A 144179-nucleotide genomic window follows, 5' to 3' on the forward strand; every position below is an offset into this window, starting at 1 on the left:
GTTGGACGCAGGAAAAATGGGCAACCATGAGGCTCTGACCAGCTTTGCCCAGAGTGACAATGTGATGGGTAGACAACTGGGTCAGAGCTTCTCTAAAACAGCAAGCGTCTATGGAGATTTCCAGCATGCAGTGCTTAGTACCTACCAAAAGTGGTTCAAGGGAGGACAACTGTTAGGTGCTGAAGGCTTGTTGATGTGCAGGGGGAGGAAAGGTTGAGGTAATCCCAGAGAAGAGCCACTGCAGCACAAATGTTTGAAAACCCCAATGCTGGCTATGATAGAAAGCTGTCAGAACACAAAGCATCACAGCTGGTAGCCCAAGATGGTTCAGAGTGCCTTTGTTGACCCCTGTCCACTGCTGAAAGCACTTATAATGGACACATGAGCATCAGAATTGGACCACGGAGCAGTGGAAGAAAGTGGCCTGGTTTCAGTAATCACATTTTCTTCTATATCATGTGGATGGTGTGTGTGCATCTTTTACGTGGGGAGGAGATAGCCACAGGATGTACTATGAGAAGAAGGCAATGTGATGCTTTGGGCAATGTTCTGCAGGGAAACCTTAGGTCCAGTGTTACTCTGACATGTACTACCTACTTAAACATTGCTGCAGACCACATACACTACACTGCTTCATGGCATCTGTATTCCCTAATAGCAGTGGCCCCTTTCAGCAGGAAAATGTGCCGTGCCACACTGCAAACACTGTTCAGGATGATTTCAGGAACATGGCAAAGACAGCGTTGATGGCATTGGTCTCTAAATTCACCACGTCCCATTTTTGGGATGTACTGGAGGCACAAGTCAAATCTGTGGAGGCCTCACCTTACAACCTGCAGGACTTAAAGGATCTGCTGCTAACATCTTGCTACCTAATACTACAGGACACCATCAGAGGTCTTGGGGGGTCAGAGCTGTTTTGGTGGAGCGAGGTGAAGCTACACAGTATCAGCCGGGTGCTTTTAATGTGTTGGCAAATGAGTACATTTGTGCACAACCACCTACATATACACAATAAGTTATATTATACATTAAATATATACAAAAATGATAGAAACATGCATGTAAAAACAAAATCCAGGCACACAATATAACATGAGATCAAAAACAAAACTACAGACATTTCATTTCTTTCCAACCCATTGTGATTCTTCAGTTGATATCTTTTGCTTTCATTTCAGGAAATTGATTCCTTTAATCGACCGACGATGCCTAAGATTAAAGGAATTCATGCCACTAATCTTTAAATAAGTATTCTCACAAACCTGTGGCAGTCACATCCTTTGAAAAATGTGTTGGAAAAATTCAAAACATTTCAAGAAACTGAGGTAGTATTTTTCTTTTTTGAGATCAATTGATAAATTGATCTGGAGCTGGATAGCTCATCGACTAACACCCCTGACTTTGGCACGGGAGATCAGTAGTTCCATAGTGCTGCCCACCTACCTTGTGTTGTATCTACTTTCAGATGATGAAACTGTAAAAGTGTAGAACTGTAAATTCACCCCAAATTCATGGATAGTATGAAAGCACATCTAAAAGATCCTGTTGTGCATAAATACAACATTGTGGATACTTAAAAATGAGCTTTAAATATCTGTATGTTCATCTGTAGCCCTCTTTTAAAAGTGGATTGGAAAGCATGAAGTCACATTCTTCCCTGTTCCAACAAGAGAAATCTGTGTGTAGACTGTTATTCCGTATCAAAAACCATTAATGAAATGAAACTTTTTCTGAAAGGACAGGGTATTCTTCTGAGTTTGATGCTGCATGCCATAACATTTCATTTGCTATTTTTGTTCCTCGATGGCCTGTCATCCATGACAAACTATTCCACCTTAACAACATACCCTCAATCCACTGGTGGATGTCAGACCTGCTGACAATGCACATTGTGCAGCAGTGACCCTATTTTGCATTATCCCCCTTAACCCATCCTCGGCCCTCCTCCTCCTCCTCCCTGTGTTTGCATCACAAGGATGAGTAATCTTACTCCTGCTTTGGTCCCTGCACCAATGATTAGACCTCTAATCATCTGTCTATCACACTGGCTTAACTGAGCAAAAACATGGGCAGCATTGTGGGCCATGTTATTGACAGTAATGACTGTGAACCAGAGACAGAGTGGTGCAGGTGATACGGGACTGAATAAACTGAAAAACGTCGAGGTGGGAATCGATTTTTGGGAACCTGTCAATTTATACCTGGAGTTTGAACATAATGGCTCTTATGTTAACCCAGCTGAGTTATCCAGGTTCCCTGTGATAATCCCCCACGATAATCAGGGTTTTAATGCCCACTGAGAGCATTTTCTGTCCAAAGAAAAAGCAGATTTTAGAAAGACAACACAGCTCAGTGCTTTTCTTTTATTATCGATTATTAATATTGTTGACTATTTGCATTTTAGCTTTTCATATGTCACCTGCCACTTTCTCCTGCCTGGCTTAGCTGCGGCATTATGTTCAGTTATTTAGTTGTGCTTCTGTTTTGTCCAGTGATCTTGGAAAGCCCCGCGGATCAACTTGTGTAAAACCAGGAAAGAACTCTACTGGTTTCAAATCTGACTTCTGTGAAATAAACGAGTCAGTTTCTTCAGTTTAATATTCCGTTTCATCTTCTTTTCCTACCACAGTGAGGTTCTTCTGCTTTAAAATCCCAAACAAGCACCAGTACTTCTAAAAACTCAAATTAGAAGTCCTGAGTGATCCCACACTAGTCATTAACACTTCATTACAAAGTCTAGTGCGATATCCGGGTGTAATAATATACGGACTGTAGTGAGATCACTTTTGTAATGTGAAGCAACCTTCAGTTGATTTCCTGCAGGGGCATTTTATCAGCATTCTGATCTTGAACCTTCCCCTACACAGTCTGTATTCTATATTTTTCATAATCTGCTGCTGTTTGAGGTGCAGTGGAATAGGAGGGTCCGCGGTGCATGAAGCAGTAGGCGCTGAGGCAGTGGCACAGCAATCGAGGGCAGGGCGGTACAGGGACGGAACGCTGTCCTGGAGCGCGCCGCGCGTACCGAGGGGACGCGCTGATTGACAGTCGGAGGCACGGAGCGCCCCGTGCGGCTCACAAGCGGAGCTCGCTAATCTCCCCGCACCCGTCTTGTCAAAGGCATCTCTGTGAAATAGCAGCCAGATCAGCCTGGTGCAAATAAAGGAAGCTATCCATCCCTTGGGTTCGATCCTGGAGGTTTCTGGCGAATAAACAAGTAAAAACGGACGCGGCGGCTCTGCGACCCCATCCCATCCTGTCTTTACCTGCTCTAGTCATAAGTGGACACAGTTCTGACCATTCTGGCTCCTCAAACTGCACTGGTAACAGGAGTGGATGGACAAAAAGGTCAGGTAGCACTTTGCAATGTGAGAAGATTTTGCCGTTTCTCTCTTGTGGAGTAAGAGGACTGCTGCGCTCGGTGCTGTTTTTCGGATCATTCTGGGGTTATTTTTTGTTTTTTGTTCAATCCAGACAAATTGTGAAGCGTTTGTGATTCAAGTTAAAAACCCTGGAGCTTGTGACAAAAACTCCTTTTCATCCCTTTTAATTGGAATAACGGATAGATAATCAGGAAACTCTCGGGAGGAATTTAAGTTCCATTTTGGTGCGTAATTTGTGCGGTGAGTGCCGTTCCTGAACCGCAGAAGTAGTTGTGCTTCATTGCTTCTTTTTCTTTTTTACATTCAATCCTCCATTTTTTCCCATGGAGTAGGCTGAATCACAGGTAAAGACTTCTAAAGAGTGTGGCTTATTCTCCGCCGCCTGGAACAAACAGGCGGATCCGATGCGCAGATTCTTCGTAGGATGGTAAATGACCGATGGGGAATCATGAACAGCTCTTCTGAACTCGAAGATGGAACTCGGCATAAAAACCAGGTATGTTCCGCACAACCTGCACTTGCGCTAATGGCTTATGAGGAGTGGTGCATCTGCTTGGTGCAGTGTTACCACGCTGAATTTGGTGATGTGCCTCTCGGGCGAATCACTGCACTGGAGAGACAGTGGCTGCAGAAGAGCTTTCCCTCCCTCGACTCCCCGAGCTTTGGCACTTCTGTTCCTGTCACACTGTCTAAAACCACCCGCAGATCACACCATCCCTGTGGCTACTTTAGTCTGGCACGTGAAAACGCGTGAATGTGTTGTGTTAGTTGGGGGTGAAATAGCTGATTTGAAGGGGAACAATGGGAATAATCACTGCAGGAGAAAGCCTTAATTGTTTTGCGCATCTCGGTTGTAAATTCGCCTCCAAATTCTCACATTTCCTCGCCGTGCAAGCTGCGTGTGGATGTCTGGGAAATGGCATTTGTGTTGTTTGGAGTGTTGAAACTTGGCATCCTCCGGTAGCTATTAACACTCCAGAGCTCTTTAGGTTGGCTCCTCCGCTCGGATGAATTGAGACAGGAGCGGACGTGCGCTGCGTTGCAGCCACAGCGAGCTCACTTTGGGGAATAGTCAATATGTTTTCACAAGGTCAGTGGAGGGTTATTGACAGCCCAGGAGGGAGAGGGAGAGAGGCTCCTCTGGAATAGGATTTCGGGTGGCCACTGATACAGCTTGTCACCTCTGCAAACACAGAGGAACAAATACCTCTCTCGTCGGGGAATAGAAATGAGAATGGGCTTTATGCAACGTCACTTAAAAGTAATGCAAAGGTACTGAAAAGTTCCTCAGAGCATCAGCACTTTTGAGTACTAATTTCAGTAAAGGATGCCAGGAATATTGGTCAGCTTTGATTTGCTTTAAAACAGAATATAAACCAGCTAATGGATCAGTCCCTATCTCCCAGATAGCCTCTAAATGGCTCCCTCATAAATAAATGTTTGCTCTCAGCTATTCCTTGACTCCAAACTAATTGCAAGTATGTGGTTTGTGTCTTTCAGCACGTTGTTGTTAGAAGGAAGCAAGCCTGTGGCACATTTCTTGTGATTTTCAAAGCTTGGTAGGTGTCAGATACGTGGCTCCCTGCCTCCTCTCCCAGTAGATTTCATGGCTCAGTCTGAGTCATTTGCATGGCGGCAGTCTGAACTGGGCCTGAGTCGTAGTTACATCGACTCATAGCTGTACTTCATTTATTTTGGATGTTACAGATGCCAGATTTTCATGTTGCCTCCATGCTTATGAGCTGAGACCAACATTTTGTCTGCTGCCTACAAGCCGACTTGCCTCTTTTATAACCACTTAAAGGTCATTCGAATACCTAATGTCTGATGATTTTGTGTCCTCTTTATGCCAGAATCCGTGTCTCAGATCACTAAACTAGCCAGATGAAAAAAAGGAATCAATGAGTGGAAAATGATACATGATGAGATTAATTTAGATTTTTTTTCATGTCTGTGCTTTTGAAAAAAAAAATCTGAATGATTCAATGAAGCTCTAATATGCTGAGTGGGGAGCTTAGAGGATGAAAAGGCAAAAATATGCCCCATAACTCCAACACTCATACCAGATCAGACAGCGTTGGAGGATGTTAGATGAGATGAGAGGTTGTGGGAAATGGGGATGGCTAATGTTCCTCTCTGTCCCACTCCTCCCTACATCAATCTGTCTCCTTATTTTGCTATCACACACACACACACACATAAACGCATAAATACTCTTTCTCTGTGTGTGTCAGCCCGCCTCTCCCTCCCTCTCTCTGTAATCTTGAGCAGCAACACCAAACCTTTATCTCCAGACTTGTGCTATTGACGCCGTCATTTCAGACACAGTGGGGAGGGATCAGGTAATAGAGATCTCTTGTGGCCTCTGTTTGTTTTGATATTGCAACACATGGCCTGATATTTGTCTGGCAACTTTGCATATTTGATTTGTTGCTGTAGGTGTGCTGCCACTTATGCCCTTTTGTTGCACATAGAAACAGAGTAAAACGGAGATAAGTGGAACTTAAAGTCAGCTTTGTAATCTAATTTAATGGATAAACAGCAACTGAGACTACGTGGTCAGATGTGGTTTTCACTTAGACTTTTGTGAGTCAAGACAGCATCTATATAAAGTATTTTTTTGATGAAAACGATAGAGCTGAAGTAAGTCAAGGTTGCTGTTTGCGGTTACTGCCTCGTATGAGCAAAATCAAATTGAATAGTGTGAAAAATGGTTAATATTAAAAAATGGTCAATATATTTAGCCTTTTTTTCTCTGCAATTGCTCAGGGAAAAATATGTGATTACAAGAAAGAAACACAAAGAAAAAGTATTGTAATGTGCTGGAAAAGCTGTGATATTGATTCTTGGGAACGCTGGCTAGACTTCTGGATCCGTTTCCTTGGTATCATTCTTAAATCAGCCATGAGCTGAGATTAAACAACTTATCTTAGGTCCCAGTTTAATATCCTTAGCGTGAGCTGTGTTCACACAGATCCAGTATAATACCTTACAGTATTTATGTCTGCAGGTATTTGTCCCTTTACAACACGATACCTACATGCAAAGACATACACACACACTGTATAGCCAGGAAGGAAGTGAGGCCCTGTGGGGTTGCCCACTCTCGTTGGAGGCAATCAATAACACTTTTAGAACTCCAAACTTTCCAGAGCACTGAAAGGCTGTTTGTGTATGTCCAGAAAACCCTAAAATTCAGCTATGTCTTGCCAGCTCACATTCGACTAAAGCGGTATATATATCTGACAATTTGTCAGCTTCTACAGCCCAAGCTTCACTTTCAAACCACGAGCAAACACAAACAGATCAAAGTCAGAAACTCTAATCAATAAGTTAGGAAATCATCTAACAATAGTTGGGAAGTTTATGTGGCCTCAAAACTTCAGACACAAAGCTGTAAGAAGGTGGATGATTTGCTTTCACTGCACACACAAACACGCACGCACACACTGCGGCGTGTGTAGTTTCAGACACACACTCAGAAGCAACCCATCTCAGAAATTATATCACTCTTGCATGTCAGCCATTGCACAAGCACAAACACCTCTGCCAGGATTTATCAGTCTGCACTAACTCACATGAACACATCTCACCCCTGTGTGTGGTAACTGTGGCACATGAAGCAAACACTGTAGGACTTCACTCTCCTTCATGTGCACAGTTTTCATTACATCTTTTAATTACAACCAAATTATTTGTGTACATGATTTTTTTCTGAGCAGTTGAGCGATTATTTTCTATAAATTAAACTACTGGGCTGTGCGTTCGACTAAATTGTACCAAACCGAGTGAAAGTAATGTTGCTTCTAGAATCAATAGATTGTTTTTGTTTTGAGCCACTTTCAAATAAACTTGGCTGGAGATGAACTGGACACAAGCTATGGAACATACATACTAATTAAGACAATACATTAGTGGAATACATGTTGCATCCATCAACAGTATTTGTATACTCACATTACCCAATAGTATTCGAATATAACTAAGAGGTTCAAAAGTGCCTTTATATTTGTCGATATAGAGTCAGTAATAGTCAAGAATAATGACAAAAATTCTAGTGAGTGATAATGTTCTTGATACTGGACTGAAGACACGCAGAATGTTGCAATACTGCATTCTGTTTGAGCTAACATTTGCTTCACAGACTGAATAAAACTGGCATCTGTGCAGCTCTGAATTCTTGAGAAATTCCAAAACCTCGGTTCAGCAGCTGTCTGTCAGTTACACTTGACAAATTACTATCAGAAATTGGCATGAACTCATACTGAGATTGTAAAATGATTCCACAGAGTGGTGTTTCTTCTTGTTTTAAGTCACTGTTACCAATATTTTTACAACAGAAAACAGTGTGACATTGTGAAAAGTGTCACTCAGTGATGAACCTATAATCACCTGAATCTCATCGCCTGTGCTTCATGAAGCCTTATAGGAAGAATTTTCACTGTTTAGCAGTGGAGCATTTAGCAGCTCCAGAGTGAGATACTTCCTTCAGGGCTTGGTAGAGACCAAAAACAGCATTAAAAAGGAGTCACAGATGTACTTACATGTGTTACACTCCAGATTGATGAGTAAATGAAAAACACTGACCTGCCCAGAGTGAGCATATTAACTAGATGACAGCCAGGACATGCAAATAGTTAACATTAATTAGGTATAATTGAGTAAAATTTGCAGTTGTCATCAAAGCTGACGGAATCTACAGCAGCTCAAATTTTACTTGGCTTTCCAAGACACTGCTCTGTATATTATATTCAATGAAGTGGGACTAGCGATTTGAAAATTGCTACCTTTCACATCCTGATTTTGATGAATTGTGCAGCTTCAGTAGCAATGGCCCACCATAAGTTTCCTAGTTCTTTCAGATTTTGCTGTGGGTTAGACATGCTTGTTATTGCAAGGTGCCACTAACATGTGAAATGGTTTTTCAATCACAACATAACAATGTGTCCGGGGGTAAAGACTGCAGCTCTGCACCGTACGTGTGAGGTGTAGCCTGGCTGGTTTTGTGCGTACCCTTGTCGAACTAATGAACCTGCTGAGCCGGCCTGAGGTATAGAAGGCAGTGTGGACTGGAGCAAAACAGAGCAGAGAGACTTCCTTGGTTCACTGGGCCTGTGATTTCCCTGTGGGGGGTCTTGCTGTGGCAGCGTTGCAACTCTAACAACCAAGTCTCCCCCTTCCCGCTGTACTCTGGGTGGCGTCGAAGAAACACCTGACAGAGAAAGCTTTCCAACCCCAAAAGTGCTTCATCCGGTTGTCAAGTCACATGCTTCAACATAGGACTCCCACGCGCAGCGATACGTGCAAATTCTGCACTGAGACCAGTTTCCGCACATGAAAATTAACAAGTGTTGGCTTATGTGTGGGTGCTCTCATCTGTACAGATGTAGTTTCTCACAGGTGGGAGATGTTTCTAACACTGTATATGTGCACATATGCTTGTATAAATAGTGCAAGTGTTTTGAACGTGAATCTGGCTGTGCAAAGGAAAGAAACCAATGAAAATGAGCCATTTCAGTCTGCCTGTGTTAGTTATAGTAAGTGTTAGGTTGTACTTTGTATGTAGATGTGTCTATGGTAGGCTTTCTGTCAGTCTATTGGTCCCTTTGAACAGTATGGGGTTGACGGTATATGGAGGCTATATGGAGAAAAACAGTCGTTCAGTGTCACTGATTTCACTTTGCTCTTGCAACTGCGCCTTTAAATTGGCATGCATTATAATGACTTTCAAAGCCTTAATGTTTCGCTGTGTTTTTCATCTTCCAGTGGGCATGTCTCAAATGCTTTTCTAATCTTCTCTCTCTTTTGATTTTTTTTTTCTATTATCATCACATATCATCTTCTCTCTGGCTCTGGGCACATCTATAGACTGTATGAGCGTGAAACCCATTGCTTTAGTATTGTTGAATTGTGGGATCAAAACCTAAGTGGTTCACAGGAGTGTGGGCCTATTGTTAGAATGAAGGTATGAATGTGTGAGAGGAGTCTGTGTGTTGGTGGATCAAAGCGGTAACGAGCCATTACTGTCAAGTTGTTACATAAGTGAGGAGTGCTTTTTCATACAAAGTGATTTAGAGCCTTAATGGTGCCGCATGCTATTTTGTTTAGGTTTTCTGCTGCATACAGATTCAGTTTGTGTAACATGCACACTGCAAAGCCCTGTGACGCTGGGGCTTTACTGAAGGTTACACATGACAGCAGCTGTCCCATGTGCTTTTGGCCTTGCTCATCCTCTTTTTGCCTTTGTTATCTGACCCCCACACCTTTCTATGTCTTTTTTCTCCCTCATTTTCTCCCTTTCCGTGTCCCTCGCTGACATAAAGGGACAGGACATTTCAATATCAGATTTCTGGTGATGCAAGGTGGTCAGGAGGCCTTGAGAAGGTGAAAAAAAAGAGACAGAGGCAAGGAAGGACAGAAACAAGAATGACAACACGACTCAGTAAAAGCAGAATAATACAAATATGAGCTAGAGTAGAGAAACAAAAGAGTAACCCAAAGTGAAGTAGAAAAAAGGACACGGGAGGTTTGGAGAGTATGAATCACAGAAGGTCCCAGATCAGTGTTGAGCAGACAGCAGGGTAGCTGGGGCCACATGTACCTCTGCAAGATGACGCAGATATATTCCAGCTGCTCAAAATCCCGCATACCTCAGACAAAGGACTGCTTTCAGATGCACCACTCATTGCATTTGGGAGGAGAGAAACTCTTTTCCCACGGCCGACTTTTGGAACAGTTACAAGGCTCATCACAGATGCCCCGAAGCATCACCGAGGGCTCGCTTGCATCCAGAACAACAGCTGCAATAGAAAGTAATTGCACCTAATTGATTCATGATTCTGGTGATTGTGTTGATTTTGTGCGCTACACATGCTTTAGGTTTAGTATGTGGGTGCATGCGAGTGTGTGTGTGTGTAAAGGTGCCTGTTACTATGCACACCTATATGTTCATATATGTGTGTGTGGGCGGGGATTACAACGCTGCGTTTTGAATAGATGTGAAGAAGCTGAGTAGGGAACATTAGCAAGGCACCACGGAGCAAGGTTATACTCTACCCCCCATAGCATGTATTGACAGATGTGTCAGCAAGCTGACCTGATGGCCAGGCTTTCACAGTAAAAGAGCTAAAAGTGTGAGAGGGAGTGAGAGAGAGAGAGAGAGGGAAACCAGAAAGGATCAGGCATTAGATTTCCATCTGCAGGACTTAGCCCTTCCTGCATGGTTGCATGTGAGTGTGTGCCACGCCGTTCAGAAAGACCGAGCCATGAAAGTTAAAAAAAAAAAAAGAACACTCTCTAAAAGAAAGAATAATTGAATTTTACCTTTGAAGACTGTAATATCACCATTCTGCAATTCATCACTCACCTTGCTGCTAAATCATTAAAAATGCATTGGAAATCACCTGTGAGAGGCTGATGAGAGGTGTGCAGATGGAGGCAAAAGAGTGGGCTGGAAATGAGGTAGAGTGGTGGAGTGAGGGATGAGAGGGACGCCGTGTGTGCACGTGTTACAGAGTTCAGTCATCTTGATGGACAACTAGCCAGGTCCATTCGACTGACAGATTGGGCTCCATCTCCATATCTGTAGCGAGAAGTGTCCAATTTCCTCCTGGCGATTTCAATCTGAGAGTTAAAGAGCTCTGTTCATGTGACACTGGCGTCTTGATCAAATAGAGATGTGAGATTAGGGGCCTGCTTTTAAGGGTACTGCCCACAACATAATAGAGTTTTTTTCCTTTATGTTCCCGGGCCCGTCATTAATCAATGCTCCCAAATACTCACGCATGCAAGCACAAAAAAAAATACCACATACACAGCTCATGCGCAGCTCCTTTTTGTTATGGCATACACATCTGACTAAGACTGAACTGTAAATAATAAAGGAATTAATTAGACTGTGAAAATGCAGTAAATAATTTATGATAAATGGAGAAGTTTAATCAAGCTATCAATCTACTCTGGCCACTGGATCTGGAGCAGAAAAACAATATAGGACTGGGGGAGGAGGATGAGAGCACAGCTTTAACTCAGCATAAACCAGTTAACCCTCTGAACCTTAAAACCCACCAGCGGGTTTAAAAAATGACACCATTCATCACAGCTGGAAGCTGTTAAAACAGATCATGAACCGTCCAACAGTCCTTGAACTACTCATCTAGGCTTTGCCATTTCTGCACAAAAAATAATCAAATCTAAGCTTAAAATCGTGACATTTAATGAAGATTGCTTTGTTGTACATGCCTAATTTTAAGAAAATATGCAGAAATTGTTTGCTCTCACTAGATACTGTAAAAAGCTACAAAATTCTGCGTTCCCCAGTGCATGAATGAAGCCATCAGTGGCTTAACTGCAAACAAGTGGCACTTGACAAAATATCTGGGATTTTTTCAGCTGATATAGGATGAATTGCAGGCTGTGTTTGCACAGAGCAGATAGGAGAGAAGTATAGAAGCTAATTAAAAATGTGAGTAGTAAAATATTTTTAATATATCGAATACGAATTTTATTTTGTGGAACAGGTAAAAGCTGTGGACACTTGTAAAAATGTACAGGCTAGTTCCAGTTTTTTTCATTTCTGGATCTGTATTGTAACAATGTCATTCTGAAGACATTTTGGAGTTCTCTCTTCTTCCAGTCATGGTTGGGCTGTCTCCATAGAAGTCCAAGACTTCATATTGTAGTAAAAAAGCATCCACGGTGAGAAATGTGACAGGATCAAAACAATTTAAAACAATTTAACTGCTTAGGGTTTAGAGGGTTAAACACACAATCACACTGAAAACTGCTGGAAGAAGGAGAATGCCTGGCAGAGAGCCACGGCTAATTTTTAAACCACTGATGCTCGAGTGTGGAATCTGCCAACGTGCAGAGGCTCTTGTCTTGTGTCGAACTGCCAAAGTGTGTGTGATTGAGCTGCTTTGCTCTATAACACTCTCTTACTTAGTAGTCTGCAAAATGACATTATTGGTTCTCCTCTGAGCCAAATGGAGTCATTTCCACCGCAAACTATGCTCATATAGTTACCTGCTGATGACTTGCTTGAGCTAACGGAGGAGACATAATAGCGTCGTTAAGGGCCACGCATCGTCAGATGTCTCAGGGTTAATAGCAATGTTAATTGACTCCCAAGGATGAAGGCTGAGAAACCCTTGTTGTTCCTGTTTAGTAGTTTTCTTGATCTTTGAATCAGGCTGATACGTTATTCCATAGTCGATGCCACATTGAGTGAAATGTGTCAGAAAAACCTCACTAACTGCCTCAGATACATTTTTGGTTCTGGGACAGATACCTGTCTTTTCACAGGAGAAAGTGGAAAACGAATTAATTAGATTCTATGCCAAAACAAGTGCAAGCTCCACCTTTAAAGTCTGTCACATTTTCTGTAAGGAAACTACTAAAAGTATGCAATAAACTATATCTTTGTTGTCATTCACGCATTCCCGCTGACAGTATGTCACATTTATGATTCGCAGAATTAAAAGTAAACTCCAAAAAAAGAGGTTAGGTGAGTGATGTAAGGGCAACCAAAGACGTGAGAATAGTTTTAAGAGAGAGATAAAAAATGAAACTGTGCATAAAAGATACAACTAGACAGAGAGGGAGGCAGAAAGAGATGCAGAGATGTATTTATTGCTGCTATCCTATTAAACAGTTATGACAAACTCATGGCTAATATATTAACAGACTTATCCACTAACATCCATAATTTATTCATCATCAAAAATTCAATCTGGCAGACTGTGTGCCATTATTCAGATGTGCTGGGGGAAAGTGGCACATTTGAATAAATGAGGATTGTAGGCCTCACTCCCATGGCTTGTTGTTATTCCAAAACTCTTCCGTTAAATGATTCAAACATTAAATCAGTCAAAAAATGTAGGAGAATGATTGTTGTTGAAGGAAAAAAAAAAATCACCCGCAAGCTCACATTGCTGGATTTACTATCTTTAGGAAGAAACTTTTTATTGTTCTTGGCCCATTTTTAAAAAAAAAAAAAAAAAATGTTGTTGGAAGAGGCTCCATTGCATCATCTAGGTTGTGTTTTTGACTAGCAGAAAAGGGGAAAAGGAGGTTTTTCTGCATGTTTCCGCCTGATTTCAGAGCAGTTTCTGACCCTCCGCTATGGTTGCCGTCGACAAGCTCATATTTACTATATTTGGTTTGTCTTGTTTCCTCTGGTGAAATTCTGCACCTCTCGGCAATACCTATGTCTGAATGAGATTGGATATGGAAATGTTGAATACTGCGGACCGGTAGTTTCTGCTGATGTTGTGGAACTTGGCAGCATGGAGAACAGGACATATTCCTCAGAGAAACAAACACTCACTCACACAGACACTTCTGTTCAAGCGCACACATAAAACCAGACACACATGCATGTACTTACTCTTTAGTTTATGTAGAGCATTACAAGAAAGCAACCCTCAAAATGCTCAAGTTTGGTAGCGATTGCTGAACAAGCTGTATTGGTATTGTCCCTACCTGTGCTAGCAGTTCACTTAAGACTGTACTTATAGGGACAATGGGACTTTAAATGCTAACATCACTGTGCTAACACTGATCCTGTACCATGAGCCCAACATCAACTGTTTTTAACCACCTGAACCCCAAGAAGATTCTGGGCATTGCTTATGTCACATTTTATGTCATTCAATTGAATTCAATTCAATTTTATTTATATAGTGCCAATTACAGGTCAGATTGTCTCAAGGCGCTTTACAGAACCCATATGCCTGAACCCTCAGAGCAAGCCCTAAGGCGACAGTGGCAAGAAAAACACCCTTTTAACAGGGAAGAAACCTTGAACAGAACCCGGCTCTTTATGTGGGGGGACCCATCTGCCTGCTGGCCAATGGGATATTATTGTGGGCTCATTTTATCATTGCACTTTTATGGAAACAGCACAATTATTGTCACAAGTAGGCAAAATTCCTGAAGTCTTTTGTGCAATATAACACAATTCTAATGTCATAAATCACAAAAAAAAAAATCATTTTGAATTTCCAGCTGTCTATTTATTTTAATGAGTTAGAAAAAAAAATTGGAATGAATGGAAAGTGTCCACAGGCGTTATCAAAAAAAGGCTCCACATACTAACACTAGCACATCTGCTCCTATCTGTGTAAACACAGCCTGCAGTTCAGCCCATTTCTGCCAAAAAGTGCCTGAATTTTTGTTACATGACTGTTGATTGCAGCTGAATCATTATTTTTTTCTTAATTGAACTAAGGAGAGCAATGTTTTATTATTTTTTAAAAATTTTTTTTTTTTTACAAAATCTGTTTTGTGCAGTGTATATTTTAATGGTGTTTTTTTTTTTTAAATAAGAATTACATGTGGAACAAAGCGATTTCATGGAAATATCACAATTTTAATCTTAGATTGAGTATTCCAACAGAACAGCATGTTACAGATGAGTAATTCAAACACTGATGCAGGTCTGAAAATCCGACGATTTGTTCCGTTTTCAAAGTTACTGGCTCTGAAAAACTATATCATTTAGATGTCTTTTGCCTTTCAGATCTGTTAGTGGGATTTGGGGTTCAGCAAGTTTAAGCCTCGAAAGCTCCCCAAAATGGGAAATACCAATATATGGCACATCAGTACCACTTCCCCACCACCAGTCACTTTTTTGCAAACTCCGGTTGCTCATGACGTTACCATCACACAGTGGCAGCACATTTTTCTGAAATACTGTGACCCCACTTTTACGCATTGGGAGGAAGTGGTGGTACATCATCCATCTTTATATACAGTCTATGGCTCGCAATGACAAAACTGACCAGAGGGCCTGTCAGTCCAGTCTGGTCTGACTCTCTTTGGCTTCACTGAGCCCAACGTTGCCTGCTGCAGATAACCGGTATCACAAAACAGGCTCAGATAACGCTGGATTTACCCATCCAGCAGAAAGCTTGTGTCGGAGCGGCAGATTTGTTCATTACATGCAACCATCATCAGAATCATGAATGAAATACTTATCCTTGCAAGGAAAATGTGTCTATTGTGACAACAAAAAGTGAAATATAAGCAAAAGGATCATTTAAGTGCAATAGATTAAGAATATGTAGAAACAAATAATGATCAAACATTAACGTAAGGCTGGACCAGAAACAAATGTGGGAATAATTATGTCTTTAGTAGGGTAGATTTAGTTTTATGACTAATGAAAAATGACTTTTTATGAATTTTTCATGCAAATTATGAAGTTAAAATAATACAAAACTGCGTCTGCAGCCCAAGCAGTAAGGAGAAAAGTGAGGAGAAGAGATGTAGTAATTACCCGATGAGGTTTATCCTTCGTTTGTTGGAACCTTTGTTTAAAAAATGGAATGAACACACAAAAGCTTATTTGAACTTGTGAAGTCTGAACAAAATAACATGTATTGTTCTTTATTACTTCAAACTATATTGCAAACTCTTGTGTTCCTGTCAGTCCTGTGGGAAGGATCACTCTAACGGGTCAGTACTCTGTGATTCTGGCAGGTTTTGATCTGATACTTTCACGTCAACCTGCTCTATGGCAGCATGGGTTACCATGGTGATCTGACCTGGTTAAAAGTGAGCCAGCTTAGTGATGCAGGAAAACCCGGGGCAAAGATATCTGGCTAATCTGCTCACACGTAATGGTACAAGCCCCAGATATGATGTTTACCCTGTTCATCATCTTAGTTTAGCATGTTAGCATTTTGTTGTTTGTAAAGTAGTAGAGCCGAGGATGATGAGAATGGTATTCTGTCTGCAGGTGTTTGGTCATAAAAATAAAGATATGTGTAAACGCAAGTGTGTTGGACAACTTAAAATTTTAATCTGATGAGATAAAATGTTTAGGTATCACTAGAAATATTACAATTCATTGTCTTGAAAGCACACAAAACAGTTAGACTGCTGACAGTGTTGGAGGCAGTAGACACAATGGCCAACTTTGAAACTCTGCAATCTAATTCATCTGGTATTTGATCTAAGTACTGAAACAGCAGTTAAAATAAGGCAAAAGTCAAACCTACAGCTGACTACAGTTTCTTTTTACATGACACCCTTCACTTTCATCTTTACTTTGCTTTGTAAATCTTAAATGGACATTTTGTGGAGAAGCTGTCAGGTAATCAGGTATGTGTATTTCCAGTCAGTGTGGTATTGTGAAAGCCTTTCTAAAGCCTGCCATCACAGTGCAGTGTCTCAGACATTTGTCTGCCACCTTTAATCAAATCTTCCTCACAGATGCAATGACTAATAGATGAAGTTTGCAAGAGATAGAGATGGACCGCAGAGAGTGTGAGATATTTATTTGTGAAAAGAAAGTCTGACGGCCAGTGATTTTGGAGAAGAAGATGCAGTCAAAGTAGTGCAAGAAAAACTGGAGGAATAAGCAGAGACAAGTGAAGAATAAAACTGATGCAGTCTCATGTTTTTTAACAGCACTGAATTTGTGACTACACAGAAACAGTAATTGTCACATAATCACTGACAAATCTTGAAATTTGTTCTTCGGCTTTATTTTGGTTCATACAGTGTGTCTCTCTTTTTTTTTTTTTAAATCCCCACCAGGCGTTGAACTTATTTTCTTTCTCTCCCCCAGCCTCCCTCACTTGGGGAATGGAATCGGGCAGGCTCCTCACAGGCTTCTATAATGTGCTAACATAAGAAATCAATCAGACTCACACTATTTCTACAGCCCCTCAGCTCCCATTGATTTATTGCAAATGTGTTGAAGATGAAGAGAGAAACTCTTTAGCACTGTGGGGCTCAGCAGTGGAGGGGAGTGGATGCACAGGAGAAGGATTAAGGCATGATGACAGGTTTGGGGGAGGAGCAAGTGAAGAAGAGGAGGAGGATTTTAGGTTTGCTGACCTTTGTTGTGAGAGGCCGACATTGTTCACCTCAGGGTCAAAGCGCTGTCAGTCATCAGACAGGGAGAAAATGATGAGAGTGTATCTTTATATTTTAGATAGCTGTGCTGTGTTTGCTGGGTGCTGTGGTTTTTCCGTTATGTGGGGGATGACAGCTGCTGTCAGCCTGCTGTGGGATGGGTCAGGGGTCGCAGAGATGGCGGTGGCTTAGATTCCCACCAGACGCCATCAATAAACTAACCTGACAAACCTACAGTCAGCTGCTCCACTGTAGTTCTGCATTGCAACTCTCCTGTCTTCTACTTCTGCTTCCATCATTAGTATATCATCCACTTTTGCTTGATTCGACTCTTGGCATTTTTCAGATGTGCCAATGATGCTTCACTGTAAACATGCGGAATCTTTCTAAAAGTCTCTCCTGTTGTCAAAATGGAATTATTACTGTATTAAAGTCAGAATCTTAACCTAATACATTTTGTAATGAGTGTTTGACTGTTGTTACTTATTTCAGTCACATTCAATCTTAAATTATTATTTTTTTAAGCTCCAAACAAATTATCATGCCGTTGCTACCCAGTTATGACTCAGAGCTATTTCATATTTCATGCTCACATTGCTGAGGGGGGGAATGTCTGGAGGGATGCCTCGCCACTGAGTTTTGTTTGCTATTTTATACACCTTGAGAGAGAAAGGCTTGTTTATGTTTTGCAAAAGATGACTGTCTGAAGGGGGAGATGGTAAGTAAGAGCTCAATAGCAGCTGGGTTTATTTATATCATGAGTATACACTCAGAGACACCAAAGGGAGCTGATGGAGATGAGGACTGAAGTGGATTACTGCGATAAGACAGCTCTATAGGGAGAACCACATCCTGTGTTTATATTTCATGAAAGACACGAGCGGGGAAAACATACGTCTGTCCGTGTCCATGTGCCTCTATCCGATAGAAGGGGTTAAAGAGGAGATTAAAGTGATAATGTACATCTCTAATCCCCACCACTTTAGGAGGGCAAAGAGGCGAAACCGCCTCCAAGCGCAGAGCCGGACATGAAGAGGGTGCATCAATGACCATCAGGGTCAGTCATCGCCATGGCAACAGATTATTCTGAATAATTATCTGCCATATGTGCCTTGTCACAATTAGAAGTTGGCTGCGAGCGGGGCCATGGGTCAAACGCTGATCAGAGTACCGTGGGTGGCGGCAAATGCAACGCCCTCACCGTTTATTAGAATAAAGTTCAGCTCGCTTGTCACATCTGTCACACGAGTCACAGTCACACCACCCGCTTCTAGGCAGATTTCCTTAGAGATCTCACGCTACGCAGCTATACACCACTTTGTTGCAGTGGCTTACTCTAAATGTCAATGCGTACTATCGAGCTTTCAATAGCCTCCTTTTTTTTCAATAATAGATCTTAGAAAATGAAAATCTGGAAATGAATAAAATGGATTTATGATTTCAATCATACCACTGAGCTTCTTGAATCGACTTTTTTTTTTTAGTAGAGTGGTGAGGAAAGCAAATGACTGTGTGAGGCGCAAAAGAAAAAAAACTTTTGTGGGTTTTTTTCTCAAAGCCCACCCTTCCATTAGGAGTCCAGACATTTTAACTCATCACTGCAGTTCTCCCGATGGATTTTTACAGAGAATGCTTCATTTCCCATAAGCCATGTTCACACTAGTATACTGGGAAAAGCAGCAACAAGGTGCAAAGTGGTTTATCCATTATAGTAGATCATTTAGTTTGTCACTTTGGCTCATGTGAGAAAAGTCATTTAGAGTGAGATGCTGTTCTGTGCTGTTGACCTGTTAAGCAGAAATGCCAAAATCCCTCTTAATTAATGTAGAAAAGTAATCTATCGGAATACTATGAAGTAAAACAGCTGTGATCGACTCTTCTCACCAACACAACTTCTTGCTTTTCTTCACTAATTTTTATAGTTTACTCGCATGGTACCATCTGCAGCATGACATCCTCAAGTCACCCTTGGCAATCTCTATTCAAATCGAGTCTCTCCATGTAATTGTGAATTTGGTATAAAACTGTTTTTCGGATCTCGGGGGGGAAGCGCGAAACGTGATAGTGGCTCACCCAGTTTCACTCACAATACCTCAGGCTTATTACTGCGAGCTGTCGGATCGTATGAGATGCACGGTGACAGTCCTTTTCTCTGATCAAATTTGTCACATCATGCCAGGCAGGATCACAAGGTGGAGGCACAGTCGACACATTTAGGAAAGAGCCTGAATGTGTTCAGACAAGCCACTTACGTTTAAACACCAATTAAGCCTCATGCACTACTTATATCTGTGGTCTATTAGATTGTCACCCATCACTATTAGGAGGCACTCGGAGCCCTCTGGCATTCTGGGAAAATAATTACATTCTTTCTGCGTCATAATTACTGCCTTGAAAGTGGCTCTTTCAAACACTAACAAAGCTGGCTCTTACTCTTTCTCTGTCTCCCCATTCCTCTTTCCCTCTCGTCTGTTGTCTCCCCAGACACTAATGAAGTGGTTTAATCTCGTAACTCCAGAGGAATTGTCAGCAGAGGACTGCATTAATTAAGTTCTTATGTGTCTTCGCTTTGGTTTCCACATTTGCGAACATATAAACATGTTTGCCATCATTACTTACTGTTGCTTTGTGGCTCATGTGGAGATGGCAGGCTGTATGGATTTGCATGTGTTTGGGGACCAGTGTGTCGATTAATTAGTCAGAATGAAACTAATGCAGTTGCGTGCTCTGAATAGTTTGATAGCAAAGTGATTTCACTTTAAGAACCGCACTCTTGGATCTACTGTGTTATAGAGAAAGTCACATTTAGATTGACGGAGATTGCCGCTTTGATCCAGAACAATAAGATAATATGTGCATATTTTTACCCTCTCACTTATGAACCCACGCATTGTGCCAAACTTGTATGAAAAAATCTGTCCAACATGAGATGAGTTTGAGTTATTACATACTTCTACTTCAGTAAACATAATGAATAGCTTGTCTGTTGCTGCCTGTGCATGACTGATATTGAGCACTAGCTAACCATGATCAGTCGGTCTATTTATGCAGTCACTGTGCTTTGATTTAGTCCTTGGCTTTTTCGGACTGTTCATTTGGATTACTACTTTTACATGACGTAACTTTATTTCATTCAAAGAAAATAAAAATGCTGCTGCTTTCCTATTCAGAATACCTTTCAGAACAAAGTCCGCCTCCATTTTACATGTGTCCCCTCTCACTTCTCTTGTGCACCACGAGCCGAAGCTATCACGGTTCTTTTCTTATTTGGACAATAGTAGTGTAAGTAAAGTATAGAGCTTTATGCTAGGTTATAATTTGAATTCCATTAACTCTGCCTTCAGCTAATGTTAATGTACCAGCTTTTCAAAGTGACTGTAGTGTTTCTCTCTGTTGAAATGAAAAGGTTTCAGGTGTGTGAAGGACTAAAGTGCTGCACAATTTTGGGATAATGTAGTTTACTTGGATGACAATGCAATTCCAGTCCATGTTGAGGGAACATGAAGATTGGATGTATCCAAACAAGAGTTTTGCCAGCAAAGCATAGCAAATCCACCACCAGGGATACTCATCTCATGACCCACAGGTCAGGACGACACCAAATTTGTTGGGTACGTGATGATTTTCTTCAGATATTTTCTCCAGATTATTTACTGTTTGTTGTCCATTTCTGTCTAATAAACTGAAATGAAATGAAAACAATGGAAAATATATTCCACAACCAGCACGGGTCTAGTAAGTGTATGTGTTGAGCATCTAATTTCACACTCATTTTGACATTAATGATTTCCACTATGGTTACTTTTGTTGCTTTCCTCCCGAAATTGAAAACAGAGCATAGGTGCTTGCAGCTATTGTTTTTTGTTGTTTGCAGTAGCAGTGCCTTACGCACAATGTCTTCACTGTTTTTGTTGTGACTAATTGCTAGGGCATGCTTTACCATGAACTGTTATTATCTGGCTTCTTGGTGAGGGTTGTTCTGCTCTTTTGACTGCTCTTTTATATTTATCTGTCCTTTTCTTTTCATAATTTCATAACCAAACATGTACTCTCATTGGGACTGAAACTATGCCACTCTCAACAAGTTACACGACTGCGTAAACATTTCCCTGTGACTGATACTACCCTTTGAAAGGCAGCGATCAAACCCCCACACTCCACATCAAGAGGCCCCTTCATGATGCATGCCTATCCCCATTCTGCAGTATGTGCTGCACTCATTGCCCATAGCTTCTGAAGGGTTATTGTGCAGGGAAATTTAGAATGCTTCCATTATAGTGAAGGCCCTGTTGAGAAAATTGCTTTTGTATTTATGAGTAGTGCCAGCAGTAGCACTACACAGTTGGCATCCTGGGTACCTTTGTAAATGCCAACTAAACTCTATTTAGAAACAATATTCTCACTTCCACCTGCAAGTCCCTCTCCAGTCATTGATTAAACCCCTAAAAGCACATCGACACAAATCAAAGTTGCATATTTAGAATTGCTTTTTCCATGAAAATGTTCCCTTCTAGCCTTAAAATTGCTTCCTCTAGAATGTGCAAGTCTGTGAAGTCAAAGCCTCTTTCTCCACTCAACCAGCTGTAGCACGGCAGCTAATCTACACCTCTGCTCAAACACTCCTCGCTTCACAAGTGCAGGTTGTAATATTCGAGCAGTTCAACCATACCAGTGCATGTTCTACCTGGAAGCTGATTCTGAAGAAGAATAGTGACACAGAAAGCTCCACCGTCCAAGCCGACAGGATTGGTTGACCGTGTTTGTTATATACGATCCCCGGAAGTCCGAATCTGTATTTTTGAGGCTGACATTGATACACTGCAGTTTGAAGGAGGAAATGCTCAGACATGACACTGATAATGTGTATTCCAGCATCTAAAAACCCTATACAGATACACTACCAGTCAAAAGTTTGGACACGCCTTCTCATTCAGTGCTTATTTGTATTATTTTCTACATTGTAGATTAATACTAAAGATTAACACTTTTTTGTTTAGAACATAATTCCATATGTATTCTTATATAGTTTAATGTTTGCAGTATTAATCTACAATGTATAAAATAATTAAAACACCGTTGAATGAGAAGGTGTGTCCAAACACATGACTGGTAGTGTACATGTGTTAGCAATATTTACAAAAAAGTAGCTTTTCACCTTAGGAAGTCTTTGAGGCAACAAAGTCTTTCAAGTTTAGGACTTCATAAAATATCTTTGCATTGACCTTCCTGGCCAGAACCACATGTGCTGAGGGAGTGCAGAATTGTATTTAATATCTGTCGTGATTTTCCATTGCATGCTCCATTTTTGTCAGCATAGGAAGCACAGAGAGGTGAGATATTGCAATTGATAGGTTAAGGGAACTGACTTGTTTGCTTGTGATAGGAGAACTTGGGCTGATGATAGAAAAGTTGAGTTCGTATGGAAGCCCATGACCCTAGAAGACCAAAATCCACTGAAGCACAACCTCCCCTCAGGGAGAGACTGAACACGCGGCACTTGCCACCCGATAGCACTCAACCAACACATCCTTTGCTCACGCAGTGCCACACGTGGGCTACACACACACGCTCACACTCACAGTTACATGCAGTTTTTCCACAAAAATGAGGCGCTACGCACTCAAACCGACATGCGCACACACACAGCGTGAGTAAAGGAGCAAACCCCGCATTTGTCTTGCACTATCAGCATCAAAATCTGATCTCTTTGCCAAGGTCAAATTGTCAAGATGTAGGGTATCCCCTGCGTGCAAACATGTGTCGCACACATCTACATACACAAAGAGATACAGGGACGCTGAGAGACGTGCACACACACATGCAAAGGCGCCCTAAAGTGCTACTTGAGCTACAACCATACCATAAGTCATTCTGCAGGGTAGCTATACCGTGAAGCATAGACACCAGTATCCATAACATGCATGTATTATTTATGAGCGCACGTATGGTCTGCACATAGCAATGTATGCAAATGTATACATTAAGGAGAGGCAGCTCTTCATTTCTGCCTGTTAGAGGAAGTGTCTACTTTCTTATCACGGCGCTATTAAAATAGCAAGGCTGTGGGGCGGAGATCCGTCTTGCCTTTTAATGGTGGCTCCGTGTGAGTCTGTGCAGTGCATAAAGGTGTGTGTCGGTGTGTTTGTGTGTCCTGATCTGCGCGATTCCCGCGCTTGTGTGATTGTGCTGGTGCACTTAACTGCGCTTGCAACTGCAATCACGACTGTAAGTGGCCTGCAATTTCAAAAAGAGAAATTGAAGTGGGACTGCAAAGGAGGTAGAAAGACATGTAAGCCTGTGTAGTTACAACGTGAGGAATCCTTGATGACAATCATTTTGATTATTCCTGACACAGGTAAAACGAACTGCATCGTAATTACCTCCTCGCTGTTTCATGGAAGAGTGAATGTGTTCCTTTTACAATGATAACCGCTGCTCGGCGAGTGTTAAAGCACAGTCAGCCATTGTGTTGTTAAGGGCGTTCAGAGTGCAATAAGAATGTTTTTACTGACATGGAAGTGCTGTTTTGCAGTTATAAATATCATTAGAAAACATCCACGCAGGATCTGTATACGTGTCTGCTGTCTCATATCAGTCTTAGTTTTTGCCATTTCTCCAGCCTTACTCAAATCCACCTTACTTGGCCTGCGTCATGTGCGTTAAAGTTTAACTTAAAGTCAAGATGAGTCAGGTTTATTTGTGTAGCCCGATATCACCTTCAGTGTCTCAATAGACCTTATACCGCTAGGATCACTGTCTGCCTTAGCCCAAGCTCCTAAAAATACAGGGGGAAAAAACTCCATAAAAAAATTAAAGAAATAAGAAAAAAAAAATCAATGAAATGGAACAGGAAATTCAAAGAGAGAACAGAGACTTCTGTCTTCAGATGGCTGGCAGGAACAATGGAAAAGGAAAGAGAAATTACGGAAAATGAAAATGAAGTTGTACCAATTGGCTTAGCTTTTTAAATGACTACATGTTTGGAGTTGTGTCAGATTTAGGTAGTAATAAATGAACACTCACAGATACGAGAGCTCAAGCAAATGACGTCTTCGATCATCTGTGTCCTGAGAGAAGAGAGGTAACACTATAAGCCATATTAAATTGAAATCCCCCTTTCAATCTTGCTTGCCGTTTCACTTCATGCTTACAAAGAAGCCATTCCGACTTCACAGTGATTGCGTGCTGTATAATAGTCGCTGCGGCGATATGTTTTTGCATTCCAGTGTGTGCGTACGTCTCAGGGACAGTTGGTGACAGACTCACTTCCTGTGTGTGGCCGATTGCAGCGTGAGCTCCAAGGACAAGCAGCGGAGGATAGAGCGGGTGATTTGTCTCTTAGGATTGAACTCATCCCCCTGGTCTCCTGCAGGCCTCTCCTCCCTCCTCTTTCTCTGCATGCTGTCTTATTTTGAAGGTGAAAAGCATTCCTCTCAGTGTTTACATGCATTCATTTCAGCTGATGCAGCTGATTGTGTTTCCTGAATTTACACAGATTGGGTAGTATAGTTACACAAGGACACACGTCCGCACAGAGGACGTAGAGATTCACACATAGATATTCTATGCTAAAAAAAAGCCAGATGGAATGATCCATGTGCTCTCTGCCTTGGGCTTTTTTTTTTTTTTTTTTTTTTTTTTTTACATCATTAGGCATTAACACAAAATCCTGTATTCTAAAGAGTAGTATTCTTTAATTTGCAACTCAAACGGTAGCAAGCATCTTACTGCATTTCTCTCCAGAGTGTGTCTCGTAACTGACTGGCTGTGTTTGTTTGTCTTCCTCTTGGCCAGAGGGCAGTCTTGATAAGGTGTTTTGAAAGAATATTTAGCTTTTTTTCTGAAATAGCTAATCTCTGAGCAGATGCAACCAATCAGCAAGGGAGAGGAAATTCACTGAAAGTAGAAACTGACAAAACAGCCTCATAAAAACACAGCTCGTTCCCCAGTTATTCACCCGTTTTAGCCGAAAAGCAACTGATAAGTAAATATAAATATAATTTCGGCAGAAGGCGAATAAAATGGAGCAGTGGGAATCTGCCATTACATGTCCCTTATTACCTTATGTACTTAGAGCTGTTGCTAAATCTCTGCATGCCTCCTGGTGGCCCGTATAATCACTATTTGTGTACCAGTGGTCAAGTAATCCAACAAAGTGTCCAGCACTGTCATCAGCCATCAGCCGTGCAGGGAATTGGCCCTTTGAAGTCTGTAAAAGCTGCAATGCCAGTCGTCACATCCACAGTGACAGTGTCCTCTAAAATATCCAGACTCAAATCTCTGTGGTCTGCAGAACAGAATACAGGCAGTGGCAAAGTAAACAACTCTCCCAACATATTCTGCAGTCCATGCAACAATCTTTGTCACTCTTGTTTTATGGAGGTGGTGGTGAATGTTCCAATATTATTTGGTCGAGAATGTGTCATTCAGAGTAGCTAAATATTCAGATTGTATTCCGTTCATATTTAATGTTATTTTGATGTTCGTTTCTGAATTTTTACCTATTTTTGTTAATTTTATTCTATTATTTGGGGGCATACTTTAATCATGTGTAGAGATTGTGCTAGTGACCGCTCATGCAAAGCTGAAATGTCAGCAAGGCAAGCAAATTCTATTACTCAAAATATATGTCCACTACCCAACCTTTATAATTTTGGTCTTTTGCAGCTCAATACCAAATGTTAGCTGAAAGTTAGAATAGAAACTCTTTACAATAAAGTTCACACTCTTTACGAACTCACTACTAATTTATAGGAACTAAAGTGCTCTTTAATAAATCTGCATTAAGGTATTACACAAGATAATGGCAAGTTACTTGAAAACAGTGTTAACAGTTTTATTGACCCGGTAATTAATGAGTTTCTAGATATCTGTGAATCTACCTATTGATCCCGTCCTTAATTATTTGTTTCCAGTTGTTCCCTTAAAGGCACGAAGCAAACCACCAGAGTCCAGTAGGTCCTTGAAAAGTACATTTTGGAGGGTTGCAATGAGTACAAATGGCATCACTTCAGCCCCACTTCAGCCCCATGGTAGCTCTGGACAACACCAGTAGAAATCTAGACGTCCTTTAGGTATTGTTAGCAAAGTGCTGGAGCATCACACACATCCCCGTCTTAGAGCACCTTGGATGTTATACCAGTCATAGACATGTAAAAGTCTGCATTGGATGTGTTAGATAGCAAACTTTTACCTGGAGGACTTGAGATTAAGTCCCCTTCTTGGATCATAATTATACTTTTATTTTTTTATGCGATCGTTGACTTTTGCTTTCACTTGCTGCTTTACACCTAATGTTTGGTTCCGTTAATGTGACAAAACTACTTGGTTTGAATTCAAAAAAGGATCATGAAAATACACCCAGCAGCTGTTTGCCAGATGCTACAAAGCTGCATTTAGCCCACTTATTTATTCATTATTAGAAACTTATTCCCATGCCTGAAAGAGGTCGCAGATGTTATCAGGGTTACTTTCTATTTATTAATGATCTGCATGGATGATAACACACCTCTTGAGCTTACCAGAAGGTGGAGGAGGTCACTACTAGCACATATGCACAGAAATGAAGTGACCTGTAGTAGTTCATTGCTTCGTGAGTCACATTTCAGAGACAGAATCCACAAAAAATTATCATTACCACTCATTTTTAAATAGCCACCTTTGTTTTTGTTCACTGTGTTCTCATGTAAAGACCTTTCTACCTGATGTATTTACAGTTAAATATTATCAATAGACATGCAGAATGGTTGTACTATATGTGAATTGTCCTTTTTAAAAGATTTATAGCAGCCCATGGGTTCAGAAGAATAGCTCACTATCATGTCTTTGTTGAAGAATATCATATAGCCAGTGCAATATAATACTCAAATAAAAAGAAAGTCCCTCTGACTTACTGTGAATTTACAGATCTTTTACCATTGAGCTGAACTCCTCCTTAATAACAACTGACAGGCTGGAAATCCTCAGTTTTGTTTTGGATGGATGTCACTGCCCTCTATTCATTCACACATTAATTCATCTAGTCACTGTTAAACCTTATGTTCTGTTTTGCCTTTTAGAGGGCCAAACATTTCTATAGACAAGGGATACTTCACAAGATAATCTCCTAAATGAAACACTGATGGACTATGTAAAGGCTTTCACACCTATCACACAATATCCTCACGCTTTTTTTAAATTCTGCTTTCCACCTCCCCATTTTTCTCTCCTTTTTTTAACATTCTGTCACTCTCAGTCCCCTCATTTAGCAGTCTGCAAGTCCCGTTAAATGATTAGTAAGCCCACAAGTGAATATATGCAAAGCCTCTTCCACTCCATCAGCTTAGTGAGCAGAAGGCTTAAACACACCTTGCTAAAGTCCCTGTCACACACACTCACATAAAGGTATTCTGCAAAGTGAGCTAATATGCCAAGAACAACACATTCGAACAATCCAAATATTCTTAGATATTCCTGGGATTTTTGCCGAAGAGATTTCTGTCCACACGTGCACTCATGCAAACACGTAGGTACACTCATTTAGAAAGCGCGCACGTACTCATCCAGTCGCACCCAGGATAAGTCTGAGCCCTCCCTGTCTTTTCAGATGTGCCTCATCAGATAGGATTCTGCGTGCAAAGTCCAGCCAATAAAAAGCCCAAATATTCTATTAAGTGTAAATCCTCTCCGCTGGTGAAGCTTGTGGAGTCAGATTAGGACTAGACAAACACTGCCAAGCAGTCATGCCCACACTGCCAACAAGAAGCCCCACAGATATTGGTGTGTCGCTGTGCTGCATGTGCATATGTTTGCGTGCACAGGCGGCAGAGAACCCCAATGTGTGCATTAGCAGGCAGGGGAATGAACAAACTAAAGCTCTGATAGATGCTGCTCAGTGTAATAGGAAGGCAAAGTGTCAGGAATCTGAGTGGGTTGCAGCTGCAACACACAACCTTTATTCTGTGTGCATATGTAAGTGTGTGCATGGCATTCTAGCTTTTGGAAAAGAAAAAAAAAAGCAGGCGTGTAAATTGTGGCTGTATCTGTGTTGATGCACACGCGCAATTGTGTGTTCCTGCAGCAGCATTAAATACCCGTACCTTGTTGGGGTTTTTTTTATTCCAGGGTTTTAAAGATATACAAATTCATTCCGATTTACTTTGCTGTGTAGCTGAATTGTTTGCTTTTTAGCCATATCACTGTGGAGTCTGTGTTTATTTAGTAATGTGGCTCTGTAGCTCCTCTGTGTACTGTGAGCACAGACAGCTGCAATGTTTTAGGCAGAACAGACATAGATTTCTATTGCTGACCCTAAGGCTGCTCATTAGAATTCAGCGCACCTCTCTCAAATCTCCCTCATCCACGCACCCACCCACCTCCCCCACCCCTTAACTTTTTTTTCTCTCTTGCTGCCTTCTTTTATTCCTTTCTTGCTGTCTTACACATTGGAAGAGAATGCTCTGAGCGAAGGGGTGAACTATTGGTCAGCCATCATAACAATGACTGTGTGAGCTGCATACGCAGCACCTCACACCAAAAATGGACAAAACGCAAAGACAAGCGCTGCTACACAATCACATACACACACCTCTACACACAAATGTGCACTTTCACACAGTTAAAGCTGCTACATTTCTGATATTAACATTGTATGAAAAGACTCAAATGTGAAAGGGGTCACTAATACCTGCTGAAATCTGAGAGAATTATTACCCAACTCTACAGCTTCAAGGAGCTTTTAAGTCTTTTTACAGTCTTATATTTTGTTAAAGCCCACAGAGTGGCTGCATGGCTGTCTAAGGTTCTCTCATTAGCCCTCTGTAGGCAGCCATTTCCACATTAAGAAAAAAAAAATCATTGTATGACCTGCAAGTAAGAGGCCAAGGGTCTATTGGCTGCACCACTTGACACCCCTGTTCCACTTTTTTTTTTTTAGTCACGATTCACTGTATCAAATAAAGCATCATACTTGATGTTTGAGCCATCACTTGAGTATACACTCGCTGCACCCCGGTTTATTTATATGTCTGAGGTTGATCCTCCAGATACTTAACAGCTAAATGCAATGGCGGATCAACCCATTGAACCATCACATGAACAATAGTAATGACTGATGGGTCCTTTCAGTTTGATGGTCGCCTGTATTTATGGGAAGCAGAGTCCACAGATGAGGAGCTAAATCTAATGGAAGACAAGACTCAGAAGATGGATTCAGAGGCAAAAAGACAACAGGATGTGTTGAAAGCCAACATGCTCTGGGAAAGTAGTGGTTAGTGATGTGCGGATCTCGTCGACCCGTGGGACCCTGTGGATTCGGATAAGAGTAATAGAAAGTATCACGGGTTTCGGGTCGGGTCCAAAAGTGACAAAGCAGCATTCTGACCAAGTTATAAATAAGTTGGAGAAGCGCTGAGTGCAACAGGATTGGCTGCATCCACCTTCCACTTTATCTTCCCCTCCCTGTCACTCTCTCTGTCTTTCAGTTAAACACACACATGCAGGCAGTGAACAGTGCATGTCCTCTTATACCCTGGCTATCAATAATCTGCATTACTGAACTATAAAGTACCCACATCCAACACATCTCTCTGCACCCAGACTATAATTTATAACTGACAAGTAGCAAAATGCATTCAGGGAAGAGTGGCAGACAGTCATAGAAACACATTGCTGCCTGTGGTGTTCCTATAATCTCATCCTTTTAAAGGCAATGACGTCTATGATCATTCTGTGGCCACTTAAAATTCACTTTAAACACCAAGCAACCGATAGAAAAAATCTATATTTGGAGAGACATATTACAAAGTTTCACGTGTTTGATGTAGCCGAATGCTCTTTCCATATGGTCACTGAAATCTGTTCCAGCACGGAAACAATGGTTTTATGTGCTGGGTATCTGGTTTGCAGTGACCTCTGTGACACCAGCATATGCTGAACAAAAAGCTACACAGCCTCACATATGAAACTGGCTGTCTTGACACAGCAATCTGACAGAACTGACAATCATGAGCTCTTTTTATTGATATGAGGTATGTAACATTGCTGGCTTCATCAGTGTCTTAAAGTGAAAGCACTTTCAGGGCTGCTTTTAAGGTAATTTTCATTCAAAAATACCCACACAGTGATGGAAGGAGGGATTTGTTGTACCAATGACTTACCAATAAACAAAAGGCTCAACCTAATCCACAGGCATGCTTGCCACCATGGTAGAAAGAATTGATTATGATCTAATGGCAAATGAAAGTTATTGTATTAGCTTCAGTTAAGCTATTTGTCAGATTGTGGCAGTCCCCAGATTGACTCCTGAGCTCCATCAAAGCTGGGAGGTTGTCATTTTACTGTAAAAAATCTTGTCAGGTTACAATTCAGAATACTTTTTCCGTCATATATTATTACAGACATATTTCAGTTTCAGTCTCACAGCAGTACTGTCATAATTATTGTGCGGATGCTTTGTAATGCCAATATATGCAACCTCCATAATCACTAAAGCAATTGCCAACACCATGGTGCTTGGCATGTCTGCATGCCTACATGTTAATGTGACTGCAGTTCAGACTTGAACTGTGTTGAAAGTGATACGTAAATGTTACTCGGTCCGACCTAGTAAGACTGCCGTCGTGATTTTTCCAGTAGAGTGAGCAGGGAGCTCATTCAGATACATTCAGGTACCATCAGATTAATGGAAAGGAGAGCGCGTCTGAAAGGAGCTTTGGTGAAGACAGCTGAGCAATTAGCATCTAAGGAGTTCTCAGGAGTTGTTGGAGACTGTCATAAACCGGCTGCATGGCCATGACAAACAAAGGGGAGATGTACACAAAACCATTGTAGCCAAACTTTTATTAAGGAACAAAGGATTAACTTAAACTAACAATGTGGTGGGTCATCAGTAAAGTCAGTAGTGTAGGTGAGTGCATGTGTGAAAGGATGGTGTATGCAGTGTTGAACAGTGCAAGAAAGCAAATCATACCAACGCAAAACAAGTGGCCATCTCAGGAGAGGGAGAGAGGGAGAATGATCACCAGGAAGGCTTTATAAAGGCCCTGGCACACACCGGGCCCAGGTGTGGCCAATGGCTGATTATCAGGCACAATTACTCCACCACCTACAGGGAGAGAACCACACACACACACATACACACACACAACTAGAGGCAAGATGGGGGAAGGGTCGTCACAAGACCAAACTAGAGGTTAAAAAAGAGCATGTGACTATTGAACAGGTATTTTGTCAAGTTGACGGAAACCTAACATGTCCGTTGGATGCATTCACGGGCAGTTTTCTAACACCTCAGCCAAACCAGTATTATCCACCGGCAAAGCTTGTTTTTCTGCCTCCTAGTGGTTGAAAAGTCAATGCAGCTTGAAAGTAACAGTGTCTGCGGCTGATGTTAAAACATAGAGTGTCATACACCGAGTGTGAAGAGCACATGAGGCTCGGTCACGTACATTCACACACACACAGGTCTGTGACACCACGCTCGGATAGAGATACATTCTGATACATTAATTGCCAATATTTACTGCATCCACCCTCAAGTGTGCAACTGTGTGTGTGCATGTGTGCTTTTGTGTTGGTGTTATTGTCCCAGGCTAATTGAGCAATTCCACAGTGGGAGCAGCAGTGTTTAAGGTCACAGAGCGACGTGCTCTCTGGAGCCGTTGGAAAGCTCCCACTTTCATAATTACCCTGCTTTTATCTGTGCAGCAGCTCGAACTACTGCTAGACAAATGCAGATATAAGCACAAATAGGCACATATACTGAAGCATGTAATATTCAGATATTGTGTATGAACACCCACCTCTACCTGCATGAGTGACTGCTTGCACACACGGCTGCTTACCCACTCACACTCAATTTAATGTTCTTTTTCACTCTTTTTTTTAAATTTTATTTGAAGTAGGAGGAAACTCTGTACTGAGGATTTGCAAAGCCTTCTCTGGAAAGATGCATTGAGCTTGTCACAAACTATTGAATTCAGGGATACCTTTGAGATGTACAGATGCCTGTTCAAATCTGTCTATGTCGGTTTGCATTTTTGTGTGTAGGCGTTTGTATTTTATCAGCTCGAGCACCATTTATCTCCTAACAATGATTTTATATTAGATTTGAGGGGTTGAAAATGCACACAGCACTTTGATGTTTTAGTCATTTAAATGCAGATCCGAAGCCCGTGTCTGTCCGTGTGTGTATTTGTGCATGTATGCATGAGTGTTTGTGTGCATGTGCTTGCATGCTTGATTGCACATGTGACTTGAACAAACGCCAACACTGGTGGCCCTGTCTGTTTGTCCCATGCAGACGTTCTGTGAATGTGTGCCCAGCTCCTCCCAACTCAAACATCGCTGGTCAGACTCAGAAACTGCCAGGGAGACCCCGGCCAAGGTAAGGCCCTGTCACCGTGACATATGCGTGCATGGCACGTACACTAAGGCAAATGCAGACACACAGTAGCAAATGTGGTGTTTCGTGGTGTCATTTTCAATTATTATTATTTTAATATTATCAATGACAGTTACATTTGGACGTTCTATTTTAATTCTTTGTGACTCAGAATGTTTGTCACCGTATTTTCTATGTAACTGACCAGTTATTTTCATTGCTGATTAATGCCCTAGTTATTTATTTTATGTAGTATGTAAAATAACAGAAAACAGACCAAAAGCAATGTCCATCGTGTTTGCCAGAACCCAAGCTGGCATCTTCAAATGGCCAACAGTATAAGATCTGAAGATATTCTACTTAATATAATCAAAAACTGAGAGAATTGCCAATTATTCCCACTTGAAAAGCTGGAAACAGGAAGTATTTACACATATTTGTCTACTGAAGGATTAACTGATTATAAAACTTAATTTTTTTATCCATTGACTAACTGATTAAGCAGCTAATTGTTTCAGCTCAGAGATAGAGTTTCAATTAGATTGCAGACATGGCTGAATGACTGTCTGGATGGAAGATATTCAAACTGATGAAATGAGAATAAAAAGTTTAATGTATATAAAATCCCCTTGTTGATGCATCGATGCTGTATATGATGTTGTATATATTCCACCACCTTCCTTTTAGTAAAAATACAGACACACGATGAATAGTGACATGCTCACCTGCGGAGGAGATTAGGTATCACTGACAATGTGTTTCATCACAGTCTGCTCTCTCACTGCTTTGGTAATGGCAGTGCGAAGGATTATTGTATATTACACTTTACATTTTGCCACTGAGGCACAGCAAAGGCACAGCCTCAGCTCAAGCATTCAGGCACAGAAGAATTAGATGGATTATGCTCTGCAGAGTTCTCACAACTGGCATGATGGTGGCAGCACCAGGAAAAAGAGGCTGATTGCATGGCAGAATTTTGGGAAGAATCTGCTTTGAATGCAGATGTGAAAGTGGCATTCAAGATGCAGGTGAATGAAGGTGGTATTGGTGTGAATCATTCTTTTGTCAAATGATTTCCCTGTACACGGCTTTTGAATATGCTTATGTCTTTCTGTGTGTATTAGCATAGACTCCAATGTCTTCTTTGTATACATCAGTTTGATATCAGCATATGTGTGCGTGTCGAGAAAAGAGAGAGAGAGCTTGTAAGAATTCTGCTGATTTCCTGCTCGTCTAATGAGCAGACAAAGCCTTTCGTCCAAGAACTGTCCGCCAGTTCTCCTGCGTGGGAGGACAACATTATTTCCATCGAGAGGAATTCTCTCTGAATCTCTGCCTCCATTTTTTTTTTAATCTATTCATCAAAATTCCCCTGTTGTCCTTTTAAATCCCATGGTGTGGCATGAGTATAGACAGGAGAGGATCTGACAGTCAACCACTAATTACAGAGTGGGCTCCTGCTGTGAGATTGAGAGACTCATTTACAACAACAAAAAATATAAAAAATAAAAAAAATAAGAAAACTGTGTTAAGATACTGCTTGCATCCTGTTCTCAGTGTCATTACCCAACTACAACTGCCGAGGTGAGACGAGAGATCGTGTATTCTGTTGGGACATGAAGCAGCTTTGTATTTTCACTGACCATCAAACAAGCAAGGCAGCAACAAAGCCTCCACTCCTGACTCTTCTCTTTTCATTTCACTCTTTGACTTCATGTCAATCTGACCTCAGAAAGTAACTAGAGTAGAAGATCTTGTTGCTGAGCCAGGAGCTTCATACAGTTTCGTTATGGTGCCTGGTCTTGCAAGACAACATTTGTTGCTGTGCCATTTCTACATGTTTAATTCACAAGTGACTACATTTCCTATAAACAACAGAATAATTAGCAGGTTGCTTTCATTTGTCCATCTATAAATTACGTCCCGATAGTAATTTGTGCAAATAGCCTATTATAGCCCACGATTATATGTTATTGTAAAGTGACCTCTAGCGGTTATGTGACACAGCAGAATTACTTTCACCAAATGTGTCAAAACGTCATATATTTGTGTTGAAGTAGCAAAGCACATAGTGTCTGTAGTAGTTATAACAGGAGCAAAATAGAAAGTCTGGAAATGTTACAGAGTCAAAGGTTGGAGAGATGAGGAGTTCCAGGTGGATGGAAGGGTCAACAAATCACTGGACTTTTACACAGGAGACTGTTTTTCAATTCCCATTTCAAGCTAAAAGTGCTGATCATTCTTAAACATGACCTTAGCTGGGTGTTTACTACGGTTGGGACATAAATTATTATTCTTATTATTTATTATTTTTTAAAAAATATTATTTTTGTCTTTTGTTTGTATGGAAACAAGATAGTCAAGATAAAGCAATTCATGTGTCACATTCTATTTCACACTCTAGTTTGTCTTGTGTTATAAATCCAGCATACCCTTTTCCTTTAGTGCACTTTCAGCCTTTCCCTACAAAATGTAAATGTTCACTAAATAATGTTTAGTTCCCTTATAATGGGAACGTATGCTATGTTTAGTAAACACAGCATAATTTCACAATTCTGAAAGCACTATACAGAGACTGCTTTTCGTATATGTGCTTGGCCGAGGAGTCAGACCAGTCATGATGATCCCGTTGCATTGCAAGACTTCATACAAACCAGAGTAGAGAGCCATTTGTGACAGGCTTGCGGTGGGGTCGGGTGAAAGTTGCCCATCTCTTCTCTCATATTGCATGTTTTTTGGTGAACCTCTTGCTAATTTACTTGCAGATGACCTGGTTCACCCATTTTTTTTTTTACATTTCTTTTTACTATTGACCAAGGAGATAATGATTTCATGGCAGTCCATTTGTTAGTCTGCAAAAATTACCCCTCCAAGTCTCATGAAAGGAGGTGGATCCTGGCCAGAGAAAGTGCTCATTAAATTTTGGTGTGCCTTTGTATCACTTTCGTTGAAACTGTGAGATGGTGCTCTCCAAGTGCCCCTCTAGTTTGTTTATTTTTCAGTTGAGTTACATTCAAAGTTCAAAGAAATCCCTTGTTAAAAAATATCTTTTTTCAGTTAATTAAATGCACAATGTTTCCAAAGACAGATTTTGGTAATAATCAAGCAGCTTAGTGTTTATTATTTTAATTGGAACCACAATGAAAGTACTTAATGGTACCCAAAGCATAATCTTTTCCTAAATTGTCCAGGTCACATCACAGGGTACGAATCAGCAATCTGCATAGTTCGTTAGTTGTCCCCTGTGACACACAGGTGCCAACTTAACTTACTTTCTTATGGGCTGAATAATAATTCATTTATTTTATACCTTACACTATCAGAAACCATTTTTGTATGTAAAAAAGCTTAATACTCTTCCTCCCTATTTTTAAGTATTTAAATGTCTGTTAGTTCTGGGTGTGTCTCATTGTCAGCCTAACTATGGCCATCATGTATCTTTTCCATGTTAAGTAAAATGTGCTAGCATTGAATATTTTTGCTTAATGCCGGTGATTTCTCCCAGTAATGTGTTGACTCGCTGGCAACAGAGCTCAGGTGATTGGTTGTAATGTTACATTGCCACCAGCATGAGGCTATTCCACTCACTATGTACAGCACCAACACCCTGCTGCACACATATTCACACCCACAAGTCCAGTCGCACAGTCAACACCACTGAAACGTACCTGTACTCATTCGAATGAAAAACACCATATGACATACAAGGAAAGCTTTTGCAGTGCAGTCGGGGGCTACATGTTGACTTACAGCATGGAGACAAAAAAAGTATTTTCTGCGGCAATACTCCCCTGGAGCTCTTTTCTGTGATGATGCATTTGGGTGAAAAAACATTAGGAAGTGGGAAGGTTTTGACAAAGCTACGCTCCAGTTTTTTTTCATGTGCAATATGTGCATGTGCCTGCCTGTCTGCTGCTAGTTTTTGCCAGAAAGGACTGTGTTCAAATTATGTGTGTTTGTGCGTGTGCATTAGACATTTAAATGGCATGAGCATGTGTGTGTGCTTTATCTAGTGTCTATGTGTGCAGTTCTATGTATGTTTGTTTGTGCATATATTGCGTACATGTGTGTTCATGTACATGTGGACACCATTTGGACAAACAGAGCCCAGGGGCAGTTTTTAGTTAGCAGGGACAGTGCTTGCATACATCTAGGAAATCACAGCCACAGTGAGGAACCTAAAAAAGCTGTAATTTATGAATTTAAATTACCCAGTACACAGATTCCTCTAAGAGCAGAAAATAACAAATCATCTAAATGTGTGATATATAATTAAAGTGGTTGTTTGTCTTGTGGGTCAGTTTTTTAAAATCACAACTAAGGTTTTCATCTTTTAATTTTTTTGTTAACATAACATACCAGAAAAAGTCTCCAGCAGGGACTCATCAAAAGCTGCAGACCTTATATTTATCTGCCCATGTGGGTTGTGAATGAAGCCCCAGAGGTACAAAAAGGGCTCAGCAAAAACCATCATCGGGCCCCACTTGAACCCTTTGGTGTGCATTATCCCAGCTTCACGATTGGACCGAGGAGGGCTACAACTGTGACCTGTGTGAGAAATAATCCTCAGGCCTCAGATAGGATCCTTTCTGTGTCAACAGACCAACACTTATGTGGGCTAATAATTGGGAACCCATATGGGTCCCACATGGTGTATCCCATGCACACCCCCACATATCTGGGCAGTTACAATTTTTTATGCCCTCTACCCAAAGACTGTGGGCAAACAAAGTTTATAGGAGTACTTCCTCCACAACACAATTGATTTTCTTCACATTAAAGGAACCATAAACCTCTCGTAAAGCAGACCATTAGCTGTCTATTAGCGTGCTTCACTGTGCTTGTACAGCCAATTTACATATTAATGTGCTTGCTCTCGCTTCCACAAGCAAACCGAAAACAAACACACACTCACATACATCAACCCACGTATTCTGATAGAGAGAACATTCTCCAGTGTGGAGAAAGGAAAAAAAAAACAATCAGCAGGAGTTCGATTGCTGAGTCATTTGGAGGAAGATATGGAGGAGCTTGGCACAGTTAATCATGCATAGGTGGGCCATATTGCTCTCTCCTATCCAGCGCTAGTTTTCTCGACCTGAGTGGAAAAATGGAGCTGGCTCCTAAAGGGCCATGATACAATTTTTTTTTTGTTTAGTCCAGTAAGGTTCTCCTTTTTCCTTCTATTCATTGCTCATTCATTTACATGCTATTGGCTGTCTGAGTCTCTGCTTTCGTTTTCTGGCTACCTTTTTTAAATGTTTTTTTTTTTTTTTCCTTTTTCAGAAACGGGAACACAGAACCTCGGGTCACTGACCTTGTGTTTCCTAGACATGTCTTGAGCTTGCATCCTCCTCCACACTGCACCACCACAACTCCACTGACATATGGGGTGTTTGGACAGAAATTGTCTATTTTACTACTTTTAGAGAAGTTTGATTTTCAATAAGACCGACAGTTGATGGAATCTGCATTCTTTTGCTACATTAATCATTCAAGACTACACTTTGACAGTCAAGAATGTGGTTATATCATTTACCACGGAGCATTTGCACCAGCATTTAAAATATCCGCAGTGATGGATGAAAGTCATTTCTTTTTGGATAAGGCAGGTGTTTTGATGTAATTGCTGGTGGCATAGAAATTGTGATTCTAATACATTTTCTCCTCCTTCTTTCCTTGTTTCCTTCCTCCCTACTTTCCTCCTCACAGAGGATGAGCTGCAGCTACCTGCTCTGCACTATCCTGCTCTTCGTGGCTGTATTGTTGGCCGTCACCGTAACCGGCACCATCCTTTTTATGAATCACTACCAGGCCCCGCCCATGTCCGATGGCCTCCCCCACATTTCTACCAATCAGGACGAGGCCAATGCCCTGGTCACCGTGGAGAGAGGCGATGGCTCTCGCATTAACATCTTCATCGACCCCAACTGTCCCGACTACAACAGTAACTTTTTGCGCCTGGAGGGTGTTCAGACCTCACTGCTGCACTCACTAACCGACCACGACTCTGACCTGAAGTCAGTGAAAGGCCAGGATCGAGCTCTGCTGGTCAGTCTGGCTGAGGAGGTGGCCAAGCTGTCGGCCCACGCCGGGCAACTGAAAATGGACTATGAATCTCTACGCAGAGGGCAGGGCAGCCTCGGGCAAGACCTCAATACGCTACAGACGGAACAGGGACGCCTCATACAGGTGAGACACATACTGACACAAGCACTGTTAATGCCATATACATAGGTGGCAAATAAAAGGAAAAACGTACATAAAGTGTCTTAGTAAGCCACCACATCCTGCCAGAACAGCTTTAGTAAACCTTCGCATTGATTCTTGAAATCTTGGAATACTACTGAAGGCATGAGCATCATTATTTCAAACACATCCGTCCAAAAATTTAGTTCAGATGAATTTAGATCTTTTAAGATCTCTATGAGTCAAGAGTTAAGGGTTTTCCTTTAATTTTCTCCCTTCTGTACATTGTTAGATCTCCTTTGGTCAGAATGGTTACTAATGCACAAGATTGCACAAAAAGCAGGAAACTCCAGCAATAAGTGTTTTCTTTGTTTGAAATTTACAACAGTGGCAGCATTTAATTACACAAATCAGTTAAATGAATTGATGCAGAGTGATGTAATAATCATTATGTCGTTCATCACAGCTGCAGGCAAAGTGTTTGAAAATCAAACATATGAAACAATCTGCAATGGTGGGCATCTCTGGTTTTTTGTTCCCTTTTGGCACATTGCTGTGAATGGTGCTCACTTAGTTAGCAGCTGTCAGTTTGTAGACTGTTGTTTCAGAATGAAAAACAAGACAACCGAGGATTTTGTTTGTTTGGTTCGTTTTTATAATTGGCTCTAATAGTGATCACTTGTGCAATCAGGACAGCTGAAATGAATCCAGTGTAAAGGACTTCCAGCTGAAGTTACGACTTTAAGTACTGTACAGAGGTGCCAGAGGACTGGATTGTGAAACACATATCAATATGTATCGATTGCGAAGCCACCTTGAGATGTGTGACAGCTCATTGGACTTGAGCGTTTTCTGTTGGTGTCATTTAGTCACTTCCTCTTCCTGACTGCAAAATCAAAACACCATCATTCTCTAATCCAGTGCCAACTCGACCGTGTCAGTGTCTTTTTGCACTGTTCAAGCCCAGTAATGGCTAAATTAAAGTGCAAATAGAGCTCATGTCTCAGCCAGTGTAGTGTTTGAAGATGAGGTCACAGGGGAAGAAATGCCCTCATGATTGAAGAAACAGAACTACTTGCGCATTAATTCAGTAAGATAGCATAATGCATCCCTGCATGTGTAAGTCAGTCTCCACATTGGACGAAAACATAATTAGACCCCCTTTAGTTTCACACTGTCCACATTGATTTATTGATGGTACATTTCCTAAATGTGTGCGGAACATCTTCACACTACATGCTCTTTTAATTTTGGCCCATCAGGCTCAGTCTCTTTATTCTGCAGTAAATAGATTTCATAGCTGCCAGCCATACAGCTCGAACAACTGAATGCATGCTGCTCCTGCACAGTCCTTTCTTTAAGTGAAACCTCTATAGCTCATAGTTCAACATTGTTTTAAAATTGCCCACAAGCTCCTCAGATGGGTCTGTTCTGTCTCCGTGGGCTAAGAAACCCTCGGTGCCCAATAGATTGTGGAAGCAGAAAGTGGTCAATTCCCTTTGCTGCTGTTAACATGTGGTGTAGGTGGCATAGTGCAGTGGGCACCGAGGCTAAGTGGTGATGGTACTAGCAGCTCAGATACTCCAGGTGATTGATTTCCTTTATAGAGGCAAGGCATGTGGTGTGCACATCCGCTGTTTCTGCCTGACACCGCGGTGGGACTGTGTGATCTATGAGCCACCTGTGGCCAGGGCTTCTGATTTATACGATGACACAGAGCTGACTGTGCCAGCGTTAGTAATGGCTCTGTATGCAGTGCAGCAGCCCCCTCGCCCCTCCCCGAAGAACAGTTTCACCCTCCCTGCCACACCGGACGAAGCCCTTCCGCGTTCCCCCTGAGGTGATGTTCAGGAGAATGTGATTGCGGTGGATTTAGGACCAATCTGTTTTGATTGTTCGAAAAAACGTCATAATCATTTTTCACAGCCAGTGCTTGCAGCCTCAAATGGAAGCGTACACTAAAGCCTGCAAATTTGCATTCCAATAAGTCGCCCTGATGGGAAGGACTAGTAAAATATAGGGACAGGCCAATACATCTAGCTGATGGTCAGGCTTTTAGAGTGATGGACAAGGTGCACCATGTTGCTATAAGTCAGGACACTCGTGTAACACTGACACTGCTGGCTGTTGGTTCAATTTCCTTTTCTTAATTTGAAATTCAGAACATACCAGACCTGAATCAGCATCCCCCACCCAACCGTTCCTCTTTTGTTGGAGTTCATTTTGTCATCACTTCTTCTGCACACGATACACATCAATTTAACATTCATTTCTAAGCATTGAGAGCCTATTAAAATACACAGAATCCATACATGTATGTTCAGATTGCATTTTTAACTGGCTGTTTGGCTTATTATGTCTCACTGTACTGTATTCTCTCCTCCTCTTTCACTTACCCTTAAATATTAGAGGCCCACAAATAGAACCCTGAGGCACTCAGTCTGCCACTATTCAAAAATGCTAGTAGCAACAATATAGCTCATAATTTGTGGATACAGTTTAGTAAATAACATAGAAGGTTGGACATCATGAACCGGTTTCCTAGTTTCACTTCTAAAGGAATCATTCAGAAAGTTTAATTTTAATCCTGCTTATTGGTTCTGAAAAAAAAAAAGATTTTGTTGGCCGCAGTTTACAAGCAGTGTACTGCAAATACCTAGTGTGTATCTATTAGTATCTGTGATTAGTCATTAGTCATGCAAGTAACACCTGGGTGTCCTCCTGTCTCCTATTATATTCATCTTAACAAATTATGATTCTTGCATTATTCTCAGTTAGCCTACTCAGCCACTTGACTAACTGGCAAATAGCACAAAGTGTGATTATCTCATAATAAACAAAATTTAGCAAATGCTGCCACTAAGTGGTTTGTGTATATATTCTTAGCCAAAGCTAACCTCAAAGTATAAACCAGAAAAGAGACCACTGTCACTACGGCCAGGGTAACTTTGTCTAGCTGTGCTTTTTCGAGTAACATTTAGCTTAACATTCAGGCAGTAATGTGAAAAGACTCTTTGTTCTTTGTTCTTCCCTGGTAATGAACAGAACACACAGATTAGAAATTTCTTTCATTATGCTTCTGTAGTTATGCCTTTCTAAGCACATTATAGTTAACTGAAGTACCTGCAAAAGCACAGACACTACCAGCCTGTCACCACCATAAAAACCAGGAAGTGATTTACATTTGCCTTGCCTCAGTTACAAAATATAGTTGTCTGTAAAAGAAACTTAAAAAACAAGGCGTGTGATGTTTGCTTTACTGTTGACAGTCAAAGAACTGTGTCTTTATATTTACTAAAAGAACTACAAATTCAGGATCACAGTCTATGTAAATTCGAGCTACATTTTCAACACAAAAAATCTAAATTATCCAAGTCCCAGAGTACTTGCAGTCAAACACCATCGCTCTACTGCTGTGTGAATCTTTAGATCTTATGAAGTGTTTTTGTTACAGGCAGCAGAGCACAGGTTGCTGTCTCCATCAATCTTTCTCGGCAGGAACTTCAAACTTGTCAGTGGTTTGAATTACATTAAAAAGTTGTCAATGCATTTTTTAAGCTCTGACCGGCAGTGGCGAGCCCTCTGCATAGACAATCATGACCTCCACTCAGGCAAACCTTAGCCATTAAAAAAGACTGGAAGGGATGGAGCCTCCCGCAGCAGAAGTCCAACTTACAAAAAATGAGTTCACGTATTTTACTGTCTTGATGTTCATCTTTGCACAAAGTCTGACTGCATAAAGGCCGCCAGGATGTACAGACTGCAAGAAAGAGCATAACTTACTGATTTCCTTGAACCATAGGTCACAGTTTATGTGTGAATTATTTGCCTGCGGAATATTAATGTTTTGGACAAGTGACACCCACAACCTCTGCTAAGGATGTCGGAGCGAACTGCTGCTGCTGTAGAATAAAAAACCAAACTGCCTCAAGATGTTCATTCTAGTCGACACAAGGCTTTTGAGTTCTTGGGAAAGTAAAAATGTGCTTGTTGCAGAAATGTGATACAGACAACTTCAATAGATCAGAAGGAGAAGATAATGATTAAACTCACATAATGTACTGAAATCAAAATCAGTTAAGCAAATGAGCAGCTCAAAGATACAGCCCCCCAGTTCAGATGAATAAAGGGTCATCAGTATTTCTGGGGGTCCAAACTGCTGTTATTTAACTCTAAATATATGATAGTATAATATTTTCCAAAATACATTATCTTCTAATTACAGAAAGACTATAACAATAGGCCATTTACCTCTAACATTTTGTAAGAATTGCTAATGTTTCAGTGCTATATACATTTGAATTGGACTGAATTGAAGACTGCTTTTAAAATAACATGGAAATGAAAAACAAAGTGTAATATGAAATGACGCAATTTGATGCATAAATGTCAAAAATGTGAGACAAAAAATGATGAGAATATTGACACACGTGTGAAGGACTGTTGGTCAGTGTAGCAGAGGAACATTAAAGGACCATACCATCCATCCATTATCTATACACCACTTTAATCCTCATTAAAGGGGTGTTGGAGTCTATCCCAGCTGACTTAGGGTGAAGGCAGGGGACACCCTGGACAGGTCACCAGTCTATCACCGTGCTACACAGAGAGACAAAAAAATACTGTCACATTCGCGCCTATGGACAATTTAGAGTTACCAATTAACTTCAGCATGTTTTTGGACTGTGGGAGGAAGCCGGAGTACCTGGAGAAAACCCACGCATGCACAGGGAGAACATGCAAACTCCATGCAGAAAGATTCAGGACCAGGCTGGGACATAACCAGGGATCTTCTAGCTGCGAGGTGACAGTGCTATCCATGGTCCACTGTGCAGCCCAGGATCATACCGCCGCTTTAATTTATTAATAATCATTTAATTGCAGAGCTAGACCCATCGCTACACTTAACAACACGTGGACTCAATCAAAAGCCTGATCAAAGATCAGAGGCTTTCTCTGTGTGATATGAATCAGATTTGCAATGAAGACATTCCCTCTATGTATGAAGGTTCTGCTCATCATCAGGGTAATCTTTTATTCATTGTTTCTTTGCTTCAGAGGCCTCTCATATGTCTAGGAGCTCTGACTGTTTAATCAAATGGATGCAGCACGCAAGGCAGGGTCAACCTAACAATTGTGCTCTGCTTTAGTACAATAATTTGAGGGAAGCACCTATTGATAGTCGATTTAAGCACAGTTGAATTGCTTTTACTAAACGCAAGTATGTGAATGGAGAATTTGTGAACTTTCTGTGCTCTTAGTCCAAAATATTCCATAATGTTTCCTGATTGCAACTGTTGCAGTTTGCATATACGTAACAATGGTATAATTTCAAGATACAAACATTTTGACAACATATTAAGAGAGTGTTACCAAGTCAGACTCACTCATGATGAATTCTGTGTACAGATACCTTTTGATGTGTTTCATCTTTAGTTTGAAATGCTCTGAGATACGGTTTGCATGCTTGGCTTTGATGATGTAACTCAAACCCCAAATATATGCATACACAACATTATCTTGTGTGTGTGTGTGTGTGTGTGTGTGTGTGTGTGTGTGTGGTTTCTTTCTTTTTTTCCCATAAGATGCTACATACCTTTTGCACCTAAACGTATTGCCGTCATGGTCCAGATTCTTTAGTACTTGTACAACATTAATGGTACCTTCAGTGCTTGAAGAAGTATTCAACAGTAAGGGCAAATGAATAAATAATTAATGAATCCACTGATTGTTTCAGTGGGAGAAGTCTTTTTTATCATACTCTTTGTGAGTGTTCAGGCTCTGAATGAGAAACGAGAAGTATATATAATAAAGTGGATTAAAGCCAAGAACTGCATAAATAAGTTCATCCACAAAGCATCATTATATTGTATAATTTCTCATTACACCTTACGTTTATTGGTTATTTGGATTCATAACTGAAGTCTTAGTAGTACATACATGCTTGAGGGTTTAAATTATTTTTAGCTTTGAAGGGCTAAAACAGTAAAACGGAAAACGAGGGTTACTTTTTTGACATGCATTTCCTAACTCCAGTTGAATGGACAGCCACAGTTTGGGAAATAAAGACATCACATTAGGCAGATGGTGACTGAGTTTTATTCTTGCCTTTTACAGCTTTCCAGATTCCCTCTGTTTTGTGACTTTACCTCCAGAGGGAACATGTCTCCACCCGCCATTGAACATCTGATTCAGGCCTACAGCGAGCACACCTTGTTATGTGATTCACCAAATAATTAAATCATGTGTCATACAGTCATGGTTTGCAGTTGAGACAGAAAACTTCAAAATACACCAGATAGAATGTATAGTAGCTATCGTGAGTCATTTAAAAGGAAAAAAAAATGGACTCCATTTCCTTTCATGAGTCTGCCACAGATGTGCAAAGAAGCATCCAAATTCGCCTGCATTTAAACCTTGACTCACTGAAAGGAGGCAACTCGTTTTAAGTGCTGGGGTGTAACCGATTTTGTAAGCCAATACAAAGGCTTCCTAATGAGAGGTAATTACATCATGATCCTAATTGATGTGTCAGTCAAGGCTTAGCTGTAAGCTCCACTTTTGTCTCTCCCTTTGAAAACACACACAAACAATCAAAGAGCGTAAACTTGATAAATCGCAACACAAATGATGTTAAATTTGTACACAGGAAAATATGCCACACTTAGATGAAAACTCATTTCAGATAATGTTACAACCTATGAAAAACAGAGTCCAAAAACCATCTCCGCGGGTCATTTGTATGCATACACACGTGCGGTTTTCTTTGCAATTGCACGAGGGCATGTACGTAAACATGTCTTGTTGTTTGTGTGGGTTAAACTCCCGGTGCCAGTGTAATATTATTTCAGTGCAGCTTGCTGTGCCTCAGGGGTGAGTTGCATAGTTATTGAGGCCAGGGAATGGCCACTGGGGTTTCTGTCTAATGCAGTTTTAACACCTGAATCTAGCTGCACAGGCATTCCTTTGGTAGAAAATTCACAACCCCTTATATATGACTTTGAACGCTGCAGGTCTTCGTGTGTGTATGTTCGAGTGCGCATGTGTGTCTCTGGGTGAGCAAAGGAAGAGGAAGACGAAAGAAAAGGAGCGAGAGGAGGGCTGTGTGGAGCAGCAACAATATTTCTAATACCTGCAAAAAGTGTAAGTGTGTCAGTGTATACATATGGGGCCCAACACCTGCTTGTACATAAGCATCGGCCAACTAGGACAGTATGTGAAAACGACCTTACTGCAACGAACAGCACATATAGGGCTGCAGGAAAAGAAGCTACCACGGCAGATCCGAGAGGTTACCATGGTCTCTGCTAGTCCTGGAACACACATTCATCAACAGCCTTCCCACAGGGCTCTTTGTGTTTCACAGCATTCACCAAAGTGGATTGTGGAATGGTGTAGCATGTGTTCAATGTGCCTGTGTGTTTCCAAAGTTCCCATAAGGACTGCACTGTACCAATGCTGACATACTGTACATTTAACCCATTTAATATCATGTACATAAGTGACAATTTCCAAATGCCTTTATAGATGGACTTTTCCACCCTAGAGACAGCCTTTGGTTTCCATTTTCAATGTGCAAGTCTTTTTTTTTTTACCCCAACTATCATGACATGGTTATGAAGTTGAAACTGCTGTCCTTGCTTGTATATTCAAGGATACTCAGACATCTGATTTTGGTTGCTAGAAAGCACTGCATCTGCAGCCATTACCACTGGCTCAAACCCAGAAAACATTAAGCTAACATGAAGTCTGTAAAATACATCAAGTGAAGTCTTACGTCATGGAAATTTGGCTGCATATTGTGAACTGTCAGATGTGGAGTATTCCTGTGCACTGAGGAATTTTCAAAGTTCTTTCATGTAACTTTGATGCAGTGTCGACCATTTCAAAGGTAACAAAATTTTATGTAGTTCTGGTTTATGTAACTCTATTGGCTGTAATGCTAAAAATGTATTAAAAGTACAATGACCAGAATGCGTTTTGATACCTTTGATGATGAAAATGTTATGTGATCTTTATATTGCTGCAGCTATAATTGTACAGGCACAAATATGTTTTAGTAGATGTATTTAATTACATATGAATTACATCATTTCATTGCATAATGTATGAGTAAGTTACATGCAACATGCACCTGCATTAGCTCTTGACTTTCAAATATTGTCATCATGCCAACACCATTTGAATCCAGTGCAGCAACCACTGACAATTAAACTACCATGAAGAGTAGTGGCGGCTTACTTTGCACTACCAGCATGTAAATGCAAGCAATATCATAACCAGAATAAATTCTGAACCTGCAAAAAATTAAAAATGGGTCGCATACTAGTTTTACTGTGAATATATATGATGTAATGGTGAATACTGTGACATAAAAAGAAACCACTGACTGTCTGGAGGTAATGGAAACCTTTAGCACACTTTAGGAAATGGTCTGAAGTATTGTAAAGCGTACACAAATTGTCGTAATACAAGGTCAAAAATGGCTGGTTTGTTGTAATTACTCTGTTACCGATAACCGTAAATGTGCATTCTTGTCTCCTCTGTGTGTGTTGCAGCTGCTGTCTGACAGCCAGATCAACATGGTGAAGGTGGTGAACTCAGTTAGTGATGCTCTTAATGCCATGCAGAAGGAAAATGTGGGTCTGAAGGCGCGTGTCAAGGCCGACTTACAAAGGGCACCAGTCAGAGGGGCTCGTCTCAAGGGCTGCTCCAACGGTAAGCAAAACAAGGCATGTTTTAAATACATGCACCTGTCTGGTCTTTCTTTGTAGATGTCTTTGTCATTTATCTATCATTGACTACCTATTTGTTTCACCTTTTGCCTCTATATTCTGCTCCTTCTGTTATCCCACCTCTGCTATTCTGTGAAGTTTTATCCCAGCGTGGTCTGCCTGTCAACCATCTATCCATTCAGTCTGGCCTCATCTGGCCCGTATCAGTATGTTCCTCTGGGCTACATCTCATCTACATTATCCATTGGCCTTGGTAGAGATGTGGAATTTTTTACTGTACATGAGAGATGACTTGCATGTCTACTGGGCTGTGTGTTGCTGAGAGGCAGAGAAGGGCCTGAGGCATCATCCCATTGGAAGGCTTTTAACCAGGCATAGTATACTCAGTGGCATTCCCAAGCTGGATTTGACTTGCATAGGTAGCCAAGGAGCACAGAGTGAAGGCTGCTCGTGTAGCGCATACAGCATACAATAGCAGAGTAAGAAAGAGGTGTTTTTTGTGGTGGAGGCATGACTTGAGAATATGGTAGATGTTTCATAAATCTGAAGGCACAGGCATGTTCTATGAATGTGACATAATGTATAGGAGTAGCAAGGATGTATTTTCAAACTTTTAGTTTTATATCTGCTCCAGCGGTATAAATCAATGAAGCAAAGATCTTTATAGTGCAGGACAAATTTTAGATTTTATTAATATCTTAGGTCTGTGGCATCATCAGCCTAATTGATGTAGTTGAGTGATTATTCAGCAAACCTGCTCAGCTGTTGCCAATGATGGTTTCAAGGGTAAACCAAAATCTAGATCCTGTCTTTGTCTCCTGGTTTCAGTCATTTTAAATTGAAGTTAATGTTCCAGCTCTATATAATACAGTTATTACAAAATACAACTTAACAGCAATACGCAGCTTCATCTAAAGTCTGCTTAAAGGTTTGATCATCATGAGAAGATCGTCTAATTTTGGTGATTTACAATTTTAAGAAAAGCTCCTGTAGCGGTTGAAAAAATCTCATTAAGTTGAATACAAAACTCACAGTTGACAATAACCCTCAGAACCCCAAGCAGTGCTTTGTTCTCTTAAAGTTTTCGCTTCTGTCACAATTTTATTCGCTGTTGGCTAATGTTTTTCAGTGATATAAAGTCCTGCTCCTCTAGGGAAACAGTACAACCATGGATAGAAGTATAAATTACTGAAAGTAAGTGGTTATTTATTTTACAAAAAATTAAAAAAAAATTGGGATCAGCAGGTACTTTTTTTTGCATCCTGAGCTATTACATTTTTCAAGTGCTCACAGGTGTTGCTGTGCTGAAAAAAATGGTGCTTCTCCAACCTGCTGCTCAGCCCAGTTCAGCTGAAAAGTCCTTGAATTTTTGACACGTGACTGATGGTCACAGCCGAGTCACTAATGGCTGCTCTGTTGTCCTGAGGAGTTTTTTACACCTTCTTGTTAATGTAAACCATTTATTTTTGGTTGTATTTCTGAATGAGACATGTAGAATAAGGTCATTTTTAAGTGATTATCACAATTTTCACCTTTGGGCTTCACAGTGGATTGGTGGTTGGCACCGTTGCCTCGCAGCTTGAAGATCCCTGGTTCCCGTCCCGGCCTGGTTCAGGGTCTTTCTGTGTGGAGTCTGCATGTTCTGCCTGTGCAGTGTGGGCTCTCTCTGGGTACTCCAGCTTCCTCTCAAAGTCCAAAAACATGCTGACGTTAATCAATGATTCTAAATTGTCCATAGGTGTGAATGTAAGTGTGCTTCTTTGTCTCTATGTGTAGCCCTATGATAGACCTGTCCAGGGTGTCTCCTGCTTTCACCTTAAATCACCTGGGATAGACTCCAGCCCCCTGCGACCGTAATGAGGATTAAGCGGTGTGTAGATAATGGATGGATGGATGTTTACCTTAGATTTGGATCAACTTCCCAATGGAACTCCACATTACACAGGATTAGTACGAGAACAGTCAGAAGATTAAAAATCAATGAATTCTTCATGTTCTTGCTGTTTCTTTCAAATATCTTTCAAACCTGTCAGTGGGGTTTTAAGCTTCAGAGGGTTTTGGAGATGCAAGATGTGCAGAAGACAGCATGGATTCACTTGGTGAAGCTCTGTCCATGGTGCTGAACACTTGCACCCGTGGGCCAGTCGTTTGCTCTACACGGTTCATGCCTCGTGATACTTTTGAGAATGTTCTTGCCTTAACCAGATTTTCTGAAGCAATCAGTAAACAGTTAGTTGAAACAAAGCAGAATTTCAAGTAGTGATAAATTATAAACCAGTTCACATAGAAATTAGCCCTGAGATCTTAACTGAATTATTATCTCACAGCAGGTATTATAGCTCAGTTGTGTAATAATTTCTTCAAGCTTTATTTTAATTTATTGTCTCCTGGCTCCATATTAATGGTAATGGGGACAGAAACAATATTGTTCCCCATTGCTAAGGAAATCATTAGTCAATTTATGAGCTGCAGAGAATGTAGAGCTAAATGTAAAGTACATACTTATCTGGAACAGTCTAATCCTAAGACTTAGGTTTTGCATGGTATTAGACTGTACATATGTTTGCGTGAGTGTATTTGTGTCCGTCCATAGTAAGGGATAATTATGTCTGATCTCTGTGTCTTTTCTAATTCCATTTCTGTCCAACACAGTTAAGTCAGCAGCATGTACAAGGTTGTCGGGATGATTACATCACTCCAGTTGTAGTCGCTGAAGTAGGGCTCATAGGCTGCCCCTGTTCTCATTATTTCACACAGAGCCTGATGGAAACAGGTGTTGGGGCCACTCAAAAGTCTGTCAAGGATTATCACTGATTATTAATATTTTCCTCTATGAATAATTCCCTTGTTTGCAGCATCTTTATCTGTGAAAGAAGTTTTATGTGGTTACTAAAATGAACAGAAGCTGTTTTTCAATGAGTTTTTCTCTTAAAGTTTAAAACTAAATGAAAATGTGCATAAATTATAGAGCTAAAAAACAAAATCTGTTTTGGGGGGGATATGGGATTATTGTAAAATGCAGGCTTTTTCATTAATGACCATGTGAAGAAAACACACTGAACTGATTTGCTCTATGGATTGAATGTGGTGTTATTTGTTACAGTCAGAGAACAGAGCAGAATAAATTTCTTCTTGTTTGCTTTATCTATCATTTAATGTTACCATCCCTTGCCTTACAGCTGAAATAACTCACCTGATGTGTCATTATAATGTCTTTGGCTATGAACAGTAAAGGGAGTAAACACTTATAGCCTAATCGTAAAGCTGAAAAAAAGAAATAGTTATTTTCAATGTCGAACAATTTCCCCTTTGTGGTTCAATTTGTGTCTTTTGCCTTTTACACAGAGCCAGGACATAGATAATTAAAATAAATCTTTTGGAAACTGGTTCCCAATTAGACTATAATAACTATTTTGCAGTTAGAATAGAGTTAAGACCTGAGGGAACATTTCTCTGTTATTTCATTTTAAATTTATTGCCACTTGAAATTCCGGTATGTTTCGTGTAAATAGCCGCAGAATGCCTCGCACTGACCCACTTTAAACGTTAATATCCTGAAGCCGTTTAAATGTCAGGAGTACATTGAAACTAATTGATGAACCAGCTCTGGGGTTCAGCACCATGGACAGAGCTTCACATGGTCGCTGCTTTGCTGCACTGGTTGTTTGAAAGCACCTTTAAACATGAGACTCCAGGTTTTTATGCTACTTTCCACATGGATAAATTTTTGCATCGCTGCTTATTTGGTGATTTTCTGGCACAGACCTATCCAGCCTAAAAAAAATTTAATTTACACTGAGTGCACCCTCGTTCAATTTGCTGCACTTCTTTTTTTTCATTTATATCCATGTACAATTTTATTATGATTGAATGCAATTCTACAATATCATCTGTGAGAGTAATCTGGTGAGCTGTAGTGCCAAAGAAACGTCAGTACTAATATTTCTGTTGATTACCGCGCAAGCCTACATCAACTTCCAGAATGTTGAATGTTTTTCTTGCAATTTATTAAACGCCTATAGTCATCCTCTGCAGCAGGGATGATGTGCGTGTTTCGGAGTGGCTGTGTGTAATTTGCAAGGATGGCACAGCAGCAACTTGATTAATTATTTAAATCTCCCAGTGATTGGTCAGGATCTAAAGCTAAATAGTGTTTAGTGTTCTTCTAAATGTCACTTTACAAAACTATTCCGCATAGACTCCAAGCTTAATGGAAAAGTCATCTGGAGTAATGCAGCAGTACTAGGGAAGAGTTCTGTTCCACATTAAGTCTTTGCAAACATTTTTATTTAAATGCAAAAGTTCAAACTCAAAAGGCTTTTTTTCTTTCTGATATGTCAAGAGGATTAGTATAGTGACTTTTATCTTTTTGCACTTGGTTGTACACAGGTTCACTGTAGAACTGATTTATATACAGCTGCATTATGAGTTTATGAGGACCTGAGTCACCAGAATTGCAAAAACAGAATATGGAGCCCAACAAGTCAGTCTAATTCTAAATTATATAGATGGTCTGTGTACATGGACAGTATATATGTATGCTCAACATAAAGTCCTTGAAATGCACTTCTGTGTAGGCTTTCTATCCTTTTGCTCTTCAGAGCTACTGTCAGGATAAACAGCAACAAAGCAGCCCACAGCAAGTCCACGTGAAGTGCTGCCTTGACATTTTACAAAAGACTTACCGAAGATGCTCAGACTGAGCTAGAAAACAGCTGGAAAAACAGCAAAAATGTTGTGCTGATTGCAGGTTATTGCAAATGATAGACAATATAAATATCTTCTCTACCTTTCCATAGTTAATTATGCAGTACATCATTGTTTTTAATTTTGCTGCATTCATATGCTGGTTAGCTTGACTAACGGTTCAAAAATTACAGCTCTTAGTGTTTTTGCATTAAGATGCCTGATGTACATGCTGCAGAATGACAGATATTATGAAGATGCTACATGCACTGAACACATATAGGGGCTAAGACACTAACACATACACTACCAGCCAAAAGTTTGGACACACTTTATCATTTAATGCTTTTTTATTTATATATATTATTTTCTACATTGCAGATTACTACTGAAGATTAACACTTTTTTGTTTACCACGCGATTCTTTATGTATTCTTTTATAGTTTTGATGTCTTCAGTATTAATCTAAAATGTAAAAAATAATTAAACAAAAACCACTGAATGAGTAGGTGTGTCCAAACTTTTGACTGGTAGTGTATGTAGGGGAGAGTAGGGTAAAATGAGCCAGTTTTTACTTGAGGTGTTGTTACAGTGGAGGCATGACAGTAATGTCTAAATTTAAAACATGTACATATACTTTAGGATTTGGGGCCTCCCTGGGAATACTTGATTTGGATGTAAAATAAACTGTTTTTAAAATATAGCTTTCCAAAAAAAAGTGTTTTCTTGTCTCAGCTTGCCCCTGGCAAGGGATAAATTGAACCTTTAAATTTTGCCATCAATTATGTTGAAGCATAACTGAAAATGTTATACCTCATATAATGATATATCAAAGCAAGACAAATTCAATACCAAATCACCTCTTACAAGTTGTATTTAAAGATGTATAACTTTAAAGGCCAGTTTCCTTCAATAAGGCTCACAGATGACAGATTTTGGAACAAGATCGTGTTAAAAATGAACACTTTTTTTTTTTTTTAAAACAAAGCTGGGCTATTATTCAGCAGTTAGCTATAAATTTACAGTAATTTAATTATTTACTAATAATCATAGGTGGGAGCAGGGGATCAACTTAACGTCGGCCTTCTAGCTCAACTAACCACACTACCACCATTATAACAAAAGCACACCATCCAGGCAGGTTAGAGCTAACTTCATGCTAACACTTTATCCTCACATTATGGCTTACTATTGCACTAACACGTGTGAAATCGTTTCAAATGTCTCAATGATTGTTCAGACACAACACTCATAAAACCATAAACATGAAAAATTTACTTAACAGCAAAAACTGTTTTGTTAACTAAAATGTGCTTACCTCTTCCTCCCTGCCCTCCTTCTCTTCACTGGGAGACAAATGGATACCTTTTCAAAAATATTTGGTCACAATTTGATCAATTTCTTCCAAGGTTTTCTGGAAACAAGAGGTGCCTCAACTAACCCACAGGCTCATCTTACCCCCTTCTCCCCTACCCATTTGCAATTCTTTTATTCGGTTATGATAAATCTTCCCTAAGTTCATTGTAGCCACTGCTGATTATCTATTAGTGGTCACACAGAGACTAAAATTTAAAAACAGGACTATTCAGTATGTCTTCTTTCTTGTGTGGGTATAGCTATGGGCATATATGTTTGAGCACGAATGCTTACATGCTGTCTTTGGGCACACCCATGAATATCTTTGACTGGCTGTCTGTCCCACTGTGCCTGTGAATATTTGAAGAATTCATCTCTTTACTGTTTGCTTTGGATTCCCAAAAGAACATATTAGATTTTCAAAGTTATACGAATCCAAACCTGACAGCAGTGAAGCTCTCCTCCGCTCCGACTGCAGCAGGGTTTCTGAGTTGAATGAAACCTCTGTAGGAGTCCTACTTTTTTCAGTTTGTGGACTGCTCGACTTTGCTGTAAGTTGCACCATTGCTCTACTGCATTATGAGCTAAAATTCAATTCCCTTGCTAGCAGTAAGCATACAAGTGCAAGTAGTGACTTCACATTTGGTAGATTTCTTTATTATTATTATTACTTTTATTATTATTGCAGTCAAATAAATTATTCAGCTATACCAGCAATATGATTTCATAGAAAAGAAAGAAAACTGAAGCTTAAATAAAAGTTGAAAAAATATGCTGGACGCAATTCCTGGTTGGAAACAATACAATAAACATCGGCACTCTTTTGAGTCAGACTCATATCCTGTAGCCATAAATGCTCAATAATACACCAAATCCTTGGCTGAGAACAGTCTCCAACAAATGTGCTGAATTGGAAAGGTATTACTCCTGTGTGAGTCACATTTGCTAAAAACTACTGCGCTCAGCTGTTTTAGGAAGTTATTCACCCTATTTATAAAACAGATTTCAGTAGGAACAAGAGAGTTCACGGTGTCAGAAAGAGAGACACATTGTAGAATCATACAGACTATCACCAGCCTTATCCTTTACCTGCTCTAGTATTTCAGGCAACCTCAGAGTGAAAAAAGTGCCAAGATTATAAAAGAACATTCAGTGTTTTTCTTTTTTTTTTAACTCGGCTCTCTGAACACTCAGCGAGGCTCTCTAGTAATAAAATGGAACTCTGATATCAATATAGATGTTTGCAAAATATAATGCACCCTTGGATTTATTACATATTGAGTGAAAAGAAGGAAATGCAATCCACTGAAATGGACATGAATGTAAAGATTTTTCTAAAGGTGTTGTGCTATTGTGTAAATTCAGCCCAGTCTTCCAAAAAGTACCTTTCTATGTAACTTAATTGCTTTCTTTGTTACATTTTGAGGAATTATGACTCATGGCATTTTGATATATTTCAAATCAACTTCTCTTTGTCATTTATTTTATTGCTTTATCATCAGCCACAGAAAATGAGGGAGACATTTCAAATATCTTGTGAAAGGGTCATATTTTAACCTATAGCTCAATATTTTCCTAAACTGAACTAAAAAGCAAGTGTAAACACAACTTAAGTCTAAAAATAAGTCCTACATGAGACTCAAACTCCAATTTCCAGGGCCAAAGTTCAGCTGCAGATTTACACTGTTGCCCCACCTCAATATGTTGACTTTGGGGACCCTTGCAACCTTTTGGTAACAATCATGAGCCACAGATGTCTATGCACAGCCAATCTGAAAATAAAGTTGATTTATACAGTCAAATACCAGAAAAGATACCAAAGCAGAAAACATTCAGATAAAACTTGGACACCTGCTGGGCTGAAAGGCAAAGCAACGACCCCATGTGAGCACAGACCTGTAGTAAGGTTGAGCTGATATGGAAGAAGTGGTGCACCCTTTTCAAGGCTTCATCAGAAGAAAACCTCATCTGCAGCCTCATCACAGACTTCTCCAGTATGCAAAGCAACATCTGGAAAAGCTTGAATTGCTGTGGATTTATGGAGATAAAATTATGCTCTTTGGCCACAATCATCATAAAAAGAGCAGCATTTTGTGGAAGAAAAAACATCATCCCAGCTGTTAAAGATGGGGGTGGAAATGTTGTTCTGGGGCTGTGTAGCAGTGAATGATACATGAAACCAGAGGGAAGAATGGATTCCGCTAAATATCAGTAAATGGATGCAAATGTCATGCAGTTAGTGAAGAAACTCAAATTGAAACGAGGCTTACTACTCCAACAAGACAAAGATCCAAAGCATACCTCAAAATCCATGATCAGCTACTTCAAGAAATGTAAGCTGAAGCTTTTAGAAGAGCCTTTACAGTCCCCTGTACAGAACATCCTTGAATATCTGTGGGCAGCCCTCTAACATGCTGTGTGTGTTTGCCTAAATGATCTGCAAAGACGAGTGGGTGAAAATCCCTTAATCAAAAATGAAAAGACTCTCATTTGATGGCAAAATGTGTTTGCAAACTGTGAGACCTGCCTAATCCACTAGTAGTACTACTACTATTAAGTACTGGTTGTGTAGGTTTCCTAAACTTTTGCACAAGCCACAATTATTGTTGATTGAATGTCTTATTCATTTATTTTTCAACTTTAAAAAGTAACAATACGTCAGCGTCTCACAAAAGGCTCAATTTCATTATCTTTGCTACAAGGTGAAGAGTGAGGTAGCATAGTGAAGTAGGAGGAGCAGAAAATATTACACTGGCTGAAGTGGGCTGGAAAAAAGGGGAGCTTGTTTGCTGTCTCTAGAAGAAAAAAAAACAAAGGAGGGAAAAAACCTTGGAGGAAAAATCTTCAAAACAAATAGCCTCATATGTTAAATGGTAAAGTGCAGAGTGCTGTAGAGTTATGCTGCCTGCAGAGCAGACTGTTGCCCATTCTCATTACTCATTTATCTATTTATATACTGTTGTATATATACACTGTAAACAACAAATAAATCAGTTTTCTTGAGATATTTTCCAAGACAGTGGCTCAATTCATAGATCAACCATCAGTCATCAATACTGAACATTTCAAATGAACAAAACGTTTGTTCCTGTTTGTACCACATGAAAGCATTTCTTTAGAGACGTGCTTTATCTTTATGAACAGCAAACTCAGATTCAGGTGATGGCTCTTATTGTCTTCTTAAAAAAATCCAACAAATAAACATAAGTCTAAGATGAGGTATAATTGTGATTGTAGCCAGTGATAGTGGAATTTAAAATTAAACAAAGGAAAAAAAAAGACAAACATGATTAATGTCCACTTATGTAGTCAGGGTGTTCCCAAGCGCCAACCTCTAAGGCTGTCAAATGGCTCCAACATGGAAGTGCCTAAATCTGCAGTTCCTTGGATAGCCACTTGAGGCTGGCTCCTAAATCCTTCTCCACAGTACCCCATGCTAAAATGTTCAATTTCACAGCAGAAAGCCTGGTATCACTGATTTCCCTTCCCATGCTAGCTGTACAGAGGCAGAAATTGTGTTGCTCTCCATCTGATTCAAATCATTTAATATTTCAATATCTGCCAAAATACCACTTTAAGTATTGAAGGTTAGCTGTAGCACCTGATTACGTCTCATAGTTTCAGTCTAGCAACCAAAAAGATGGTAATTTCCGTGTTGGCAGTTGCCAAGCAGAGAGCAGTGTGGCTAGTGAAGGAACACCATGACGAAGACTTCTATGAGTCTGACTGAGATATGACCAGAGCACATGTGAAATTGAACTTGGCAGATCTAGAACAGTGTTTCTATATCCCGGTGGAATATCTAGCTGCTGTTATCACAGGTTTATTCGGGTAACAGATGTATAAGACAAACTAGGCACAGGTTTATGTCAATGTTGATTTGTTAAGAATTCCTTTGATTGGCCCCAATCTTATGATCAGACTCGCTGCATCCATACCTGAAGTTCTGCATAATTACGGAGGGTTCGGCTTTACGCTCAGTCTATGTTGCTTCCTCACTCTCGGCTTTCAGCAGGAGTCGTATTTCTTAATTCATTTAGAAAATCAACAAAATATGTAATTTGCCCAAGGGTGCCCAAACTGAAGCATATTTATGCAAATTTATGCATACAACTGTAAGCTGCTAACTGTAAGTGATCTGCAATGGTAAATGTAGAGGTTGTGTGTTTCAGGTAAGGGGTTCGAACAAAAACAAAGCATAGCAAGTTTGAAAACATATTACATTATCCCTCTTATCTTCCAAGCTTTAGGAAGTCTGGTAGAAGGTGCACGTGGTAGCGGTTATAAGCAAATCTACCCCTGCTAAAAGTGCTTTAAAACTGAGCAATGCCCACTTCTGGCATTGCTTCCACTGAATGCCATCAGGTTGAATTGCTTGCAGACGTCGTCATGAACCAGGCCAAGCAAAAGTGGACCTGGAGCATTAGTCCGATCAATGAAGGAGGTCCTTGGAAGAAAATTTTCTCTGCTGTAAGGGATCATTAAACTGAGAAACTTTGAAAGCCCTCGTTATAGAAGACCAAATTCTTAAATAATGATGATGGTCTCTTTTTTTTAATGTCCCATGGAACCTAGACAGCTTCAGTTTCCTGTAATGAAAAGAAGTGGGAAATGTTACCATTTATGTGTGATGGTGATGAAAGTGGGAGCTTATTAGCCGGGGCTCGCACAGAGACACGGGAAAGCTTTGGGGAAAGCAAACATTTCCTATCGTGTAGGGACTGTCGGGGAAAAAAAAAACGAATCTTGTATGGCCTTTTTAAGAACTCTCCTAGCTGTTTTAAATTCAGGGGTTTGACCCGGTGAAGACTGGCATGCATAATCTATGACACTGTCCTCATCGCAGAGTTCCTCTCCTGCTTCCTGGGGAATAGATTTTGTATCCCTCGTGTAAGACTGGTTTCTAAGTCGCAGACAAGGGTGCTACTGTTCTGCTCTGCTAGCTTACAAGCAGTCTCTGTCGCTGTCACTTCTTCTCTTCACTAACTCTTCTTGAATTCTGCCATTTTTTTTTACTCTCTCCACTCATTCTGTCTCTTTGTCTGTGTTTTATCACGCCAACGTATATATCTCCTCAATAAGCTTCTCTAACGTCTGTTTTCTTCTTTTTCCTTGTATTATCTCAACTCTCAGCCCTGTATACCTGCGTCTTCTCCCAGGCTTCTTTGCGTCTCTGCTCCACCCATGTGCTTTTCCGTCTTCATTTTTGACCTACTTACTTTCCGTCTTTTTTATCTTTGCCGCATTTACTCTGTCGTCCCACTGTGTCATCTATCACCTGCCCGTCCGTCTATCTTTTCTTTTTTTTGCCTCTAAACACAGCCATTCTCTACCTTCTCATTGCTTTTTCTTTGCTTTACAAGAGCAGTCCTTCTTTTGGAGAAAAAACAAGAGCAAACTAACACTTTCAGGTTAATTTTGGCAGGAAGAATTCACAAGACAGGGCACGAATTGTAGCATTTTCTGCATTTTTGTGCCTTGCTAGTAGCTGGCTGTAAACACGGGAAAGGGTGCGAGAAGTGTACAAGTGCATTCTTTCCTTTTGCAATCCATATTAGACCTAATTTATTTAATGTCTCCCCACTTTCCCCCATCCCTAGGCTCCCGTCCTCGTGACTGCGGTGATCTGTACGCCAGCGGTCAGAGAGAAGATGGTATCTACTCCGTGTTTCCCGTTCACCACCCTTCAGGCTTCCAGGTCTACTGTGACATGACCACAGACGGTGGAGGCTGGACGGTGAGTCAGACAAAAACACTCACATGTATTACACTGGGCATAAAAACACACAAAGCTCTTAAGCTCTATGCACATCTCCCCAAAGCAGAAACATTCACTTGTTTGCTACATTTATACCGAGGTCGTAATCAAGATGAAAACAGAATATGGAAGGTCTGTTTTTGCAAATCTCCTTTTATGTATTAAATATCCCCAAAATAAGAATGATTTACAAAGCAATCACTTCTATTTAGGCCTAATGGCACATACAGTAAGGACATATACTGGTTATTTTTTCTGAAGACCTGCTGTGATTACAGTTGTACTGCCTGAAGGGTCTCATGGATCAATCTGAAAGCGTCTCATCAAAGTTTAATCACAGAAGAGCGAAGTGATCTTAAGTTTGAAGCGGGCCTTTTGGAAAACAGTCTGATTTTTGTTTTTTCATTTGGACAGAACAGAATGCTTATTAGTCATATTTCAAGTGAGAATTTCCTCACGTAGAGTGCTGAAAGAAAAAAAAGGGAATAAAGAGGAGCAAGACAAAAAAAATATTCAAATGAAATGCCAGTAAAACAGTACTGCAAGACACAACAGAACACCCAATGAATCATGATGACACTCTCTGTTTAGTAGGCTAAGTAAATGGCAGCGTTAAAGGAAGGATGGAGATTCAAAACCTGCTGTAATCTAATTTGTCTGCTGATGCTGAGCTGCCTTTCCGGATATAAAGGCAGCACTACTTGTTGTATAAAGCAGGACAGGCAAAATGCACAGCCAGCGTATTAAAATACAGCCCCTGTTTTCATGTGCAAACCAATTTGTCACTGAGTTTCAAATTCACTAAAAGAAGCGGTTTTCCTTTGGAGATGACAAATCTTTTAACCTGTATATGTTTTGGTTCTGTAAATCTTGCATCCCTGTCTTTGTGCAATAATGTTTTGAAAGGATTTTGTATTATAAAAAGGCAACGCGAAAAAGGATATTTAGTTTCTCCGAGCATGTTTTTTTTTTTTCCTTGATCAAACATCTGTCAGTTGTCTGGTCTTCCTAAAGCAAACATCACTGTTTAAGTGAGACTGTATACTGGAAGCGCTGCGTCTTTTGGGAATGAGAGACAGCGAGGTGAATAAACATTGACACAGAGCTGTTTGAAGTTATATTTGGAAGTGTAGTTTAGATGTTTTTTACTTTGCACCCAACACGCACACAAACACACGTACATAGATCCACCATCTTTCCTGGTTAGAGCCATTTATTTCCCTTTGTTCTGCAGCGTAATGTAGCCGTCCTCAGGGAAAGCAGAGTTGAAGTAAGACCCTGTAACACTTCCAATTTTCAAATCCAACACAACTTTTTTTTTTTCTCTCTTTGCAAGTTGTGATTCACAACTTAACTTTTCAGGGACCAATTTTAAAAAATCTGAAAAATGATCTGCTGTGAAAATAATTTCTGCCTCTTTCACATCATGCAAAATGGGGCAAATTGCATGAAAAGTGTTCGGCTTGCATTCAGGGAATAAATACGGCATTTGATTATTTGGTTTTTGTGGGTGTGATGCTGTCTTGTTGACAGCATTTTGATGGATATTTTAAAACTTCTTAAGATGAAACTTTTAAGGTGTCTTCCGAGTATGTGTGAAAATGTTATAAAAGTGTGAAGATGCCTCCATAGTTTCAAGAGGAATGACTTCTCAAACTTGTAAACAACTTAGCTAGCAATTTTTTGCTTTGCAGTTACACACAAATACATTTGTTTGCAATTTCACAGTTTGTAGTAGCGCAACAATTTATGCATCATAATTTGAAACACCATCAAGCACAAGAAGAGTAAGAAGCAAAGCCAAATAATATTAAAAGTATTTATCCTATTATGGTGTGATTATCCCTGCGTCAGTTTGCTTTGCACTTCCAATACAAAGACATACAGCACATTGCAAACTTCAGCTCAAGTCACAGTTTGATCGGCATGCCACTGAATTGTGTGTGTGTATGTGTGTGTATGTGTGTGTGTGTGTGGCACTTGTAAATCGGTGACTAACTGTGTGAGATAGGCAAGGTCGTACCCCACTATCATCAAATAAAGCAAGACTGTCAGAGTGACAGAGTGCTTAGCACAGCATGATGGAATAGAGCTACATACCAGCCTGTCAGTGGGTAAATGCTTATGTGTGTGTCTGTCTGTGCATGAATTAATGTTTGGGGCAAAATGAGTGCACACGCACAGAAATAGTCTGTGACGGCTAGCATGCCTCCCCCATTCAGAGTTTCCTCCATCTCTTCAAAAGATGCACTCCGTTTTCCCCGGTGTTCACATATTGTCCTATAAAAGGATTTACATCGCAGCTGAGATTGAGGCGATAATGCAGCATTTACTGATCCTGCCTGGTGTGATGAGCTGATTGTGATAACACTTGAGCCTCATTAAGAGATCAGCGTGATGTGATCCAACAGGGGCAGGTAGAGAGACAGGATGCTCGGTGAGTTGAGTGGCTTACTGTCTGTCTGCCGGCTGAGCCTAAATAAGGAATGAGCCATATGCTGCCACCTCATTAGCATACTTTGACATACTGTAGAACTGTTGCAGAGACTGCTGCAGACAGACTGAGAGATGAGCAGGTTACTTAGAAGAGGAAGGAGGGAGGGAGGAGGAGGAAGAGACAAAGACAAGAGAGGGCTTGATGAAAACATCCGACTACGATAGTGAGAGATAAAATAAATAACCACAGTAGGTGAACAATAATTCACTTTTCTTTGCCTACACTATGAAATCAGCCCAGTCTCGTAAAAAATATCTTACACCTAGAGCTGCAAAATGACTAATGTATTACTCAATTAGTTGTCAACTATCAAATGAATCGCCAACTATTTGTAAGTGTAATCTTTCTAACAAGAAAAAATGTCAAATTTCTCTGATTCTGTTGTCCTAATTGTGAAAATTTTATGGTGTATTTTCTCCTCTATGACAACAAACTGAATATCTTAGGATTCTAGACAAGATAAGACATTCCAGGATGAAACACTCATGAATGTTTTTCACCATCATTTGACATTTATTAGATGACAAAACTCGCCAATTAATCAAGAAAATAATATTAGACAGAACAATTTCCAATAAAAATAAGCCTTGGTATCAGCAGCAATGATCTACTGAGCAAAACATATTATTCTAACAAAAGAAAAGGTTGTAAAATTGTTAGATGCTTGTGTTTTTTTTTCTTTTTCATGGGGCTATATTTGTGGCATTTGACAGTATTTTGAGTGTTTTTTTAACCCAAACTGTAATATTTTTCCTAAACTTATCCAAGTAGTTTTACAGACTTAACAAAAGCAAACAGTGAATGACAAGAAAACCCTGAAACAGTGACTGAAAAACAATTGCATGGGTGTGTTTTACTCACGAGTATAATCTTTCCTAAACATAACCAGGTAGTTTTTGTACTTTAACTTACTGAAATCATGTTTGTACCATCAAAAAGAATAAAAAGTGACTAAAAATGACTTGAAACAGGGACTGAAAATGAAAGTAAACAGCCAGCGATACCCCACAAAACAACTGTCTTACACAGGATTTTAAACCTAGTCTTCAGAATCAAAGTCTTTTTTGTATATATTCCACCTCAACCTGCCCAGCCTATTTATAGAGACTTTGTTTTCTTTTTTATGTATGACGTGAAAAAATAAACCCACAGACCAGGAGAAGATGGCAAAAAAATATTTGCATCTCACATTTTACAGCCTTCATTGTGAAACTAATGTCTTCCACTGTGTACCGATGTAGCTGTTGCACATTTTGATGTGAGACTGCGCCACTGAAATGTCTTAAATCTGATACGGGCTACAATAGCATCTTATTCCTCTGTTGTATTTGCAGTGAAAACGGTGGCCCTTAGGGAGCCGCTGGGATAATGGAGCTGTCTTAAGTAGCTCTAAATTTAGACGTCAATCAGCAGAACTGTAGCGTACGACAATGATGACCTTTAGGAGGATGTTTTTGTGCATGTGTCTGTTCATATGCCTGCTCGTAAATACAGTAACCAATATGAGAGTTCACATTGAGGGTCTGTGCTTTATTGTCATAGCATTCAATAATATTAGCCTGACTTCTATGAAAATTAATCAGAAAAAATATTAAGAAAGAAACATAACTCAGTCGGAACCAGCCCAACAGAGCCACTCAATGCCACTATTTCTAGCTTAATAAATGAGAGGTTATCTTTTAGAAATCAGGTTAGCCTAGGGAGTAGCTTTTTCAGCCTACATTTATAATGTAAAGATTTCAACATGACTTACAATCTTGCCTCAACGTTAGTTCTTGCTCAGTGGTTTAAGTAGTAAAAATGGAACTATTTCTCTTAAGGGTTCAGAAAGAGAAGATGGCAACGTACAACAGTCTGTCAGGTTCATTAGAAGATGGAGGGAATGAATGTAAACTCCCCTGAAGTGTAGGACAGTGGAAGGATATGAAAGAGAACTAATGAGTGCAGCTTTCTAAGCTTTCTTTAGTCGTTGGATATAGTTGTAATGCAGAATGTGGGATTCTTACCCTGAGTGCACATAGAGAACATCTTATACAGCATGAATCACATAGAAGCATATATGTGCCCCTGCTATTTAAGTAGAAAAATATAAATAAATGAGGAAGAAGCAATTAGCTATTCACCTATTTTGCCATTGAAATGTGTATTCTTTAGGGAGCTGCCCATTATCTCAACATGGAGACGATAAATAGCATGAAATGTATTAGAGGTCCAACTCCAGTTTTACAGTTTAAAGCCTAGGGGTTTATTTGTCAGCTGCTGGAGTCAAGATATTCAAATTTGGGAGGAGCTGTACATCTTGGGTATTGCGGGGGTGGGTGGGGTGAGCAGTAATTACTGCAGCTAATTGACTGAGACACCATGTTGTCAGTGGTAAATATGGCCATCATTAAAGTGAGACTAACAATATGTAAATGAGGGGAAGAAAAGCAAAATACTAGATATACTGCATATGCATGTACTCACATACCCACACACACACACACATAAATGCACTGTGTGTGTATATATATATATATATATATATATATATATATATATATATATATATATATATATCTATATACACAGTATACTGTTGTCTGTTGGTGTCTGAAAAGAAAAGAGGAAACAGAAGAGACATTAGTACAGGTTGATGTGAACAGTTGTCAAAGGAAATTGGTCAGTATTTCTCTGCTGGCATAACTCATGCCCTGGACACAGTCAGACTACAGAGGTAGGAGGGATGATGGCAGATAGGACATAAAAGAAAGGAGCTATCATTACTTGGCCACACAGTGCCTCAACACACACATACCACACACTTTACCTACCTCTGGAAAATGACTCAGACGGTACACAACAATCTGCAATGACATCTCAATAAAACAACCTTTAGAAATAATCAAAGAAGCATACATACAGGAAACATGTGTTCATATATGATTGCAGATACACTTAGTGTGTCACAAATACTAAAATATGTACACACTCAAGCCTTTCACTGAAGCAATCCTTTGGGCAAGTGGTCTGCCACTTTCCACAAAGAGAGATTTCAAATGCCATTTAAATACATCTTCACGGCTTAGGGTAATGTCTTCTATTATTACTATTTTATTTGTTAAAAGGAAGGGACTAAAAATGACCATGGCATCAATAATGAATGAGAGTAGATATATCAGAGTGCAGTGTGGGGCTGCATTATCAAATGGTGCTTTTATCAGAAGCACTCCAATCACTCTCAAATATTCAATTCAGCTAAGAACTGAAATGTAAAAGTTTGAGATTGAATGTACGATTGTGTGCATGTTGTATCACCCCTTTAGAGGCTGGGAGTGCCTTTTGAGCATTTCAGAGTGTATGGGCTTTTCAGTATCTCTATCTGGCTCAGAGGTTCTTCAATATTTCATCTCTGTTAGTTTATTGGTTCGAAAAAAAAATAAGGAAAATCCAGGATGGATGTTTGTGCACTTCTGTCTTATCTCTAAATGTTTTGTATGGCCACAAAATTGAAAACTTCAGAGCACAATCTAACCATTGTTCAAAATATAATTGTTTTCCTAATGTTTAGATTCTGGGTACTTGACCTTCACTTTAATCAGATGCTAATTTCTTTGTTATTTACTTTTTTCTGGATGAAAATGCAGGCATCTATTTGCACCCTCAGCACATGGCGTGAGGAGATACTATTGTTGTGTTGAGAGGGAGCATGAGCTGTCTACTGGTAACATTATCACAGCTGGTATCAGACATGTCCTTTAGGATATTAGTGCCATTAGCTGGGGCTGGGTGCAGGTTATATGGGGAAAGGTTAGACAGCTGTGTGAAGACTGCCGCGGTAACATTCACATTTTATATTTGTTCTCTGTTACATGAGCAGGCACACAAATAGGTCTCCCTGCACTGTTGCTGCTGGACCTGCAGGTTATATTTTTTGATGTTTTATGCCACATTATGCATTTTTTTTTTTTTTTGCAGTATAACCTGAAACTAATTTATTACTTTGATGTGTAAAAAGAAACGTGTTAGGTTTATACAGTACAATACTGCAGCTGATAATTAGTCTCATCAGATTTCTGATCCATCATTTGTCTCATTATTGAAAGGTAACCTATACTCCTATGCAATTTACATTTTCTCTTACTTTATTTATAGATGTGTAAGTTATGTAGCTGTAGCTATAGTCAGTCCACCACTTAGGTGTTTCAATGACTACTATATGGATGTTAATGGAATTTTGTGCTCATACACCCATGGATGGGAGATCCACAGCCTGTACGTGAAAAAAAAACAAAAAAACAGCTGTATTTGTGCAAAATTTTGTCCAAACACACAATGTAATGTGTCCTTACATTACCTCATGGTAGGCCATTCCAAATAAATTTATAAAAATAACACCTACTATATTAGCATCATCACTATGGGCATCACTGTTTAATTTTTTTTTTCAGTTGGAGATTTGAGTGATTATTTTGGATACAATGAATGATTTTTCTTTTATCTTCTTTTAATCTGGGCACATTGCTACCAGTGTGATGTTGAGTCGTTAAGTCCTCTTGCGCCGGGTGTTAACCAACACACAGATTTTAAAACACAGCCTTAGCAGAAATCTACCTGTGTTTAACCCACTTTCTCTTAATCCCTTAACCCGAATCAAGATTTCTTGTTTATATGTATCAGAAATCAGGTTACCGCTGAAAGCCGAATAATCCCCTCACTTAAGCACATGTAAATGCAGAAATTATGTTTGCACATGTGTGTGAGGAAGCCCGTGAGATAGAAAGAGCGTCTGTGGATTGTGTTTTTCCTTCTGTTCTCATTTGCTGCTGCTGTGTACAGAGCACATCTGTCTTTCTGATAGGATTATAAAACATTCACCAACAGATGTTTGCAGTCTTCTTTGAAGATAGCAGTTGAGCAGACTGCTGTGGATTTATGAGCGCTTTCATCAGACTGTGTTGAATTTGTCACCATATCATCAATATTCTCAACAATGTAATCAAATTGTTAGTAATTCCTCAGCCAGTCTGTTCTGATCCATCTTCAGTCTGTGAGTGGAGGCACGATGCAGCATTTGGAGCTGATTTTATGAGCCTCGGAGTTAGCTTCATGTGTTTATTTTTTATTTTATTTATGTGTTTCCTGAGTATTCATGCATTGTGTTGACTATGTCCATATTGCATCTGTTTCTCATCATTTCTTCTTACCTAATTCCTGTATGCAATCTGTATTGCATCTTATGGCTGATGTGTTAATCGCTCTGCGATCATGTTACCAATTATCTTCAGGTTGTCAGCAAAGAGCATCGACAAGTGACATCTGTTGTCAAAGCACCAAACATATAAACATGGTGCGCTCACAGCATGTAGGCTATATGCCAGGAGCTAACAAGCTATTGGCACTTTTCCTGTTTTCCACCCAGTCACATGCCAGATTGTAAATCTCCCAGAATCAGCTTTGGAGTGTTTGTGTTGATTCTTTCCTGTGTTCTGTTTTGTAAGTCAGGGTGTCCGTCTGTGCAAGCTGCAGGCTCCCAGTAGTTGACAGAAAGCCTGCTGAAGAGCTTAAGGCAGCTTGTTAAGTAGCCTTCATCTACTGCAGAGATTATAGGGAGTTTAATGTGATCATGCCAGTGCAATAGCTCCCGAGCAAGTGTTGAGATGGTCGTTAAGGATTCGGGGATTTGCTATTTGGCCATTTTACTACACTTCAATGTTTGTAGCTTGAAACGGTTCATCTAAGACTCGCCAGATAGCATTTGCAGTGTGGTTTGTTTACCGTGTAATCGTATGTGCATACGATGTATTTGGATGTTGGTATTTTTCCCAGATTCTCCTCTGCAGCATTTCTTCAGGAGCTGCAGCCGATCAACACGGGGCTCACTTTTCTGAAGAACTGTCAGTGTTCCCTTGACTAGGGAATAAGCGAAAAAGAGACTTTTAACTGTCTAATACATAGTTTATGGCGACTTGCTGACACAGACACTCTGACAAAACATGTTGCGGGAACCACTGTCCGCCTCAAAGGTACTTTCTTTCATCTGTACAGCTCTCTGCTTCTGTGCTGCGCATAACTGGATCCCTGGCTGGATAAAGTGAATGATGGTTCACCGAGACTTTTATTAAGGAGAGAGCACGTGCTGCTGTACTGAGAGCTAATACCAAAACCAAAATACAAACATTACCTCACTTACAATCTCTCGTTAGGCACTGCAAGCTCACCCTTTAGGCACATTTTCAATTAGAAAGAGAAATAATCATAACAAAATCTTGCACAAAATGCAGTTTTAACCCCCATAGTTTAAACATGCTGCACTCCTTGCTCAGCAGTCCTCAATAATGTAATCAAGCGGTGCTAACTTTATGTGAAGCACGGCAGAATTGGGGTGAAATAGCAGTTTGCCAGTCCACGCACATTCTTTTTGAAGCTCTGGAAACCACAGAAAGCACCACGATGTTGCTCCAAAATCAAACAAGAAGTTATTTAATGGTTCAACTTTAGCTGCACAATTTGGCAACTTTAACATCATCAGAAAACTGAATACAACATTATGATTACCTGGTTTTATGCTTGTACATAAGCCTTAATATTCAGTGAAATAATGGAGCTGATGGATAGAAAGATAAAATTGAAGCCATTACTTTAGAAGGTGTATATATGTAGATTTATTTCCGCATTCTGAAACAGCCGACAGCACTCAGAGAACAGATTTCCCATACAGACAATTTTCTTGGAAGCCTTTTCTTATTTATTTATTTATTTATTCATTTATTTATTCATTTATTTAATCAGGGACCATGCAATTATCATAGAACACATAGAACTGATGCATTACATATAGAGTGTGTAGCATTGAGCTAATTTTCAACTCCTGTCCCTGGTTGGGTTTTTAAGTAAAAGTAGTCAAAGGATCAACAACACAAATAAAAACAGCACAGACAATATTAAAAACCTATAACCCCCACCTACCCACCCACACATACACACACACACACACACACACACACACACAAACACGCACAATGACACAATCCACAGTCAGTCAGACCTTATAGATGTCATAGGTGGGTACATTTTTGTTTTTCTTTCAGCTAATACTTAACTTTTGCTGTAAATTTTTTAAAATCTATCTTATTAATTTCGTTAGGTAATGTGTTCCATATGTGACAGCCTTTGATAGAAAAGGCTGTCTGTCCAAATGTAGTTGTGTGGTAAGCTATTTTGCAGTTGTTGGTGGTGGAGCTTCTGGTGACCCTGCAGCCGTCCTGTCTTTGGATGAATCCACAGAGTGGCTGTGGCGCTGATTTGTTGAGGCATTTAAAGATTAATTTGACGAAGCAAAGATCTATGAAGCTTTCAAAACTCAATAGTTGTATCTTTTTAAAATAAGACAATGATGCCACCGAATTGGTTTTTTTATCCATAATTTTCAGGGCTTGATTGTATAATGAACCTATGTCCATATTCTTACAGTGAATATGTGTTGCTGCACCAACGGTAGACGTAATTCTAAAAAGTTGCCTTGGAAAGAAGGGCTGTGGAGGCTTTTGGAGCATATAGAACAGCTTATAAAAAGATTTAGAGCTTCAAGAAAAAAAAGAATGAAGTCACAACAGCAGCACAGGGGAAGACTGATGGAGAGTGCAAGAGCTACAAAATGAGAAGAAGCTGAAGAAATAACCATCCTTGAATTATTCTTTATGTTTACTGTACACATGGTGAACTCAGGGGAGAGCCTTGCTACACAATATAGTAGCAATAAAGACAAATGTGACTTTTTTTCAGCTTCAAATGTTGCACATTATCAATCAGAACTATATAGTAAAACATCTTTTGATACACAGCAGAACAAAACGACACTTTACATAATGAAGTAGTTCGAATTTTTCTTTATTTCTTGTTAAACAAGATCTTCAACATGTAATAGCCAATACATGTAACAGCACTGGGTGTCATTAGCTATTGATATTGATTTTGCTACCACTGTGCCAGTATGAACACAGGTAGCAGTCACTATGGATTTTCTAGCCCAGTGTTTGGAATCTACTTAATATTGTGTATGTGAAGCACTAAATCCTTGCGCAACCTTTAATAAAATGGCTGCTGTGTCACAACTGCAGCTCCCAGCATGTGTGCGACTAGAGCATCGCTGCCCCACACCCACATAGAACAAGTCAGCGTCTGACCTTGACAGAAACAACTTTGATGTCAGGTACAGCCCTCTAGCCAGACATTGTGTGTAAGGATTTGTCAGCTGAGGTGTTAAGCTGCATTCCTGTGGAAACTGTGTCTGTGTGGTGGGGGAGATGACATAGCAGCCAGGGCTCAGTAAAACACTAACATCCGAGCCACAGTAAACAGTGCATGTATGCACATTTGTAGACAGATAAACTTTGAACTTCCCAACTTTGAAGGTGAAGCGGAAAAGCAGTTGTTTTTTCTCCCCCTTCTTTTAAAATCCTTGTCGCCACTGTGCTGACCGCTGTTTGGAGAGAGTACTTTATGAATAATAATGTAAGAATCAGTGCAGGAAGCAGTCTGCGTTCACAAGCTGACTCTGAAGTCATGACAGAAGAGAGGGAGATGCAATATGAATGCTAATAAATAACACATTTATTTTAACAAAAAGTATAATATTAGAGGTGCTCTATGAGACATTCAGAAGCACCGAATGTCACACTGCATGCACCAGTATCTCAGACCAAAACAACTGCCACAGTGCCTGTTCCTTTCGGGTTTTATTTCAAGGTTGTGCACTTGCGAGCCGAAAAATGAAAATCCAGCCACAGGCATTAGTCCAAGCTCACAATGTATTATACATCGAATGGTTGTAAAGAGTTGTTGTTGTTGTCACCTCGAGTAATGTTATATTCCTTGACCTGTCTCTCCTCTGCTCCAGTCCATGTGTGTCTGTTTCACAGTTGCACACTGATACACAACAAAGGACATACAATCACACACTGAGTAAAGCAGCAAAACAGTACTTTCATACTTGGCTAAAAAAAAATAAATTAAATACACATAAACTAGGTAAATCACATAAATACAATACTATGCTTTTAAATTGTTGTTTAAGGGCTCAACACTCCACAGTGCTATCTCATTTTAACAATTACAGAAATGGACAAAGGCCAACAGTTTCAATAGGAGGGAGTAATGTGCATGTGTGGCTTCCAAAGCAAAAAACAGGAGTGACCAGTGAGAGTAGGATGTTGAATAGCATAAATCATTAAGATCTGGGGACCTTTCATTGCACGAATTAGAAAAGACAATCCTATGCCTCAGATCTGATTCCTTTGTCGCAAACATCGTGCCTGATGCGTGATTACACTGCTCGGTTTTATGTGGACTTTATTCTCCCTTGCCCCTCCAGTTCCTGCAGTCACGCGGGTCTCGCGGCTTCGTAGCTGATCCCTACTTCCCCTTAGTATGGCCTGGACTGATCAACTCTGTATTTACCTTTACATGTTTCATAGGTGTGTTTATGTACATTTCTATATTTATATATGAAGATTATTTTTTAATCTAATTTTTGTTTTGTTTTTCTTTTCTTTTGTACTGGCAACTGTTGGGTGTTCTTTGTGTTGTAATTGTTTGAAAACGGAAATTATAAATAAAATATGTAAAAAAAAAAATAAAAAAAAAAAGAATAGCATAAATCAAATAAAAGTGCATGGAAGAGAAGAGCTTGACTTGGCCTGAGGAAGGCCAGGGATTTCTAGCACAAGGCCCAGGACACGACTGTCTCCACCTACACTTACTGCATTAACGAAAGAAATCATGCACACAGTAAACAACCAATACCACCATCACGACCGCTTATCTGCCTCTTGGCTGCATATCTCAGCGTGGTCTTCACTTTCATGTGTCAGAAGTCAACAGAAACTGAATCATTTTAATGATACTCACTAACTTGTGCATTTCTACCCAAACATGTACACAACTGCACACACAGTACAGACAATGAATCCCCCTCACACACATACAGAATTAATTGTCTTTGCGAAACATTTTAAACATTCATTGAAAATGTTTAGAACAAATGCAGTAATTTAGCTGAATAGAATCTTTTTCTTTCCATCCAACCAAAAAACTCTCACCATCTCACAAAAAGAAAATAACTTTCCATAATTAAAATAACAATATAATGATAATAATAATAATCAGCAAAAACATGAGCGCACATGTTAGGTTCTGCACCGACACACTCATACTTCCCACCCACAGCACAGCCACCCACTTCAAATTAACAGGGTTCCCTCCACCTCCTAGTGCTGATCACTGCCTTCCTCTCTTGAAACACGTAAAAGAAAATGATTGGTGTCTCTGTAAGCTTCCACGTCTCCGGGGAACACGCACACAGATTCTGACCTTCAGGGTCAACATGCAATTAAACCTCAGAGGGCTTCTGCAGTCTTACAAAGATGCTCGACCGCCAAGGAGGCACGGCCAGCAAGACAAGAGTGTTAATCCTAATATGAACTGAACTGCTTGTCGAGTAACCTGCTGCTGTAGAGAGATGCTTCATGTGACCACCGGCCAGTTTCTCGCTGCAGCGCTGATCCGCAGTAGCAGGTAGTTACTGCTGGTACACAGGTGTCTGAAGTTTTCTGTCAAAACACAACCCCGAAATTACAATGCGAAAGGGTAGCTGAGACAGAAAATCCAGCTTCAAGTATCTCTGGTGACCTTCAACACACGAGTTAACAAAATAACGACTACCTTTGTTTTACATGAATACCTTGTAATGTTTCTGGTGAAAAGATGAGGTCAGTCTGCGTCGGTGGAACATTGTTAATATAAGAGCGTGCTGTTCATTCTGTCCTTTCCATCTTCTATCAGACATCTTTGTCATATGTCAGGTGGTTCTGCAGTATGTATGCAGTCAGGCAGGCGATGACTTTTTCAGAGCTATGATAATGGGAGCAATTCATTGTTCTGAAAGGCCGCAAATGATTTAAATGACAAATAACGGCTTGAGATGTCATTATCTATAATCTTTTCAAAAAGACTAACTCTACTCTGACACATCTCATTGACTTTCAGGCAGTGTAAACTTAAAAGAAGAGTTTGTCTGGGGGTTGAGGGAGAACTATTCAACATGTTTTTGCCTCCTAAACTTGTGTTTATATACCTGATGCCAGGGCAGAAAGAAAAAACAATTAGAGGTGGACTAAAAGGAGAAAACCTTCACCTCATTTCCACCCAAGCATTATCAATTTGTGCTCTCTTGTATTTCTGTTAATTTAACTGGAGGGAAAAGGGAAGGTTAAGAGGAAGAAGAGGGGAAATAAGATAAGGAGGCTGGAAGGTCATTATTTCAAGGAGAAATAGTGGCATCGGAGTCATTTATTTAAGCTGAAGTTATTTCTTAGTTATTCTGTCAAAATTGCTCCGGTGACTTTACGAGAGAGTTGTTTCTTCGCACTGACCTCTCATTTAAATCACACTAGTTAGTCCAGGTAATCAATAGGAAACACCAGCTCAGCCCTGCTCCCTCGCAGACCTTGAGTGCCCTGCTGGCATATCAGTGACATGGTGATGGTGGATCGTTTTCAATGTCAAATCCCACAGCTTTTTTTTTTCACCAAGGTCTTTTTGTTAGTTTAATCAGAGCACCATTGAATTCCTTGGAGTAATAACTTTATTAACAGGTTACTGAGCCCAGGAAGTTGTAGACAATAGCATTTAACATCATTATCTGAGGTAAATGTGCTTTAAGAAACCACATCTTTTCATAGAAAAAGGTATTTGCTCATGTATCAAATGTAGGACAGACATGTAAAACAATCCCAGCATCAGTGAATCCGCCTAAAAACAACAGATGATGTTTCTCTACTGGTCAAGACAAACTCCACCAAAGACTAAAAATGATATCTTTCTGATGTTGTCACAGCTGAACTGGGATACTGTAGATGAGTCAGTGTGCTCGAGTGGAGCACGATGGGTGAGAGTTGTTTTTGTTGTTTTATTATTTATATGAGTGGTCACTAAGCCATAGATTCAAGTGACAGTAAATCATAATACTTATAGGTCTGAAATCCCTGAGATTACATGTCATTTAGACCATTCAGCTATAATGCCCTATGCTGTATATACTTATGTTAAATTTAGTAAGAAAAAACACATGGTAACGCAACATCTCTGTCATTAACTCCATTCCTACACACGGGTTTACAATGCTAGAACTGAATTACAGTGTCAGTATCATCATTCCATCTGTGCTTTCAGCTGTCAAACACGCTTGGAATGTGAAAATGAGCTACATTCTGACCCTGAGTATGAATGATTGATAACATTATTTACAGTCCAGACAGTATTTGGACAGTTATACATTTCTTTTTCTTTTTTTTATGCTCTTCAGGTTCGTGCTTCAGCACATTCAGTCTGACATGAAAGATGCGACATTGAAGTGCCAGGTTTCAGCTTTAATTTGCATTGGTTTTCATCAATATTTAAAGAACTGCATGGACACATGTGCCACTTGGATGCTGAGTGCTTCTTTGACAGCTCTGTCACTGATTGAGAGTTAATAGCCGCCATCCAGATTGAGATGGAGATGTCTGTAAATAGAGGAAAAAAAGCGAGACCCAGCGAGTGAAGGACAATTCAATGCAGCTTAATAATGAAAACAAAATCTATAAAGATATATGAGGCAGCTGGTTTGCCAAAACAACAATTATATATATATTTTTTTAAGTTATTGCAGGGAAACTAGAAAATAGCACACCACCTTATGCACAAAGTCCCCTTTATGACTTCACAGCAAGTCAAGAATGACCTCAAGGCACACATGTTCCTTTTGTCAATGATCAAGAGAAGACATGAAACATCAGAGGAGTCACCCAAGATACAAACCCCTGGTAAGCCTCAGAAACAGAAAGGCCAGGCTGCAGTTAGCAAAAACATACAGAAAAACCAAAAGACGTCAGGATGAGACAAAGATCCACCTCTATCAAAAGGAGGGGGGTAAAAGGGAGCAGTTTCTCACACAAAGTGCAACACCTCATCTGTCTAATATGTCAGGTGACAACTTTTCATTAACCAGGAAAACAATTGTAAACATACAACTGAAGGCAGGGAGCAAAAGCTGAAGGTGGAGGAGAACATCGCCGTACAAAGATAAAGACACACACACTTCAATGTTAATAGATTCAGATATTCAGATTTAATACAAGGTTGGTAAATTCTGATGTTAGATGTTCACATCACTGTCAGAAACTTAAGAAGAAAAATAATCACTGTCATCATTACAGACAACTGGAACACTAATCTGATGGTTTAATGCACGACAACCAGAGCAAAGTCTGTGAGTCTTAAACAACAGCTTATCTTTTTTTTTTTTCTCTGTTGACAGCTTCATACGGAGCTCTGCTGTGACCTTTCTACAGCCCTTATTAGAATATGAAAATAGTGTTGAAACAAAAACTCTGAGACAACCACTGTACGGTGAAAAACAAAGGTTTACTGCCAACTAAAAGCAGTCCACAATGCCGTCAAGGCCCAAACTACACAAAAACCCAAACGTGAGGCTAGAGCTCCACAGACACCAGCTCCTGTCAGCGAGTCCCTCTCAACTGGAGAGGAGAGCAGTTAAATGCAGCTGAGTCACTGATTGCAGGTGTGGCTCAGTCAGGTGATCCTGATCAGGCACACCTGGTGTCCAGAGGAAGGGTCGTCGCACACACCTCCCCCTTAAGACGATGCTCCCCCTGGAAAATCTCAAACAGCCGCATCAACAATACGCAACACAAACTCATTGCTTTAAGTTGAATTGGTCACCAATTTCCCACACCCCGGAAACCGTACAAACTCCTATAATGACAAATTTCAGCCAACTGGACACAATGTGCAAGCTGTGGTACTCACCAGTCCTACGTAGACCACTCCAGGCAACCCCTCATCTCCATGCTGCACCCAGCAACCTATGGTGGCAAGAGGAGCATTTTTAAGAGTGTAGGGGGAAAAACAAACAGGGACCAAGAGGACCACGCATGAATCCAATGAGCACAGTTTTACAAACCAGGGACTCTAGACAAACAGCCCCCACATCTTCAGAGCTAATGTGGCGTGCATCCAAACAGACGTGCTCCCGAGACAACCGCTCCAACCACGTTCTCACCACACTACCAACCCCCCAACGGACTCCGAAGGAGTTCGCTCTGAAGCCTAACAGGGACAGAACCACAGCGACTTACCACCGCTGTGCCGCTACAGAAACACACCAACTCAGAAACAAACACAGTATCACAGCGAGCACTAAACAGAACTCCAAGAGCTGTCCACTCACCATACACGTGTCTCCGAACACCCAGAACCTGCCGTTCCTCCTAAACTGAATGAATGAACAAGCCACACAGCGTCACTCCCGACCCTACAAAGCACCTGAGTCTTTCACAAAAACCACAGTCTCCGCCCATAACGACCCTCACACAGACCAGCTGCCGCTGTTTACACTGGTTGGACTGTTTGGACGAGCCCCCATTTGTTACAACCCGGCTCCACAGTTGCAACAAAAACTCGGAGACAACCACTGTACGGTGAAAAACAAAGGTTTACTGCCAACTAAAAGCAGTCCACGATGCCGTCAAGGCCCAAACGACACAAAAACCCACACGTGAGGCTAGAGCTCCACAGACACCAGCTCCTGTCAGCGAGCTCCTCTCAACTGCAGAGGAGAGCAGTTAAATGCAGCTGAGTCACTGATTGCAGGTGTGGCTCAGTCAGGTGATCCTGATCAGGCACACCTGGTGTCCAGACGAAGGGTCGTCACAATAGAAAAATAACAAAGGGATGCATGTAAGGGATGCAAAGTAGTCCGTTGCATTTCAAAAAACAGCTGAAAGAGATTAAAGGATATGTCGGGTGATATCCTCTCCATTTTTCAGATTGTTAGTAAATCTCATGAAAGGAAAAGAAAGCTGTGAATTGATTGAACTACCGAGAGTTGTTTGTTTAGCCAATAAATGATATAGTGTTTTCCTCTCTGCTGCCGTAGAGATTCATTGTTGCTCAAAAACATTTCAAGCCGCTATAATACCAAATGTACTATTTCCTTTTAGTCAAGCAACATCTGCTAATAGCTAGAATGCCCCGCTGTTGTAGGAAATTATTGAGCCTTGTTGATGAAATTAAACAGAATTTCATTGAAAACATCTGAAATTTTACAATAGTTTACTGTTTTTTTTTATTTTAATGTTAATTATAGGCAGTATCTTTTATTTTAAGAACTATGCAAATAATTCCTAATCATACATATTCCTCATTTCTTTTCTGTAGAAATGAGGAAAATGTATTTTATTGTATCTTTTATATATATATATTCTGCTTCTTAAATTTCTTATTAATTGTAATAGAAATGCAAAATCTTTCTGGAGTAAATACGCATCTCTTTACATTAGGGTTTATGCCCATAATATCAATTTAAAGTTATTAGTTTAGCATATTTACGTGTACTTTTACATTAAAACTCTGTAATTCTGGATGCAAATTAGGCATGCTTACTTTATTTCATCCATTATAATGCATTGACTTTTAGTGTATTTTTTGGTGCTACATTGGCTACACTGTATTATAAAGTGTAGATAATTATTATTACAAAAGCTATGCTTAAAGACGCTGGTATTGTCACTGCACTTTGCCCCCTTGTTTTTTACTTAAGGTGTCCATTTGCTGAAATAAATCTCTCATTTTTGTAAACTCTGATGTCGGTTTTCACTTTATGCTGCAGCCCTCGAGCCGGGTCATAACACAGAGAAAAGCCGTTTTTATTTTTTCAATGCCTCCTATGGGAGATCTGCAGAATCCTTTGTGAATAAATGGTTGATATTGTGTTTTGGAATCAGTGATGGTGTGAATTTTATTCATCCTCCAAAATAAGAGTGGTATTTAACAATCTTCAGCATGTGTTCACGCTTTATTGAAGGTGCTTGATTGCAATAATTTACGCTGAATCTGTCATACTATAGTGTTTCACTGCAGAACTTTTAGATCTCTCAATTTATTGAAGGTATTTAATCATAGTAATGTATGTACAATCTTTAAAGTACCAGTGTCTCTCTGTAAAACATATAATGAAAAAGTGAATGTTTATGCAGTTTATTTGAATTAGGATATTTACTTTACTTTTCCAGTTTGTTGCCCATCACTTAATACTTTTTTACCATTTTTTTACAGTGTAATGAACCTAAACTGTAAAAATTTGTAAAGATTTCCTTTACATCCTTATATATCCATATTAGCTAATTGCACACATACAGATCTGTGCATTTATGTCAGCTGATAAATAAATACAAATTAACAATATTAGTGCTCTCAGTACAACTGTGCTACAGTTTGCAGAAGATCGTCTCTGGAAAATGAGATGAAATCAGTCTTCAGAATCACACTTGTTTGAGGATGAGGAGAAAAACCCCAACTTGCTCTAGATGATGCTAATAAGTGATGACGATACAGTAATGATGATTAAGACGATCATGATAAAGACAGTTATGAGCATGAAGATGATTATGATGAAAAATTCGCCAGTGCTCTGCAGGATCCTTTCTTTTTTTTTTTTGGTCTGCGAGGATGTTAAAAGCAAACATGGCCGTTGGTGCCATCTGGTACCTTGTGGTGTGTTAGGGGATTAGTCACGCTGAATATAAACTGTCTTAGGAATTTCCTTTGTCATTTCAACATTAACTCTGCCTTCCAACAGTGTGTCCTAGGCTATTTTCCATCTGCATGCATTTCCTCTTTAGGAACACATTTCCAATTTCCCTTCATCCTGATGGCTGGCATGTCAGCACTTTTAATGGATAGTGTGTCTCATCGGGTGATACAGATACGGCACCCTCACACATGCACCGGCTAGGCTAAACCGCTAAGTATCTTGCTATTTGCGAATATTCCCCTTGTTTCCCATCCTCAAAGGGTCGCTGTAAAAAAACCAACCACGCTGCCTACAATGCTGCTTCGTAGAGTTTCATGATACATGGCACAAAGAAGTTTCATCTCTCTCCCTGTAGGCGTGTGTATTTAGGATTATTGTTTTATGAATACCATCTTTTTTCTGGAATTTCAATTAGGTATGCAGATTCCATGGCAATTTGATTCAAAGTCAGTCAAGATTTAATGGATTCCTTTTATTAGCTCCCGACAAAGTGCCTTTTTAGTAGGGGAGAACGTTTGCATTATTCATTTGTGAAAGAGCGAGCGTTTATGAGTTCATTTAGTTTAGTTGGAGATGAGCTCAGCGACCAACAGTGAGATTTAGTGACTCATCACAGAGGATGGTGAAACACTGTGCGAGATGAATCTCATCTGACCCTCCTGATCTCTTGTCTTGACTGCGTAGGTGATTCAACGCAGGGAGGACGGCACGGTCAACTTCTTCAGAGGATGGGAGTCCTATCGTGAGGGATTTGGCAAGATCACCGGTGAACACTGGCTCGGTAAGTGACTCGTGCACGATTGGTAATGTCTGAGTCACACACACGTGTATCGATGCTTGCAAATCCAAGCTTGGAGAGTAGATTTCACACAGTGTGGCAGTTTTAGTCGAAAAGCTTTATATCTTGTGATGATGAGAGTTTGTAAAACCGCCTTATCAACAACATAATGACAGTCGGTATGGCGTGAAACTCAAAAGCTGAAAGAAGAAAGAAACTCACCGACAGCGAGTAAAATACCTCGTCGTGGCGCTTGATGGAGCAAGATAAAGAGACGCCCAAAAAGAGGCAGACGGAGAGATTAGATGCTTGTGACCCTTCGTATCGTCAGGAATTCAGAAATAGCTGTTTTGCTGTGACAGTGGAAACCGCTGCAGTAACAGGGACGACAAAAGATGCAGCAATTTCAATTAAAGATGTCCATAAGTGCACTTTATGAGAGCTGTCTTTTCAGCACCACACATTCCAAACACGAGCCAAAAGACGAGCAATGCAATTACAATATTTTTAATTTTCACATGACAAACACAGAAGAGTTTAATTCCATTTTTTTTTTTTTTTTTGCAACCATACAAGCCTTTTCAATGGTCGCAGTCTGCTTAAAAATGAGTCTATTTCAGAGTGCTCGTCCAAATCCTTGTATTTCTTCCTGGCAGCATGACACATTAGTCCATGCCTCCCCTCAAATTTGACAGGCAAAGAAAGCCAACAAAAGAATGAATTCAGCTGTGAAATTATCAACTTTCCCAAAGCCAAAAATTCTTCGTCTTCACACCACTTCTCATTAAGTGTACCAAAATATTTCTTCTTGGAGTATTCGTGTCCATCATTGGTTATTCTCGTGGCTCAGAATTAGCTGCTTACTCTGGTGCAGAATGCTGTAGTTAACAATGTTTTGGTTTAACATATTTAGAACAGTTAATTGAATTCATATCACATGCTGGAGTCTGTTGTATTTGTACTCCTGCATGTGAAACAAACAAAGTCTTACAGTAAAAAGGTATAGAAGGCATATACAGCTTCATATAAAGTGCTTTACTTTATCCTGACTTGTTCACATAGCAGCAGAATTCGAGTCTGCATGCAACTTTCTCACATCCAGTATGAAGTGACAACTTAAAAAAACACATCTGAGGGTGAATTCATGATAACCGACTTAACTAGAAACCATTCCAGCTGAGGAGTTAGACTCTGTGACGGCATCTAATCACTGTTTTCACAGACATAATCAACGGCACTGTGGGATCTCGGTAATTGCTAATTTCAATTATTATTGCTGTATACCCAAACATCTCCAGTCAAATGCATCACCGCTATATTGTTCTTTTCTTTCTCTAACATGTAGCTCGCTGCAGTACACAAACTGTCGACTGAAAACTACTAAGAATCTCAAAAGGCAGATTTTCACAGGCGAGAGTTTAATCGTAACGACTCCTTCCATGTCTACTTCTTCTGGTCCTGATAACAGGATCTTCAGGGCGACTCCCACTCACCAGATGCAATACATACTGTGACTGCAGTGTAATTCGTGGCTAAGTGAAACAGTGAAATTGTGATGGTGACAGTGCTCTGACTGAAATTGGTGAGATGTCTACCAGCGATGACTCACAGCCTCAAAAAAAGTTGCTGGGGAAACAACTTTACTCCTGACCTTTATTAACTAGAGAGTTCAACCAATCAGCATTCATGAGAAAACTATTTACTGTTTTGTATTTGGATGAGCTGATAGCCAAATATGGTTTGAAACAAAACAAAAACACCAGTTCCAAAAAAGAAATTATGTTTTCCGAGGACATTTGGATTCAGCAGTGCAGTGTTAATACGTTATCTCCATGGTAAGTCTGTGTGTATCTTTAAACCCTCTGATAACACTTCACTTAAGTTCAGACTGGGAGAGTAAGTGGAGCTTGAAGAAAGTCTATTTCTGTAAAAACACATACTCTTGGTCACGCTCAAGGTCATAGTACGTGCCATACAACAGCTGAGATATTCTCTTATCACAACTCCAGATTTGAAGTTCTCCTTCACACACACATTCAGGACTCTTTAGGAACAACAGTGTGAACATTAATAAGAGCATGAATGACTATCTGTGGGCAGCTGAGCTTGTAGGCATGCTATACTCTGTAGATGAATCGTCACACATGGGAGACGATTTGTTTAACTCTGTGTCTCTGCTTATCGCTTTTATTACAATCCAACCAAGAAAATTTTGATCAAGGAAAATTATTCTCATCCAACACAATGGAGTAAGCTTGAAACTGAATACAAAACTCATTATGTTTGGACACCAAATTGTGAAAACACTTATCCACTACTAACCCTCTGAGCCCAAAGCAGTTTCTACTCCTGTCATATTTTTTGCTCCTTGTAGGTTCATTTTTAACTCCAATATAAATACCTGCACTTCTATCGAACGTAGGAGTAAAGAGAACTCAAAAAAATATATATTTTGTGCAGCGTACCAAATTTGTAGCAACCTAAATCACTCAAAAATATTTTTTTTGTTTATTTGTGTTAGAAAAAATGTAAAATCCTGGAATAAATATGTACAACATTGCTTACAAGTATTACTAGTACAGGACTCTACATACTATAGATGTTTTAGTGCTAACATTTTTCATTTGTTTTCAAACGTCTCCGATTTATCTGCTGTTCGTGAAAACCGCCTGCAGCCCAGTTAAAAAGAAAATCACAGAATTTTTGTCACAGTGCTGTTTGTAACAGCACAGTCAGCCATGGCTTCTCAGTTGCACACGGAAAGGGAGAATTTTTTTTTTTTTTTCACAATCTGGTTATTGCACGATTTATTTTTGGCATATTTTAAAATGAGAAAAGTGGAATAAAAAGTGCTTTTGATGAAACATAATGATTATAAGTTTTGATTTGCTTAAATTTTCTGACAGAACGGCACATCACAGATGATTAGTTAAAGGACTGTCTGAGTGCTGAAAACCCAACAATTCTCTGTGTATTTACGGTCTCTGGCTCTGGTAAATACTGTAATTTTGGGGATTTTTTTGAATGATAACATGCTTTTTAAACCCACCGGTGAGTTTTGTGGTTTTGGAACATCCCAGTGCTCAACTTAATGGTTCATCAAGAATATACTTACTAAGAAACACAAAACAGTCATTTTCAATCATTCTTAGCAGTGGATGAGATGTAAATAGTAGAAAGAGAAGCACAGCAAGTATGACTAGCTGCAGCTTGTTATTCAAGGACAGGATGCACACCTCCACCTGCTCACCAATGTTACTAACTTTATAGGCTCTGTAATGTTGCTGTGGTAGAAAAAAATTATGATTATTGGTTGGTTTCTGTATTAAAACCCTCAGTTTGCAGGATACAGCAGTTGCTTCGATTGTGGTTCTGACCAGGTAACTGCGGAATGAGGATCAGCCCAAACTTGCTGAACCTCCCAGAAAACAGAAACCAGATCAGCCCGTATTGAAATCTGGAGGACTGTAACTCTATGATACTGAAGATTCTACACATACCATGTCTGCACAGTAGAATCTGCACCACCTACAGGAAAGAAAAGTAATGCTTGCAGTATTTTAGGATGATGCAATGTCGGATTTCAAATGTATAGAAATTCAGAAATGAATATTAAAATATTATAATAATATCTGCAGGCAGGGAATGGTGCTGATGGACTTTTTTTTTTGAGTTTTTCCATTCACCATTCATTTTAAATTTGTCATTTCGCTTTTACAAATACTTCACACCTGAAGTTCATGTTTATTAAAATAAAATGCCACTTAAACAGAATTTTCCGTAATACTAGTTTGCAGACAAATTTAAATAACTGTTTTTTTGAAAAAGAAAAAAGCTACCTTTATTCTACAAATGAATGTTTGACTTATTTCTATTTCACATGCAATCCGGGTACAACATTATCCATCCATCAGTCATCAGCCTCAGTAATTAATAATTCACAGTATGTAAGTAAGCTGGACTGCAGATCCAGAACATGATACGGGTCTGCATGGTTGTAGGCGCCTGACCACCTCCACACTGTGTCCTTGCTAGATGTAGGAATGCATGTTTGTAGCGCTTGTGGAGTTTATGTGAATTAATGGAGATCTAGGTCTCTTTGCTGACCTGAGGCCATTACAGAGTGCAGCCCATAATAAAAAACGTGGTTAGAGTGCCAGTTAGATGTCCCTATGGTGCGCTGCAGCAACATGGGGGGAATATGGAAAGCTCAGGATTTAGCAGCCTGAATTTGAATGAGCTAGCAGGCTACTTTGAACCTTTCAGAGTACCTTTGCTCATTCAGGTTGTGCTGTTGTCTCGTCACCCCCATCATCGATTACCCTCAGGGCAAAAATGAAAAATGGATTCATGCTCGCCCGTAGCCTAGAAAGAAATTCATTGCAGCCACTTCCTCCAGACCAATATTGCTCTCTGGTACCACCCACCACCTCTGAAGTTCTGCACAGTTTTCATTATTTTCATATGCTGCTAATTCAGATTCCTGTCATAAGTAATGGACTTCTCATGGTATAATGGCAGTGGGAATAATAGCCATGCTGGGAAAAACAATCATAGTGAGAGTCAGAAAGAAAGTAAAAAGTTAACAAATCCTGCATTCGGTGAGTCACTCTGAAAGTGGCCTCCTGCACTGCGTTAAACAGTTCCTCAGAGATACGTCTGCAATATGACACAGACAAAACTGTGAACACTTTTGGCACTGTATGCATTAAGCAAATCATCTCAATTCAATTTAGCACCAGAGAAGGTTCTGGGAAAATCAATTAGGAGATCTTTTCATTGTTGCAGCTTAGGTGTCAATTAGTTGAAGTGCCTATAGATTTTAATTAGAGTCACAATTCTATTAGGAAGAATTGCAATAATCTTTCTCACTTGGGATTCGCTCTGTTTCCATTTATGATAAAACTGTCACTCTCCGGTGGTGAATTATTACAATCTGAGTTGCTGTTTAATGATTAATGTATTGTGTTTTTATTATACTATTTATCTTATAATTGGTAAGTTGCTCACTGTGATGTAAAGCATTAATCCCTGATTTTGGTTTCATTCTTCCTTTTCCTCTTTAAACTGACATCATATGTCTGCAGTTATTTGGTACAATTTGTGTCAGACAAGGAGATAGCAAATAGAGCTTGTGCCCTGTGGCGCCACAGAAAAATATACTTTCTGCACACCGTGTGTGACTGTAAAAACTAACATATTGCTGAATAATCGCTCCCAAAGGAGTAAGTATAAAAAGCATAAAACTGGGTCAAGGCAATTCCATTGTCATCATCAAATCTATTAGACACCTGGTCGCCGGGGCTGATGTAGACTTGTCTACCTGTAATATAGGTCTTGAAACAGTTTAATGCGGTCCCAAAGAGACCAACCTAGTTTTCCAGATGGTCTATTACAATAACAGAACTTGGTCTGCGGCGTTGAAAGCTGCACTTAAATCCACCAGAAAAAAAAGACAGACTAAATTGTCTGCTGTCACATTCATGTCTTCTCTGCTGACTTCATGACTATGAACTGCGTCTGTCATTTATTCTTGTGTACAAACAGCATTATAAACAAAAATCCAACGGTGTCACTTTAGCTGGTGTGCATTGTAGAATTATGGGATATCAGTCTAAAGCTGACACAACCAATTTTCTGTGACATTTTGTCCTTTCTTTTGGTGAAACCTATCATCAAGGGAGCAGCGTTCAGGATAAATGTTTCAAAACTGTTCTGAAAACTATTTGTCACAAAGTTTGGATGTTAGTTTAGAAGGTCGTTTTAGCTCACGCTGTCAAGTGTATGCAATAAAACTGTAGGAATACCTTTTAGTAGTATGGTTAAATTTAGATAAGCAATGCTTTATAAGTGATTACATAGAGAGATAGCATTACAACCTTCCAAGCAACTGATTTGAAATAGATGATGTTAAAGAAGTATCATTCCAACAAATTCTCCAAACATTTGTTTTGGTTTACCTTTTCTATTTCAAGAAAACAGGATCACTTAACATTCCTGAGCAAAATTCAGTTCAATTTTATTATTCAGTGGAGCATAAACAGCTTAATCAATAACTCTAAATGGGATTCTAGTTTTTTGGTAACTCCTAGTAAAACAAATTAATATTCATTTCTTGTCACACAAGTTGCAGGATTGGATTTCTGTCATCCATTTATTTATTTACAACAGAAAAAAAAATGTTTGCCGTCCGCCCTTTTGATTTTTTTTTGTAACTCTTTCATTCTGCACTGTCATCTGGAGTGGTTTCTGTAATCGATAAACATTTAAATGTCTCTGCAGCTACAAGAATAATCCTTGAGAAAACATCAAACTTATAATAGTATAATAGATTTAGTTTTTTTAATCACATTTTTACAATTTTTTAGGGTAATTTACAACCCTTCACTGCTCTGCTTTCTGGGGCATGACATTTAAAAATTGTTGCTATAATTTTTAGCCTAATATTTCAAATATGCAGTGAGCTTTATGGATTTTTCAGGTCAGTATACCTCTGCATGAGAACCAACAGGGAAAACATGCTGCTAAAGCTCCACCTGTGGGGTCACATGTATGAACCTCACGAATCTCGGCTCTCTGAGCAACAAAAGACACACAGTTGCTCACTCTCTGATGCATTTTGAGTCACATAAATATGCCAAGATGAATCCTCCGTGGACCTACGTGATATCTGCTGACTTTATACGCTACGAAGTGGACCGCTTATCAGAGCCGGCGAATTGGGAAAATTAGAGGAGACAGAATCTGCTTTTATATCAGCGAAAGTTGGTGTATTGATATAAAGGTGTGAAATCAAATCTGATGCCCTCACCTTCAAGCTCTTTCCATTAACTGTAAGCCATTTTATCCACCACGGGAGTTTTTCTCCTTTATTCCTGCCTGTGTTTACATGGTGCCTCAAGCCTGTGTGAGCGAGGAGCCGTATCGCTTGACTGCCCAGATAGCCAGTATGAAGCAAGAACGCCCAAACTCTGGTCTCATTATTCCAAGGGATTTTAACAGAGCAAACCTCAGTCAGGGACTGCACAAATCCAGATAGTATATTAAGTATGCCACTGGGAAACACGCTGTCATACAGAATTAAAGGATGCTTACTGCTCTGTCCTCCATGCTGCTTTTGGACCCCCTCACCACACATCTTCTTATAGCTTGCAGGCAAAAAAAAAAATGAATAAGATCTGCAAAGCCTCCAGTAAACACTGCGAGGAAAATGGGCTCGATTGAGCTCCCTGACACGGCGACACTGTGAGCTGTCGGTGCAGATGGAAAACACATGTTCTTACCAAGACTCATTTAAAATGCAGCCATAAAATCAACCAAAGCAAGGCAGCTTTATCTGGTCAAGGATGTAATGCCTCAGCAGAGGACAAGAAATTGGAGCAGGTAAAAGAGGTTTCACTGAAATGCTGAAAAAAATAAAATATAAAAAAAAATCTCATATTTCTCTTTGGCCTCCAGCCACTTGCTCCACAACCTACAATTCCAGCTGATTTCCCTTCACCCGTCGCTAGGAAAGCCCCAGGCCTGCGGTGACCAACTGGCTCCCGTCTTTACACAGATCTTCAGCAGATCATTGAATTTGTGTGAAAATCTGTCTTGCCTCGAAATGCTCCACAATCACACTGTACTACACAGCCTAGCATCACAGAAATAATGACTACAGGCCTGTTTCCTGCACATCTGTGGTCCCCCAAAAAATACTTAAAAAACTAGTGGTGTCCCATGTTCACATGCTCCCTGCTGGATTCTCTGCAGTTTGCCTGCAAAATAATCTTTATGGCCCTGCACTGTTTTCAGTACCTGCATGCAAAGAAACCGGTTCTTGCACCACACTGCTCAAAACTCCCCCAACACACATGCAGACTTCAACTTCTACTTTTGGATTACTAGTTTCCTGAAAGACAGAAGGTAGTAGAAGATGTGGGTAAACTTACAACCAGTTGTGGCATTCCCTAGCGATGTGTGTGTTCTCATCAACTCTGGGTATACTGGTCTTATTTGAGACCCAGCTTCCAATAGCCCAGTCTTCAACACTGGGAATTTTTAGGCTTAGACCAAGCTTCTTGAAAAAGCCAAGCGGACGGTGTACTTTATGTGGCGGCAGAGGAGCTTCAACTTTAATCCTATTCATGGAAACCAGATTTGGCTACAAAACAGAGCAAGCGCACACTACAACAGACAGCCTGAGCTGATGATAAGATCACCGACACCGACCTGCCACGAACTGTGCAGCCCCTGAGTCATGCAGGAAACATGGTTGCAGACCCCTGTAACCCTGGCCTTGAATTATTTAAAGACTCCCTTCTGGCTGGCGCTTCAGATTAACTGAACTGCCTTTGACTTGTGGGATTTCCAGCTGACATCACCCACCGCTGCAGATGCACCATCCTGTCTTTATCCTGTGAATATTCACTATTGTCATAATGCCATTTTCCAGCAAAATATCTGTCTTCCCCATCCCCACAGGGAAACTAAGACACATGTAGCCCTTATGGATTGTTTTAATCTAAGACAAAAATGCTAATATGGTTACTCAACTGTTTAATAAGCCAGCTGTAGAAGACGTGAGCTGAAAATAAGCTTTATTAAATTCCTTAGAAACAAACAGCTCCAGCCTGAGGCGGCGGGAATTAAAAGTGGATGAAAATGTTATGGATTGCGTCCTTCTTTCCCTGACAGTTTTTGTCATTTCTTATAGCAACAGATGCAAATCAGATGCGGTAAAGTTAGACTTCAGAGCAGAAGTGACTTTTGGGTGCCATTGTTTCACATCGGATTTGGCTAATTGCAGTCTTGGCTGAATCACTGTGGGTATCCATCTGCACAGCTAGTTCACAAATAAACAAAAGAGGGACTAAACTGAAACTTAACTTATGTGATTTCATATTTGGAGACTGGCATATGGACTTTCGTCCTGTACTCATCTTGTGCTGCTGAGCGGGTAAATGGACCTGTGCTTATTGCAGCCCTGCACTTTGAAGCAAAACACAGGCAAAGAATGTTTTTTTTTCTTTTTCCCCCCCACTTGTCATTATAGAGATGAACAGATAATTTAGCTGCATTATGTTTCAAAACAATATCTGCTCAATAACTGTGCAATGTTGTTTACTCTGTACGTAACACTGAGGTTGCTGTGAGCAGCCGGAAGCAGCTTCAAGCTCGGCTGCTCACAGCATTGTCAAGTTATTGATTAAACACTATTATTTATTTACATCCCTTCTGCACCGTCATGCACCATAGTATTTCCACTATATTGGGTTACCAGCTAAGACCAGAGCCCTGGATTTACTGTTGTATACAGTAGATATTTGATTTATTTAAATCCTCTATGCTGAATATTAGCAGTTTATTTGTTTTGGCGCTGCAATCTTCACATTAGGAGTGTGTAGGCTAAGCACCATGTCCAAACATTCAAGCATACTTGACATCTGATTCTTTTTGGTCATTAGCATATGGATTTAATAAAGACAAAATAATAATCCAATAGGCACAGCAACTGACATTATGTCTCTGTTATTAGATTTCAGCAGCAGCAAATGCCATCCACTTCCCCCTCAAGTATTTAGTGAGTCTCTTTTTACTAAGGATGCCCCGAGCATGCCACATCGTCATATCTTTGTGATGGACCCCAGCAGTGTGAGTTGGGGAACGGTGTAATAAGACCCATGTGTCTTGACTGCCTTGCCTGGAAGTTGTCCTCTATGTGACGAGCGCCTTGTTGTGATCTAACATTCCTCTGCCGACTGCCTCATTAAAGATACACTTACAGCTGCCACGCAGAAGAAATAGGAAAGCAAAACCGGTTGTCTTTTTTCTCCTGTCTGTCACTAAAATTGCACCAAATTTTTGCAGAAAATTGCAGCGTCACCCGCTTTACATACCGCTCACCTTTACCGAGTGAGGCACACACAAGTGGTATAATTGAGCTCTTAGCCTACCCTGAGTATTATAAGCTCGTGTGATTATAGGGAGGTGAGCCACAAACAATGAGGCATTTGTGTGTGTTTATGCAAAAAAAAAAAAAAAGAGAGCGTAGACTGAAACCCGAGAGGAGGGATGACTATAATTTGGAGATGGGCGTTTTACAGACTTGACTGTTTGTGTTGCTCCTAAAGCGAGTGACGGTCATTTCACATCAAAAGGTCAGCCTGAAAAAGAGTGAGGAGGGAAAACTGTATTGTGGCAGAGGCAGAAAAACGGTACGGAAAAAAGAGCTCAATAAACAAAAAAAAAAAAAAATGAAACCACAAAGGAACTTAACTCAGTAACAATGATGGAGGAGAAAAATGCAGCGACAAATACACCCACGCCCATCTGCACTCACACACAAATACACATGGTAAGCCAGTAGGTATACCGTGTAATTGCCAAGCGGGCCTGTTGTCTTTTCTTTTGCAGTTTTATTCCCTTCATCTCTCACCTGTCTATCTTTATCTCTTTTCTGTGGTAGAATTCATACCCATGTTCCTCAGATCAATGTGAAATAGCACAGAGTCTGTGGCAATTAACTCCCAGCCTGTAGAACTACTCAGAGCCTGGAGAAGCAGAGGAGCCACACACAGCAGGGGAGCCCATTCATCTTCAGTCTGGCGAGAACACACTGTCCATACACACTCAGAGCACACATGCAGTGGCACTGAAACCGTGGATGCAACGGGGCCAAAGAATTCTTAAAGAGAGCATTTCCACATGCAAAGTCGCATCGCTGATTAACATGATAATAATGATTTGCAAACTCTGCTTAGTCACAAAAACGGTCCCAGCATCATGGGTTTTTCACTGGATACATTTGTGAGTTTTCACAGCTGTCTCTGAAATACGGTGTTTCGTTTGGCAAGTTTCAAGTGTCAAAATGAAGTCACAGTTTGCTTGTTGCAGATTACATGAAACGAGCCCCCAGGCTGCTGAGCTACAGGAGCCACCCAAAAAATGAAAAAAAAGAAAAAATCATGTAAATGCAGTGATTTCACTACCATTGTAAGAGAACTCTTTGAGCCACCAGTTTCAAGGTAGTTAGTCCTTGTTTGACTTCTATCACAGCAGATAGTGCGTAACCACAATCTTTCAAAAGAACTCTCAAGGGCGTACGCCAAGAAAGCAGAGCTCGGCGTTTATAGACATGCTGTTCAAAAGCGAGAACGTAAAGGAGCCATCTACGCACAGTTTAAATTACATTGTATGTCCACATCTGTATCTTATGCAACCATGTTTCTGTCTTTTCATTCCGCCTAATCTTTTTCTTTCCCACACACCCGTGCATAAACGCATCCTCACACACGTTTATCCTCCACAGGCTGCCTCTATCACAATACAGCATCCTGAAGCTTGCATTTATATTCTTGTCACCCGGTATAAAATCTAAAGAGGCCTAAATCTACAAAGAGCACAAAAATCAAAGAACATCACACTTCCCGTGTGGATGATGGCTCATTTTGCCTTTTTTTGTGTATTTTTTCCCCCGTTATTTTGTCTGTGGACACTTTGTTTTTGTACAGTTTGGAGTAAGTCAAGGAAAATCACCATGGTTAGAAATGGAAGGGCTAAAGGGCTGGTATAAGCATTTGATCATTCTCGTGGAAACTATCCATAAACTTCCAACGCTTCTCCACTCACTGATTGCATTGCACTGTCTGTTCCCAGAGATAGAGCAGTGGGGGGAAAAAAAAAAACAAAAAAGAAGAAAACGCAGCTAAAACAATTGCAGTAGACGTGCCTTGACCCTATCAGTGTTTCATCTATGAAAATCAGCCAAACACTAGTCATGTGTTGCCGCATCTCCTCTCAGCTTGGCAGCAGCGCCGCGAACTGCTGCAAGGTCAGGGGTCGGCACCTCTCACCACCCACAGGTTAGTGGACAGAGAGGATGGAGTGCTGATCAATTGTGCTCTGGAAGATTTTTTACTCCAGCCTTTAATAGAGAGGTGATGCCTCTGGCTAATTTAAAAAGGAGACTTTTGGCTGACAGCTTCCATGTCTATACAGTTTGTGAAAGTCTATTATATATATATATATTGAGACATTAAGAGAATTAGACAGCGAGGATAGGTGGAAAAAATAAGTGAGATGATGAGCACAGAAAAAGCTGGTGAGATACCTGGAGAGAGAAACAGATGACTGACATTAGTGAGGATTTGTTAGCGATTAGGACGGCACATACAGGAGAAAAGGAAGAGGATAGCAGGGAAAAAATCCAGTAAGTTGTCAAGAAGAGATATATAAATGGGATAAAGGAGGGGCTTAGAAAAATAGATTTGCTATTTTTCTTTATAATGAATGGATGAAGCAAGAAATGGATTACCTACCAGAAGTACACAACAAGGGGCGCCCAGATAGTTCAGCTGGCTGAGTGGGCGACCCGTAAACTGGGGCTATAGTCACCAACACAGCAGTCTGGGTTCGCTTCCAACTCATGGTCCTTTGCTGCAGGTCTTCCCTGCATTTTTCTCCCTACTTCCTTGTCTGTGTCTCTACTAATCTGGCTAATAAAGTCAACAAAAGGCCAAAAAAATAACTCAAATGAAGAGAAATGCACAACAAACAAATGCATGTTATTGCCAGTGGTGTTGCACTGTATGGTGTTTAAATGCAAAAAAAAAAAAACCTGAATGAAACACATGCACAATTTCATCTACATGCACGGACAGAATGTGCATAAAATGCTGATTTGAACCTGATGTGGAGTCAATGAAAGGCTGTTACCTTGCCAGAAGGTCACAGCTTAGAGAAACTCTCCAGAAAGCTCTACACAGTCTACCCCTGAACTCTCTCTGTTCCCGTTAGAGGGAATAAATAGCCTCATTATTTTACCAGGCGCTCACCATCCATCCCCATGTGTCGCTTCCATTGTTTCTAAAAAAAACTCCTGCGTTGCTGTGAAAACTCTTAATTCTCTCCGCTGCACACAATAGCCGCCATAACCAAACTATAAGAATTATTAGCGGACATTTAAAAATTTTCTTACAATATAATTTGCCATTTGCCTCCTCTGTAACACAGAGCCAGTCACTGGATGATTTGTTCAGCCTGAGGAAGCACAAATTAAAATCAAAAGTGTTGTTTATAGCAGGTGACATTTAATACCCGAGACTCCACTAAAAAACAAGTTGTCAGTTTACATATCTTAGAACACATCAGTGTGCTCTGTTAGCACCGCTATGAGGTAGTTAGCTGGTAACCTTTTTACAACCTATTAGTCATTTGCTTCTTGGTGTCACCACAGTTTTCACAAAACACTGATCAGATTACTATTTGATGCATGAAAAGCTGTGGTATACAAAGACTGCAGGTTTTCTGTAGTATTAATGCTTACTCTACCATCTCATATGAGTGCTACTCTGCTATAAAAAATGGAAACATAGTGGCACTCATTGTTTAATTTTCTCTATGAAGTAGTAGTTCTCAGTTTTAATACATGGTTTCAATGCTCAAAGCATTAATTCGTCCATTCATTAGTTGTAGCCAGTTTAGGTGGATACGGTAGATTACATTCTTAATACTCATAAAAGGCCTGTAGTGTCACTATTAAATGAACAATGACACTACATCAGTGCCATTATATTAAATACAATGACACTGATGTAATAATTAGGGATTAACAAAGCAGAAAACAAAGCATACACTATTTTCATTCATTATTTAATGCAATAACAAGTGTGTCATTTCACTTTGGGGATCATATGGCAAAAAAGAGCATCACTAACTTTAGTCTTTATATGCGAACTCTCTGCTCAGAGAGGGAACAGAAGATTCTGCATGATACAACGAGCATCCTCCATCCAGAATCTGAGGTGCTGCCATTAGGCAGAACATTCAGGATACCAAAGTATAAACAAGAATTCATTCAACCCATCCATCATTAGTATATTAAATAGTGACAAATAAGAGGAATGTATGATTTTATTAGGCTTGACAGAATGTGTCTTAAATATTTATTATCGTATTTTCTTACATCTATTGTCTGTACTACTTTTTTTACATCTTAATTTGCAAAATCACTGTTTTTATTTTTATTTAAAACCGCTGTCTTCATATTAATTTTGCATAACTTCACAGACCAATGATCAGTTACATCTTATTCATTCATTTGTTCATTCATTCATTCATTCATTCATTTATTGTGACTAAGAGATACCTTCTGAATCACCAACAAGTGAAAATTTTCACAATAAAATCATCCAGATCCACCTAATATACATTTATGGCACAAAATAGCTTCCGCTTTTGTGATTTGTGTCCACGATGATTTAATTAATTGACTTATTGATTGAACACACTAAGAAACATGTTTTAACCACTTAATGCTATGCCATCATAACATAGTCATTGTACATTCCCTACTTTGTGCAGATTTACGCTGCATCTATGATGCAATTTACAGTCACTAATGGATAGTAATACTAATACTAAAATGTCATGTGTAGAACCTTTCAACACAAAATGACAACATATTCATCTCAAACAAAACAACACTTATCTTGATCACAAAAGAGATAGCCCAAAATACGAGAAAAACTGTTGCTCTTGAGTCCTTTGTGCAGCTCTTTGCAGTCAGTGTCTGCCCACAGACATTGCTCATGTTGGCTTTCTACCCTCCACATTTCCTCCCTCCAAGCCATACCCACTGATAATTATAATCCAGAAAGCCATTTCATGAGGTAGTACAACCCAGCAGTTTGCTACCACTGTATTTATTTCCTCACCATGGCATAGTGTACAATTTCAGCAACGCGTTTCATACAATCACGGTGATAATGAGTGACTCCAGCATGAAAAGGGCTTTATGAAGCGTATGCATTGCTTTTTGACCCCGACTACACATTTAATATTTGAAAGACAAGCAAAATCCTTGGAAAGGTACAATACTGAATGCATTTACTACTCTAGATAAATGATGTCTGTCTGAGGTCATTGACTAGTGTCTCTTGGTGTGGGTGTGTGGGTGCTGTAGAGTCTCCTCTGTGGCCTTCTGTGCTCATTGAGTTGACTTACATTAATATCTTTCAAACAAGATGTAATATGTCACAACAATTTTTATCTCTCAGCATTAATGCATTAAATCTCACTTCATATGTTTGTACATTCTCATATGTACAACTCAATCCATTCGTAATCTGTCTGCATAACCTATGTGGACAAATGCAGATGGATGTTTTACATGCATTTTTGTACATGCATGAGTATATGTTACACTTTTACTGTATTTGTAGTGCAAAAGCACCAGAATCGTCTTCCTCTGCTTGGAAATCTTATCAAAGACTATTCTAGCAAACTGAATTTCAGGTGTGAGTACAAGTGTGAGTGTCTAATAAATGCATTTAATATAATGATTAATGTGCTAGCACAAGCTACCGAGCGCAAGTCAATCCAGGGGAACTCATTGAGATTAGTGCGGAACCCAGCTGTCTGGAAATACAGAAGTATGTCCTATGATACCATATCCCGCATGACAAAGAGAAATATAAACAATCCCCTGCAATCTATTATTTAGAACACATGTAAGTGTTTTCAGTTAAAGCTCCTCCAAAACTGCATTCATATTCAATCAATTATTCAAGAGTGTGATTCCTCTTCAGTGAGTCTGACACAGTGATGTTGGCTGTCCAGGGATCCAGTCAGCCAGCCAGCTGAGGCCTTGCCAATCAGTCCTGACACAATGATGCCTTGGCCTCCAGTTCTGCCTGTGCTTCCTTCAGGAGGGTATGCTGTCTGTGATTGGTGCGGCTGTACCCTGGCAGGCACTCCATCTGCACTAGATTGCAGTGCTGGAGTGGAGATAGCTGCAATTTGCAGCAATTCTCCCAGTAATTTCGATATGTATGAGGACGAGAGCAATTCGGGGCCCTCTCTGCAAGACCCAGGTACTTTATTTGAAGCTTCTCATCACCAGCCCACAGGTATATTCCTCCACCTTTCTGCTTGTGCTGGTGCCAAAGTCTGGTCTGACCCACGGTGCACACAAGGCTCTTTAAAAGGGGAAGGGATTTTATCTTCCAGAAGATGTAAAAGCTTTATGAGCAGAATCTGCCCATAAAGCAATGTTGAATGAGCACAGATGGGATGATTGAAAATTTGATTGAGGAATGATTAAATAGATCCTCTAATGGTAGTGACAGAAAAATCTTTATACCGCAGGACACAGCTTCTGGCCACGTAACTCCCTTTCTATTTTGTTTCATGTAATAATTCATTTCATCATTCGTCTGACTTTCTTTAAGGGCTTTCAATTTGAAACATCAAACTGCTTTTCAGCACACGTCACTGTGCTTCACTGTTCATGCCTGGTCACATGTTAAACAACAGACTATATAGGTTCACAACTCTTAAATTTTAGTCGTCCCAACTCCTCTGAGCTAAAATAAGCCCACATTTCTGAAGGATGGCAGCCATGTTTGGTGCTTCTACATTGTGAATAAGACTCTAAATAAGGGATGAGGCTGTGCTAGCTGTGAAAAGCATGCATCTCCCCCTGAATTAAACATATGTCTGACACCCCAGTGCTACTTTACACTGTAAGGGTTATTGCCTCTTTGAGAATCCCTCGATTGAAGTTATCTCATCATTAACTCATGAGTTCAGTCTTGGCAACGGCTGTGCTAGCAATGCACATTTGTAGGTAATTATGAGCTATTTTCTGCTTTTTATGTACCACAGTCTGGCTTCAAATTCAGCTTTATTTTACCAACAATCAGAGCATTGTATTATTTTATTCACTAAATGGTCAGAAAAAGCTTTTCGGTTGACAGTATTAGTATTTGAAGCAGAGTGTCATGACTTCTTGAAAAGTCATAGAATTCTAATGACGCATGGTGCTTAATTAGCACTGAACTTTTAGCAACCTCATTACAAGAAAACAACGCTTGAGGGTCTGAAGATACGTGGCCCCTTTGGACTCGCTCCCTCTCAAGCCCCTCATTACTTTGACCCTGGAATCAGAGAGGGACTTAGTAAGACCATCGCATTGCCCTTGCCCAGCCTGTAATCATGTCACGTGCCTTTGATCAAAGCCTTCATGGCATTTCAATGTTCCACTGCATGTTCATCATCCTTTGCTCCATGTCAACTCTCTCTTCCTGTTTCTCTCTCCGCCACTGTTCATCCAAACGTGTTCATTCTGTTCAGTTAAATTTAATGCGTTTCACATTTTTACCATTTCCCCCACAAGAACTCAAGCCATCAGGCCAGCTTGAGCAGAACTCCCCACCCCCACCCCCCCGACACACACACACACACACACACACACACACACACACACACACACACACACACACACACACACACACACACACACACACAAAATGCCACCTATTTTTTTTTACCTTTATGATGTCCAGTAAAATAACAGTAAATAACTCATTCCCACTATAATTTTTTACGCTAGTATATTCCTGATAGAATGTATTCTATATTGCATATCTGAACTATAATATTATGCATTGTAATGTTTGGTTGCTTACAAGTATTGACTTACTGCATTATCTTTGAATTCATTTTTGATCACTTTTCATTCCGTTTGTTGTTACTTTAAGCCATGTTCTGGCTTAGTTAAGGATATTTCAAAGGCTTTTCAGTCAAGGATGAGGGTCCATCATGGGTAAAACCAGCAGATTGCACTCAGATACAATGGCAGATACAATGTATATAGCAAAGTAAGAAATCTTTGTTTGTGCATTAACATTTTTTGACTGTATCAAATTTTTTGGTAAGTTATATTTCAACTTTACATTTCAATTTCTGTTTTGAATCCAAATTTGAATTTATTGTTCATTAGTTAAGTACTAACAACACCTAATTTGGTATTTACACATGTAACAATAATATGCTTCTATGTTAATGTTTTTCTTTAATATGTTTAATATGGCATCAGTAGCGTTGCGTAGGATATTCTGCTGATAGCAGAGCAGATAACTGCAAATTTCACTAGAGTTGTTCCTTTCCTTAAACAAGCACCAAAATTGACACACATACTCCTTGGGGACTGCTCTTTTGATAAAACCCACTAGTCACCTAAAAATTCAAGATGTCGGCCATTTTTGAAGATGGCTGCCATTGAATATACAGAAATATTGCATTTCGCAATGAAATCGCAGAAACTTGTCCTGTTTGAATGATCTTGGTGTCAAATCATACATAGTATAGTAGACATGTTTAATTCTTCTGTAAAGTTGGCCGTTTCAACATGGGGGTCTATGGGGATTGACTCGCTTTTGGAACAAGCCTCAAGTGGCTCTTTGAGGAACTGCAGTTTTTGGCACTTCTGTGTTTGGCTCCATTTCTCAGCCCTGTAGGATGCTGCCTGATCAGTACATGTGTTATACTATATGAATATCTGCTGTGACAAATTTGTCTAATTTACTCTTTACCCTGTAAGATAATTGTGTCGACTGCTAAACCTTGAAACTTTGCATCTGTGTGAATGCTGCATACCCAGTGGATCTTTATGCCGTCTGTTGCCAGTCCTTCCCGTCAAGCGGGGGCTGCTCTGCTCATTTTGTTTTACCTGAGAGCACCTCTAAATATTAATGTGGTCTTCTCCCTGAATTACAGCCTTGAAGGCCTGCCAACTCTCCCAGCATTTGTCTACCTGCCTCTCTTTCTCTCTTCCACCTTCCCTCTGCGTCTCCCTTCACCACTCTTGGCTCAGTCTTTCCACCCCGAAGGTTAATTTCTGATGATATCAGATGTGATGGGTTGTTGGCTCTCATTCTTCTCTCTCATGATTTTATGACTCTAATCCTGCCACTTGAGCAAAATCCCCTCCTTTATTTTGCCCGGTGGATGGCATTTGGAAGCATTTAGTTTCACTAAGACGTGAGCTTGAAAGCAAACCTGAAATCTTATATTGGCGTCTATCTGAGCTATCCGCCATCAGATAAATTCATCTTATGTGACGCTAGTCGACATTGAATTTGGCATGCTTTCAGAGGTTTAAATTTGTTGCATCACCGTGTCTTACCTGCCCTTCTTATCAGAAAAATATGAATCAGGTTTGAGTGGGATAAACATAACAGCTGACTTGGCTGCGGCAGGAACTTTAGCAGCAATTCTAAGGTTTTCCCACTGGTACTGGTGCTGTTTTAAACATCTGAACTGTGCTGATTGAGTAATACCACCCCCAAAAAGACACTAATGATGAGATGCACAAGTGAAGTGCTCTGAGAAATAAAAGCTAATAGAAAATATTTAAACACACTGTTAGACAATGCAGTTACAAACAAATGAAGTGTACATTTTAATTGCTCTCTTTTCAAAATCAACTCATCCAAATGCTGTCATCAGAGACGAGCCACCTACATGTTTGCAAGGGGGAAAAAAAACAGTGTAGGAGGGAGCCTTTGTAATGGTATTATTTAATCCATGATACTCTGATATTGTAGACTATTAAAGGCAATATTGACTTATCCAAACATTTGTCAACATGTGAACCCAAACTGCATGTATAATGAGATTACCGTCAATAATCACAGTCGACCGCATAGTCACAGCAGACATTCTGACATCCTCTTCTTTGCTCAGTGATGTCTGCATGAATTATTCTTACAGCAAGTGCAATGTTTTATGCATAATATATCATAACAGGACCTTAATAAACAAGACAATTCCACATGGACCTTACCGGTGAAATGCTCAAATGATGGGAGGGAAATGAATATGGAGCAAGTCAGTAATGAAGTGAAATAATTATTACATATCTCTACATAATGTATAAATGTAGGTTTGCACATCAGGTAGTAATCATAGAACAGCGTGCGTGTATGTGTGTGTGTGTGTGTGTGTGTGTGTGTGTGTGTGTGTGTGTGTGTGTGTGTGTGTGTGTGTATGTGTGTGTCAAGGTAGTGCTGGTTGCTTGACTGAACTGTGGCAATGTTAGTTGGAAGGGAAAATGACATTAGTTTTAATCAAGACTCATTGCTACTACATCCCGATGCATCATTGTGACCTGCCAATTAGTTTTGCATCTTGCATGTTGCACCAACCCCTGCCTGTCCTCTTCTATTAAAATATTATACCCACTCATTAATAATCGCCGTGATGCAGGCAGGAGGATGAGGAGGTTTTCAAAATAAACGACAGTCTGCGCAGAAAGAGCTCCCAATCAAGCTCACTAGCGGCAGCTGAAGCTCTTACAAACATGCAATTAAATTGTTCAAGCTACATTATAAGCAACACGAGCGAACTTGTCGCCTCCTCCATGTCGTACTGTGAGCTCACGCTGACAGCAGCAACAAGAGACAATGCAACCGGTACTCATTCATTTCCAATGAGCACTGGGAGATGTGGTGCAACAGAGAAGGGAGTGACAGCTGGCGGACAGGTTTCAGCGATTCACCGACAGAAGAAAGTCAGGCAGGGCTCAACTTGTAAACCAGCAGAGATGTGTGGCATTCATAGACACTTCAATGTGGCTTTATGATGAATACATTAGATAAGATAATTAAATATAACATAACATATGTATAGATGTTCGTCAGTTTAGTAGTATTGGAACTAAGGCCATGATTTGTGTATTTTCCCAAATATTTCACACTATGTAAAAAACATAATCAGCGCATCTCTTCATGAAACATGCACAAAATCCCTGCTGGCATGAATTACACAAATACCACATGTTGCAAATGAGAGGGCAAGATGTAGTTGGAAACACAAAGCAAGTAGTGAAGTCCAAACTGTTTGCTAATACTATCTGAGAGGTGTAAGTAATAAATTACCAGTTCAAACAATTAGGTACATATTGTGGATACATGTTTAAAGTCGTCAGCTATGTGTTATGGATAAAAACTTAATGCATACTTAAAAATTATGAATAAACAGCTGAAATAGAAAATAAATGTAAAGACAATGGATGTCTGTGAATCATAAATCCTAATAATTGAAGGGTTTTGAAATTAGCTTCAAGTAAAACATAGTTGGTTGAGGCATTCGAATTCCATTGTAGTAGAAGCACAAAGTTCTCCAACTGTGTGAAAATAACAATATCAAGTTTGATATGATTAACAATTTTAAACACGTGCACTTGATGGTAGGTGTTAATAAAGGTTCTCTTCAGTTCATCTGAGAGAGCTGTGGGGTGCATCACACAGAAAAAGCTTGAAACAGAGTGCAGGTCTCTGCTGATGAAAAATACAGTTGGGCTTTTATTTTCTCAAAACAAAAAGAGCAGATTTTCCAGTAACTATTTAATATTCTATGCATTGTATCATCAAACTAGTGTTTAGGCCTCAGTGACAATACACAGCCTACCACAGGTTGCTTACTTGTCTACTGATTATACAGCCTCTGTGCTGCATAATTCTATAATCTTTAGTCCTCTAAGCTTCCTTGTGTTTTCTTAATTACTGGATAATTGAGCAGAATTTAATGTTTACTTATTTGCTGTGATAGAATCTTTTTTGTGCACTACAGTCATCGCTTGCTTGTTACCAAGTTAATATTTTTGAAAATGTTAGGAGAGCATTATAAAGGAAGTAAAGTATGTATATGTAGTGTGCTTGCTTGGATGAAACTCCAAGGTTGTGCAACCATGTGTATGGCTGGATTGGGAAGGGGTTTACCAATAACTACCTCTATACCATCATCAACCACATTAGACCCACCTGGCTGACCCAGCGATGCATAGACACAGGACCCCTGGGGGTGTCCTGTGGTGTCTGATACTGGGTGCTTAGCTGCCGATCCTTTGAGTCCTATGGTTTGCAGGTTGGGGTCTCTCGTGAAGCCGCCTTTTTCCAGCACATCTCATGGATGTTCAATCAGATTAGAAATTAGGCAGTTTGTAGGCCAGGTCAGTGCCTGGGGCTCTTTGTAATGTTCCACAAGCTGAGCAGTTGTTGCAGCGTGGAGAGGTCCATTGTCCTGCCAGTGGGGTGCCGTTGCCATGAGGGGGTGTATTTGATCTGCAACAATGTCTAGGTGGGTGGTACATGTCAAAGTAACATCCACATGAATGCCAGGCTCCATGGCTTCCCAGCAGAACATTGCGTTGTAACTCGACGATAAATGCTCGCTTCACCTCTCAGTAGTTTCAGTCAACATCGGTTTATTTATATTATGTTCACTTCATATAACAAGAACACTAAAATGCAGCATTTAGTCACTTCAAGCAGATAAACTTTTTTTTTTGCAGTGTATGTGGTCCATAATGCACACAGAGAATTTCAGAGTACAAAGTACACTTGTTTCATGGTGGATTAACATTCAATTATACCTTGCATTAGAACACCACCATACCAACTTTCTCGCATCTGTCTATCTCTCGCAATCACCTAATAGCTCCACTGGGTTGCCATACAAACAGCGTTGCTTTCTACTGCTGTCAGCCTTGTGATCCTATATGGTGTAGTGTTGTGTGCTCACACTGCCCAATTAAACATGATCCTTGACCTTGAAGTGATAATGAGCAGACACCCAAGTTTACAGCTTGATTTAGAGAAGTCCTACTCTTCCTGTGATTACAGCGCTCATCATTTTTGTTAAGAGTCACAGATAAGTAATAGCTGTCATTCTACACACCATTCATCAAATGTACAGATGCGAAGCTCCGCACCTGCAGTCATGCTTAACCACCCCCGTCTGCGGCAACTCCCGTTAAAGCCATTGGATTTAATTCAGTGAAAATGCTGGAGGTCTAAAATATGCGGCTCAGCAAGCTTTTGTCTAGTCAGAAACCCATAAGATTCAAAGGAAACAATATGTATTAATAATATATGGCAAAATGTATCTATCTTCAAAGATGAAGCAAGTGACTCCTGAGAGCGGTAATGAGGGCGCTGTGGGCAAAGTGAACAAACATTCCCAAGATCATTATTCCCAAGTTAGATTCAGCCTGGGGAACGGCACCATGTGTTTGCTGCTGAACAAATAGTACCGCTGAAATGTTCGTTCAGCGGTACTAAAGAATATTCTGTATTTGGCCTTGAAATGCTTTTGACTGTTGTGAAATCAGCCTCCTGTGCACTTGTTCTATCAGTCAAAAGCACAGTATGAGTGTGTGTGTGTGTGTGTGTGTGTGTATGAGTGCAACCAAGCCAGAAAAAAGTGCAACCCTCTCACTCTTTTTAAAACAAGCATGAAAGAATTGGAACCGTGTTAGCCCCCATCACAGGTCATTTCTCATTTGATCTACAGTCAGTCTGTCTATTCATCATTCATAGTAAAAAAGTGAGTAGGTCGGTGTAGCGGATTTGTACTTTTCAGGTTCTGTATATTTGTCAAAGGCGGATCAGGAGTTTATACTTCAAAGGATACTGCAGAAAAAAGCATGTATTAAGTAGTATATCCCTTCCTATAGCTAGCATTAAAAATCAAAGTCTCTCACCAAGGCTTATTTTTTTTTTTCCAAATAGTATCTTCTTCTTTATGATAAATAACTTGACGTTTCTAGGAAAACTGACTGACTGGAAGTGGGATTGGTGAGAGGAAAGTTGCAAACAGGCATGGCAATGTCAGAGGTGTGACAGTTAATCAGAAAATTCTTTTTCTTTTTGTCCCACCAAATGTCACAGTTGGCTCTGAGGGAGCAGCAAGCTAGAGAGTTCAGCACACACCTGTCTCTGCTTTTCTAGCCGCTCTCCTATCTTTTGATGACAAGGGGAGAAGCGACGATAGCGAGCCTTTTGTATTCCCTAAGAGGAGACGACAGCAAGCTTTTCAGCCGTCGCGTCTTCACACGCTCCTCAACCAGCGTCGCCCCCAGTGGCAAAGGGCAAAGGAACTGTCCTTGTGACGATGGAAACGGCCCACACTAGCACAAACTCCTCCCTCATCCACAGTCTCTGTAGAGTAAAAACAGCTTGACAGGAAGATTAAGCTAGAGGGAGCGATGGAGAAGCAGGAGAGAACGAACGACAAACACAAGGGAGGGTTGAGGTATGATGGGAAGGGAAGGGAAGAGGAGGAGGAGATGGAAGAGTGCCATTCCTTTGCTCCCTTTCTGCTGAAACAGTCTCAGGAGCTGCCCCCCAGCAACAGAAGGAGAAAAGCATGATGAATAATTAACTTTGAGAAATGTCACAAACGGCAGAGAGAAGTGTAATCATTTCTCTGTTGGGTTTAGAGATCTTTTTTTTTTTTTATTCTTTTCTTTTATGCCCTGTAGTGCTGCATGTGCTACATTGAGACTGTGGGCACAGGGCTGCAACCCGTCCCCTAAAAGCATCAAATACATTTCCCTACACACTTTTCAAATAAAAGCAAATAAATCATTAATATTTGGACCTTTTAGCAGTATCACAGAGGCATCTCACGGAGGTCTTCTACATTTTTAATCAAGTCATTGATGTCAGCCTCATTAGCTGTGAAATCACATTTAAAGATCAAGAATCTCTTGTGGTAATGGTTTAATCAATGCCAGAAAGGCTTGAGCATTGTTTCGCTTTAGTTTTGGAGAAACATCACATGCCCTCTCAGAGTGAATAAAAAATAAAAATGACAAATTACTGTCTTCATGTTCTAAACAAGCTAAATTTGTCCTCTTTCCTATAAACCTCAGAGCAGTGAAAATGAGTTATGGATTACTGTGACCTACTTTAATGAGGTAATTGCAGATATATATAATTTTTATCACCATTTTTCATAGATTTAATACCAAAGAGGACCAATAGTTGGCTCCCACATGTATTAACGTGTTCTAAATTTAATAGCAGCCTGCTTTTCATGTGCAGCGGAGAGCACAGTGTTTGTCTTGTAGCCACCTGATATGTTAATACGCATAATAATGGGTCTGATGAAGATAATGTTTAGCTTTCCGGCGTAGCACTATTTTGAACACCGTGGAAGGCACGGCACCTTTTAGCCTCACTGCTCTGTTGTTAGCACACATTGTAAAGGAGACCATAATGACACGGATGATTTAATGGCAAAGAATGCTGAAAGATTTTCGTTCCATCAATGTGCAATCAGGCACACTCTAAATGAGATTCCTTATCAGGAAAAACACTCATTGTTCAAAATGAGAGGCTGATTTTGGCAGCGTTATTTGTCTTCTTTTCAGATGACACTTAGTAATTAAGCCTGTATGGTACGCTTGCGTAATGTAGAGATTCATCTGTAAGAAGAGAGTACAAAGAAGATTGCTACCCATACATAATTTGTTGTTTGAAGCCTTGAATAGCAGTGTGAGAGACCTAAAAACGCTCAAAGGATGTAACTCAAAGCAGGGCTGGATTAGTCCACTAGGAGGCACACAATTCTGGACACATTTTATGCAGAGGTCTCAGAAACTGGTCCTCCTACCCCTCAGGTTTGCTGCTTGTTGCGACAAAGACACACTGGTTTATGATACACTCCATGTAGGACATATTAATATTGAAATGCATTACAACTAGATTAGATTTCAATGCAGAAAACCTCTACAAGACCAGAAACATTCTGCTTCAGCAACACACACAATATGATGCATTCAGGGACTGTGAAGGTCTCAGTTTTTGCTGCTCTACTCAGCTGCCCTGCTTTAATCCAGTTTTGATTCAAGGCCTATCAGAAAGAATCATTCCACACTGCATTAGTGCAATTTCTAGTCAAAAGATAAACTTGTATTATATTCATATGAACAGAATTACTGCCATCATTTATTCCACAATGGATTTGAAAGTTTCACGAAACAGTTATGTCCATTTTGATCTACTTTCCCGAAACTGTGTTTTGTATTATGCACTCCAGGGAATATCAATCAAACTTTTGATGGGTTGTTTCAATGAGATAGCTCTCTATTTTTTCCCCCTAAATCATGTTTTGTTTTTTTTTTTATTTTGCAGTCAAAGGATTATAAGTCATACTGGTGTTGGTTTATTCATTTTACGAATGGCTTTTATCTGTTTTTGCTAATGAACTCTTCATCTCGTTATTTCTGCGCATAACAGATAACATTTTTAAATCTGCTGCTTTAGTCAGCTATGCTTAAGTTTAGAATTTAAATGTTTTATCTTTAAATTGGATGTCAGTCTATTAATCCACCACTCTAGTCCAAACTAAAATCTCTCAGCAATTATGTGATGGGTCTCCAATAAGAGTTGTACAGACATATGGTGCCTGGAGGCAGAAGTCCACAGAGTTTGGTGAATCTTTTCTTCCAAAACTGCCTGCCACTTTGGTTTGTGATCAAACGCAACAAAACTGAAGACATTCCTCTCAGCCTCAGCTGTACTTTTAGTTAGTTAGCGTTAATTAGCAGCTAAACACGGTAACATTAGGTAAGCACCGTGCTGCCAAAGCACAGTCTCACCAACCTTGATCTCACAGAGCTGTTAGCATAACCGTGGATCCAGTTTTGTTTCTAAACAACTATTAACTCAAGTGAATTTGCAAAAATAAACATTTCACTGGCACAGAAGTTATTTTATTTTTCAGGGGACTGTCACATCTAATCATTTTTATTTTTAGTTGTTTGCAGAAATCCCGACGCCAGTGGCTACATATTTATGATTAAAGGAGTGTATATAGTTTGCATGCAATTATTCTTTGGTATGTTGTTGTGACACAGTATTATTAATAATGTTCTGCAGATTGTGCATCAGAATAAACATCAGCAATATAAAACTAGTCATAATAAAGGGAAAAGAGAAAATATACCCTAATTGCTCGTCAGAAGTGCATAGGAGGATGCATGTTTTTTGACTCCCTTCTCTAAAATGGCAAATCTGTGAGAGGAGTGGATAGTTTCCTCCCACTGGAGCAATCAGCATGCTAATACTAAAGCAAAACACCTCAGAATCCCTCCCTTGTATTAGAGCTCATTTTAAATAACCTAACAATAGCATTTAATTAACAGCGAGGTACACCTGAGCATTTAAATTTTAACCAAAGAAGTCTCTGTTGCTATTTTACTTGACTTCCTCTTTAATTATTCTGAATTGGAGTCTCACTGAGATTCTCTGGGGCTTTAATTAGGGACTGAATTAAAGTTATGTAAATACAGTTGGAAGCTGTAGAGTCTTTAAATAGAGCTGTGTTGCATCTGGTATTTTATTTTTCCTTTTTTTCTGAAAGAGAAAACATCCTAAGTCTTTCTTTTGAAGTTTGTCAAATCACTCCAGGGTACTTTTCCCTTAGGTGTTTGTGTGGATTGATACTTTTTCTCAAAGGAGTATGACACAAAAAAACTATCTCTGCAAATGAGCCATTTTTTTTTTTTGTTTCTCTGAAGGCATGTGAAAATGTGTTGCAGTTCAGGTGTCTGTTTCCCTGCATATGTACTTGAGTATTTATATTTTTGCATAAGAATTAACTGGAAACTGACGTGAATAAAGTCACCTGACTGTGAATGTATTAATGTCTGATTCTCCACCTCCAATTTGCTGATCCACTGTGAAAATGAAAAGAATGGGATCAACCTCCCATTGGGCTAGATTAAATCCAAACTAAGTGCCTGGGCCCAGACTGCGAGCTTCTGTCTCTGAATAATAATGGCTTCTTTCAGCTGTGTTTGTCATCAAATTAGCCCTCTACTTCAGACGAGGTGCTCTCAGAGAGCAATTCTCGACAGCGATGGAATTCAAATTAGGCAAAGTCAGTTTGAGGTTTGTAAGATTTTAAAAGGAGAATGAGTTTCATTTGTGAAGGCGATGATTGCCATAGGAGGTAAATAATGACAATGTTCGGGTTCATAAAAACACCTTCCCTCCTGTGGTACAGCCACTTTCACTGCGATTCTTGGTCACATTACAGGACAGACTGTAAACAAACCTTTAACCAGCTACTGCAACCTACAGTTTGATCTACATGCTCTAAATCTAACCCTCATCTGTAATCATGAAGTTTTTTTTTAACATGCACGCTTAGCTTTAACTCGCTAATAAACACCGTAAATGTAAAGAATGCATTTCTAAGCTTAGGGGTGATGTTTAACCGAGTCTTGAAGTTCACTTTAGTTTGTCTTCCTGCCTTGAATCTGGCGTTTTGGAGACCTAGGTAGAGTTTTTCCCGTGTCTCTCCGCTTGACACGCTGTTCCTCTTGTACCTTTGATCAGCCCAGTAGAGGAAAACTTGCCCTGGGAAGCTGCATCACTCCAACACAGCAGGGGGACACACAGAGCAGGGGGGGGCAAGGAAGAAGGGCTGGAAACACTGTTTTCCCTCTGGCACTTTCTGTCTAACACTCGCTCCCTAAAGGATAGCAATAATTAAAAGATCCAATCGGGGCATCGGATAAAAAGTGATGGCAGGCTTGAATCTGAGAGTTGATACAAGGAGGATGTGTGCAAGTTCATGAAATGGTTTGGAGATGAGATCAAAAGGTAATTGGGAGTTACAGGTGGGTAACTGACGTGAAGTTTTTCTTTAAACCAAATTGCTTTCACCTGAAAAGCTGCTATAGAAAAAATTGACTAATGACGGCACTTCTTCTTTGGTAATGCCTCCTCCAGCTGAGCGTCAAATTAGCCTATTTAGCCTTCTTCCTCACTATTTTAGCAAATATAGCCTGTGAGAGCACAGCAGTTTATCCTCTTTATAGTACGGACTTGAAGGGATCTGAAATGATCACATTAGTGCTGTAGCGAGAGCTGAATTGCTCATCTTTTTATCAGTATGTTTTGAATGATTTTACACAAACATAACTAATGTGAGCACAGAATTTATATTTCTGTAGATTTTTATTATCAAGAACCCAGAAATGTCGACCTAAAGGAATGTCTCCAATAAAGCAAAGGGGAATTAATCTTAGTTTGGATTTATAAAGTGTAAATTCCTCCTTCTTTGAAAAATGAAGATGATGAAGTCTTGCAAGCTTCTATAGTCCACATTTCATCCTTTCTATGTGAAGAAATACAGACTGTCCAACTTGTCATGGAGAGTTCAAAGCAATTACAGACAAATTGGCTATCTTAAACTCAGCTATTCAATGGAATTTAGCTATTCTGTTCCTTTTAAACATACCTGAACATTGGACAGAACATGAATTGTGACTTAATATCACAAGTTTAGTCAGTGAAAGTGGACATAGATGCTCCATAGATGCTCTTATAGAGACTATTGCTGTGAAAAACTGATACAGCAAACTTTTTGAATGTTTCAACTGCTTGTCAGTGTGAAAAAAACATTAATATTTGGTGTCATTACTTAAGTTAAGATCACACATTTTGATGGATTCAGTAGTTTCAGCTGTGTGAGCAGAAGCCAGTCTGCACACTTTTGAAAAGAAACTAATCTTGCTTTGAAAGAGAAACCCTACACATGCAGGATGAGACTCTAAATGGGACAAAAACCACGTTACATCTTATTTCCCAGAAAATGTATGGCTCTGAGAGGGCGCCGAAATAGCTTTATATTGTTTGCCCAGACCAGCGATAGTACTTTGTAATGGATTGTTTTGGTCTGTGTCTCACTCTTTTTCCCTGCAGGGCTGAAGCAGATCCATGCCCTGTCCATCCAGGGTAACTATGAGCTTCGTATTGACTTGGAGGACTTTGAAAATAGCACAGCGTACGCCCAGTATGGTACCTTTGGAGTGGGCCTCTTCTCAGTGGACCCTGATGATGATGGATACCCTCTGACTGTGGGAGACTATTCCGGCAATGCAGGTATGCGCCGCATACCGAATAAACACTTTTCTTCCAAGATATACTATGTCTGCACTCTGATTAGTATACGCTGTTTTCTGCACATTTATTCGTCTAACCTAATTGCAGACACAGCAGTAGGTGAACCTCCAGACAGCTTCCTTTGCACTCTGCCTGCGAGTAAAATATTGGAATGTTATTTTTACAGTGCAGCCAGTGGGTCCACTTGTTAAACCGTGCAGACAGATGCACAAAGAGAAAGGGACTTCTAGTGTCCCTGTCTCAGCTCCCCAACCATCAGATCCATGCCAGCGACCTGTCACCTTGATTAAATTACTGCCAATTAATTGCACTGCTTGACCTGCAGCGTAAACAAAAACCTGCCGCTGAAAATGAAGAAGCAATTTAAAGAACCTTTGGGGAGCGCCGCTTTCAGAGCACAGAGAGAATGGGGACAGATATGAGAGATGCAAGCAGGCGAGAGATGCGGAGAGGAACAGGAGGAGGGCTGCTGGAAACTAGGATGGAAGGGGACAGGTGCGAGAGAAGAAAAGGTAAATAAAAATGAGGATAGAGATATCTAAGGGACAGAGGAGGCACAGAAGCAGAGGAGAAAAAAGAAACCAGAGGGAAAGGGAAAATGAGTTGTGTGTATAGCAGCTTTTAGCCCAAATAAAACGTCTGCTCAAAGTTCCTGTGATGCTCCGTGGCCTGACCTTGAACTCATTTGCCTGTTGGACATTTGAATGCAGTCACATTAAGCACATTCATCCTCTCTGTGGATGCTTTCACGTCAGCTTCCCTCTAGGCAGTGCCGCCCTTATTATTATTTGCAGTAGTAGTAGTGTTTTGCTCTGCTGCGGCTGCTTTCCGATCAGCTGACAGGTGCTCATTTTGGGCTGGAAGCAGCTGGATTTTAATGGGCATCAGAGGAGGCTGACGGCCTCCAGCCACCAAGGTGACATCCAGCACCTTGTAAATGAGCCTTTAAGTGCTTCTGTTCTGTTTTTTTTCCTCTTTCCTCTTCACACACCCTCTGGACATCATCCTATTGTTGACACCATTGAGCTGTGTCTTTTTTTTATCTTCTTCTTCTTTCTCCTCCCCCACTATGTCTTTACTCCTACCATCTAGCAGCACGCAACATGAATATTAGACATGCCTGTCAAATTATTTTTCCCACTGAGTGGTTACCATAGTAATGCTAAATGGAGAGTAAAGTAGGACAGGGCGTGAGGGTAAGGAGCTGGATGCCACATCCTGGGCAATTAAGGGCTGTTTGATGCACTGACGAGCTGTTAGCCATCACCTGATGGTTGGAGAAGCAGCCTTTCATTCGGCTCACAGCTTTATCCTTCCATCCACTTCTAGTCACAGTGTGGGGCCTGCTTTGGAAAGAAAGCAAGGGGCAGGGAGCGAAGGCAAGGTATAGGGAGTTTATTGAAAATTATGCACTCTTTGAACACCCATTTGCTAAAAACTTTTGGTCTACCGCTGTTTCTGAGAGGACGTTGCTTTCATTTCACTTGTGAGACTCTTTGAGCAGTGGGTCTCAGAGTGGTTGTCCAATTTGCCAGTGAGAAATCTTTATGTAGTCAGGAGATATATTCGGCTCAGCAGTTTGATTGTGTGGATCGGATTTAACATCCGGACCATGATTAAGGGCACTTAGGTGATGCCACTTGGCTGTGCTGCATCCCTGCAGTGGTTTTACATCATTGTCATTTTCACAGTCAAGACTGCAGCAAAGAGTCTCATTCATTATTATGTAAACCTTCAAAGCTTTTTGATCCAGTGCAAAAATACCTAAACTAATTAAACCAGCATTTGTGATTAAGTGTATTCTCTCCTCTAAAACATTTGCGTCTATTAACTGACAGACATCCTGATGAAATCATTGGGGGCGGGTTACTAATAAGAGCAAGACATAAAGGTCACCACAGAACCTTTGATAAATTGGCTACAAAGCCGTCTGACCTCCTGCTTTAGATAATGAGAAGAAACACTCTGGAGAACTGCAGAGCTTTATTTTTCCTTATTTCATCTTTCTCTGTTTATTGAAATGAGTAATTGAAAGGTCGAATCCCGTTTTGGAACCTGTGAATCTGTCTAATTGCCAGTTTCAGGTGTGGGATCACTCTCTTGAAAGATACAAGGGACATGCAATAGCTGTTAAATAGAAAAGATTTTTCGAATCACTCAACTGCTCATGTTGGTTTCAATCAGATGTATGTTTTGCACAGATGCCCTGCTTTTGTGTGCACTGACAAATTCAAATTCTCTTGCCCTTTTTCAGGTGACTCTCTGCTGAAGCACAATGGAATGAAGTTCACCACCAAAGACAGGGATAATGACCACTCGGAGAACAACTGCGCCTCCTTCTACCACGGCGCCTGGTGGTACCGAAACTGCCACACCTCCAACCTCAACGGCCAGTACCTGCGCGGTCAGCACACCTCGTACGCCGACGGCATCGAGTGGTCCTCCTGGACTGGCTGGCAGTATTCCCTCAAGTTCTCCGAGATGAAGATCCGTCCCACCCGCGACCCTGACAATAAATGACACTGACAAAAGAGAAAGAAGAAGAAGAAATTTAAAAAAAAGAAAATTTTTTTGAAACATTACAAACCACAATTTCTGACAGCTAGATGGAGTTAATTGTCTTGATATTGTTTATCCACTAAAACATACCTCTTTGAGTTTAGTTGACTCAAGCTGTTTGCCTCGTGATGTCTCTCTTCCTTTTTGCTCCTCTTCCTCCATCACTCAGCTCTACCAGTCATGCCGGCTGCCATAATCCGTCCTGTGGTCCCATTCTTTTTAAAAATAATACCCTTATTTTTGGCCATTCAGTCCACAACAACAGCATACCAGCAGCCCTGAGCCCACAGTCCACTGCGCAAGCTTTGCTCAGTCTTACATGGTGGTCCAGCCGTCCCCTGCAGAATCACACACCAGTGACTTTTTCCTGACATGTAACTCTGACCTCCCATCTGTGCTGACGTCGCACTTAGACTGCGGTTCACTCTCACTGCCCATTGCTGTATAATCTGTGAATGGACAGGGCTGGTCCACATAGAAGAGGAAAAAGAAACACCATCCACACGAACCGGAGATACAAATTCTCAGTTTCCCCCCCCCCGTCCTCTTGCAAAGGAGAGTTTCACCTGTGAGAAGGGACAGCACAGCGGTGCGCTATGCCACATTTACATCCGTGATCTGTGTGAATGAGACCCAGCAGGGTAGTGGCAAAGGAAGAAAATATGAGGTCTCGGATATTGAGATGGAGGCGGAAAACGAGGAAACAATTTGACAAGAGGTAAATTGGCTGAAGAGAACGGAGGATGGAGGGAATCAAAAGGGGGAGAGAAGAGGAAGAGAGGAGGTTCCGAAAAGGATGACAAAGAGGAAAAAGAAAGAGACAACGAAGGATCTCATTCATCTAACTTGGGCCATTAGGGAGCATATTGGGCACTTTGTCTGATCTGCCTGCCAGCTGAGTACTGGCCAACTGATGCAGCACTCACAGATGGTAACCCAGCACTTTGTGTACGTAGGTGCGCATGTGTGTGTACGTGTGTGAATGTGCATGTGTGTGTGTGTGTGTGTGTGTGTGTGTGTGTGTGTGTGAGACAGACAGACAGAGTTCTCTAACACGATCAATTTTCTGTCATGAGTTCAGTAGAGCATCTCGATTGACTACAGTGTTTAGCACAGACCGACTAAACCTGATGCATGGCTGGAATAGCTTCACTCTCTCCATCTAAGTAGTTGGAACATGGACTAACAAAGCCTGGAAGGTATGTGGTTCATTAGAGAGGAAAAAAGGCATGAGACCTCTTGAAGGAAATCTTACATCCCCCCTCTTTCCCACCTCTATTGTTTGTCCTCGTTCCTTCCCTCCTTCCTTTCCAGGTGATTATTATGGGATTTTGTTTTCGCGATACAGTTTCTCTTGTCATGCAAATGATGCAAAACTTGCTGTAAAATAAGATTTGACGCTCACAACCACTGTCTTTTTCTTCTGAGTAGAAATTCTACAATGTGTTGTGGCAAAGTCAAAATTGCCTAAAGCAAATCAAGAAAAAAAAAAAAAAAAAAAACGTTCCGAAGAAAAAACATAAAGGCAACATGTGGGCGGAAAATAGTGCAATTCCAATTTTTCTGTCTTTTTTTCTTTTTTTTTTTCAAAGTCGGTGAATCAACTTTTTTTTTCTTTTGGATGTAATAAAAGCTTTAAAATATCTGTAGATTTCATTGTACAGTGTGTATGACTTTTAAAGCATGTGAATCTGTTTCTTACTATGCTAAAACACAAAGAGAACTCAAGCACACAGGCTTAACAGAATCCACTGGTTTGAAAAAAAAAAAAACTTAAAAGGTGAAGTGAGGTGTATTTACAGAACTTTTTCCCCCTTCCTCTACCTGAACTTCAGCAGGGAGCGGCCTGTGCTGCTCTGACGATTAAACTGGAAGAGGAGGAATGTGATTATTTCCTTAAAGCACATGCCCATTCATATCTACAGCACAAACATAAATCTTTCTACAGAGGCACAATACAGGAGAGATTTCTAACCTCTTGGCACATGAGCTGCCTTGCTTGGACATATGTGATCTTTCTGACATCTTGGCTTTGGAAAACTCCTGAGGCACTGGGAGACAGTTTTGAATGTGTGCTGAAGGGTGTCGGCCCAGCTGGCGGAGAGTTAATGTGTAGCACCGAGCAATGTTGCGCTGAATACCTCTGACACTGGAACAGCTGTGAGCTTCTCTGTCATCGCCGGTGCCTCGTAAGGATCTCCCATCGCACCTCAGCTGTGTGCACACAGCTAGATATACGTCGTGTCTTGGTGGACCGCTGCCACCTCTTCTCATCAAAGCACAGAGACATGTTGCAAACACTTGGAGATGGTTTAAAGGTTCGATCATGTCAGAGGGTGCATTTAAGCTGTGTGAGGTCACTGAAGGGTGAAGGAACTGAACCGAGGGTGTATGCAAATGTGTGTATGTGTGCGTCTCTGTGCTGGACAGAGCATGTGTATGTGTGTACACAGGTGTGCGTCTACGGTGTTTCTGTGTGTACACATATATGCACAATGCTTGGGTTTGTACATGCCCATGTGCATGAGCCAGACAAGAGAAACAGGAGGCTGAGTGTGTCTCTCTCTGTGGAATTTTGAAGTAATGTGATGCTTATGTACAACTTGCCTCCCCTGCTATTTGTGTTGATACCAGAGAGATTTACATAATTATAATGAGCTATTACTTATTGTGATTGTGAACCCATTAGAGTGGACACCACCTTCTGGTACTGTGTTGAACTGCGCTCGTAACCCCCAAAAACCCCCTCCGAGAAGCTCCCAAAATTCACCTCGACACAGCGTTGTGCTCATTGTATATGTTAATGCTATGTTGCCCCTTGTTATTTAAATGTAGAGACATGTATTATTTGCCATGCTCCTTTGTGTGTTTCTGTTGAGTGAATGCCTTTCTAGTCACTCTCTCTGCTGCAGCTAGCTCCAATGGAAGACGATAAAAGAGTGAATCAGAGGATCTAATCATTCCCAGTTATCCCAGTCATTACAGAGCATCAGCACCCTCCTGATCGATCCCCTCCGTCCCCAAACCTTCTGTCTTTCTTACTGTGTACCTCCTTAATTGCCTCAGCCTCTGCAGCCAACCTCCCTACCCCCAGCTCCTAAATTTTCCTCTCTACTCGCTCCAGCTCCTAACTCCCATCCTCTTTATTACACAGTTTTAATTCTTTTCTTTTTTTGCGTCACTCCTGCCCCCGCCCTCCTCTCCCCGACCCTCCCATTCCTTCATTCGCAGCGCAGAACTAACTTTGTTTCCTTTTTCTTTTACTTTTGGTGAAGTACTATAGATTGTTTTGCTGAATCTTGATACTGTGTTTTAATGTTCTTGTCAACATTTAATAAACATTCACATTTTATAAATGGGGAACACCCTGAAGTGTGCGAGTGTGTTGATTCTTTTGTTGTTGTTGTTGTTGTTTTCTCTCAGTGCATCCATGCGTGGTTATAGGAGCTCGTTTGGTATTTGCGAGTTTGTTGTTTTAATCTGGAAATCCTGATTTGATAGAGCTGAATAAAAACAAGCAATGAACATTTAGTAGCCTTTTACCTGTCAACTGAAAACGCTGTTAATGTTTTGGAACATCGACCACAATAAAGTGCCAAGCAGAATGTGCTTGGTGTGAAAAGTAACCCAAGCAGAAATAGAGTGCAAAGAAAAAGAAAAAAGAAAAAAAGCTAAGTCTTTTGGGGCCATCCACATAGATTTAGTCTTATTTGCTGAGGTTTTGAGATTGCATCTCAAAGTTTTCTGTTGCAAATCCAATGCAACTGAGGTAAATCAAATTCTGTTTGTGGAGCTCGAAGATGATGTTCCAGGTATTCTGGACAATTCCACTGAACTCAAACAGTCAGCACATTTTGCATTATCTTCAGTACCTGTGAGATTTTTTGCTGTTATCACTGAGAACAAGATGAGACAGAAAAATTGCATGCAGTGACATTGGTCAAGTATTTGAATGAAAATAATAATTAGACAAGTGGAGATATCAGGAAATTAATTGGCTTTTAATTAGTTTTCTCATTCACCATGTAGCATCAGGTACCTGGCTTTGGCCTTTCTGATATGTGGCAATATTAATGTAGAGTTTATTCAGTCCTGCTTTTTAGGACAATCCAAGTTACCACCAGATTCAGTTTCAAGTGATATTTATATGTAAAAACTCATCCATACATATTCAATTTCTAAGTGAGAGCTACTCTGAGGGAGAGCTTTCAAAAATAAGATCTTTGATAGCAGCGAATGAGGAAGTTATACTTATGTAGGCAACATTTTCTATCATTTGATTTTTGATGTGTGTAAAAGATTGTTAATACAACGAATATTTCAGTTAGACAATTAATACACACGTGGACAAAATTGCTGGTTCCCCTCAATTAATGAAAGAAAAACCCAAAATGGTCACAAAAATAATTTGAATCTGACAAAAGTAACAATAAATAAAAATTCTATGAAAATTAACCAATGAAAATCAGACATTGCTTTTGAACCGTGGTTTGACAGAATTACTTTAAAAAATAAACTCATGAAACAGGCCTGGACAAAAATGATGGTACCCTTAATATTTTGTTGCACAACCTTTTGAGGCAATCACTGCAATCAAACGATTTCTGTAACTGTCAATAAGACTTCTGCACCTCTCAGCAGGTATTCTGGTCCACTCCTCATGAGCAGACTGCTCCAGTTGTCTCAAGTTTGAAGGGTTCCTTCTCCAGACGGCTGATTTTTTAACCTGATTTGAAACCACAATAAGATCTAAAACTCATATTCTAGCCATCACAGACCTCATCGAGATCAGAGGCTCACATCACAAAGGCTTCCCTGTTGCCTGATTGCACACATATATTTCATGTGTCTGACAATAAATGTGAGTTCATTCTTTTCTAAGCTCTAGTTTGGCCACTGCCAACTTTTCAGGGATAGTATCGGTCTCTTTATCTGCCATTGTAAACTTTGTCCGTCTCCCATTTGGTGCAAAGCAGGGAGCCTTCAGTTATCCTTTTGAGAGCTTTTTCACCATAAAACAGCTGCCTGTTGCAGAAAATAAGGTTGCTGAAACCAGAAAAGCAAAGCTGCAGTACATACAATACAAGGCACAGAATACTACCAAACACACTGAAACATCTTCTAGCACATCGTCTTAACCCTCTGAACTCAAGGCTTTTTCTGCACGTTTTTGCTCTTGTCACATTTTTACTCATTCGGGCTTCATTTGTCACTGCAATGTAAAATCTTGCACCTCAATGGAAACAAAACAGTCATGACTAGAATAAGAGACATTTGAAAATGTCTTTTGTGCTGTATGACAAAGTTATAATGCCAACAAATATTAAAAATGAATAAATAAAGTTGAATTTCTTTGAATATTTGTTTTACAAAAAATGAAGGAAAGTATCTACAGGTGTAACCAATAGTAGCAAAATGGAGGCTTCATATTCTATACATATTTACCAGTTTGACTTTTTACAACTTCTACAAACTAGGAGTGCTTCACTCTACTCTGCACATCAACTCCAAAAAGATATTTCACCGTGCTCAATGTATCTTCCAACAAGTTGCTGACAAGTTGCTCCACAGCAGACTTTTATTGAGCCGTACTGCATTTTTATTATTGATCAAGTATGTTTTATTTTCCTCTCCATCTCTCTTGTCGTCTCCCCTCTCAGTTCTATGTAACCACAACTTGCAGTTCAGCAGAATGTGCTGAATTTTTGTTGATTGCTGCTGAGTCAGTCACAACTTCTCAGTTTCTCTGAGGAACACAGAATACATTTATTTTTGGACAATTATTCAATGAGACTCGTAGAATGTGAATTAAAGTGATTTTGATGGAGTGTCACAATTTTGAGCTCAGATTTGGATATTTTTCTTGAGGTAATCTCACCTCACACTGTCAGAAACTTAAGGATCTGAACATACTTTCTATTTTTTACTGTTTCTGGCTCTGATAAATGACATCATTCTGGCAGTGTTTTAAAGATAGCATGTCTTTCAACCTTGTCCATAGGTTGTGGAATTCAGAGGGTTAATTCAATCTTCAATCAATCAAGCATTAATTCAGTCATTAGGAATGGTCAACACGTTTGCGACAGGTCTAGTTATGCTGCTAATTACAAGAAGATACCAGAAAATCCCATTCAAGTCTTCTGAGTGACAGTGACACATACAGTAATCTGCAACTGAATTAACAACATGAAAGCCTGTTGGGAGGGTGACATATTTTAAGGGACAGAAGGCCTCTTAAATGCATAATTTCACTAATATATCCGAGGTAATAAACATTTCAAATCCGCTCCCTGCTCATTTTGGCTCCAGACAGGGTTCCTAGCAAACCGAACATATCAATAATGTATACAGTGGTAAATTAAACAAACTGTTGGATGTTAATTGCGCCTCCTTTAGGATTCCCAGCAGTGATTGGTTCAGTGATGCCAAATGCGAGAATGGCTTGTAAATAAAAATCTCACATCACTGCATGCTGCAAATAAATACTTGTTTTTTTGTATTTATCCACTGTGAAATACAAACAGTTTACATGCTGATAGTAGGCACAAATCTATTCAGTTAACACATACTTTATACTACCTGTCAGCTACTCTTTCGTTCAAACTCTAACAACATAAACACTTTTTCACTTTTGTAATGCAGATATGCCACTGACATTTATGTATTCTTTTTTATTTTTCCATGAGAGAAAAATTGGTTTTCCATTTCTCTCCCACACTGACTTCTATAGTATTGGCTATGCATTGGTTTGTATGAAATTCCTTAATTCTACAGTTGTTTAGCCTTCAATTCTTGCTTAACTGATTTTATTGCCTTCTTGCTTTCTGTATACTGTGTCTATTGCTTTTCACATTTTTGAGTTTCATTAGATTCTATACCCTTTAGCCTACTCTACTGAAACATATTACTTGTCGCAGCTCCATGAATCCGCACGGATCAGACGCTGTATCCTATATTTCATATAAAATAAAGTTCAGTTTTTGTGCGGAAAATCCAGATCTGAGTTCTCACAGCGTGCAGAGAATTAGCTTTGTAAGAGTGAATCTCCTGCACCACTACTGTAGCAGGGAAACTCAAATAAAAAATGTTCTCCTCTACAATCCCCTGGTGTTTTAAAATCCTGCGGCACAATGCAACTCGTCACTGATCAATTTTTAAGTGTCTGTGTGTGGCCAAACGCGAGGCCAGTATGGTGCATCTACTAATTGCCTCGAGAGAGAGTGAGTCATGATAGGAAGGGTGTGTGTCAAAGGACTAACACTGAGGAGGGATGCCAGCCGTGTGATGCAGCTCTTCGATTCCTAGTTCAAAAGACAGCAAATGATGTCAATGACTGAGTTCCTTTCTCTGGAGAGCCACTAGATGCACAAGGCATTCAAGTCTGGTCTTGACACTCTGTACTTGCTGGCAGTACCATCTATTCAGTCTCTTCAAAGTACAGAATTGGCAGCAAAGATGTTGTTTGCTTATTTGTGGAGCTGTGTCAAGTTGTTTTAAATACCATTTCAGCGGAGATTCAGCTATAACGGATGACACAACTTTGGTGAGCTATTTTGTGCAATATCTCATCCTGCTCAATTTAATGGCTTCCCCCAGTAGGAGCCTGCAACCTGCCTGCTGTCCATTTCAGAGCTGCTTCATGTCACACTGAGTGACTGTACCATGAGTAACTCTAGCGCTGTCCTGTCTCGTCTTTAATCTCGCTGAAGGTTTGAACTAAACAGGGTTAAATGAGCCTGTGTTATGTTTTTCCACATCTGCTTTGAATTTCCATTTTTATTGTGTTTTGTGGTTGTTGTAAACTTGGAGGTGGAAAGCAAAACTTCTTTAGATATGCCATTCCTCAAGCCCCCCTCACAACTAGATAGTCTTAATTTTTACAAGCCACTATGAATTTTACTCAATTGCTGCATCACAGCTGAGGAACCAGTAGTCATCAAGCTTAAATTTTGCATAATCCTGCCCCCTCTCTGCTTATTGCATGCAAGGAGAGCCATTCCCAAAGAACAGCTGCCTCACAGTCCGACAGGTTTGTTTACTTTCAAGAGCTGCATCTGCTAATTCTAAAATGTCCCAGCCATTAGAAAAGCATGGCAAATGTTCTGCTGTTGGCTGCAAGAGTGAACCTAGCAATCTTCGTGCACTTCCAGGATCTAGGGAATTAATCCATAGAAAAGTAGTGTTAGCATATTGTGTGACTGCTGTGGCTAATGTTACCAATAGTCTAATTCGCCAGATGTTCGATGTGAGTATAAGCTCCACGGCTAATTCCCTTCAATTTTGTCAGTGCTTTCGCTATATGTTACTGATTTCTTTACTACAGCAAACAACAACATCCAAGCAGCAACCTACCACACTGAAAATTTTAAGTTCTGCAGAGACTTGCAGTGGGTAGTTCAGCTTTTTTTTTTTTTTTTTGCGGTAAATCATGAATATTAATCACAGTGCTTGTCACCCTGCATGCAAACGCACAACCAAAACAATTCCTTCCTTCACTATGTTGAGGGAAATAACTGCATCCTTCGCTTAACCCCATCCATAGTGACTGGCTTAAAGAAATACACACAAGCCACAGCAGTTTTTCGCCCTATAGCAGAATGAGATTGTGCTGCAAATAGACCATTATGTACTCCAGAGTGGGCAGACAAAGCCCGACTATGGCTTTTATCATTACATTTGATTGTAAGCCCACAGGCCTCTGATAGACTGGCGACCTGTCCAAGGTGTGCCCTGCTTTCGCCCTGAGTCGGCTGGGATAGACTCCAGCGCCCCCACGACCCAACAGAGGATTAAGTGGTGTGTAGATAGTGGTTAGATGGATGCCCACAGGTCAGAACTCTATGGAAGCTGTGACGCTGAGGGACATTCAGAAATGAAGAAACTCAAATACACGTTTGAAACCATGAAAAAAACGACTGAGTGGGTCACAGCTTCATGTTGCCCCGCTGGCCAGTAATTGCATCTTTTTGCTTCTCTCCTGCTCACTGTACTTACATATACTGTATTTTATTACTGCCAAATATCCAATAAAGCTGTTCTCATTTATATATTGTGCTGTTTCTGATGTCAAACAACAGAACAAGTCTGAAATAGTGACTGAAACTTAGCAAAGAAATGTGGCATGTTAGCCAGCTATTTCCAAGCTGCAACTCTGCACCATTAAAATACTGATTCTATAACTGCTACGTTGTCTGACAAACTCACCGTACACGAGTTAAAAACAATGGCTTCACTGTGGTATTTGGTGATATTTGAATGTAAAATTATTGCTCAGAGAGAAAGTTATAGGGATTTTTTATTTTTAAGTTCTGGTCTCGCACATTCATTCTTGTCTTCGTCAGCTGCTGTGAGGTCAACTGTTTATGTCCATGCTGTCAATCACAGATGCAGAGAAAGAGAGAGAGTCTTCTTCCTCAAGGGGACAGAGACAGCAGCATCTCAGTCACATTTAAATCTGAAACAAGAACAAGACTAAAACCAGGAGTTACACACTCATTGTAAAATGAACCATCTGTGTTTTAAGCTTAAAAACTGAAAGACACACTGTGCGGGCAGATGAGACTTTTGTTAACTTGCTGACAATATGGCACCTTTAATTATGGAATAGATTTGTAAGGAACTGTGTGGGGACGAACCTGGAAGCAAACACAGCAAAGTCATTCACACTCCTATATACATCAACATGGATACTTTTGAAAATGCACATCTAATGCACATTTGCCGCATAGTTCTGTGTTTGAGGGTATTAGCAGTCCTTCCCTGCATCTCTTTTTAACATGCCAGCAGCGTGAGCACACAGATTACTGCAGAGCCATGAAAACCAACCAAACACACGCGCACCTGACGAAAAGAGAACATTGTATTAGTTCAGGCAGGGCACAAATGTCATGCTTTGCTAATCTATCAGCTAATCGCTAAACACGCCAATCTCCATCCATTGTAATGAAAAAAGCAGCGTATTCAGATGGCTCGCTGTACACTGATTGTTGCTGCTGCTGCTGCTGCTGCTGCTGCACTCATTCTGCTGCAAGGTAAAGCTTTACCTCCACATCCCCAACCCTTAATCTGATATAGTCTATCCAGTGGCTGTGACACAGACAACACAGCGCTGTTGTTGCCCTGGCTTCACTCTGTGAACACCCAAGGGGGGATTTGCATTACAGTCTGCCAGTATCTTCAGCATGTCTCTAGAAAGGCAGAGGGTTAGCTTACTGCAGAGTCATGAATGCCAAATGGAAATCTGGTACCGTTTGTTACCATACAAGGTTTTATCTTTTGACCCTGTGTGTTTCAGATTGAATTAAATGCATGTTATTTTGAGTCATCTCTTGTCAGGGACAGCATATCGTAATATGGAACACACCAGAAGTGCACTAAAACTAACCATCCTGCTGCTGACAAATGGAGCAGCAATCGCTATGCATATTAAAAAGCGAAATAAATATCTAAAACAGACGCATAAGGTGCTTTGCATTTGGTTCTCCTTGCGAGAGGTGATATACAAGTGGCTTTACCCAGAGAAAACTGCACAGCCTTCTTCCAGCAGTATGAAAAATAGGTAAAGCTGTCTGCTCTTCAGAACTTAGCAATAAGATGGAAGACAGCAGAGACTATGAGTATGCCTTGTGTCGTGTCATGCACAGCCAAAAAAAAGAGAAAAAAAAAAAGCTCAACAGTGAGACTGGCAGTATCCTCCAAACAAAACTGAATTTGTCTTGCTCGACCAAGCAAAATGGTGAAGACGAAAACAAATCACAGGCTTTGGTTTTGATGGCTGCAGTATGTGCAGGCTGGTCTGGCATCGTTTTTGCACAGACGTCTTCGCTGGTCCAAAAATTCCCCTGCAGCTGTATCATTGTTGAAGTTTGCATGTTGTCTGTTGCATAAACCTATATTATTCTTAACAATGTATTTCCTCATTATCTGTGTATGACGAAGAAGATGGAGATGTTGGCAAACCGAAAACTGACATGTACTCAAACATGTATGTTTCTTGTATTGTTTTGTTTGCAGGATGTGACTACTTTAGTCCTTAGTAATAGAAATGCGATTGCTGTGATCTGCTAAACTAATGTTCTTTTATTTTCCTCGCAGCGTGATGCAGTTATGAATTTACTACAAAGCACTTTCACAACACAGTACAGTGTGGACAGATAATTATGCCAGCTCTCCTTATTTTCTTTATGTGTGATCAGTAACTGAATTGCCGAAAACACAGTGAGTAATGACCACTTGGTAGCACTATTAGAGGACCTTGCAAAGAGTTCATGCTGATTTTTTTGACAAATGGTAATTTATTGCTATGGAGAATTTCAGATTTCCGAGGGAGCTCAGTGTGTGTGTTGTTTCTCCTCCACATGTGTCTGTGTGGAACTGAAAGCTTGCAGTTTGGCTTCAGTTTAAGTGAGCAAGTATGTTTGCGTGGCAGTTTAAATTAATTAAAGTTTCTCTGTTCTTTAATGTAAGTTTGAGGTGACTTTAATTTCATTTTTGTTTATCTGATCACACTGTCCTTTGTGCATGAAAGTATTTTATTCTTCATCACTGTCCCCTTCAAGGTGACAACAATCAGCCAGCAGTACTACATACTGAAGAAAAGATAGTGGGTGGTTTTCCTTCCTTTTTTTTAATGAGTGATGTTCATAATTGAAATTACTAAATACATTATTGACCTTTCCACACTTTTTCTTTTCCTTTTTTGGCAAATCAACTACCAAAGTCTCTCGTTTTCTCTTCTATGCTGCCGTCAAATGTGAGCGAGCATAGCTGCAAGCAACTATCACTGTAGACACTTTGACATGCAGCTGCAGATGGAAAATAAACATATTTAGATATACTCTGGCAAAAGTTAAACGCAGTGAACATGCAGTGCAGTGGGAGAGTGGAGAAGAAGATTAAGCAGGATGATAATTTTCTTTTTTGACATCTCTATACATCATCATCATTGAAATTTATTACATCTACCATGAGTTTATCCTTAGTTAAAGGACCATAGAGGAGTCCATCCTTCTAAAAAGAACCATTTATGTACTGTATATACCACCATGCTGTGAATATAAATCCTGTATAAAATGATGAGCACTTTGGCTTTGACTAAACCTCTGGTAACATAAGCACTGTACTGTACTGATTTAGAATATTCCATTTCTCTCTCCTTTGTGCATGGATCCATGCAGCCACCTTTTCTTCTTCTTATCCTTTTATTCTTTCCCTTGTACTTACGAGAACAGATTCAACCCATTCCTTAAGAGAACATCCAAATGCTCAACACAAATACAAAAGTTCTTATATCTTATCCACACTCCCCGGCAGTTGTTGTTCGTCACCAGATGATTCCCCATCTACATTAATACAACATGCTTTTATTGACCAGTAATTTAACACAGCTGTAAAGGTCTTAAAGTGGAAGTGAAAAGTCAAAATAAACCTCTAGACCAGGGGTGTCAAACTGGTCCACCAGTGGGTCCAATCCGGCCCGCGGGACGACCTTGTAAAGTGTAAAAATTACAGAGAAGACATTATTAAGTGCAAATCGTAAATTTGTAAAACTACAAATTTAAAATAATTTCTAGACCTTGACAAGTTGTTTTGATGATAAATAAAATGAAATGCTAAATTGTTCTTTGTTCTTTTGTCATTTTGTGTCTCATTTTTGTAGTATTGTCTTTTTTTGTTGTTGTTTTTTGTCTTTTTTGGCTGACTTTTGTTGTCTCATGTTTTGTCGTTTTGTGTTTCCTTTTTGTCTTTGTCTTGTGTTTTTTGTCTTATTTTTGTCATTTCATGTTTTGCTTTATTGATAGTTTTGTGTATCATTTCTGTTGTTTTGTTTCATGCTTTTGTCATTTTTTGTCTCGTTTGTGTGCATTTTTTATTGCTTTGTAACTTTTTTGTCTCTTTTTTGTTTTGTTTCGTGTCATTTGTCTCATTTTTTGTCATTTTGTGTCTCGCTTTTGCCGCTTTGTGTCTCCTTTTTGGCATTTTGTGTCTCTTCTTTGTACTATTTTGTCTTGTTTTTGTTGTTTTTTGTCTTTTTTAAAGTAAAATACGATATCATTCAGTTCCAGATACATGTGACTAAATGTTTTATGCCTTTGTAGATACTCTGCGATCTGTAAGTTGTAATGTGTAAATGATGAACTGAGGCAAAAATACTGTTGAAATTGAATTTATTTTTCTTAACAAATTTCAATTTGTTCATAATGTTTTGTTAAAAAAAAAAAAAAAAGATTGTTCCTTAAATGTGAACATTTTCAGAATGTACTTTTTTTTTTGCATTAAAACAAAGGAAAAAATTGGAGCTGTAGTTATTTATAGGTTATTATGCTGTGAGTTTACTGGTCCGGTCCACTTGAGATCAAATTGGGCTGGATGTGGCCCCTGAACTAAAAGGAGTTTGACACCTCTACTGTAGACCTTTACAATGCTGAGAATGAATATGTCATGTCACTGAACGGTGGGTGATGATATGTAATTTTATGAATATTGATTTAATTTCAACTGAGATTTTATTAATTTAACCGTAATATGCTTGTGGAATCCTGCAAAAAGCACAGACTTACACCAACAAAAAAAAAAAAACAATAAATCTTGCTTTTGTGATTTTACATCAAATACATAGATCAATACATGTGTCCATATATACTATAGACTTGAGCCTTTCCCTGTAATTACACAATCCTTATTTCTGTAATATTGTGCCTACTTAATTGATTGTAATGAGTGCCCATTTCATGGATCAATTCCCATCTTTTTCATAAAATAATATCTGCCTTAATTTATTCAATTCAAAATTCAAAAGAGGCTTTGGGTCCTCTGAAGTTCTGATTTCTCCACAAGAAAATGCTCAGTGCGGCTTAAAAGAAGAAATGAAAAATAGCCAGTCGGAACAAAAATTCAAGGGTAATGCTCTCATGATTCTGATTTATAAAGAAAGACGCTTGTCAGGTAATGCGGAGTAAAACTGCGAGACTCGCTGTTGCCTCAGTATTTCATCAACCTATTCCTGTTCCTCTCCTTGCATTATTATCCTATCAAGGTGCTGATAGGTCGAAAGCTTTGCCAAAAACACAAGGTGAATTCTGCAAAGGAGACAAAGGATCCGTATTTCCAAACCTGAACCCCTGAAAGCTCATCACAGCCAAACGCAGGCAACATCAAGGCTGTGTGAAGAGGCCAAGGAGTGAGTGCTGCTCTCAAGCTAATCGCAGTAACTCCTTGTCATTGTTCTTTCACGCACATCACTGAAATTCTGTCTGTGATTTTAAAAAAAAAAAGCTCAAAGAACTGTAGGATGATGAAATATCTCTCCTGCACTGTCACACCCAAAGTATATTTATTGCGTGTTTATCACGTGGTAATTTGAGACAATAGATTGATATGATAATGATCTTTTTGTACGTTATACATGTGTTTGAGTAAATCTCTTACTTTGTCCTGCTGTGGGGTTTGTGAAATAGGTTGCAGGTGATCTGTGCTGATGTGATTGTGTGTTCCAGCAATTTTTTCCCAAGATCCTATTGGCTCCTGTCTTTCCACTTCCAATGAGCCCATCAGTCAGCCTGCTTGTAGCATATTGAGACGATAGTTCCTTGCAAATGTAACCACTCAGGAAGGGTTTGCTTGCTCAGTTTTAGTTCCGCTTTGTTTGTTGTTCTTACACAAGCTCACCTTGAAGCTAAAATATTTAAACAAAGCTGCCAATTCCTGTTGCTATGGGGTTCTTCAATGCTGGGATTCATGTTTTCATCATTTCTTGATATGTTTCCCTTAGACCATGTGGTGAAAGATAAAAGCTGCTTCTTAACATCCAATTTTATGGGAACAAGTGAATGACATGACCAGCTTAAACTATCCGCTTTGCTGTATGGAAATAAATTTCTTCAGATAGAAGAAGAGAAACCAGAAGCGAAACAAATAAATTACAGTTATTATGTGTTATAAATTATTCCATAAGATGTTTTGATACATGGCTTCATAAATAAGGCCTGCTGAGTGGAAATAGATGGTGATAATGTGGCAGGCTAGACATTATTGAAACGCATTGCATTCCTGTGCTATAATTGTCAAGGCATTTGAGCGGATCATAAATTCCTTTGTGTGTGCTCATGACAGATCCCATCCCTTTCTAACACCAATAGGTTTTTCAGTGCAAGTGAGATGGAACAAAGGTGGCACTTCAATCATGAAATACTGCAGAGAGGTGACTTGAAGTGTACTACCACAGTCTGAGACACAGTACAGGCATTGAATCATCTTGTCCTCTAGTTGAATCTGACTAATATACCAGTTTAGTTTCCAAAAGATTTAGCTCATGTAATGATTTTTAGCATGTTCCATGAGCTTGTCACAAATAAATTTGTGTTTTGAGTCATTTTTAAACACCTGTAGTATTGATGAATGGGTGAATAAGTGGATAAAACGGACTTGAGCACACGGCCATTAAACAGATGGAAACGTAATGAAAAGATGGCCTTCCTCAGGTTGTTGTGATATAATCAAATCATTAAATAGGATTTTTTTTTCTTGGTCTTTATCTCCACAAGAGAGGAGAGGTCGGCAGTTGGCGGAAAATGTTATCAGGATGAACACAGGGCCTTGAGAAATGCCATATTCCAGGCTAATGACATAACATCCTGCTTCAAACTGCTCCTCAGTGTCGGTTGAAATGCTAGCAATAAGCCAATCTGGAATGGAGACACATTTACAGAGACAACTGGATGAAGTAGGACTAAACACACATCCAAGCTGGTGTGTACAGATCCAGAAACAAATCTACCAGAGTCTGCAGAGTCTGTTCTTTTTTCCTCTGAATTTGCTTTCTCCAAGACCCACTCTTGTGTCCTACTGCCTGAAGAAAAACAAGCATGTGCTCTGATGATAATCTGCAAGGGGACATTGCTGTGAGTACCAAGGAGGACAAGAAGCTCGTCGTTGTCCTGGATTACAACGGGAGCAAAGGGGGGCAGCTGACAACTCTGACAAGGGATGCTACTTTTTCTCTTTCAAGTCTCATGCACCTTTTTTTTTTTCCATTGCCAGATTGTGTGTTTGCACTGCAAAAATAAAATGTGTTGTTGTTTGATGAAATGCTCAGTGAATTTATTAACAAAGTGGAGTCAATTCCATTCATTTGAATATGTAAGTAGTAGATGCGATCAATTAAAGCAACGTTTTTACTTTCTCTCATGCTACTGTTAAACACGTAATTTGTAAGTCATTTTATTTACACATTGTTGCTCTTTTGCAACTTACTGACACATATTCTTGCAAAAAGATGATTGCCCAAGGAGGTGTTCTTTAACGTAGCAGATGTGTCGGTCTACAATGTGTTCGAGGTGTGGATGAAGGTGAGTTCTGGCTTCGAGCAGGGGAAATTCTTCAAAAGGGGAACGCACTTAGAAGAGCCGGAGAAAGCCGTGCCAAAGGTGCCAACCCCTTCCTTGAACACCATCTTCTGCAGGATTGGTGAGAGATACACAAGAACTAGAAGATCTGCAGCCACCAGAGACCAAAGAGACCAAAAGCAGGAGGTGGAAGCTGTGTACACAAAAAGATGTCAAAGCATACATTTGCAAGGCACATGCAACAACCACCATGCATTGTCTCACATGTCCGTTAGATGTTTTTGTGTCATCAGTAATACTGTTATTGTTCTTCTTCTGTTTTTTCAGACGTTAGTTTTGCAATATGGTAAATTTCCCATGTGTTCTTACTATAAAACACATGGCCAGCTTTAAATAAGAACACAACTGATGTTATTTTGTGCAACTATTTTAAAAAATTTAACAGTTTGAATGCAAGTGTCCTTGCTAAACTCTGACACAAAGCAGCCAGTGATAAATACTGCAATATGTTTCATCTGGGCATTTGTTCAAGTCAAAACAATCCATAAATTATGCTTTTGTAGTTTAAAAATGAGTCAAAATAAGGTCAGTGAAGCCCACAGGCCATGAATAGTGAATAAAAACTTAAAACGTGTAATTTTCACAAGAACGTAAGTTGATACGAAAATTTAACAGAATATTTGCTGATGAGAAATTGCATTAATATGGATTTAGAGTCAGCTACAATGGAGCAGTGATTTTGTAACACAGAAACAAGCACAAAAGGAGGGCAGGCATATTATTTGTTAGAAATAATTTCTGTCCTCAACATGCATCAGTATTTTCTTTTGCATGAAGCTGAATTTGTCTCCCTACTCACATTTTTGTCTTTCTACTTTGTACACTTTTCAAAAATGTTTTTTCATTTGTAGTTTCATGCACCATATATCACATTTACACAATAAGCCTTCATAAATGACCCTATAGTAGCATGAATAACCATACAAGTTGTTTGTCTCCACCATCTGGATGCAAAACATCGGCACCAGCAGCAGGAAATGTAACACTAACATTTTTATTGCTTGGTTTGCTTTGGGCACAACAATAAATTGATTACATTTAGGGAAAGGTCAGGGTTTGGATTAAAATACAGGACCCTTTTTATCCTGGTTACAATAGCAAACAGTTAAAGTTAACAACCACTGGTAAAAGAAAGATTGACAGTTTGAAAAAAGAAATGACACGTCCATCCACCCCGACACGCTCCGAACACGGACTTTGCAGCTCTACAACTAAGTCACCTTACTTTTTCCTTTGCTCCCATTATAAGTACTTCCACAACTAGAGGGTGTTATGACAATGAAGAGCAATTATGAGCCGCAACAAGCTGCATCATATTGAAGGGCAACGTCTATCTATAACAACAAAGACACTGTTACAATATCTGGCATTAATTAACCTCCTAAAAACTCATCTCAGGTTGTACAAAATTATATGTTTAGAAATGATCTCCATGAAAATACACCATTCATGCCTTAACATGGCATCTTTGCTTCCATATGTATGTGTGAGCACACCAGACACACATGACTCTACTTAAACACTACAAAATGACAATACCCAATAGCAAGTTGCTGGCTGATACTGGAGTAATTCTGTTATACATGTCAGAACCGGAAACAAGTTCTGAGGAAGAAGAATGATCTAGTTCGACAGGAGTGGTTCCTTGGGTTGGTCCCTGATACGCTGCAGCTTCAAGGCAGAAATGCTCAGCCATGGAGTTGACTCCTTATTTCACTCATATATCTTCTGGCATATAAACAATACATCTCATGGACACACTAACAAGGTTAAAACTTGATTTTCATTGAGGAAGGTCTTTAAAAGCCATATGTAATAATAAAAAAGCAACTCCTTTTTCTTTTCCAGCCACCGTGAAAGGTCAAATTATAAAACACCTCTTCAATTTTGCGAGAAAGGGCCTATTTTTCTTTGAGAGAGCTTTGTTCTCCATAGAATGCAATCCACCTGCCGTATCTATTCGTTCCTCGTGTCCCTGCAGCAGAAAGAGCGAGTTATCCTGACCCAGCTGCCGAACATCCAGCTGAACTTTTCTGAACAACAGAGTGTGAGATAACCTGCACTGACAATCAGACATGTAACCACAACTGGGAACCTTTCCGATGGGTCCGGTTGTGGCAGCAAAAAGTGACAGTCCCTATAACTGATCACTCACCGCAGGAGTGACGCTGAGAGAGAAGCTGGGTAGTTGTCATTCATTTCAAATGAACACTCAGACACGAAGAGCGACAGAGAAGAGCAGAGCGATGCTGGAGGAGAGAGCTTTTTTGGAAAGAGGCAGAAAGTTGAGCAGAGTTCAATTTGATGCAGACAAGGAGAGATTTGATGTGGCGACAGGAAAGCAAAAGCGCAGGTGTGGGCTGCCAAATAAGCTTCTTTGACTTCAGTTTCCATCAGTAGAATACAAACTGCTCCTGTTGATGCACAGGCCTTCTGTAATTCTGGATATTATGCAATTTTAAATATTATTCGGGTTGAGCCTGACTCACTTAAAGTCTGGATTTTAAGCGTCAACAACCAAAACTCTTCATCTGCTTCTTTTTTCGATTTAACTGACAGTTTAAAAAGAACCGACCATCCATCAGGAGTAGCACTCAGTATTTCATTGTATCCTGATGAAAGACAGTAAGGGCTTTCTGTTTTATCAGGTATTTCCATTAGATGTTTCCAAATCTCAACTGGTGCACAAAACAACACGAATGCTGTTCTTCAAAATAGTCCTGCATGCTTCAATCCAAGCAAGAACAAAACAGAGAAAACAAATACCTCCACAGAAATTTCTCTTTTAACGTTTGCAGGCATTTTTGTGTACAACGCTAGTACTCGTAATTAAAAATTGATGGAGAAAATATGTTTTCAGAGCCTTTAAAAGTCCTGCTTTTTACTAATAATGAAGCATCGTGACTCAATCAAAGAGAAGTTAAAATTCAATGTATGAAGCTGCCACATTTTTCATCATTTTTCAAGAATAAATGGGTTCTTACAGCTTGAGCTTGCTGTTTTTGTCTCTTTGTAGGAACGGGTGCTTTTCTTGCACCATGGTGTGGAATTTGTTTTGTAAAACTACAGTTTGAAAATGTTTCAGTACATAGAATAATGGTCCCTGCATGCATCCATCCATGCTCCAGTATATGTGCTACTGTGTGCAAGAACTGTAATATGCAGCTCTCCCTCTTCTGTTAAGGATACATAGTAATATAGGTGAAAATGTCACAGGCTGGGTAGTTGTCTCTACAAGCTCCTACCCAGTCCACATTTCCCTGTGGCATATGACGTTTTTATGCATTAGGCTTAATTGATGGTGCTGGTAGGTAGAAGGTCCCAGTGGGATTTTGTAGAGACTGTGGATCCAATATTCCACCTGACAGATACAGGCAGAGGTAACCTGGAACCTGCTTATTACTGGTGACACCTCACAAATATGGAGTACTGGATAATAACTGAGCAGACCCCAGGAGAGCCTTTGATGGAAAGATGTTGGTGGGAGAAATGCGAGTTTTCTGCTAACAGACTTTTATTGAAATTACACAAAAGGTTCGTGCTTACGCTTCAGTATACAAGGAATAGACTCGCCCTGTATTGCCAAACCTATATGACCCTGTTTGTACTGTGCCAGCAAAGGACAAAGGAGGGTACATATTGACTGAGTCATAAGAGTGACTGTCTGTGTCCGTGGGGGTGTGACACTTGAAATGAAAGACCTTCTCATGGCACAAACAGCACTTCAAAAAAGCCGCATCGATGTGGAGAGGCCTTATATTTGCAATGCTCTGTGATACTAACAAAGGTTTATTTGCATCAAACCAATTTACACATGATCAGACATATGAAGTGGTTCATTAAAGAAGCATCACGTGGGCAGCGTAATCATAAGATGCAATTCTTTTTGTAAGTATACATATTTATGGTTTCTGCCATAGCAGCATGACTTTGATGATGCACAGACAGTTTTTTGTTTAAAACATCTACAAAACAATTGGATGAATTGCAATTAAATTTGGCACAGACCTCCATGGGGTCTCACTGTAAGGATCTCGTGCTCATCGCACTTTTTATCTCGCATCATATCGTTGTGTTGTTTGCAACCGCATAAGGCAGAGGGCTGATCAGGATGATGCATAACTGTAAATAAAAGACAGACCTAACCTCTGGTCTGAAACCGTAGCCCTATGAGCCCTAGGCTATTTTCAGGGTAATTTCATTACCTTTACTTCAAGCTCTTATCTTGGTCATTATAAGGGGTAGCCATGCTTGCTTTATCTTGTTATTTTGAGAACCATCTAGACTCTTTCATTTGATATGACAATACTTGCGTTTTTTATATCACAATTATTATTTTTTCATATTAGAATCTTATTAGAATTGTGCACTATAAGGAAGATTGTAATGAAAACTGGCATCATCGGATCCATGGCATTATTTTATTTTTTTTTTAACTGAAGTGTTCACATGGACTGCACAGTGGATTGGTGGTAAGTGCTTTCGCCTTGCAGCTAGAAGATTCCCGGTTCGTGTCCCGGCCTTCCTGGGATCTTTCTGCATGGAGTTTACATGATCTCCCTGTGCATGGATGGGTTCTCACCAGCTGCCTCCCACAGTCCAAAAACATGCTCAGGTTAATTGATAATTCTAAATTGTCCGTAGATGTGAATGCGAGTTTGCTTGTTTGTCTGTATATGTAGCCCTGTGATAGACTGGTGACCTGTCCAGGTGTCCCCTGCCTTCACCCTAAGTCAACTGGGATAGACCCCAGCCCTCCGCGACCTTAATGAGGATTAAGCGGTGTATAGATGAGTAACCCGTAGAAGTACCAACCAGATAAATGTTTGCTCCCCACCCCACTCCCAAAAAAGGAGGGGCAAAGTGTCCCCAGTGGACATTTTGCCACACTGTCTCCCTAAAGTAAAGGAGCCCAACTGCCTGCTAGCACACAGGTGGCCTGCACTTCTTATATCACTGCAATGCAAAGCAAACCCATTACTTTGTATTTGTTTTTCATACAAAGTTGGATGTTGAAGACAAATTTGATGTAATTTCAAAATCTGATTTTTTTTGGCACACAAAAAACAACTATTACTATCAGAAAGGGTAAGTTCTGCACTTTATTTTTATTATGCTGTTTGCCCATGTTATGCTACATTATAGGGACTTTGTAGCTTATTCAAAGGAGAAACAAAACAACAAGAATGGTTGAAGAATTCAGTAAGGATGTGACTTTAAGATCTGTCTCCATAATGTTATTACTATATGTACAAATATGGAACAGAATGATTACAAAGGTTTCTGCACTCTCTTGTGATATGATAATAAAATATAACTGTATAAATATGTTAATATCTATTGCGTCGCATTAATATCGATGCATTTCCATGCAGTGATGAGTTCAGGAATGAATCCAGCAGAGTAATGGGTATGGAGATGGATGAAGAGCTGTCTGCAGGTTGCAACTATGACTAAATCTGATGTAAATCTGAACTACTTTTTACTTCACTGACACTTCATCACACAGACAAGTACGTGGCATCATTAGAAAGATTAAGTTCTTCAGTTTTACATCATATGTGCCACACCTCGCTAAAAATGTATACTTTGAGAACAATCAAACTGAATAGGGATGTGAATTTGGACACTAAGTGGATCTGTTGGACTCCAAGGGTTAAACCTGCATTCTTTGTGATGGCCAGCAGGGGATCATTCCTCTGGTTGCAAAAAGATATCAGATTATACAAAAGCCTATGTGGAAATGGTACCACTTCTCACCTGATTTGTTCCCTCAATTAACTTTTTCTTAGTGAGTTTATGGCCTCAGTCACTTGCTTCAGGTATCCTTTGATGCTGCATGGTGTTCATTTTGTAAAATTATGGTCCTATTTAGAGTAAAATAGGCAATAAAGGATGGTACGCTTTAGGATGTGACTACCTGGTGACTGATGAGCTGCTACCATTTGAACGTTCATAGTGTCACCAAGCTCCCAGTCAGATGTGGTTTTAAAAATGAAGATGGTGATTTTTCAAATTCTGAACTTGAGACTTCAAAATGGCAGCTCCCAAATCATTGGGTAACGTCACAGAGACTGCATTTACTGTTGATGCCAGTACTATAATCTGTAGCAGACAACAACGTTCCTAGTTCAAACTGGCCAATCCTAGGACAGTAGGTGAACTCCAAATTTCAGAAACAGGTACTTATGACACCACTGAGTCAGACTGAGAGACTAGAATTTTAAAAATTCACTTAACAATGTTTTTGTTGTAGTTGTGAATTTAAGTACTTGATGCTGTGTGTCTGATTACCAGAAACTTTCTCTGCAGCTAAGAGTTTTGTGTGGACTTGCATGAGGAAAACAAAAAAAGACTAACACAGGACTCAAGCTGTTCTACATGTATTTGTGTGTCGAGTGCCATTATAATACGGAAAAGAGAAGCTAATGCACACATGCAGCATCATTTCACTGCTTGCTTTCAGCTACATATTGCTGCTGGAAAAGAAGAACTAAAGTTTTCACACAAGTAAGGAACTGAGCTTTCATGTACTACTGTCCCAGGGGACTCACTATATGTACAGTCCAGTTTGACAAATCACAAACCAAACAGCATCTCTAAGTTTCACACTGTCATAGAACATAGTAGATATTGTAAAGTCTCAAGCCAGTCACAATTTAATGTCTTTCTTGCAAAAATTTTCTTTGCAAATGTCTGCACACGTCATTTTGATGTGAAGCTTTCATTTCTTATTGGGGCAAATAAGCGACAGCTTTGCTGCACATGTTCCAACTCTGAGGGGATTCATGTCCATTTTCCAAATGCCAAAATTTCTGTGAAAATGGGGAAATATGTAACTGCGCTCACATCACTGATCACTGAATTTATCCAGCACTTTTAAGATTTTGCTGCCCTTGAGAAGGACATTGACCCATTCCCAAAGCCTATCTCTGTTGATGTGGAAGGAATACAGGAAGATGTGCAGTTGGGGCTTACTTGAAAAGCAATGTGATGATGATTCTCTCTGAAGTTGCCACAAGCAGCTCCCTCTGTCAGCGTTCTGCATGAGTTTGGAAAAGTCCAGTTTGACTCTGATGAGGGGCCATGCCAAAAGGATGTGCAGTTTATTTTATTCCACAAATGTGAGCACATATTTTCCCTTAGATTTTGTCTTAGTCCACATCTGACCCTTTGATGAGCAACGTGGTATAAAAATGACACGACTGAGCATTGATTTTCTATATCTTTGCAGCCAGTCAGTTCCATCATTGAGTATTCTGTGTATTTCTTCACTTATTTTTGCTAATCATTCATCTTTACTTTATTATTTCTGGCGTTTTAAGTAAAAATCAGTTTTGTGTCAGTACTCTTCTAATGCACAACATGGGCCAAATATTATTTGTATTTAATTTTTCCGTTATTTCATGTGTAGTTTAGTATTCTATATGAATATCTTTTCAACTGAAGTTATTTTATTACTTATAATATTCTAAATAGGCATAAAGGATCATCTTTTATAGTACCACAAAGCACTGTTACTGTTTTTTCTTTCATACTTTATGAACAAACCTTTATTATGTGTTTCTACCAGTGAGAAAGAGAACTATGCATGTCCAACAGTCGGCTATTTTCTAATACTTGTAATATTATTATGACAATTTGTGCTGTATGCATGTGATTTTATGTGACCAGTTTTATTTTCCTTTTATTTGGTCTCATTCACCACAGTTTCACTATACAGCTCAGTCTCAGTGTTATAGGTTATAAGTGCTTTCTGTATGTGTAACAAAGGGACAAAATGTATTTAAAAAATGAAATATATTATTGCTTTCTCCAAATCACTCTAGAGTATTTTAAGAAATTGTAGCTAGAGTAAGTCTTTATATTATTATTTTTCAAAATGTTTGCTTGATGCTTGCATTGTTAATCTTTTGACTTGTCTGGAAGCTTGTTACAAAAAAGAAAAACTGTTTTCGATCATGAAGTAAGAAAGCATGGGTAATCACGGACAGTATTATTATTAAACACTTTAATGGATGCAGTATTAATGATTAAATAAATTGACTGGAGATACAGCAAGACACACTCAGACATGCATGAAATTAATATGGATAGTCATTTTTACATAGCTTCTGCATTAAATGGCAAATGCACAACACAAAAAGTGAAAAACTGACTCATTACGACTGTCTTTAAATAAATAAATGTATTTATTGTTTTATAAACGTATTGTTTTATTTTATTTATTTAAGAATATAATTGATCAAAATACTGTATTTTTTTTGTCAAGATTGAACTGAGAGTTCCTTTAGATTGAAAGATATTAATTTACTTATCACATTTTTTAAAAAAAAACACTGACAACTTCAATAAACTTAAATAACTCAGTAAATGATTTGAAAAATTTTTTATGTTGTTTCAACTTCATTTAAACCTGTAAAAGAAGTAAGCTTAGGTGACGTCTTTTTCAGTTCTCTTTACTAATCTTTTCTAGTCCAACTTATTTGACACAGGCAGCCGAGTCAACAAACCCAGTGTTGTATTAACTAATTTATTTACATGTAATAAACTTGAAACTTTATGTTAACATAATGTAACTAGAAAAGCAGAGAGCGCAGTGTTCCACCAAGGCTGTTTATTCCCCCAAATGGCATTGTCAGAAATGCAGCATATTTTTGTAGAAATGCAGCTTTTTATTTAATAGTGTTAAGAAACATGGAAAATTATATGCCTTTGCTAATTGTGGTTTGAGCCATGCTTTTATTTTGAAAGATGTGCGCACTGATATGCGGAAGTGAAGTAGTCTGCGAGTGCCGGAAAATTGTTACTTGTTGTCTGGTGGTCTATGTTGATGAAGTTCCTAATAAAGATGTGGTGGTTATTCCTGTTCCATGAAGAAGCCTTAAATTAATTCCTTAACAATTAGTTATTGATGATCAAAAATCATGGCAACATAGGATGCCATTTAATATAGACGTACCAACAAACAAAATGACCTTGCTCTGAGCACAGACGTGTACATTATGTATGGATACTGAATCACATGACCCAAATATGTAGCAGGTGTCAGGAATTGATGGGACTCGGAAACACCCCCACAATTTAATCAGTTGTTCCTTGTATGATTTTCAATGGAAAAGTCCAGATAAGTCAGGAGCGGTCGATTTGTAGTAGAATCGCAATCATGTGATCTTCAGCAGACAGCAGACACAACGTTCACTTGTTGTCATGGTTACAGTGACACTGTGCTGGCCACTATATCTGTCAATGAGAAATCCTTAACAAATCCATCCAGACTACAAGCCGCATCACTGCCAAAATCTAATGAGGTGGTCCTTGTGTCATTTCTGACCTTTCCTTAAATTTTCATCCAAATTTGTCAGTCCGTTTTTGAGTAATGTTGCTAACAGACAAACAGGACAGACAGATTCACAGACAAGCGCACGCTGATCGTCATATAACTCTGCCGCGTTCCTTGGTGGAGTTACTAAGTTGAACACACATGATGACTTCAGTGAGTCAAGTAAAGTCAACAAATCGCTTTTTACAGTGTATGTGACCCTTGACTTGTATCCCACCATCAAGCTGTATACGGTTTGACTGACATGACTCCAGTTTGGACAAAATCACACAAGGAGAATCACCAAACTCACCACAGATAGCTCACTAAGTTTTGTGAGGCTCATATACACTAAAGCTGTTCAATCTGCCCATCGGCCCCCTGTAAGCCTTTACTCATTCTCAAGTCATCTGCCACTATAACATAATTTCCTCACCGCAGCTTAATATATGAAATATATGTGAGGTATACAATGCAGTCCTTAATGTGGAAAGTTATATACGTACACTTTCACAGTATTCACTTTCTGTGCACTCCCACCTCATTATATCCTCTTTATAAGGCCCCTTTGTCTACTTTTCCCACACTTTATGTCTCTTGTCCACAACCCTCTTCTCTTTCACACCTCCACGGTCACATAGACGCACTCCGCCACAAACAAAGCAACACTTGGCACCCTGTGGCTGTGAACCTGACGTGGGATTTTTGAAACAGTCAGGAGTCACACTGCTGCAAATAAAGGTTTGTATACTGAGGTGTTAGTTTCATGTGTTTTGTGCATCTGTTGCTGCATAGACAAATGGAAATAATGTGTGACTTTTCGGCAATTTTCGCAGCTAAATTAGAATACGCCTCAGGAATGTGAAAAAGATCTCTTTCCTTTGTTTATTTGTACAGTTGTGGATCATTTCTTTCTGTCTTCCTAACCAACGAGTTAGATTGTAAGGTTTCTGATCAGACTTTTAATTCTAAAATAAACACACACACAAAAAAAGCATTATTTTTGCAGAAAATTACCACAGATGTACACAGTTAATTTTTGTTCATCTCGAGACTCTTTTTGAGAGTCAAGTTTCTCTTATGTGTGACTCTGGCAACCCTCCAAACAATTCAATTATTTCACAGTTTGGTAAGTAAAATGTGTCTCCTCTGAGCATAGCTGGTCCCATTTCTGCTCACAGTGATTTTAAGTTTCTCCAACAATAAATTAGAGATTTTGCACTGCAAATTAGTCTCCTGCCTGACTGACTATGAGTAAGATTTCACTGTTACAGCTCACAGCAAATGGAATCTCATGGATTGTCATCTCTGCATTCATTCTCACAGCCATGCTTACTCTTTTCTTTTGTTTTTCTGTTTGTACAGTATGCATTCATCAACTTCAATAAATCTCTCAAGCTTTCTCCCTGTATTCAATTCAGTTTCCTGTACAGGTTCCACCTCCAGGTCTTGCTCAGAGCCCTGAAGCTGAAGCTTAGGATTTACCAGTCGATCTATGCTCCAACTCTCACCTTTAGTCACAAGCCATGGGTCGTGACCAAAAGGATGAAACTGCAGATACAAGCTGTTGAAATTAGTTTTCTTTGCAGGGAAAAGCTCGGGAGCTGAGATTCTCTGATACCCTATCTAAGCTCCTAACCTCTTCTTGCAACAGTTGCTATTTTATGTTGAATGGAGCCTGCTAAGGTGGTGGGGGCATCTGATTAGGATGTCTCCCTGAAGCCTCCCTGTAGAGGTATTCTGGGCACGTCTGACTGGGAGGAAGCCCAGAAGACTCAGGAGAGATTATATATTCCAACTGGTCTAGATATGCCTCAGGTTCCCTCAGAAGAAGCTTGGAGCACAAGTGTTGGCGAACGGATGCCTCAGCTGCTCTTATTAGCTTGCTGCCAGTGGAGCCAGATCTGTGATAAGTGGATGGACAGATGTATGGATTGATTTTGTTTAATAAGTTAAATGTTAAAAATCAATATTGGTGCAGCTCCCGTTGGAAGTGAATACAGTAGGAGGTTTATTTAATTTAGCAGCCACAGAAAATATCACAGAGAGTCATTCAAATCTTGTAGGATTTCATCTTGTCAAATTCAAATTCTGCAGAATTGCTTGTCTCTATGGCAAGCAATAGCAAAGGGCAGTCTCTTGAGAGTACACCTGACTACAGCTTCCTTGTGAATTTGTCATAAGACCATTACGGAACCTCTCACAGTTGCTCCATAATATAAAGTGAAAAGTGCCAGCTGAGTAACTCTGCAGCAGGCATCTTCAGAATTACGTAAGCACCTTTTTACTGCCTTCAGTATCATGCAACTTTCTACAAAATTGCATTCGAATGTACTAAGCAGTTTTTGAAACATCCTGCTAACAGACAAATGGAACTAAAACAATGTGCTTGCCAGAGGTAATTATAGAGCATTTTTTCCACTCAGAGCTACGGCTAGTCTTTGTACTGTTCATGCTGTGTGCGTGTGTGTGCGTGTGCGTGCAAATAAAGAGATGGTTGCATAAGGATAAAATTGGCAATTGCTTTTTTTAAATAATACGTTTCCAGTATGCAGCAAAAGGCTCTGTGACCTTGTCACATTGTTGCTTTAATCCTATTTGGATTTTTGAAAATGTTAGCTGAATGCATCATTGAGAGCAGTTAAGTGGCTTTCAATCATGTGTACTAGTTTGTGACAGTTGATGTCTTCAGCGGTGTCAGGTGACCGCTTGTTACCAGATTCCTTAATCAAAGTCCTCAAGGGCATTGTAAAGGTTTTTGCGTCTGCGGATTCTCAGTGCATCTCGGGTGATATTTCTCATCATTACAGTGGAGTGCCCAGGGTACTGTCCATTACTGTGAGCAGCAGAGCTGTGTGAAATGTTCATAAAAGATAAAAATAGGTGAAACTACAATAACTTGAGCTAGAAAAATGTCTTATTCTTCCAACTTGTGTCTTGAAAGTCCCATATGGTGAAAATTCATTCTTATTGGGGTTTGTATGTCTTAAAAAAGTGGAGGTGTAAAATAAAAGCTGTGAAAATATGAAGACGCTTACTGCTGCCATTCCTTGAGCCTCCTCTCAACTAGATGGCCTTCCAGCTTTACAAGCCAGTCAGGATTTTATTCAGTTTCAGACTAGGAACTGAGGAACCAATAGTTGTCAAGTTACTATTCTGCTGTTTTTGTGTCACCATCTGTGCCTCAATGCAGCCTAAACTCAACCGGTGTTTGCATTTGTTTACTACTCTCCTGCTCTCTGTGATCATATGCACTGCATTCTAATTCAGCCAAATTCCCAATAAAGCTGTTCTCAATTTAAGGAATAAAAATTTAAAACAAAAATGTGTGTATGCTATCAAACAACAGAGTATGTTGTTGAAGTATGAAATAGTGACTAAAACACAGCCCATTCTGACTATATATCACTTTATGGCCATTTTTGGATACTGTTCTGCACCATTAAAATACTCATTTTTACAACTTTAATGTTATCAGACAAACTAAATAAACACATGAGGTAAAAACGACTGCATGATTTTCATGTCAAATGATTGCTCAAAGGGGAAGCTTGAAGCGATAGAAGGTCCTGGTCTCACACATTCATTCATGTGTGCCAGCTGCCAAGTGGTTAACTATTTCTGCTCCATGCTGTCAATCACAGACACAGAGAGAGTCTTCTTCCTGAAGGGGGCGTGGACAGCAGCGGCCTAGCTGTAATTAAAGCTACAGACGCTGAAACAGCCCATTTACAGCAGGGTTAAAACAGTCACAGTAGTATGGAACATCACTGCAGTATTTTGAACTAAAACATTTAAAGATACATTCTGGAAACATAAGAAAAGATGCACAATATGGGACCTTTAAGGCTGGGCTCTGCACAAGTACATCTCTGTAGCATTCAGGTTCTGTCATTCCTTATCAAAAACTATGCATATTGAGCTTGCCCTGTGAACACAGCAGAATGCATGGCTTGACTTTTCAAGTTCCACCTGAGTCTACACATACAACACTGTCAGATTCACAGACAACTGAAAGGTTAGCCATGTCTTTGAAGAAGGGAAAACAACACCATGTGTATATATTATATATATAGATATATATTCACATTGTGATTTTCCATAGGCAGTATTAGATTCAGACTGTCATTCCAGGGAGATCTCTGCCCACACACGTATTTCACCCTATCAAAACCATCACTTTCACTTCTTCTCATATGAAATTACACATGTAACACTGAGTGAGGAGCCGCTAGGAATTTAATGAGAAACTGATACAACTGGCATGATACATCCCACACGTAGACGACAAAATGCAGTTTGATCTACCACCGCCCAAAAAATATTGGCTCTTGATACAAAGTTTCAGCCGTGTGCTCTACAGAGGATATATATCCCTGCATCCAATTTTCTCATCCATCATCACAATGTGCCCTTTCAGCTGAATATCCAGTCTGTTTTTTGTTTGTATTTATCGTTGTAACACTGACTTTTATATGCTGTCCTCTAGGCCGGCTCCCTGATCAACCAGTGATTACTGTTTTAGTTGCCTACTTACTAATTAATGCTGAAAAGCAACTGAAACTGTCACTTTTTACTGGTTTTGAGCCCAGAGGTATTTAACAGGCTTTTTCAGTTTTGCTCACAGACAGGGGTGGACTGGCTATCTGGCATGCCGGCCACTGTCCCGGTGGGCCGGTGTCTAGTTGTGGCTGGTCAACAGGTTCCCCCGGACCTGTCATCAGTAAATTGTAACAAGATTTTAAATTTCACAGTTTGCCTCTATTATCCGGGCACAGCTTTTGGTTATCGGCTCAGGAAACACACAGACCAATTAGGTACGAGTTCAGCCATCCATGTGACGCTACTCAGCCAACGAATTGGTCTCTGCATTCCAGCCGCTAAACATCACAGCTGAGTTCAGAAAACAGGTGAGGGACAGACGAGAGGAGGACGGACAAAAAGATAAACAAGAAAAGCACTCAGAGAGTGCAGTGCTCTGCCAAGACTGTTCATTCCTCAATCTGTGTATTCAGAAATCACTGCAACATAGAATCTGGCCATTTAATATAGATCGACCCACAAACTAAGTGAATAAATACAAAATTATCTTGCGTGAGCGCAGGCATGTGTCGTGCATGTGTACATTATGTAGTAGCTACAGACATCGAATTGCATGACCGAAATATGTAACAGGTCGAGTGAATTGATGCAGGTAACTGAAACAGCATTCACTTGTTGTCATGGTTGGAGTGATATAAGAGAAAAAAAATGTAAAAGTGTTCAATTGTTTAAATTTTTTGAGATTTAGGTATTGTTAAAGATGTATATAAGTCAGTTCAGGTTGTTCAGTCATTATTTTTCACTTTATTTTCAAATGTACAGTTATATCAAAAGTTATTTATTAATGAATGTTGTCAAAATGTTTTTGAACCGTACTGAATTTATTTGATCTGACGGTCAGTTATTGATTACATGCAGACACTAATAAAACTACCAGATTACATCAACATATATCACACTAATTCAAGTTAGACATTATGATTTTCATTATGATTTGCTTTAATGTATTTTCTCTGACTGGACCTCTTTGAATTTTAGTTTAATACCCCAGTTCTACTGGATTGCAATTTTTTTCCAACTTGTGCACAAGTTTGTTTCGGTCTCTAAAGATGTTATTGAATTTTTGTTCTGAAAATCCAACCTTCTGTCAGTTTTTGTCCTTGCATTCAAAAATCAGTGCTTGATTCAGTCAACCGATAATGTTGTGGGCCGGTTTGGGCCAAAAATGCCAGGGCTGATTTTTTTGCCCCAGTCCACCCCCCTGCTCACAGAGGAGCCATTTTTCACTCGACTCTAAACCCTGAAAGTATATCTGGAGTCAGCAGAATCTAAACAAGAGGCTGGTGACACTCATATATCTCTTTTATGTAGTATTACACACTTTTAATCTCATGAATGAAAGAAAAGGAACATAAAGCATAGAGACTTTTTTTTTTTTTTTTAGAAATTAAACTTCCATACAGTTTTAGAGCATTTTCTCAAAGTACAGCAAATCTTTCAAGCATTATCTTGAACAATTCTTGGAACATTTCATTGTAGGAGTTCTTTTCAGGCCAGACACAGCTTTTAGTGTCTGTGAAATTTAGTCACGCTGGCTCTGTTGTTGCTGTTGACCTGCAGAGTTCAGAGAAAATGTAACTATTACTGATAGCTTGTTGGCTGCACTCTGTGTGCTTTTTGATGACAGTGTTATGTCCTTTGATTACTTTGCTGTTCAGCTTGAAAGCAAAGGCATTAACAGCCTTATTTTAGTGGAACATATTCTTGACGAGTTGATCTCCACTGTACTTTTACAGTAACTGGCAATGCAAAATCAGCAGTACCAGTAATTTGCACATGGAAAATGCATAATTCGCACCTTCTACATCTTCCAATCAGGCTTTACTCAGAATTCAATCAAGGTCTGTCATCACTGAGCACCAAGAAGGCTTCGAGAGGAGCTTGGAGCAAAGTTTCTGCCCTCGTGCATCCAGTGTGGAGTAAGCCTGATAGATCCTCCAGCTCACCTCATGAGGCTGATAAAGCTAGCTGCTGTGTAAACTACATCAACACAACACCACAAGTAGTGAAAAAAAGGCTAAATAATAGCACACAGTCAGGTAGGATAAAATCATTTGTCTCATTTTTGTTCTTTTATTCAATTCCTAGTTAAAAAATCATTTGATGCCACCCTTTGGATTATTGAAAAACAGAATTAGATTATAAAGATGCACATTTAAACAGCTGCAAGGGGAACGTTTTGCTGCCTATAATAATGCCTTGTACACGGGACATTTTCACACTGCAACCATGCAACTTTTAAATAAGAATGGGTACTCATGCATAATTCATCAGAAATATATTTGCTCTGTAATTAATTCATAAACTAATATAAATTTACAAGTTTGCCTTTTATTCAGTAATAGGTTTTTAAATCACTTACCAAAGTAACTATAGTGAGTATCAATACATCATTTTCTGTTTGGTCAGTGAATAATTAACAATATGAAATATTAATGAGTAAATATTACAAATTTAGCGTGTGATTTTGAGATGCAGTTGCTGTATATTGTAATTTCAGGCTTGATGTGGGTTTCT

At 39.8% G+C, this 144179-nt stretch overlaps 1 protein-coding gene across 2 annotated transcripts; it reads left to right on the top strand.

Moving 5' to 3' along the window:
- The first annotated feature begins 2928 nt into the window (after positions 1 to 2928).
- On the top strand, positions 2929 to 114707 carry fibcd1b (fibrinogen C domain containing 1b). Of its 2 annotated transcripts, XM_023279543.3 has the most exons (8): positions 2929 to 3882; positions 32533 to 32616; positions 38326 to 38805; positions 47361 to 47520; positions 59180 to 59316; positions 79152 to 79248; positions 108576 to 108755; positions 111031 to 114707. In XM_023279543.3, exons 1-8 carry the CDS (start codon positions 3811 to 3813, stop codon positions 111294 to 111296), a joined length of 1476 nt encoding a protein of 491 aa, XP_023135311.1. In that variant the 5' UTR covers positions 2929 to 3810; the 3' UTR covers positions 111297 to 114707. The 2 variants fall into 2 exon arrangements, with proteins under 2 accessions (XP_023135311.1, XP_023135312.1); XM_023279544.3 differs by lacking the exon at positions 32533 to 32616 and having other exon boundaries at positions 2930 to 3882.
- The last annotated feature ends 29472 nt before the right edge of the window (positions 114708 to 144179 follow it).

Source organism: Amphiprion ocellaris, chromosome 17, assembly GCF_022539595.1.
Source record: "Amphiprion ocellaris isolate individual 3 ecotype Okinawa chromosome 17, ASM2253959v1, whole genome shotgun sequence".
NCBI lineage: Eukaryota > Metazoa > Chordata > Actinopteri > Pomacentridae > Amphiprion > Amphiprion ocellaris.

Excerpts from the sequence above, each read along its gene's own strand:
- fibcd1b (XM_023279543.3), top strand. The coding sequence starts at position 3,811 with ATGGTAAATGACCGATGGGGAATCATGAACAGCTCTTCTGAACTCGAA. Across the intron at positions 32,617-38,325 it reads CCAGGGAGACCCCGGCCAAG|AGGATGAGCTGCAGCTACCT; the intron begins GTAAGGCCCTGT and ends TCCTCCTCACAG. Across the intron at positions 38,806-47,360 it reads AACAGGGACGCCTCATACAG|CTGCTGTCTGACAGCCAGAT; the intron begins GTGAGACACATA and ends TGTGTGTTGCAG.